Source organism: Neoarius graeffei, chromosome 8, assembly GCF_027579695.1.
Source record: "Neoarius graeffei isolate fNeoGra1 chromosome 8, fNeoGra1.pri, whole genome shotgun sequence".
Lineage (NCBI taxonomy): Eukaryota > Metazoa > Chordata > Actinopteri > Siluriformes > Ariidae > Neoarius > Neoarius graeffei.
Genome location: NC_083576.1, coordinates 51,516,580 through 51,660,758, shown reverse-complemented (window position 1 = coordinate 51,660,758; position 144,179 = coordinate 51,516,580). Strand labels below are relative to the sequence as shown.

The 144,179-nt window shown below is 42.6% G+C and overlaps 3 protein-coding genes and 1 non-coding gene across 8 annotated transcripts in view; all 4 read left to right on the top strand.

Moving 5' to 3' along the window:
• The first annotated feature begins 42,886 nt into the window (after positions 1-42,886).
• phf6 (PHD finger protein 6) lies at positions 42,887-76,581 on the top strand. Of its 2 annotated transcripts, none has more exons than XM_060927815.1 (11): positions 42,887-43,060; positions 52,116-52,277; positions 52,511-52,612; positions 62,964-63,097; positions 63,190-63,236; positions 63,398-63,561; positions 63,780-63,923; positions 64,147-64,251; positions 70,075-70,208; positions 75,717-75,865; positions 75,971-76,581. In XM_060927815.1, exons 2-10 carry the CDS (start codon positions 52,146-52,148, stop codon positions 75,847-75,849), a joined length of 1,095 nt encoding a protein of 364 aa, XP_060783798.1. In that variant the 5' UTR covers positions 42,887-43,060; positions 52,116-52,145; the 3' UTR covers positions 75,850-75,865; positions 75,971-76,581. The 2 variants fall into 2 exon arrangements, with proteins under 2 accessions (XP_060783798.1, XP_060783799.1); XM_060927816.1 differs by lacking the exon at positions 42,887-43,060 and adding an exon at positions 43,067-43,226.
• A 2,443-nt stretch (positions 76,582-79,024) lies between these two features.
• Positions 79,025-101,459, top strand: hprt1 (hypoxanthine phosphoribosyltransferase 1). The gene is made up of 9 exons (XM_060927814.1): positions 79,025-79,205; positions 87,532-87,638; positions 96,729-96,912; positions 97,842-97,907; positions 98,144-98,161; positions 98,255-98,337; positions 99,619-99,665; positions 99,888-99,964; positions 100,078-101,459. Exons 1-9 carry the CDS (start codon positions 79,179-79,181, stop codon positions 100,123-100,125), a joined length of 657 nt encoding a protein of 218 aa, XP_060783797.1. The 5' UTR covers positions 79,025-79,178; the 3' UTR covers positions 100,126-101,459.
• A 36,465-nt stretch (positions 101,460-137,924) lies between these two features.
• The window catches only part of pabir2 (PABIR family member 2), an 8,969-nt gene continuing 2,714 nt past the window's right edge, over positions 137,925-144,179 (top strand). For 2 of the 4 annotated variants that reach the window (XM_060927813.1, XM_060927811.1), the window contains exons 1-8: positions 137,925-138,884; positions 141,029-141,092; positions 141,193-141,246; positions 142,450-142,493; positions 142,673-142,727; positions 143,113-143,208; positions 143,306-143,391; positions 143,471-143,532. In XM_060927813.1, the coding sequence (XP_060783796.1) occupies positions 138,760-138,884; positions 141,029-141,092; positions 141,193-141,246; positions 142,450-142,493; positions 142,673-142,727; positions 143,113-143,208; positions 143,306-143,391; positions 143,471-143,532 (586 nt within the window). In that variant the 5' untranslated portion in view covers positions 137,925-138,759. Of the gene's footprint in view, positions 138,885-141,028; positions 141,093-141,192; positions 141,247-142,449; positions 142,494-142,672; positions 142,728-143,112; positions 143,209-143,305; positions 143,392-143,467; positions 143,533-144,179 lie in introns of all 4 variants that reach the window. The other 2 variants (XM_060927812.1, XM_060927810.1) reach the window with 1 other exon arrangement.
• On the top strand, positions 142,898-143,046 carry LOC132891097 (small nucleolar RNA U109). Its single transcript, XR_009655274.1, has one exon. It is a non-coding gene; the product is annotated as a small nucleolar RNA U109 (small nucleolar RNA).

Below are 144,179 nucleotides of genomic sequence, written 5' to 3'. Positions count from 1 at the left end.
CCTGAATTAAGAACTAGAACCAAGGAGCCAGACAAAGAGGTTTGGAAAGTAATCATAGTGTTTGATCAACAAGGAGGGCCAGATCTACACCCCATTCACATTACCAAAGCAATAGAAAAAGAAATAGGTAAAATTAATCATGCTCGATTTATGGGAAATGGTAGGCTACTGATTTTTGCAGCGTCTGAAGCTCAGCGAGATAAGATCTTAAAGAAGACTACATTAAATCGTTCTAAAATAACGTCACACATCCCAGGAATAGCGGCAAAGAAAAGAGGAGTTATAACTGGGATTCCAGTTTCAGTGTCCATTGATGAGGTCAAGAACAATCTGAAAGGGGGAGAAATAGTCGATGCAAAACGCTTGACTAAGGCCCTGTCCACACGGCAACGGATTCAGGTGAATCCAATAAAATTTTTTATCGTTTCGGCCTGGCGTCCACACGGCACCGGCGTTTTGGGTGCCCCAAAACGATATTTTTTGAGAACGGTTTCCAGAGTGGAAAAATCTGGCAACAGCGCCGTTGCGAAGTCGTCTGGATGAGTAGAACGGATTTGTTTACAATGACATCACAACCACATGACTAGAACAAGCAGCACTCGCTCATTCATGCCGGGTAGAAGAAGGGGTTTATGCTCATGCATCCTACTTCTATTGTTCTGCTGTCTCCGATGGGACCGTCTTACAGCGCACATAGAGGTGTGGCATGTGTATTGCATCGTTTTCAGCAAGCGTTGCATTGCCCCATGTACCTGATATTTTACTGATCCGTTGCCCATGTGGACGCGATATTTTTTTAAATAAAATCTCGTTGCCGTTGTCGTGTGGATGTAGCCTAAAGGCAAAGAAAAAACAGTTTGTCAGTTTTACTCTTTTTTTTTTTTAAGAATGAAATGCCTGCCAAAGTCCAAATGGGTTTTATGAGCTACCCAGTGCGAGAATTCATTCCCCCTCCAATACGATGTTTTAAATGTCAACGTTTTGGCTATGTAGCAGCACAATGTAGAGGTAAACTATACTAACTCATCAGGTGTCATATGCTAATGCACTAAAGGAGATAAATAAAAATAAGAAAGACGTGAATGTTAACAGATTTGTATCTCCAACAGAGCAAAATTCTTGGACTCCAAAACAGAATGGTGGGAACCATATATATCAACAGACACGGGTAGGCCTGCCGAGGTCTAACCCAGTGATAGAATGTTGTGAATGCAAAACATGAATTTCAAAAGAGACTCTACTTATCAAGAAAAATTAATTTATAGCATTTATCTGTTCTATAGTTAATGTCACAGCACTCTAGGAAGAGTGACAGAATTACAACCCCGATTCCAAAAAAGTTGGGACAAAGTACAAATTGTAAATAAAAACGGAATGCAATAATCTGCAAATCTCAAAAACCGATATTGTATTCACAGTAGAACATAGACAACATATCAGATGTTGAAAGTGAGACATTTTGAAATTTCATGCCAAATATTGGCTCATTTGAAATTTCATGACAGCAACACATCTCAAAAAAGTTGGGACAGGGGCAATAAGAGGCTGGAAAAGTTAAAGGTACAAAAAAGGAACAGCTGGAGGACCAAATTGAAACTCGTTAGGTCAGTTGGCAATAGGTCATTAACATGACTAGGTATAAAAAGAGCATCTTGGAGTGGCAGCGGCTCACAGAAGTAAAGATGGGAAGAAGATCACCAATCCCCCTAATTCTGCACCGACAAATAGTGGAGCAATATCAGAAAGGAGTTCGACAGTGTAAAATTGCAAAGAGTTTGAACATATCATCATCTACAGTGCATAATATCATCAAAAGATTCAGAGAATCTGGAAGAATCTCTGTGCGTAAGGGTCAAGGTCGGAAAACCATACTGGGTGCCCGTGATCTTCGGGCCCTTAGACGGCACTACATCACATACAGGCATGCTTCTGTATTGGAAATCACAAAATGGGCTCAGGAATATTTCCAGAGAACATTATCTGTGAACACAATTCACCGTGCCATCCGCCGTTGCCAGCTAAAACTCTACAGTTCAAAGAAGAAGCCGTATCTAAACATGATCCAGAAGCGCAGACGTCTTCTCTGGGCCAAGGCTCATTTAAAATGGACTGTGGCAAAGTGGAAAACTGTTCTGTGGTCAGACGAATCAAAATTTGAAGCTCTTTTATGGAAATCAGGGACGCCGTGTCATTCGGACTAAAGAGGAGAAGGACGACCCAAGTTGTTATCAGTGCTCAGTTCAGAAGCCTGCATCTCTGATGGTATGGGGTTGCATTAGTGCGTGTGGCATGGGCAGCTTACACATCTGGAAAGACACCATCAATGCTGAAAGGTATATCCAGGTTCTAGAGCAACATATGCTCCCATCCAGACGATGTCTCTTTCAGGGAAGACCTTGCATTTTCCAACATGACAATGCCAAACCACATACTGCATCAATTACAGCATCATGGCTGCGTAGAAGAAGGGTCCAGGTACTGAACTGGCCAGCCTGCAGTCCAGATCTTTCACCCATAGAAAACATTTGGCGCATCATAAAACGGAAGATACAACAAAAAAGACCTAAGACAGTTGAACAACTAGAATCCTACATTAGACAAGAATGGGTTAACATTCCTATCCCTAAACTTGAGCAACTTGTCTCCTCAGTCCCCAGACGTTTATAGGCTGTTGTAAAGAGAAAAGGGGATGTCTCACAGTGGTAAACATGGCCTTGTCCCAACTTTTTTGAGATGTGTTGTCATGAAATTTAAAATCACCTAATTTTTCTCTTTAAATGATACATTTTCTCAGTTTAAACATTTGATATGTCATCTATGTTCTATTCTGAATAAAATATGGAATTTTGAAACTTCCACATCATTGCATTCCGTTTTTATTTACAATTTGTACTTTGTCCCAACTTTTTTGGAATCGGGGTTGTAGATCAGTTGTGGAAACCACAAATGAATGTTTGGGTACCACAACCAAAGCTGATGAAATTCATGAAATGTTAAATAATAAATATGGAGAATCTCAAGTTGGTTAAATGTCTAATGGTGTTAATCATTCTTCAGTGGAATGCAAGAAGTCTGATTGCAAATGGACAAGAGTTTAAAAGGTATGTGCATGAATTAAATAGTAAACCAGACGTTATCTGTATACAGGAAACATGGTTAAAACCACGTTTGGATTTTGTCTTAAAAGGTTATAACAACATTAGATATGACAGGGGGAAAGATAGAGGAGGAGGGTGTATGACCTTTGTCAGAGAAGGCGTGTCATACAGACATTTGAGTACAGCTGAGGAACATGAATGTATTGTGACCGAAATTTTTAATGGAGATAATGGTAAATACATAATTGTTAATTTCTATAACCCATGTAAAGCTTTAACAAATGAACTGTTACACTCTTAAAACACATGTGTTGAAAATAACACAACTTGCGTTGTTTTTTAACACATCTCTATGTCCAGATTGGGACAACAGAACTTTTGTTCATTTTAACACATTATTTGTTATTTGTGCAATTTTGGTGTTAAACATTTCTGAAATATAACACAACTCTTGTTGAAATTTCTGAAATATAACACAACTCTTGTTGAAATTAACTTGCACAAAAGATGTGTTGATTTCCAACACATTCGTTTTAAGAGTGAACATTATCAAAAGATCTCATAGAGAGCTATGGTGTGGGGATTTTAATGCCCATAATAGCTTATGGGGAAGTAAACACACAGATCTAAATGGGGAGACTGTTGAAGAAATGATAAATGAAAGAATGCTAGTATGTCTAAATAATGGCAGTGGTACATGGATGAATATATATATATATATATATATATATATATATATATATATATATATATATATATATATATATATATAAAGAATGAAACCTCATGTATTGACCTGACTTTAGTTGATAGGAAATTAGCCAGTAAATGTGAATGGGAGGTAGACCAGAAAATAAGCATTGGTAGTGATCATTTTCCTATCTTTTGTAAATTTGAAGTTGAAATGAAGACTGAAGAAATGAAATGAAGACATTCATCATAAATGGCATTTCATGAAAGCAGACTGGGAGAAATTTTTAAAAAGTTGCAATGAAGAAATGAAAAATATTCCAAAAATTGATCAAACTATAGAGCAGATGAATAATAACCTAAGCATCCTCATTCTTACTGCAGCTCGTCAGAGCATTCCTATTAGTAAGAGTCAGAAGAAGAGAGTGAATGTTCCATGGTGGAATGATAAATGTAAAGAAGTCATCTCATCTCATTATTTCTAGCCGCTTTATCCTGTCTTACAGGGTCGCAGGCAAGCTGGAGCCTATCCCAGCTGACTATGGGTGAAAGGCAGGGTACACCCTGGACAAGTCACCAGGTCATCACAGGGCTGACACATAGACACAGACAACCATTCAGACTCACGGTCAATTTAGAGTCACCAGTTAACCTAACCTGCATGTCTTTGGACTGTAGGGGAAACTGGAGCACCCAGAGGAAACCCACGCGGACAACAAGCAAGCTCCACACAGAAAGGCCCCCGCCGGCCACGGGGCTCGAACCCGGACCTTCTTGCTGTGAGGCGACAGCGCCAACCACTACACCACCGTGCCGCCTAAAGAAGTCATTAAAGACCGAAATAAAGCTTTTAAAAAACTGCGTAAAACGTTAACTACAGATAACCTTGTGGAATACCAAAGGAAAAAGGCTCTAGTGAGGAAAGTAATTAAAGAGGTAAAAAGGGAATCTTGGAGACAGTTTTGCTCTACAATTGGAAGGGAAACAACCTTAGATAAGATGTGGATGATGGTCAAAAAGATGTCAGGTAGATATAAGCCTGCAAGTATTCCTGTACTAATTGATGACAAGAATTTCAAAGCTGTATCAGATAAGGAAAAGGCTAATATGTTGGGTAAAATATTTGCAGATATTCATAAAGGTGATCGTTTAGACGATTGTTTTAAAAAAAGGAAAGAGGATATATTAAAGGCGAATGAAGGTATCCTAAATGTTAAACCTGAAACAGGGTCTATACTTGATAATGAATTTAACATGTCAGAATTGAAAATGGCAGTAGCTAATACAGCATACTCCTCAGCAGGAAGTGATAATTTGTGTTATGCTATGTTTAGAAAACTACCTGTGGAAATACTGGAAAAGATACTTGAGTTATTTAATCAAATTTGGAAAGAAGGAAAATTACCTAAAACATGGAAAAAGGCAACAATTCTTCCATTTCCTAAGCCAGGGAAAGATCCTAGTAACCCAGGTAATTACAGGCCCATAGCTTTAACTTCACACCCAGGAAAGCTCATGGAAAAATTGGTAGTGGGTCATCTGAATTATTTCTTAGAAAAGAAATGGTTGCTTAAAAGCTATCAAACAGGATTTAGAAGGAGTAAATCAACCACTGATGCTTTTGTTAAACTTTGTAATGAGGTTGAAAAGTCTTTAGTTTTGAAGGAGGTGATGGCAGCTGTTTTTCTGGATATTGAAAAAGCTTATGACACCATGTGGCGAGAGGGCCTATTAATTAAGTTGGAGAAAATTGGGATAAATGGGAGAATGTTCAATTTTATTTTAGATTTTTTGACACATCGTACTTTGAGGGTAAGAGTAGGCAATGGATTGTCAGAAGAATATATGGTAGAAAGTGGAATTCCCCAGGGGAGCGTTATAAGCCCTATTCTATTTAATATAATGATTAATGACTTATTTGAGAAAGGAGGTGAAGGACTATTGTATGCAAATGATGCTGTTGTATGGAAAAAGGGACATAATGTCCCATTTATAATAGATAGCATACAAAAAGAAATGCAAATATTAGAACAATGGGAAATAGATTGGGGATTTAAATTCTCTTTACCAAAAACTAAGGTAATGTTTTTTACCAGAAAGAAGATCCCAGAGAACTTCAAAATAACGTTGTACAACCAACCACTTGAAAGAGTAAATAAGTTTAAATATCTTGGAATCTTCATGGATGAAAGAATGACATGGAAACAGCATATAGCACATGTAGAAACTAAGTGTAAAAAAGTATTGAATCTTATGAGGATGATTTCTGGACAGTACTGGGGTGCAGACAAACAATCACTGATGAATATTTATAAAGCATTAATCAGATCAACCATAGATTATGGTTGCATAGTGTATAGTTCTGCATGTGCAACATCTCTCAGGAAACTTGATAGAGTTCAGTTTAACAGTTTAAGGATTGCTATAGGAGCTATCAAAACAACTCCTACCTGTGCACTGTTAGTAGAAGCTGAAGAAACCCCACTTAAACTAAGATTTGATAAATTATCCTTAACATACTGGGTGAGACTTAAAGGGAGCATAAATAATCTTGCTGTATCAGTTCTAAATGAGTGTTGGGAATACCATTCAAAGAGTTCTGGTTTTGGATGGCATATTAACAACATAGGGGTAGAATATGGAATTAAAGATTTTAACTTAAGCCCTGCACTTGTGTTGAGTACAGTTCCTCCATGAGTGCTGCCTGTTCCATCCATTGATTTAGAACTGCTGAATAAAAAAGCAGAGCAGCCTAATGAACAAAGCCTTGCAGAATGCAGCCAAAGACATCTTATATCTAAATATTATGGTTTTATTAAAATATTTACAGATGGGTCAAAAGATCCACAAGATGGGCATTGTGGAATTGGGATATATATTCCCAAATTCAACAAAAAGTATGGATATAGGCTTAGCAACTTTTTGTCAATATATTCTATAGAATTAGCGGGAATAATAACTGCTCTGAGATGGATTGAAGAAGTCAAACCACTAAGATCTGTCATATGTACTGATTCATTGGCAGTGTTACTCAGCTTTGAAACAGGAAACTCAATAAGAGATTATTTGATAATAGAGGCAAGACATGTTTTATTGAATCTTAAGAACCTTGGATTATTAGTTCAGTTTTGTTGGGTTCCAGCCCATGTTGGGATTAAAGGAAATGAAGTGGCTGACAAAATTGCTAAGAAAATGCTGGAAAAAGAACATATAGAAATTAATATTTCAATGGGGAAGGGAGAAGCTAAATCTAAAATAAAAACAGAAGTTCTACTTAAATGGCAAAATGAATGGAAGGTAGAATTCAATGCAAGGCATTATCATGAGATCCAGGAAAATGTTTGGGGGAAAAGGATAATATCAGGTCTCAACAGAAGGGAAGAGGTGGTATATAGTAGACTAAGATTGGGTCACACAGGTCTGAATGGCACTCTACGGTTAATAGGGAAGAGTAATGGTTTATGTAGTGAATGTCATGTTCTAGAAGATGTAGTTCATGTTTTATTTAATTGCAATAAATACACAGAACACAGACAGCAATGGAGAGAAAGAGAGGCTGATAATGGAATAGAAAACATCTTTAAGGAAGAAGGAATGCAGAGAGACAGGATCAAATCCCTATTTATTTATCTTAATGATACAGGTTTAATTAAAAGGATCTAGGATCCTTTTTATTTATTTATTTTTTCTTAAACTTCAGATAGCCATGATAGTCTGCTAAGTCCCTTTACACACTCCTGTACAGTAGGTGGCGGTATGCACCAAAGAGCCGTGATCCGCCAATAAACCAAAGAAGAAGAAAATGGTGGGAAAACTACGAAGCAGACTCTCTTGAAGTAATGCAGGCAGCATTGGATCGGCATCTGAGACAAGAGAAATATCCGGGATCAATCCTGAAAGATCTTACTTTTCAAGAATCACGAAAAGTCCTCGAGGGAAAAGCGAGAGATTTGCGAAAACACGGAATGCTTTAGAAACTGATTCAAATGTGCAAGATAGTCTTGCGCCCTGATTGGTTCAGAAAACGTGAATGACGAATGTTGTGAACTTGAATGGCTTCTGAAGTATGAATTTGGCCCTATATATTATAAACAAGTAATCGTATGGGGCCGAGTAAAATTAAGGATCAATTTCACTCGTGATTTCAAAGTTTTGAAATTTTCAAAACTTTGAAATCACTCGTGAAATGAATCCTTAATTTTACTCGGCCCCATACGATTACCTATATTTATTTATTTGTTAAAACTTTGTAATTACTCGCTCTGTAAACAGTTAACTCAGGTTAATTTTGGCCCTTTTCCACTACCCTTTTTCAGCTCACGTCAGCTCGCTTCAGCTCACTTCAGCCCGACACGGCTCGCGTTTCGACTACCAAAAACCAGCACGATTCAGCTCGCTTCAGCCCTGCTTAGCCCCTAAAACTCGCACCGTTTTGGAGTGGGGCTGAAGCGAGCCAAGCCGTGCCGAGTGAGGCTGGGGGCGTGAGCAGACACTCCCCTGTGCACTGATTGGTGAGGAGGAGTGTCCTCACATGCCCACACACGCCCCGCGAGCACGCTGGGATCTGTAAACACCGCAAACCCGGAAGGAGAAGAATTACGAATTACGAGAATTTCTGAAGCCTTATGCGCCTCGCCTCATCTATACGCTCTTGCCAGTATCTGTCCGCGTTGTCGGTGACAACAAGCCACAGCACCAAGACCAGCAACACTAACGACTCCATGTCCTCCATGTTTATTGATTACTATCCGGGTCGTGAGACTACCGATTAAAAACTCACTGATGTCACTGTTTGCGCTGCTTAACGACATCACCTGACGTCCACCCACTTTCGCTAACTCCACCCAATGTGTCCACCCACTTCCAGCCAGCACGGTTCAGCGCGGTTGTAGTCGAAATGCAACTCCAACAGCCCCGCTCAGCCTGACTCAGCACGGCACGGCTCAGCCCGACTCAGCCGCGTTTGTAGTGGAAAAGCGGCATTTCAGTACCCACTTCCTGGGTCCAGGGGGAACCGAAGGACCATACCATTCACTGTAAATAGGGGTGATTGGCGGGGAACTGAGGGAATGGTCCATTTTGGAAGGGGTGTTTTCATAGTTATTGCCCGAGTGGGGCTCCTAACCGTACAGAAATGTTTTGGGTGAATGAAAATTATTTCGCTTGTTTTGTTCATTTTATGTTTTCTTATTTGTTTAGGGTTTTTTTGTGAGGATTTTTGGTGAATGGTTTAAGCCAGTGGCAGGGGCTACAGCTTGCTCATGGCCTCAGTCTGTGTGATGTGACTGAACAAGAAGATACTGTTGTCAAGGTGATGATGAGTTTGTACAGGGTCCTTTAGCGGCATAGCCTGGCAACATTATGCCTATTTATTTTGTGTTTTGAACAGTCTTTGTTTCCCAGCCACATATAGAAAGTTGTACACCTCCATGCTCTTCCAGTAGTCATATCACCTGCTTGCTGGCTGTGCTGTGAAAACTGTGCATGCAGACAATCATCTAAGTTTCCAAATCTGTCATTGCTTAACTATTGTATATTTGCTATCGTGAATACCATCATTAAAAAGCTCATAATTTCTGCTTTCCAAAGAAATGTATCTCGTTAAGATCTGTTCAGTACTTTGGGAGTAACAGCATGCTGAATTTGGTACAACAGGGTACACTCTATGCTCACATGATGTCAGGAAACTGCCAGGGATCTGCGAAGGGTGGGGGGCTTTATGCAGACGCCATCTGCGACGCCATCTGCAAGGACTGCGTTGTCAGCATAAATTGGCCTTAACTCCATGTGTGTTTGTGGGGGAGGAGTTGACCACGTGGTAAGGCCTATGGCCTAGCAAAAGAAAGAAGCTAGTGTGGGATGCTAACTGAGGTGTATTTGTGAGGCCAGGTGAGGCCTATGACCACGTGTTTGTGTGTGTGTCAGGCCTGGTGACCACGTGTTCGTGTAGGCCTAGATTAGCCTCGTGTGGCTAAGCTAAGACAAAGGGATGCTAGCTAAGGTGTGTTTGTGAGTGGGGGAGGACCGCCATGTGTTTCTAAGACAATACACTTAGCTTTGGATGCTAATGGGACAAAAGAAATTAGCCGTAGGCTGATTTCACTAGCTTATAACAGTACTGAATCCACTGAAACCTTGATAAGGTCAAAATGTGTGATAAGGAAATTAAAGTGTTAGTCAGGAATAAAGAGAAGCATGCACAGCCTATCTATTAAAACAACTGAGAGATTAAAACAAAACAATAATCAATTCGACATGCTGCGTGTTTACAGTGTAATGAACCGTTCCTGAGTGTAAATTCACACTACTTCAATAAAAGCAAAATTCCTAAGACTAGGTTTTGTTATTATGCCCAAAAATGCCAGTCTTACACGAGATTATGAGAAGATGTCCCGAGACTTTTGGAGTTTTTAACCATGGTGGAGATCTCCGTGAAGCACAGGGGATTTCTCGGGAGAGGCAGAGTTCACAGGAGCCCATAGAGACTTCTGTAGAAACAAAGAATTCTCGGTCCGATGCTTCGTAGCTTGTGGGAAGAAAATCTTTGTAGAACAATGTGCACAGAGTTTCAGTTAAAAAAAGGGTCCAGCCGCTACCTTAACTTTGAATTAAACTGCTTTTGGGCGGCAGTTGTGACGTCACTTCTAATACAAATAAAACCGGTTGTAACTCGATTGAGTTAAAGATTGCACGACTCTGGAGTCTACCTTGGCCAAGGGTAAGAAAGAAATCGCGCTAAATCGTGGATCTTGCAAGAAAGAGGTCTTTTTCTGGTTTGCTCGGGTGGAGCGAGCAATTCCTCCTTGTGTCCAGGCGGCTGCTCCGGACGGAAAGAGGAGGAGCTAGGAGTTTCTGGGTTTCTTATGCTTTCATGGAGGATGTGACGTTGGTGATCCCTCCCCCGCATGACGCAGGTCAACGCGGAAGCTGGTGATGGGAGTTGTAGTCCTTAAAGGGACTGTTGTAGTTCTTAAACGGACTGTGTATTGTACCTACATTCTTGACCTGGTCTTCCTCCGAAACTGCTCTGTTTCAGATCCCACAGTTCTCTCTATCGGTCTGACCACCACTTCATTTCATTCTCCCTCTCTCCCTCCTCTCTTGCCTCCTCTGTCACTGCCTCCCTCCCCCTGCTTGAATGCTTTGCCAGTCTCCCCACTGAATCTGCTGCATCCTCCCTGCTCTCTTCTCTCTCCTCATCATTGGACACATTATCCCCTCTTGTTTCCAGGCCAGCAAGATCTTCCCCTCCTAGTCCCTGGATGTCTGAAACACTTTGCTCCTACAGAATCGGTCTCCATGCAACAGAGAGGAAGTGGAGAAAGTCCAGGGCCCCTGCCAACCTGTCCTGCTACCAGTCCCTCTTTGAGTTCACAGCCTCACTCAAATCAGCCAAGGTCAAGTTTTATCACTGCAAAATTCATACCTCCATCTCCAACCCTTGTCAACTGTTTTCTGTTTCTCTTCTCTCCTCAACCCTCCACCAGCTGCACCTCAGTCCTCCATCACTGCAGAGGACTTTGTGATCTTTTTTGAGGAGAAGATCCATCCACAGCTCCTTCATCACACCTGCCTCACCCTCCCACCCCCTCTCCACCCTCTATATCTCTTCCCCCTTACTCTCTGCTTTTTCCCCTCTTTCCACTTCACATGTCTCCCAGCTCCTGCTCTCTCACCATCCAACCACCTGTGCACTTGACCTTATCCCCTCATCTCTCCTCCAGACCATCACTCTGGACATCCTCCCATTTATCACCTCCCTCATCAACTCCTCCATGTCCTCCAGATACTTTCCCTCCAGCTTCAAACGGGCCCATATCACCCCTCTGCCGAAAAAACCCACCTTAGACCCCTCTGTCATCCAGAGTTACTGTCCCGTTTCTCTTCTCCCCTTCCTGTCAAAGACGCTTGAACATAATGTTGCTAACCAACTCTCCTCTTTTCTCTCACAGAACAACCTCCTGGATCTTCACCAGTCTGGCTTCCAAGCCAGACACTCAGCAGAGACTGCACTTCTCTCCATGAGTGAGGCACTTCATGCAGCACGTGCTGCCTCCCTCTCCTCAGTCCTGATTCTCCTTGATCTTTCTGCTGCATTTGACACGGTTGATCATTCCATCCTCCTGTTCTCCTTATCAGCTCTAGGGATCTGCAGGACAGCCCTAGACTGGTCCTACCTCTCTGGTACTCCTTCCAGGTTACCTGGTCTGGTACTATATCAGCACCATGCCCACTTACCACTGGTGTCCTTCAAGGTTCAGTCCTTGGTCCGCTTCTCTTCTCCCTCTACATCCAGTTTCTTGGCCCAATTATCTCTGCACCTATCCTACTACTGCTATGCTGATGACACCCAACTATTTCTCTCTTTTCCTCCTTCTGACACACAGATCTCCACTCGCATCTCTGCTTGCCTGCATGACATCCAGAACTGGATGGACAACCATCACCTGAAACTCAACCCAGGCAAGACAGAGGTAATCTACATCCCTGCTTAATCCTCTCCAACCCTGGACATTGTCATCCAGAAGGAGACCTAGAGATATTCTCACTGGGGAATATCTCTAGGTCTCCTTCACCCAATGCAAAGAACCTAAGGGTCGTGTTTGACGACAAACTCTCCTCCTCAGAGAACATCGCTGCAGTGACCCGGACATGTGGGTTCCTCCTCTACAACATCCGAAGGATCCACCCTTTTCTTACCACCTACTCTACTTATCTCCTGGTCCAAGCACTGATCCTCTTCTGTTTGGACTACTGCAACTCTCTCTTTGCTGACCTTCCAGCTTCTGCCATCAGACCCTTGCAGCTCATCCAGAACACTGCAGCTTGCCTGGTCTACAACTTCCCTCATTCTTCCCATGTCACCCCTCTGCTTGCTGACCTGCACTGGCTACTTATCGCAGCTCACATCAAATTTAAGACATTGGTGCTAGCTTACCAGGCTGTCAAGGGGTTAGGGACAGCATACCTCCAGAGTCTTATCTGCCCCTGCATGCCAGCCAGATCCCTACGCTCCGCTACTACTGGTCACCTGGCCCCTCCTCCTCTCCACTCCTGCTCAGCCTGCTCAAGATTACTGTCTGTCCTGATTCCCCGTTGGTGGAATGACCTTCCCATTGAGGTCAGCACTACCGACTCCCTGACGACCTTCAAGCACAGACTGAAGACTCACCTCTTCAGGCTGCACCTCTCCCCTTCTTCCCTGCTCACTATGTAACTGTGTTTCGGTCTACACCAATCTAAGCTGTGTATGGTCTAACCTGGAGTTAGCTGTTTTGAGTTTTCTATTTAATTATACTTTATATAGTTGGTTTATTTCCTTGGCTGTTTGAGTATTAGTATTTCAACAACATATTACACCTAGGTATTGCTGTCACTTCTTCAGTTAGCACTAGAAATTTCTTGTCTAGAAGTTCAGCACTTCATGTACCTGAGTTTTGCACTCGTTGTACGTCGCTCTGGATAAGAGCATCTGCTAAATGCCATGTAATGTAATGCTAGTTTTGACATTATGATTCATGGGAGATTTTGAGGTGAGTTTTCATAGTTTTACCTACTTAGTTTTTTCCAATCAAACTGATTCATGTAAATAAATAACTTTTCGAAAAAAATTTTTGTTGTTTTGATGAAAAATATTGAGATCTTAGTGGTTGGAATGATATTCTAAAAACCCGGAAGTCAGAAACGTGAGCGTCAATTTCAATTCAATTAACTGGAATTGTTTATTGGCTATAGATCACACAGATTTTTTTTAAGGTAGCCTTGAAAGCTGTGAATATTAATTGAAATCAGACTCCTTTATATTCTTTAATATAAACAATAGTAGGTCCTACTTTTGAGAAATACAAAGGCCTACAGAGCACAAAGAGGGCATTAGAAATATTATTACTTTATCGAGTGTACCGATTTTACGCAGTTTTTAAAACCTAATTAGCATAATTTATGCAAATTAAATATTACTTTGCATAATTGGTTTTTACTAATTTTTCAAATTTTGTATTCAGTATACAACCATCTATATGCCTGCCAATTTCCATGTAAATATCTTGGAAAAATAAAGTCTCATCTCATTATCTCTAGCCGCTTTATCCTGTTCTACAGGGTCGCAGGCAAGCTGGAGCCTATCCCAGCTGACTACGGGCGAAAGGCAGGGTACACCCTGGACAAGTCACCAGGTCATCACAGGGCTGACACATAGACACAGACAACCATCCACACTCACATTCACACCTACGGTCAATTTAGAGTCACCAGTTAACCTAACCTGCATGTCTTTGGACTGTGGGGGAAACCGGAGCACCCGGAGGAAACCCACGCGGACACGGGGAGAACATGCAAACTCCACACAGAAAGGCCCTCGCCGGCCACGGGGCTCGAACCCGGACCTTCTTGCTGTGAGGCGACAGCGCTAACCACTACACCACCGTGCCGCTGACCCATGTTATCATATTACATAATATTACGTCAGTGTTCTAAAAATTAATCCGTTTCTTAAATCTTTGATTTGTAATATCTCAGGAACAGATAAATATTTTAATTCTGTAAAAAGTATGTTGATCGTTCAGTTGTGAATTCCATGAGACCAGTTTCAAGCGATTTGGATTGAATTTAAATTTTCACCTAATATGCCTACTTCCAGGTTTTCATCTGTTTTTCTGTATAGAACAATGTATGCAGCACCAGGTAGTTTGAGACGTCAGGGAACTCAATGGATGGATAATTTTCCAACTCATAGGAAAAATCCTTCTTCGTTAGCATGTAAGGATCTAATCCCATTGAGTGGTTTCTATAGACACTTCTTTTAAGTGTACGTCTTGGTTTTAATAACTTGCTTGTTTGTTGTACTCAAACATGGCAATAAGTTCTTGTGTTAATCTACCAGACTCTATTTTTGGATCATTAATCCCGTTTGACTGAGAATGCCCTGCATGCATGGTTTGGCTTCTGGCACATCCATACAGTTTTAAATAGAATACCTACAATTAAAAACAGTTTGTTTTTATTGTATTTATTTAATTCCTGGGCTCCCATCTGTAACAGGGAGTGATCTTGCATCCCATTAATACACTTTACAATAGATTATTAGATTCTAATAGAATAGATGAATCAAAATAGTTGGGGATCTTTTCATTACAAGTATAAGTAGGTGGGCCATAAAGTAGAAAAGGCTGAGAACCTGCGCACGTTCCCTGACTCTCATGTGCGCTCTGGACGGCGCGTGCCGCGAACTGATTCACGTGCGCGCGCCGCTAATGACTCACACCAGCACTGGATTAAGGCACAGTCAGCACACATATATAAGGACGCCAAAGACTAACTCAGATTGCGAAGTATTGAGTTGTTTAGACACATTACCGAGCCGTGCGTTGTTTTGATTTCCTGGTTTCCAAATTTCTAGTTCCTGTTCCTAGTCCTTTGATTCTACCTTTGTCTGTGCCTACGATATTCTCTTTGTGCCTCGCCTGACCTACTTCTTGTTTATCATTTTTGATTTATGCCTGCCGATTTGGACTGTTTGCCTGATTGCACTTTTCTTAATGAATATCTTTTGCACATACATTCGTCTCCGCCCATCCCTGACAAACAGGGTGACCAGACACCCCGCTTTGTAACAGCTAGTCCAAATTACTTTGACTTTAGTCACAGTCTCTGTCTAGTTATTATTATTATTATTATTATTATTATTATCCATCCATTATCTATAACTGCTTATCCTGTGTCTTCAAGTCATTCAGTATCATGCTAGCTGAATGAAATATATCTGATAGACCACGAAAAAAAGCCAGCCAATATTATTTAAATGTTATATTACACAAGTGCAATCCTTGTGTAATGTTTACTATAATGTTTACTATTTAATAATGTGACTAATAATGTTACAGTGTTTACTATAGTGTTATATACTTTTCAGATATGCTATATTTTTTGTGGATGATGTTGAAGGGTGTAATCACTAGGTGTGCTAGGAGCCGAAATGATTTTCCCCATTTTTATGAAAACGCCAATGGTTCAGGTATCAGTGCGTACATATGCGCATGCATGAACGTGTGGTACACTGAAGGGTCCCAGTTTGGGTGTTTGAAAATGTGGTCACCCTACTATAGGGATCCAAAGATGGAGTCCTAAATCCCAAAAAACAAGTGCTAGAAGTTTATGTTGGATCTTCATCATACTTTCAGGAACCATTCCATATGGGGTCCAGAAGTGACATACAAGGTTTGGTCCAGATCACTGATCCGGAATGATCCATGAAAATTTGGATTTTACAAAATCGGCCATAACTTAGTCAATTCAAGATTTTTTTAATCACTTTTTTTTTATTATTTTGTTCAGCATTTCAGTGCTGAAATGCAGCTCAGGAAGCGACGATCTTTACCTGTTACTGTTCTGGATCTAGAGGTGTCCACAATGGCTGCTGTCAGGAAAAAATCTGAAATCGGCCATATCTCAGAAAATAATTAAGATATTCAAAATCTGTAAAGTTTTGCTTCTTGCTTGCCTAAAAGTAGTCTATTAACATATGTTACACAAAAGGCCTATCTCTAGCAGATCTTGAGTGACAGGAATCTAAAGAGTTTATTACGTTGTATTAATTTGGGCTAGTGAAGCTAGCAAAGGACTATGTCATAGCTACTTAATAGACTTAAAATTTGACTGTGTATGATAACTAATCCATCATTCTTTCATGAGAATAAAATGTGTATATGAAGCTCATCAATTGGTCTTGAACATGAACTTGATTGACCATGACCTGTAAATTTGCCCTTGAAAATCTTGTTTATGGTTTGCAGTATACCTGTATCATCACATCATTCCTTCATCATGACATATTTAACCTAAGGTCACAAAATGACATTGACCTTGATTGACCTTGACCTTGATTGTCCATGCCCTTTAAATTTGACCTTGACAATCATCTTTATGGCTTGCACTATATCTGTATATTGTCATCAGCACATCATGAGATATCCAACTCAAGGACACAAAATGACCTTCACCTTGACCTTCAATTGACAAAGGTCAGCAAGCGCAAATTACTGTGACTTTAGTTTAAGAATTACTTCAATAAAAATAGTGGGAGACATACATGCCCTGGCAATAAGCTCCCCTTGCATGTGTTGGAGGTTGTGTCGTTGATTTTTGAGTTTCTATCAAAAGCCTGCTATGCCCATTTGGACTGGATGGTTGTGATTCATTCATCAGATAAACCATTTATCTGTCATGGTGGAAAGACATAGTAAGCTCCTCTATCCATCTATCCAGTAAGTTGGTTTCTTATGATATTGTGGCATAAGTTATCCAGATGGTTCTCAATGCCCCTGGCAGTTAGGACTGGTAAAACCAGCTTACCAGCTGTCTCACTGTCTCATATCTGAACTTCACCATCTCAGATAAGACAGCAGATTTTGAGACCATTGACACCTCCTACCACATGCAGCATTATGGATGATCCCTCCCTCCCATCGCATGGATGCTTCATTCTTCTACCATCTGGCAGAAGGTAGTGGAGTGTCAGTGCCACCACAACACACTGCTGCAAACAGTCATCTGGTCTCATCAAACCCTTTCCAACATCACTGCCATACATTTGCACATTATGTAATCCTGTCTATCTTGCTACTGTTATGTGTTGCACTACTGTCCTGAAGAAACAAAAATTTGTCCCAGTGTATATAAGCTATATAGAGGAATAGCAACAAAACCCACCTGACTTAATTGTGGTTCTATGTTTAGACCTTGGCATGCATGCACATTTGATTCAGAATCATGTTTATTGGCCAAGTACTGTATGTTGACACACACAAGGATTTTGGCTCCGGCAGTTGGTGCTTCTCTGTCGATACAGAAAGAAAAGGGGGGCAGAATATATGTATATGTAATATAAGAAAAATGTATATATGTAATGGACAATATAGACATAACACAATATAATAAATATGCAATCTACAATAACTATTATAACTATTCTATACAATATACATAATATACAATACCTATATTATATACAATATGTCTAAAATATCTGTATTATACAATATCTATCTGTAATCTAAATATCTATAATGTAATATCTATCTATAATAAACAATATGTATTATGCATAAAAAAATACCTGTCAATAATTAAATAATATTGGCTGGTGTTGAGTGGTCTACCAGATATATTCCATTCAGCTAGCATGATGTTGAACGAGTTGAAGATAATTGTTCAATTGTATTGTTATACCATAAAAAAGGCATTATTATTATTATTATTATTATTATTATTATTATTATTATACATACAAACTCTCTTTTCCAGTTTTTCAATGTCTGTTGGTATGTTTTTCTCTTGTAAACAGAGGGGAACCATCAGGGCCTTCTAGGCCTTCAGAGAAGGCCCAAACATATCAGCATTCTCAAAGGCCAACGTAAGCTTAACCGTGAGTCGGCACAGTCAGTGCAGCAGTGAAATAACCTTCCAGCCGGTGTAGCATTCATCAGTAGTGTTAGTGAATGTTAATAGAGCAGTCAAGCCAGTGCTATCCAGAGCAAGTAGCACAGGCTAATGACCGAAAAACTAAGGTTTCTGTCTCCAGACCCTTCTTCCACGCACGCTCACCACAGTATTTTTCAGTCAGACTTAAGTATTCATTTCCCTATATAATTTACTTAGTTACTTTTAAAATCAATATCAACAACTACACACAACGGAGCTACCTGACAGCCTGCCTCTAATCCCTTGAAAAATCCTTTGCCCTGTTGTTTTTTAGGTGTGTCTGGCTAAGTTTTAGCTGAGCTGAAGTCCCAGCTCTAATAGTAACAGTTCACCACAGCTTGTAAATATGCATGAAGAATATCGAATGAAGTTTTGGTAGCCTTTCAGGTGTTCAGCACGTCTTTCTCTTTCCCAGTGAATGAAGAAATGCTTCTGCACATGCACAGTAGAAAACTTTCTCGATGGATATTCGCATGAGTGCCGACATGTAATGTCATGTTGAGTGGTATAATACACGTAGGATAAGCGAGATGCTAACAATATTGCATGCTATCGAACCAAATTAATGGAACCTGCTAAAAGGGAATAGAATACAAGTTTTTATTCCATTGAAAAAAGTGTCCTGTATGTATAATAATATAATAATACTGGCTGGCTTTGGGGTGGCATGGTGGTGTAGTGGTTAACATTGTCGCCTCACAGCAAGAAGGTCCTGGATTTGAGCCCAGTGGCCAGCGAGGGCCTTTCATGTTTTCCCTGTGTCTGCGTGGGTTTCCTCCGGGTGCTCTGGTTTCTCCCAAAGTCCAAAGACATGCAGGTTAGGTTAATTGGTGGCTCTAAATTGACTGTAGGTGTGAATGAGAGTGTGAATGGTTGTTTGTCTCTATGTGTCAGCCCTGTGATGACCTGGCGACTTGTCCAGGGTGTACCCCGCCTCTCACCCATAGTCAGCTGGGATAGGCTCCAGCTTGCCTGTGACCCTGTAGAAGGATAAAGTGGCTAGAGATAATGAGATGAGATGAAACCATGAAAAAAAGCCAGCCAATATTATTATTATTATTATTATTATTATTATTATACATGCACACACTCTTCATATCAGCATTCTCGAAGGCCAATGCTAGCTTACCTGCAACTCAGTGCTGTTAGCGCAGCAGTCCAAGTACCTTCCAGCCGGTGTAGTGTTAGCGAAGGCCAATGCAAGTACAGTTAAGCTGAATATTATTATTATTATTATTATTATTATTATTATTATTATTATCCCTGTGTAATTTACTTCGTTATTTTGAAAATCAACAATGGAGGTACCTGGCAGCCAAAATTCTCTCAAAATCTTCCATTTTTAATGAAGCAACCCTGGTGGCCATGTTTGTTTACAAATTGCCACTGTCGCTTGCTAACGTGGAAGTTTTACATCTCTGATGCGTGATGTTGTGTTGTCTTGACCAGGGGTTCTCAACCTTTTCTACTTTAAGGCCCACCTATTCATACTTGTAATGAGTTGGGGCCCATTAAAAAAAGATCCCCAATTATTTTGGCTCATCTATTCTATTAGAAACTAATAATCTATTGTAAAGTGTATTAATGGGATGCAACATCACTCCCTGTTACAGATGGGAGCCCAGGAATTAAATAAATGCAATAAAACAAACTGTTTTTAACTGTATTGTATTTAAAATGGCAAGGATGTGCCAGAAGCCAACATAAAACCATGCATGCAGGGCATTCTCAGCCAAAAGGGATGAATGGTCCATAAGTGGAGTCTGTGGTAGGTTTCCCAAAAGCTTCTTAATGCTAAGAGCATCTTAACTAGGAGACAGTGTGTTCATTGTGCTGCTTGCTCTGCCATTTAATTATGTTCTTTGTGCTACGATGCTCTTGGGAAACTCAGGCCTGGTTGATTAACACAAGAACTTATTGCCATGTTTGTGTACAGCAATAAAAAAAAGTCCTTCCCACGCCATGTGGTACATAGGGCAGCGCCGATCCCAGTTTCCGTAGCCCTTGGCCTCTCACCTATTACCTAGCTGGGGTTACAGTGGGGGGCTAGTCCTTTGGTAACTGCAAGAGTTTGACTCCCCACTCACATCTGTATTGCAGCGTGCCTTGCCAGACAGCAGTAGGTACCATTTTTATGATAGTCTTTGGTATGACCTGACCGTGAGTAGAACTTGCAATCTCCCGATCGAGAGGCGGACATGCTAACCACTAGGCCACTATATAAGGTGTACAGCAATAAGCAAGTTATTAAAACTAAGAAGTACACTCAAAAGAAGTGGATATAGAAACCATTCAATGGGATTAGATCCTTACATGTTAATAAAGAAGGATTTTTCCTATGAGTTGGAAAATTATCCACCCGTTAATTTCCCCAGCATCTCAAACTAGAACCCCGATTCCAAATAAGTTGGACAAAGTACAAATTGTAAATAAAAACGGAATGCAATAATTTACAAATCTCAAAAACTGATATTGTATTCACAATAGAACATAGACAACATATCAAATGTTGAAAGTGAGACATTTTGAAATTTCATGCCAAATAATGGCTCTTTTGAAATTTCATGACAGCAACATATCTCAAAAAAGCTGGGACAGGGGCAATAAGAGGCTGGAAAAGTTAAAGGTACAAAAAAGGAACAGCTGGAGGACCAAATTGCAACTCATTAGGTCAATTGGCAATAGGTCATTAACATGACTGGGTATAAAAAGAGCATCTTGGAGTGGCAGCGGCTCTCAGAAGTAAAGATGGGAAGAGGATCACCAATCCCCCTAATTCTGCGCCGACAAATAGTGGAGCAATATCAGAAAGGAGTTCAACAGTGTAAAATTGCAAAGAGTTTGAACATATCATCATCTACAGTGCATAATCTCATCAAAAGATTCAGAGAATCTGGAAGAATCTCTGTGTGTAAGGGTCAAGGCCGGAAAACCATACTGGGTGCCCGTGATCTTCGGGCCCTTAGACGGCAATGCATCACATACAGGCATGATTCTGTATTGGAAATCACAAAATGGGCTCAGGAATATTTCCAGAGAACATTACCTGTGAACACAATTCACCGTGCCATCCGCCGTTGCCAGTTAAAACTCTATAGTTCAAAGAAGAAGCCGTATCTAAACATGATCCAGAGCGCAGACGTCTTCTCTGGGCCAAGACTCATTTAAAATGGACTGTGGCAAAGTGGAAAACTGTTCTGTGGTCAGACGAATCAAAATTTGAAGTTCTTTATGGAAATCAGGGACGCCATGTCATTCGGACTAAAGAGGAGAAGGACAACCCAAGTTGTTATCAGCACTCAGTTCAGAAGCCTGCATCTCTGATGGTATGGGGTTGCATTAGTGCGTGTGGCATGGGCAGCTTAGGTATATCCAGGTTCTAGAGCTACATATGCTCCCATCCAGATGACGTCTCTTTCAGGGAAGACCTTGCATTTTCCAACATGACAATGCCAAACCACATACTGCATCAATTACAGCATCATGGCTGCGTAGAAGAAGGGTCCGGATACTGAACTGGCCAGTCTGCAGTCCAGATCTTTCACCCATAGAAAACATTTGGCGCATCATAAAACAGAAGATACGACAAAAAAAGACCTAAGACAGTTGAGCAACTAGAATCCTACATTAGACAAGAATGGGTTAACATTCCTATCCCTAAACTTGAGCAACTTGTCTCCTCAGTCCCCAGACATTTACAGGCTGTTGTAAAGAGAAAAGGGGATGTCTCACAGTGGGAAACATGGCCTTGTCCCAACTTTTATGAGATGTGTTGTTGTCATGAAATTTAAAATCACCCAATTTTTCTCTTTAAATTGTACATTTTCTCAGTTTAAACATTTGATATGTCATTTATGTTCTATTCTGAATAAAATATGGAATTTTGAAACTTCCACATAACTGCATTCCGTTTTTATTTACAATTTGTACTTTATCCCAACTTTTTTGGAATCGGGGTTGTACCTGGTGCTGCAGACATCGTTCTACATGAACAAACAGATGAAAACCTGGAAGAGCATGGAGGTGTACAACTTTTTATACTGTATGTGGCTGGGTTAAAGATCTGGGGATCAGGACACTACAAGATAAATCCTGTATTGTTTATTCCTGGGGAAGTAGGAATTTTGCGCTTTTTGTACACATATTTGTGATGATTGCTAGGACGCTACAAGTTTTAGTATCAGGTGTAAACAAACCACATCTGCTCGATTCTCAATCCTCCCTGCTCTTGTCTTCTTTGGAGCACGTTGTGCATGCACTTGGGACCCAATCATTATGGAAAACACCTGATGCTGATTTGAGCGCTCTTTTCACAGAGGCTTTGTGAAGTATTCTGTCAGGTATGCAGCGATAGACAGATGTAAGTGCAGTAAGTGTGTTTATTAGCAGGTGTGATATTTACAAAAACAAAATATGAGGCAAGACCAGTGGAACAATACGCAAACGAAAGCAGAATCATAAAGCAGAGTATTTAACCAGAGTCATAAACATGGCTAGAAACAAACGTGACCATAATAATGATAATACTTCACAAAGTCTTTGTGAAAACAGCGCTCAAATCAGCATCAGGTGTTTTCCATAATGACCGGGTCCCCAGCACACGCACCACATGCTCCGTGAGCGTGCGTGACTGCTCAAGCTGTGCCAGACTCAAGTGCGCAAAGGCATAACAGTCAAGTGTTCACCTGTTGTGACCACAACTTTTAGCTCGCCTGTATATCGCCACCAAAATGCCTCATTTTCATCGATAACCCATCGCAAAGCATCACAAGCTGTAGCAGGGGCGGAGCTAAGGGGTGGCCGGGGGGGGGCACCCCAGGGCATGCCTTGGCCCCACCCTGGCCACCCCAGGGCCGGACAATAAAATTTATAAAACCGATATGTCCCACGAAATGTTAGTTCCGCCCCTGGATTTTTGTTCCGCCTATTTGGTTTCTGCGGGGATGCATATTACCGTAACACATAAACATTTCGCGTGTTCAAGCAGCAAGTGGTATCAGATAGTCATGCTCTAGTCTGACAACACAACAACCTACGATTAATTTGGGATGTAAGTTATTCATCTCTTATACTCTCTTCAAGTTTTCTCACTTTGTAGACATACAGTTACAATTCTGTCCTCAGACAATTCAGAGTTTCCAGAAATCTCCCGAGTTTCCAGAAATCTCCACTTTGCCCGGGGTTTTCGAAAGTATCCATTTTCAGTGACTGAAACCTTCGTTTGCATGTAAATGCAACTGTATAGATAAATATGCGTCTTTATAGATATCCGGCTACAGTGGGATTTGTGCTGTGTGCACACAGATAGATACTAGATAGATAGAAAGCAAAACGTCGGTGGTTTTCGATTGTACGACTCAAAAGAGAAAATTACATCGGCAAGTTAGCTGTCTGTGAATCACTTTGCTCACTCTAACCGCAGAATACAACTTTTAAAGTTAATGTTTGTCTGTTACATGAAAATATAGAGATGTTGTGTGTTACTGGTGGGAGTACACATTGATTAATAACTGTCACACTCATACATACACAACACTCATGCATTCTCTCAACACACACTCTCCCCCTACCCCTCTCATGCACCACAGTTCTATATTTACATGTAACACACTCACTCATACACAACACTTATGCACTCTCTTAACACACTGTCTATCTCACTCTCACACACACGCACACAATTTGTGCACTACATTTCTATATTTACATGTAACATTCATACACTCTCAACACAGACACACAACTCATGCACTAAATTTTTATATTTAAATGTAACACTCATGCACTGTCTTAACTCTCTCTCACTCATAATATGAACACATACTTCACTCTCTTAACACACACTTTGTCTTTCTCTCACTCACTATAAGATACAACTCTCAACACACACCCTCTCTTACACACACACACACACACACACACACACACACACACCACTCATGCATGATGCACTACATTTCTATATTTACATGTAACACACTCACTGGTATACACACCACTCATGCACTCTGAACACACAGTCACCCACACGCCACCCATGCACTACATTTCTATATTCACATATAACACACACACCACCATGCACTACATTTCTATATTCACATATAACACACACAACACTCATGCACTCTGAACATACACTCTCTCACACACAACGTGTGCACTTCATTTTTGTATTTACATGTAACATATCTTCACACACACACACACACACACACACACACACACACACACACACACACACACACACACACACACACACACAATTCATATACTACAGCTCATCTATATCTACATGCAGTGCACATACTTTCCCCCTCTCTCTCTCACACACCACTCATGCACTACATCTCATCTATGTCATGTGTTACATCAGTGTAACACTTTCACTCACTCACACACGCACGCGCACACACACAAACATTTTGTAACTCAACACATTTAGTTTGTACAGTACTTAAATGGACAATATCACATGTTGTAAGTGTTTACATATGTTGTATGTATGAGTTAAGTATACAAGTATTTTCCTTTTCCTGAGCAAAGCACTCTTTATTCAAGCCTGACTAATATCCTTACTACTTCCCAGGTGCCTGGGACAGGTGATCTTTTAGTTTTTACTTTTGCATTTTAGTAGTGATCGTTAAAATCCTGATGCTTAACTAGAGTAAACAAGTTGGATGGTTTCTTTGTTTTGCAGATGCTTTATGTTACATAAATAAATAAATTAATACATTAATTTCTGACCTCTTGGCTCACATGGGTTTTGTTCATGAGTTAGGCACCAGATATGCCACCAGATACATCAGAATACAGGAAATCAAATCTAGCTAATTCAAAATTTCCCGGGGGAGGACCCCTGGGACCCCCCCCCCCCCCCTTTAGTCACAGCATCGCCACCCCTTGTATATCCTTGGCCCCCCTTTGGCCACCCCATGTAAAAAATCCTGGCTACGCCACTGAGCTGTAGTGCGACCGTAGCTTAGTGAGGTGGATGTGACGTTGGATGCAATCCAGCCATTGTACCCTACTATGAGCAAAAATGAGTTTTAACTTGGGAAAAAAAATCGAGGCCTACTAGATGGCATTTCTGCTTAAGAAACACTGGTCTTGACAATATGCAATAATATTGCACGCTCATTCTCCATTGGGTGCAGTGGCGTAATACACGGAGGATAAGCAATTTGATAACAATATTGCATGCTATCAATAAACCCGCTAGAATAGAATACATGTTTTTATTCCATGGAAAAAGTGGCCTGTATGTACACTATCGTTCAAAAGTTTGGGGTCACCCAGACAATTTTGTGTTTTCCATGAAAAGTCACACTTTTATTTACCACCATAAGTTGCAAAATGAATAGAAAATATAGTCAAGACATTTTTCTGGCCATTTTGAGCATTTAATCGACCCCACAAATGTGATGCTCCAGAAACTCAATCTGCTCAAAGGAAGGTCAGTTTTATAGCTTCTCTAAAGAGCTAAATTGTTTTCAGCTGTGCTAACATGATTGTACAAGGGTTTTCTAATCATCCATTAGCCTTCTGAGGCAATGAGCAAACACATTGTACCATTAGAACACTGGAGTGATAGTTGCTGGAAATGGGCCCCTATACACCTATGGAGATATTGCACCAAAAACCAGACATTTGCAGCTAGAATAGTCATTTACCACATTAGCAATGTATAGAGTGTATTTTTGATTAGTTTAAAGTGATCTTCATTGAAAAGAACAGTGCTTTTCTTTCAAAAATAAGGACATTTCAAAGTGACCCCAAACTTTTGAATGGTAGTGTATAATAATATACAATATCTATAATATACAGTATACATTATAAATGTATATGCTATCAACAATATAAACAGTACACCATATACAGACAATTTGCAGAATATTTACAGACAATACACAATATGCTAAAAATATACACGACAGTCAGTGTGCACAGAGTGCAGTGAGGTAGTGCCAACAGGAGTATGTTACAGAAGGTACAAGTGGTACAATAATATAAGGAGAAGGATGGATCAGGTCAGATATTTATGACGTTGACAGCATGGGCAAAGAAGCTGCTCTTATGTCTGGTGCTTCTGGTTCACAGTGCCCTATACAGTAGTGCCTGCTGGAGGGGAGGAGTTGGTAAAGGTTGTGACCAGGGTGTGAGGAGTCCTTAATGATTTTCTCTGCCCGCTTCCTGATTTGTGAGATGTACAAATCCTGGAGGCTGGGCAGGGGAGCACTGATGATCCTTTCTGCTGATCTTACTGTTCGCTGCAGTCTGTTTCTCACAGCCCTTGTGGTTATGTGGTGTCCATTGAACCACAGCTACATATTACATTTCATTACATTAATGGCATTTGGCAAGCGCTCTTATCCAGAGCAACATACAACTTACCCAGAGCAGCCCGGGGAGCAATTGGGGGTTAGATGCCTTGCTCAAGGGCACTTCAGCCATTCCTGCTGGTCCAGAGAATCATACCAGTGACCTTTTGGTCCCAAAGCTGCTTCTCTAACCATTAGACCATAGCTTACATATTTAATTAATGGTTTACATATAAGCAGGGTGAAGTTCAATTGTATCCTGTATACAACCATGTTTTATATATAGGCAGTTTGGATAAGCAGAAGTGGTTTAGTTACCAAGCTAGCAACACTTTCCAATTGTCCTGAAGATGATTATTAGCAAGGTAACTAGCAATCATGTTTATGGTTTAGGACAACGCACAAACTATGAACAACAAAACATTAAAAAAAAACCTAAAAGTAAGTTATTCATACCACGTACTTCACTATCACAACTCACTACTGACAATTTCTGTTCCCCCCAAAGCATTGACTCTCGTGGAAACTCTCCAAAGCAAAAATAATTCAAAGAGTTTGCAGAAAAGTTTAGATTTTTATTAAATAAATTAACAAAAGCCGAATCAGTCTGCAGAGTGATCTGACTCCAAGTCACAAATCATTCATTTTTATACTGTTCTAACATAAAGTTTGATAAGTATAATGAATTCTGATTGGTTCACACATTTCAACATTCAAGACCTCGTTTCCACCAATATTTTCTATTGGACCCATATAAACCCTCTAAGTTTCAAGTTTGTCTCCACCAATACTTCCAGCATGGCACTGATGACATTGAAAAAAAAAAAAGATATATTCAAGTCTCGTTCCACCAGTGTTTCCAAGGCCACATTGAGTTAACTCAAAAAATAATCATCTAAACAAGACTTTATTCTGATTTAACACATGATTCAAATTTCTATAATAATATAATGTTTTCACCAATCTATTTGTAATTTCTGTTTTAAGTAAAATCAACTTCATTAACTCATCTCATCTCATTATCTCTAGCCGCTTTATCCTGTTCTACAGGGTCGCAGGCAAGCTGGAGCCTATCCCAGCTGACTACGGGCGAAAGGCGGGGTACACCCTGGACAAGTCGCCAGGTCATCACAGGGCTGACACATAGACACAGACAACCATTCACACTCTGTTAGGACTTGGACTGTTTTGGCCTCTAGAGGCCGCTGTTATTTCCTTTTCGTGTCTTGTTTATTTTGGCCTCTAGAGGCCGCCACTGTTCCTGTGTTTTGTGTTTTTGTTAATTGCCTGTTAGTCCTAATTATCTTCACCTGTGTCCTTAATTAGTTTGTGTATTTATACCCCTGAGTTCAGTCCTCTTGTCACGGAGTCTTTGTGCTGTTATGTTTATCTCCAGTTTCCTTTGTACTGTGTTTTGTGGATCTTCTGAGCTTTTGCATTTTTGCCTTTTTCTTTTTGAATTATACTCTTTGTTTTTGTTTTTTTTTTTGTTTTGCCCTGGATTGTATATAGTGTACATAGTATAAATAAACCTTTTGTTACTTTTTCTACTTCCGCCTCACGCCTCTGCATTTGAGTCATTCCCCTGGTGGCCTAGTGGGGGTTTGCTGGATCATCACACCAACGAACCAGGTTCGAATCCCAGCAAAACCCTAACAGAAAGACTCCGTCATGACCGACTCAGCAGAGGCTGCTTCAACTGTCTACCCGGCCAACCTTCAGGGAATTATGGCAGCTTTGACATGCTTCGGAGCGACCATGGATGCTCATGGACGTACGCTCACCAGCCAACGTGAGGCCCTTGCTCGCCACGAGGAACTGCTTCAGCAAATTGGGAAAACCCTGGCACAGCTGACATCTCTGCCTGCATCTCCTGCTCCTGATCCAGTTCCTGCTCCTGATCCAGCTCCCGCTCCAGTGCCTCCTGCCATGCTGCCTTCTTCACCTCGCGAACCCAGCCTTCCTGCACCACAGAGGTATGACGGCAAGCACAGTGAGTGCCGAGAGTTCCTTACCCAGTGTCAACTCACCTTTGAGCTTCAGCCTACCACCTACACTACGGATCGCCGCAAGATTGCCTTTGTGATCACCTTATTAGCTGGTAAGGCGCGAGCCTGGGCTACTGCTATCTGGCAAAGACAGGGACCTGAGTGCTTTGATTTCCAGCTGTTTTCTGAAGAGATGCTTCGGGTCTTCGATCAGGCAGATATCAGTACCGACGCAGCCCGAAAGCTCATGTCCATCCGGCAAGGAGGAAGCGTCGCAGATTACGCCATCTCGTTCCGAACACTCGCAGCAGTAAGTGGATGGAACGAGACTGCCCTGGTGTCAGCCTTCCACCATGGTCTGTCTGACCCCATCAAGGACGGTCTGGCCTCTATTGGATGCCCAAGTGACCTCGAAACCCTCATCTCACATGCTATTCGTCTGGACAACAGGATGAGAGAATGCCACCAAGCCTTGAGCCCCCCCAGCCTCCCTACCTCTACCTGGAGACCGTCTACCTCCTTCAGTGACTGTCCAGAACCCATGCAAGTGGGTCGTACTCGCCTCTCCGCATCTGAGAGGGAGCGCAGAAGGAGGGACAAGTGCTGCATCTACTGTGGCAAGCCTGGTCACTTCCGAGCATCATGTCCCGAACTCTTGGGAAAAGGACTGCCCCGTCCAGCCGAGGGAGGGTTGTGACGGGGCCTACCCTCTCTCCCGGACTCCCTGGCCAAGGAATCTACATCCCGGTCTCCATCTCCTGGGGTGAGTCTGTCCACTCTTGTCAAGCTTTGATAGACTCAGGGGCGGCTGGGAACTTTATGGATATTCACTTCGCCCAAAGCATCAATATACCTACTGCACCTCTTGAAGTCCCTCTGTCTGTGTCTGCCCTCGATGGCCAAGCGTTAGGTGATGGAAGAGTCACTCAAGTTACTTCTCCAGTCTTCCTCCAGTCTCAAGGTCACAAGGAAGAAATATCCCTGCACCTGATTCCTTCACCTGAGTTCCCAGTTATTCTAGGCCTTCCTTGGCTTACTCGCCACAACCCTCGCATAGACTGGGTAACAAGCCAGGTTGTGGAATGGGGCCCTGCATGCCATGCCTCTTGTCTTCTCTCTAGCTCTCCTGTGTCTCCTGCCGAGCCCCCTGATCTCACCGAGTTATCTCAAGTTCCCACAGAGTACTGGGATCTCAAGGAGGTATTCAGCAAGAGCAGGGCCGCCGTTCTTCCTCCGCACCGGGCCTACGACTGTGCCATCGACTTGCTCCCTGGGACTACCCCTCCTCGTGGCAGACTGTTTTCCCTCTCTCAGCCGGAACGCAAGGCTATGGAGGAATACCTCAAAGACGCCCTGGTCTCTGGGTTCATTCGACCCTCCACCTCACCTGCTGGTGCCGGCTTCTTCTTTGTCGGCAAGAAGGATGGGGGGCTTCGACCATGTATTGACTACAGGGGCCTGAACAAGATCACTGTGCGCAACCGATATCCCCTTCCGCTGATGTCCACTGCTTTCGACCTGCTCCAAGGCGCCACCGTCTTCACCAAGTTGGACCTACGGAACGCATACCACCTCATCCGTATCCGACAGGGAGACGAGTGGAAGACTGCCTTTAACACCCCGTCTGGGCACTACGAATACCAGGTGATGCCCTTCGGACTCACCAACGCACCAGCTGTTTTTCAGGCCCTAATCAACGACGTCTTAAGGGACATGATTAACCTGTACGTCTTTGTCTACCTCGATGACATCCTTATCTTTTCCAAGACCGTGCAGGAGCACCGCCACCATGTCTGCCAGGTTCTCCAGAGGCTGCTACAGAACAATCTGTTCGCCAAGGCCCAGAAATGCGAATTTCATGTTCCCGAGGTCTCCTTTCTGGGATTTATTGTACGGACAGGCCAACTCCAAATGGACCCTGCCAAGACCCTGGCCGTCCGGGACTGGCCCACTCCCAAGTCCGTTAAGGAGGTTCAGCGGTTCTTAGGATTCGCTAACTTCTACCGCAAGTTCATCAGGAACTTCAGTTCTGTGGCAGCACCCATGTCAGACCTCACCAAAGGGACAGGTGGATCTTATGGCTGGTCTCCTCAGGCAGAAAAGGCGTTCAAAGACCTCAAGGCCCGCTTCTGCACGGCACCCATTCTGGTCCTCCCGGACACCTCCCAACCATTCATCGTGGAGGTGGACGCCTCGGACAGTGGTGTCGGCGCGGTACTCTCTCAACGTTCGGAAGGAAAGCTGCACCCCTGCGCTTACTTCTCCCACCGCCTGAGTCCTGTGGAGTCCCGGTACGATGTGGGGGATCGAGAACTGTTAGCGGTCAAACTGGCCCTTGAGGAGTGGAGGCACTGGCTGGAGGGAGCGCAACATCCATTCCTGGTTTGGACTGACCACAAGAACCTGGAGTACCTCCAGCAAGCCAAGAGACTGAACCCTCGACAGGCTAGGTGGGCCCTGTTTTTCAGTCGGTTTGACTTCACCCTCTCGTACCGTCCCGGCTCCAAGAACACCAAACCTGACGCACTGTCCAGGCTGTTCTCTGCCACTAACAGGGAGAATGAAGTCGGGCCTATTATCCCGGTGTCCCGGATTGTGGCCCCTGTCCGCTGGGGTATTGAGGAGGCTGTTCGACGAGCCCAACGCCAGGACCCCGGTCCTGGGACGGGGCCACCGGGCCTCTTGTACGTCCCACATCAAGCCCGGGCCAAGGTTCTCCAGTGGGGTCACTCTTCCCCTCTCACCGCCCACCCGGGAGCTCGGAGGACCCTGGACTTCCTGAAAAGACGCTTCTGGTGGCCTAACATGGAGCAGGAAGTAAGGTCATTTGTCCTGTCCTGTGAGGTTTGCACCAGAACCAAGAACCCACGACAGCGTCCCCAGGGTCTCCTGCATCCTCTGACCATTCCCCGACGTCCCTGGTCCCACGTGGAAGTTGACTTCATCACGGGTCTCCCTGAGTCACAAGGTAACATGGTCATTTTGGTCATTGTTGACAGATTCTCCAAGGCCTGCCACTTCATACCTCTGTGCAAACTCCCCTCTGCTCTTGAAACAGCGAAACTTATATTTAATCATGTCTTCCGAGTCTTTGGTCTTCCACAGGACATCGTCTCAGACCGAGGGCCCCAGTTCTCCTCCCGAGTGTGGCACGGGTTCTGCAAGGTCATCGGAGCCACTGCCAGCCTCTCCTCTGGGTTTCACCCACAGTCCAATGGTCAGACGGAGAGGCTCAACCAGGACCTGGAAACCACCCTGAGAGGCCTGGCTATGGATAACCCGACATCGTGGAGCACCTGGCTGCCATGGGCAGAGTACGCCCACAACACCCTGCAGTCATCGGCCACCAAGCTGTCGCCATTCCAGTGCCAATTCGGGTTCCAGCCACCTCTGTTCCCGGACCAGGAGGAGGACGCGGGGGTGCCCTCGGTCAACCAATATGTGAGACGGTGTCGCAAGACCTGGAGCAAGGTCAGGAAGACCCTCATACAGACCTCCAGAACCAACCAGACTCAGGCCAACCGCCACAGAAGACCTGCACACACTTTCCGCCCTGGGCAGCGGGTTTGGCTGTCCACTAAGGACCTTCCGCTGCGGGTGGAGAACCGCAAGCTTGCTCCTCGCTACATTGGCCCCTTCAAGGTGGTGCGCAGGGTGAACCCTGTCTCCTACCGGCTCCAGTTGCCCCGGACTCTGAGGATCAACCCCACTTTCCATGTTTCCCTGTTGCGGCCTGTACTGACGTCTACGTATGCCCCTGCCCCTAGGAACCCCCCACCCCCCCGCATCTTCCAGGGGCAGACTGTGTTCACTGTGCATCGCCTGCTTGACTCCCGCCGGGTCCGCGGCGGGTTGCAATATCTGGTGGACTGGGAGGGCTATGGTCCTGAGGAGCGCTGCTGGGTTCCTGCTCGGGATGTCCTAGATAAAGAACTGAGTCAGGACTTCCATTCGGCCCATCTGGATCGCCCTGGGAACGTCAGGAGACGCTCCTAGAGGGGGGGGTCCTGTTAGGACTTGGACTGTTTTGGCCTCTAGAGGCCGCTGTTATTTCCTTTTCGTGTCTTGTTTATTTTGGCCTCTAGAGGCCGCCACTGTTCCTGTGTTTTGTGTTTTTGTTAATTGCCTGTTAGTCCTAATTATCTTCACCTGTGTCCTTAATTAGTTTGTGTATTTATACCCCTGAGTTCAGTCCTCTTGTCACGGAGTCTTTGTGCTGTTATGTTTATCTCCAGTTTCCTTTGTACTGTGTTTTGTGGATCTTCTGAGCTTTTGCATTTTTGCCTTTTTCTTTTTGAATTATACTCTTTGTTTTTTTTTTGTTTGTTTGTTTTGCCCTGGATTGTATATAGTGTACATAGTATAAATAAACCTTTTGTTACTTTTTCTACTTCCGCCTCACGCCTCTGCATTTGAGTCATTCCCCTGGTGGCCTAGTGGGGGTTTGCTGGATCATCACACCAACGAACCAGGTTCGAATCCCAGCAAAACCCTAACACACTCACATTCACACCTACGGTCAATTTAGAGTCACCAGTTAACCTAACCTGCATGTCTTTGGACTGTGAGGGAAACCGGAGCACCCGGAGGAAACCCACGCAGACACGGGGTGAACATGCAAACTCCACACAGAAAGGCCCTCGCCGGCCACGGGGCTCAAACCCGGACCTTCTTGCTGTGAGGCGACAGTGCTAACCACTACACCACCATGCCGCCCTAACTTCATTAACTCTTTACTGAAAATCAACATGATTGGCTTTGAATCAAAAATAGTCAACATAAGACAAATTACTGTATGTGTGATTACATTAAGGTATGTGTGTGTGGTTACATATGCATATAAAATCACCACATGACATGTAGCACACTGAGCCAAGCTACTGTTATAATGAGAGTTTTGTTTTGATTTGTTTGATTTATTATGTTAAAATGCAGTACATACAAAATACAGTATGAACATGGCATAAAAACCAGGATTACACAAAAAAGTGTGAACACTTGTTTCCACTGTGGTCTTATCACAGACAACCATGGTTACTATACTAAGTAGATACCCAAACTATAAATAAATACAAAAATAAATAAATAATAATAATAAATCAAAATAAATCATCTCATCTCATTATCTCTCACCGCTTTATCCTGTCCTACAGGGTCGCAGACAAGCTGGAGCCTATCCCAGCTGACTACGGGCGAAAGGCGGGGTACACCCTGGACAAGTCGCCAGGTCATCACAGGGCTGACACATAGACACAGACAACCATTCACACTCACATTCACACCTACGGTCAATTTAGAGTCACCAGTTAACCTAACCTGCATGTCTTTGGACTGTGGGGGAAACCGGAGCACCCGGAGGAAACCCACACAGACACGGGGAGAACATGCAAACTCCACACAGAAAGGCCCTCGCCGGCCACAGGGCTCGAACCCAGACCTTCTTGCTGTGAGGCGACAGCGCTAACCACTACACCACCGTGCCGCCCAAAATAAATCAAAATAATAAAAATAAATATAAATAATAATAATACTGTTATGATAACAAAAAGGACATAGCACCAGAGTAAAAAACTAGAATAAATTTACAAGAAGAAAACATGACTAGTGAACATTAACACAGACCACAATGGAAGCTAATAGTAAAGCATTCTTAATTTTGCCATTTTGCTTCCACAAAGAACCCCCAATACATATTTTTTATGTATTTAGTCAAGTGGTTTATTATTGTCTTTCCTCTATATAGCTTGTATGCAGTTGAATCAAATGTAATGTCTCCAGGACCAGGGTGCAAAACCTAATGATATAGCAGTACACAAGATTACATAAACTGCAGTAAAACACTTCAAGAATATTGGCAGATCTTGGCATGCCTGTGCACATGCACACATGGAAAAACTGAGTCTAAAATGTATTTGTCATTGGGTTAATCCATCCATTATCTCATCTCATCTCATTATCTCTAGCCGCTTTATCCTTCTACAGGGTCGCAGGCAAGCTGGAGCCTATCCCAGCTGACTACGGGCGAAAGGCGGGGTACACCCTGGACAAGTCGCCAGGTCATCACAGGGCTGACACATAGACACAGACAACCATTCACACTCACATTCACACCTACGGTCAATTTAGAGTCACCAGTTAACCTAACCTGCATGTCTTTGGACTGTGGGGGAAACCGGAGCACCCGGAGGAAACCCACGCGGACACGGGGAGAACATGCAAACTCCACACAGAAAGGCCCTCGCCGGCCCCGGGGCTCGAACCCAGGACCTTCTTGCTGTGAGGCGACAGCGCTAACCACTACACCACCGTGCCGCCCCCCATCCATTATCTGTAACTGTTTATCCTGTCCTACAGGGTCATGGGCAAGCTGGAGCCTATCCCAGCTGACTACGGGTGAGAGGCGGGGTACACCCTGGACAAGTCGCCAGGTTATCGCAGGGCTGACACGTAGACACAGACAACCATTCACACTCACACTCACACCTATGGTTAATTTAGAGTCACCAATTAGCTTAACCTGCATGTCTTTGGACTGTGGGGGAAACCAGAGCACCTGGAGGAAACCCACAGGGAGAACATGCAAACTCCACACAGAAAGGCCCCCGTGAGCTGCTGGGCTCAAACCCAGAACCTTCTTGCTGTGAGGCAACAGTGCTAACCACTACACCACCATGCCAGCCATTGGGTTTTGGAACCTTTTTTTTTTTAATTTAAGGGAATGGGTAACACTGGGCCACGCTCCAGCACAGTAGGTGGCGGTAATGCACCTTTATGCTGGTTTCCACCTGCCATAAAATAGAAGAAGAAGAAGACACAAAAAAAGTTATTATTATTATTACATCTTATGTCCAAGTGTTATGTTCCGGTCCATAATAATAATAATAATAATAATAATAATAATAATAAAGCCAGAGGAGATAGGAAAAATAAAATTGAATATTTTTCCTTAAAAGCTTGTTGACTCTGCCAGAAAAGCTTGAATATTTAAAAAAAAATTAAAAATAAAATACAGTGAAACCTCAATATTAAGACCACCATTGGGACCAGGTCGAAGTGGTCTTAATATTGAGATGGTCTTAATATTGAGTTGGCAAGATATACTGACAGTTGCTGAGCTGTTGCGTAGCAACGTGCATGCATGACGTTCTTAATACTGTTGTATTACATGTAATAAACTTATGAACTAGTTTATTGTATTTCATTGATAAATGATTAAATCAACAAGCTAAATTTAAGCAAAAGTATAGCATGTGTGTGGTTTGTGTGTCTAGCAAGTACAAATGTTTTCATTTAAACTTTTAATAAACTTGTAATAGAATTAATTATAATTAAAACCATACCATTTTTAAATGTAAACCATACAGCAAACTTACACAAGTCACTGAAACAAGAAATTGAAATCTCGTTCTGAATACTCTTTCATAATTAGGCCACACCAATTTAATTAGTTGGTTCTCGGAATCGCCGCTTGAAAAAAATGCAAAATGCAAAAAAATAAAATAAAATCGAAATCAAACTCCCGCCAACAGAAAAGGTCACATCATGTCGAAAACCAATCAAATCGCCCCTTTCACTTTAGATAAAGACTTGTGGAAGAAACATGCCTGTGGAGGGGAATCCTACAAAGCCTGTATTTGTGATTGTTAGGATATTCAGCAAACAGAAGCGTAAAATCTTTGACAGGTTTGTTGAAATTCTGTTTACTGGTTTGCCTGTATTGTTTGGTCTATTTCCACCGCTAATTTTACCATCAGAGCATTTTTTTTATTTTATTTTTATTTCGCCTGCTTGCTTCATATTTTTCCTGAAAAAAATCCAAGAACCAACTAATTAAATTGGTGTGGCCTTATGACACTTTTAACAACTTGAACTTTTTCGATTTAAATCGATCTACTAAAGCTCACTTCACACCTCGTTGCACAGATTACCTGCGTTTTGCCAGTTCCAAACTTTTCTGCTAGCTGACGCTGACTTTTACCCGCACTTTCGTTAATCAGATCAATTTTTTCTTTCAAAGACAACTCATTACGTTTTCTACTCATTGTCATACAAGTCGATCTTAATTTTGCGGCATGACGTAAACCGGATGTCGTGAAAGCTCTTGTGCCCCGTGTTTTGACACGACGGGGGGGCACCCATATTTTCAAGGTTTAATTACATTGATTTTCGACGGGTAGGACCGAAATTAATGGTTGTAATACGCAATATTGAGGTGGTCGCGTTATTGAAGGCCGCAACCAATGAAATATATAAGCAAGCAATCTGGACCGTGAAAAACTGTTCGTAATTTTGAGGTGGTCGTAATTTTGAAGTGGTCGTAACATGAGGTTTCACTGTAGAATCTTCCCATAACTTTAGTTTCAGAATTTCACTCGTAGCAATTTATTGATTCATTTTTGCTCATGTGCTTGAAGGCTGCCACAATTCTGGAGTTGACTGTTAAACAACTTTAGAACCCCTCCTAGAACTGCCACCTTATTGTGGTGGAGGGGTTTATGTGCTTGAATGATCCTAGGAGCTATGTTGTCGGGGGCATTACACCCCTGTTAGGGTTTCCCAAGGCAGACAGGTCCTAGGTGACAGGCCAGACCAAGAGGAGTTCACCAAAACCCTTATGGATATTAAAAGAACAAGGATCATGACGTCGCCCGGTATGACACAGCTGGGGCCCCACCCTGGAGCCAGGCCCGGTGTTGGGGCTCGTATGCGAGCACCTGGTGGCCGGGCCTTTGCCCACGGGGCCCGGCTGGGCTCAGCCTGAAGCAGTGACGTGGGCCCGATCTCCTGTGGGTTCACCACCCACAGAGGTAGCCATAGGGGGCCGGTGCAGTGTGGATTGGGCGGCAGTCGAAGGCAGGGGCCTCAACGACCTGATCCCCGAACACAGCGGCTAGCTGTTGGGACATGGAATGTCACTTCGCTGGGGGGAAAGAGCCTGAGCTTGTGTGGGAGGTTGAGAGGTACTGGCTAGAGATAGTCGGGCTCACCTCCATGCACAGCTTGGGCTCTGGAACCCAGCTCCTCGGGAGGGGCTGGACTCTCCACTTCTCTGGAGTTGCCCATGGTGAGCGGCAGCGGGCTGGTGTGGGCTTGCTTATAGCTCCTCAGCTCAGCCGCCATGTGTTGGAGTTTACCCCAGTGAACGAGAGGGTCGCCTCTCTGCGCCTTCAGATCGGGGAGATAGCTCTTGCTGTTGTTTGTGCCTACAGACTGAATAGCAGTATAGAGTACCCGGCCTTCTTCGAGTCCCTGGGAGAGGTACTGAGAGGTGCTCAGACTGGGGACTCCATTGTTCTACTGGGGGACTTCAACGCTCACGTGGGCGACGACAATGACACCTGGAGGGGCGTGATTGGGAGGAATGGACTCCCCGATCTGAACCTGAGTGGTGTTTTGTTATTTGACTTCTGTGCTAGTCACGGTTTGTCCATAACAAACACCATGTTTGAGCATAGGGGTGTCCATAAGTGCACATGGCACCAGGACACCTTAGGTCAGAGGTCGATGATCGACTTTGTTGTCGTTTCATCTGATCTCCGGCCCTGTGTCTTGGACACTCGGGTGAAGAGAGGGGCTGAGCTGTCAACTGATCATCACCTGGTGGTGAGTTGGATCCACTGGCGGAGGAGGAAGCCAGACAGACCTGGCAGGCCCAAACGTATGGTGAGGGTCTGCTGGGAATGTCTGGCCAAGCACTCTGTCGGGGAGGCCTTTAACTCCCACTTCCAAGAGAACTTCTCCCAGCTTCCGAGGGAGGCGGGGGACATTGAGTCTGAGTGGACCATGCTCTCTACCTCCATTGTAGACGCAGCTGTTCGGAGCTGTGGCCGCAAGGTCTCCGGTGCCTGTCGTGGCGGCAATCCCCGAACCCGGTGGTGGACACTGGAAGTAAGGGATGCCGTCAAGCTGAAGGAGTCCTATCGGGCCATATTGATCTCCGGGACTCCTGAGGCAGCTGACGGGTATCGGCAGGCCAGGCGTGCCGCAGCTCGGGCAGTTGCGGAGGCAAAAACTCAGAACTGGGAGGAGTTCGGGGAGGCCATGGAGAAGGACTATCGGTCGTCCTTGAAGAAATTCTGGCAAACCGTCCGGCGCCTCAGGAGGGGGAAGCAGTACTCTGCCAACACTGTTTACAATGCAGGTGGGGAGCTGTTGACCTCGACTGGGGACATTGTCGGGCGGTGGAAGGAATACTTTGAAGATCTCCTCAATCCCACCATCATGTCTTCCATTGAGGAGGCAGAGGCTGATGACTCAGAGGTGGACTTGTCCATTACCCAAGCCGAAGTCATTGAGGTGGTTTGCAAGCTCCTCGGTGGCAAGGCACCGGGGGTGGATGAGATCCGCCCTGAGTATCTCAAGTCTCTGGATGTTGTGGGGCTGTCTTGGCTGACACGCCTCTGCAACATCGCGTGGTGGTCAGGAACAGTGCCTCTGGAATGGCAGACTGGGGTGGTAGTCCCTCTTTTTAAGAAAGGGGACCAGAGAGTGTGCTCCAATTATAGGGGAATCACACTTCTCAGCCTCCCCGGGAAGGTTTACTCCAGGGTACTGGAGAGGAGAATTCAGCCAATAGTTGAACCTTGGATCCAGGAGGAACAATGCGGTTTTTGTCCTGGTCATGGAACACTGGGCCAGCTCTATACCCTTCATAGTGTGCTCGAGGGTTCATGGGAGTTTGCCCAACCAGTCCACATGTGCTTTGTGGATCTGGAGAAGGCATTCGACCATGTCCCTCGTGGTATTCTGTGGGGGGTGCTTTGGGAGTATGGGGTTTGGGGTTCTTTGCTAAGGGATGTCCAGTCCCTGTACGAACGGAGAAGGAGTCTGGTTCGCATTGCCGGCAGTAAGTCAGACCTGTTCCCAGTGCATGTTGGACTCCAGCAGGGCTGCCATTTGTCACTGGTTCTGTTCATAATTTTTATGGATAGAATTTCTAGGTGCAGCCAGGGGCCGGAAGGAATCCTGTTTGGGAACCACAGGATTTCATCTCTGCTTTTTGCGGATGATGTTGTCCTGTTGGCTTCTTCAAACCAGGACCTTCAGCATGCACTGGGGTGGTTTGCAGTCAAGTGTGAAGCGGCTGGGATGAGAATCAGCACCTCCAAGTCCGAGGCCATGGTTCTCGACCGGAAAAGGGTGGCTTGCTCTCTCCAGGTTGGTGGAGAAGTCCTGCCTCAAGTGGAGGAGTTTAAGTATCTCGGGATCTTGTTCACGAGTGACGGAAGGATAGAGCATGAGATCGACAGGCGGATCGGTGCAGCCTCCGCAGTGATGCAGTCGCTTTACTGGTCCATCGTGGTGAAGAAGGAGCTGAGCCAAAAGGCGAAGCTCTCGATTTACCAGTCGATCTACGTTCTGACTCTCCCCTATGGTTATGAGCTTTGGGTAATGACCGAAAGAACAAGATCGTGGATACAAGCGGCCGAAATGAGTTTCCTTCGCAGGGTGGCTGGGCGCTCCCTTAGAGATAGGGTGAGAAGCACAGTCACTCGGCAGGAGCTCGGAGTAGATCCGCTGCTCCTCCACATCGAGAGGAATCAGCTGAGGTGGCTTGGGCATCTCTTTCGGATGCCTCCTGGACGCCTCCCTGGGGAGGTGTTCCAGGCATGTCCCCCTGAGAGGAGGCCCCGGGGAAGACCCAGGACACGCTGGAGGGACCATGTCTCTCGGCTGGCCTGGGAACGCCTCGGTGTTCTTCCCGAGGAGCTGGCCGAGGTGTCTGAGGAGAGGGAAGTTTGGGCTTCCATGCTCAGACTGCTGCCTCCGCGACCCGGCCCCAGATAAGCGAATGAAGACGAGACAACTTTAGGAGATCAAATCAAAATTATTTTCTGAAATTCCTCTTTATATATATCTATACACATATCCATCTGCCATTTTACTTCGTTTTGAAAAGGAAATTGCGGCACGGTGGTGTAAGTGTTTAGCATGGTTGCCTCACAGCAAGAAGGTTCTGGGTTTGAGCCCAGCGGCCGGCAGGGGCCTTTCTGTGTGGAGTTTGCATGTTCTCCCCGTGTCTGTGTGGGTTTCCTCCGGGTGCTCCGGTTTCCCCCACAGTCCAAAGACATGCGGTTAGGTTAATATGGGACGGCCTTGGGCTGAGGTGCCCTTGAGCAAGGCACCTAATTCCCAACTGCTCCCCGGGCACTGTTAGCATGGCTGCCCACTGCTCTGTGTATGTGTGTGTGCTCATTGCTCACGTGTGTGCATATATGTTCACTGCTTCAGATGAGTTAAATGCAGAGAGGAATTTCACAAGTGTCTGAAATTTAAAGTTGTGCTTAATCACAATGCTTTCTGGGTTGTGCTTCTTTCCATCACATTTGATGTAATCTACTGGACATTTAGGCCTCACACGTTTAACAGCAATAAAAAGGCAATTCCATCCATCCATCATCTGAAACCGCTTATCCTGTTCTACACGGTCACAGGCAAGCTGGAGCCTATCCCAGCTGACTATGGGCGAGAGGCAGGAACATGTCACCAGGTCATCACAGGGCTGACACCTAGAGACAAACAACCATTCCCACTCACACCTACAAGCTACCAATTAACCCAACTGCATGTCTTTGGGGGAAAATGGAGCACCTGAAGAAAACCCGCGCACACACGGGGAGAACATGCAAACTCCACACAGAAAGGCCCCTATCGGCCGCTGGGCTTGAACCCAGGACCTTCTTGCTGTGAGACAACAGTGCTAACCACTACAGCACCGTGCCAGCCATTGGGTTAAGGAACCTCTTTTTTTTTCTTTTTTTTTAATTTAAGGGAATGGGTAACGCTGGGCCACACTTCAGCACAGTAGGTGGCGGTAATGCACCTTTACGCTGGTTTCCACCCGCCATAAAATAGTAGAAGAAGACGCGAAAAAAGTTATTATTATTATTATTACTACATCTTAAGTCCAGGTGTTATGTTCCGGCCCATAATAATAATAATAATAATAATAATAATACCAGAGGAGATGGGAAAAATACAACTGAATATTTTTTCCTTAAAACCTTGTTGAATATCTCATCTCATCTCATTATCTCTAGCCGCTTTATCCTTCTACAGGGTCGCAGGCAAGCTGGAGCCTATCCCAGCTGACTATGGGCGAAAGGCGGGGTACACCCTGGACAAGTCGCCAGGTCATCACAGGGCTGACACATAGACACAGACAACCATTCACACTCACATTCACACCTACGGTCAATTTAGAGTCACCAGTTAACCTAACCTGCATGTCTTTGGACTGTGGGGGAAACCGGAGCACCCGGAGGAAACCCACGCGGACACGGGGAGAACATGCAAACTCCACACAGAAAGGCCCTCGCCGGCCACGGGGCTCGAACCCAGGACCTTCTTGCTGTGAGACAACAGTGCTAACCACTACAGCACCGTGCCAGCCATTGGGTTAAGGAACCTCTTTTTTTTTTTCTTTTTTTTTAATTTAAGGGAATGGGTCACGCTGGGCCACACTTCAGCACAGTAGGTGGCGGTAATGCACCTTTACGCTGGTTTCCACCCGCCATAAAATAGTAGAAGAAGACGCGAAAAAAGTTATTATTATTATCATTACTACATCTTAAGTCCAGGTGTTATGTTCCGGCCCATAATAATAATAATAATAATAATAAGACCAGAGGAGATGGGAAAAATACAATTGAATATTTTTTCCTTAAAACCTTGTTGAATATTTGAAAAAATAAAATAAAATAGAGTCTTCCCATAACTTTAGTTTCAGAATTTCACTCGTAGCAATTTATTAATTCATTTTTGCACATGTGCTTGAAGGCTGCCACAATTCTGGAGTTAGGAGATCAAATTAAAATTATTTTCTGAAATTCCTCTTTATATATATATATATATATATATATATATATATATATATATATATATGCCATTTTACTTCGTTTTGAAAAGGAAATTGCATTAATTAATCACAATGCTTTCTGGGTTGTGCTTGTGCTTCTTTCCATCACATTTGATGTGATCTATTGGACATTTAGGCCTCACAATGGAAAGGCAATTCCCTGAAAGGAAACTGGTTAATAAAATAATCCTCCATGTGCTGTGTGCCAATATTATGAGAAGTGTAATGATACGGCTGAACACTGAAACTGTTTTGTTGCCCAGACTGTTAACCTGAATTTGCGCGTATTTATTCTTCGTTTTTATCAAAGTCAAAGGCCCTATTCAGTGCTTCCTAGTACTGTATTTTGTCAGTTTGTTGGCTAGACTCGTAATGAAGGGAGCATACTAAATAGGCCGAATGGGAATGTAATGAGACGCGGCCAGCTTTAGGGGGCGTGGCATTCACGTCCGTGGTGAACAAACGTGCTTTTTTGCAGTAGCCAATGCAACGTAACTTGAATGCTCTGCAATGACTAGAAACGAACTGCAGCTGTTCCGAGCTCAGTAGACGGAAAGGGTTCACGGTACCGACGTCCTGCTTGCCGTCTATATTAGAGTAACCGAGAGTGATCGAAACATACCGGTGGTAAGGACTGGTTCTATGACATTTTTAGGAGTGAGTGATGGAGGGAGGAACAGAGTGCTGGGGTTGATGTGACTGACGCTTATATGGCGGAGTGAACATGGGAAAACTGACTAAACACTATCAAACGCCGAGATGTTCTGTATCTGATCCTTACTGTAGATAAAAAGTAAGTTGTAAGGAATGTTTCTACGATTGATTTTTGCCTTATGAGACGTGGGCCTTAGCGGAGTGTTCATGTGTGTGTGTTTTATATATATATATATATATATATATATATATATATATATATATATATATATAATTTTACGATTCTGTGACCTCCTTTGGAGAAAATGTGCATCAGTGTCAACAAGCTATAGAATACAGTGAAATGAAATTGTTTAATTTTGACCCGTCATGCCAGTGTTAAGGCTTGGGCCTGTAGGTTTCCACACCTTTAACGGCAGCAGAAGTCGTCCACGCGTCTGATGTGCTTTCTGCTCTACTTTTCATTCAGACTCCGAGATCTTGTTCTTGGATGTTTGTTTACTCCACGGTGTTTGTGTTTGTGCTGCCTGCTAGACGCGTTTTAGAGCTTTATCACGGCAGAAGGCCTGCTAGTGCTAAAGCCAAGCCGAGAAATCATTTCTCTCTCTCTCTCACACACACACACGTATATGTACGCGCACACACATACAAAAAAAAAAATATATTTTTTTATGTTTATAGCTGATCTGGAATAAGAGCGAGCTTTTTCGTTACCATGGCAAACAGGAGCAATGTTCCTGAGGGTTAGCTTGGCGGAGCGACTGTTTTTTTGCACCCGTTTTGCGGCTTAGCTGTGTCCTGGCTTTGAGTTTGAAAGTGAGCTAAGTCGCTGCGCCACTCTTTCCACTCTACATGTTTTGTGAAAAAATTGTTAAATTAAATCTTTGTTAGCTTTATTTTAAACGTTAAGCTGGTCTGGTCTGGACCTGATTATGATTTGAGTTCAGTGTTTGGTCGCTTGTGAGTTTCACTTTGGCGCGTTTTTGTGGAGGTGGCTTTCACAAGTCTGTCTTTTCGCTATAGGTTTATTTAATTAAATCTAGACCATGTCTGATTATATAAGTTAAAATATTTCCATAAATATTTCGTATCCACACACACAGGCCCATTGCGTTATCCGGGATGGTGATTAGTCAAGCAGGCCTGTTACTATCTCATCATCATAAGAAGAAACCTTTATTTGTCACTTGCGCACTTCAAGCACAGTGAAACTCATCCAATGTATTTAACCCATCTGAAGCAGTGAACACACACACACACACACACACACAGAGCAGTGGGCAGCCACACTACAGCGTCAGGGGTTCGGTACCTTGCTCAAGGGCACTTCAGCCCAAGGTAGGGTGACCATTTCCATAACACCAAAAAGGAGGACATTATTTGGACGGAGGGTCTGGGGGTCCTCCCCCAGAAAATTTTGTATTTCTTAGATGCAATTTCCTGCATTCTAATCAATTTTAGGTTGAATAATGGCAAATCCCATCTGATTCATAGCCTTCAAATTTTTATGTAAACCACATTGGCAAGATTGAGAATGGATTATTTTTATGCAAGTCACTCAAGTTTGGTGAAATCAACATCGCAATTTTGTAGGGTTAAAGATTATGATTGTGGGGGAAAAAAAAAGAGTAAGGTCAAAGCATTCATAGTATTTATTATAATTCATGTATTAGCTCTTAATTGGCTAGAACACCATATTTGTATTTATTAAAAACATTGTGGAGTAACAAACCACTGAAATTAAACTTAAGGTAGATATAGTAGATGTGCATTTGCACTGTCATCCATATCCTAACAAGTTAAGTTGTGAGCAGCTGGTCTACCGGACAGACTCGTGTTTCCAAGTCCCAGGGGGGCAGGGCACTAGGCACGCGCCAGGAAGATCATCAAAGGATAGAGCGCAACGCGTTCTAGAATGCAACGCCTCGCGGTGCGGAGTTTGCATTGCATGCCAAAAAACATCGAGCCATAGACTCTTTATTGTAGATTACTAGTGTGCAGCACAGATCTGCAGTTTCCCGACAAAACGTTATTCTAGAACTCTGCTCTTCCAGTCTGGCAAGTCGATATTATATAATTCCGCTCATCGTCTCTAAAAGGAAGACAAATGTGCGTCCGGCTTGATGCTGCACCGGACAAGACATTGAAAAGACGGACAGTCCGGCCTAAAGCCGGACGTCTGGCCACCCTAGCCCAAGGCCACCCTAGCCCAAGGCCGCCCCACGTTAACCTAACTGCATGTCTTTGGACTGTGGAAGAAACCCACGGGGAGAACATGCAAACTCCACACAGAAAGGCCCTCACCGGCTGCTGGGCTTGAACCCAGAACCTTTTTTGCTGTGAGGTGACAGTGCTAACCACAACACCACCCAGGGATGAGAATTTTCTGTGGAATTCTGAGTTTTTCCCACTGAAAATGTCATTTTTGTGAAACGTGTAAATCCGTTGAGAGAATTTTTTGGGGGGGGGGTCGGCACGAGGCGAGGCTTGTGGTGGCACAAGCAGGCAGGACCGACCTCCCGCCCGGCAGCATCTTTCGGCAGCAGCGCTCATTGCAAAATTAGTTGCAGCTGTGATAACAGAAATCGTCATTGCTTTCTTCAATATTTATGCTAACGACAACTCATGACGATTTCCGGCAACGTTTTGGCGCTAGTTTCATCTCACTTCTACAATTCGCGGTGAAACGAGCTATACGTACACGGTTTTGATCACTTCTTAAGTTTGGTTAGTTTTCAAAGTTACTTCGCCAATATGGCGAAAGTTTTGGACCGCAAAAATGAGGATCGTGCCAGGGAAATCGATAAATCGAACAGGATAAAGAACTGCTTCCGATGGGCATGGCTCGATAGTAGTGTTACCGTGCAGATAGGGACACAAACTGTGACGACGTGCCTGACGGAACATATCCGAAAAGTGGACGTGCCGGGAAAGGTTCTGTGTATTCTGTGCTCAGATATGATCAATTATGGAAACAGAGGAGCTAGAAAAATCCAGGAGCACATCAAAACAAAAAAGCACAAAGGTACGTTTTACTTAAATTGTCAAAGATAGAGTCAGGAGGAATCTAATATATCGTTACGGTTACCTCCATTATCGCTCACGATATAAAATTATATCTGTAGGGATTTGTTATCTTAAAGTTTATAAACGTTTTAAACCATCATTGAATTTGAAAATATATCAATTAAAAAAAGTGGGAAAGTTGGCAGACATTTCAGAGTTTTTTTTTTTTTAAATGTCCCATTCTCATCCCTGACCACTGTGCCGCTCTTAGGAGAGATTATTTAAAACTTTGGTGTTTTTTTTTTGTTTGTTTGTTTTTTTTAAATAAAAACATAGTCGCCTTAAATGCACATAACATAAAATAAAACACTTTTTTTAAAAAAAGGTAATATTTGATCTGAGAAAGCTCCCTACCCTTTTTCTGTCCGTGCTCTAGACAACTTTCTCACACACAAAGCTGAATACAAGGTGTTGCCTTTTTTTCAGCATTCTTAATACACTTGCTTCCTTAACCAGGCAGTTTATCCACTCCTAAAATGTAAAGTATCAGGTTTAAGCTGTACTATTTCAGTCATGGTGTGTAAGGAGTACTGAATGTTCATAACGTCATACTGTACGAGTGAGAACGTGCCATGATGTCATATGAATGTTTGCCACAGTCTTCATGTAGTCTGTTTGACATCTTCAGTCAGAGTGAAAATGTATTTAAATTGTGTTGGAGAAAATTTGAGTGTGATATTTTTGGCATATTTGGTTACAGAATAGTGTTGACTACTTGTATAATATTTCAATCAATGTGATGACATTCCTGGGCGGCACGGTGGTGTAGTGGTTAGCACTGTCGCCTCACTGTCCTGGGTTCGAGCCCAGCGGCTGACGAGGATTTTTCTGTGTGGAGTTTGCATGCTCTCCCCGTGTCCATGTGGGTTTTCTCCGGGTGCTCTGGTTTCCCTGACGGTCCAAAGGCATGCAGGTTAGGTTAATTGGTGGCTCTAAATTGACCGTAGGTGTGAAAACCTTTCTGGCGACTTGTCCAGGGTGTACCCGTAGTCAGCTGGGATAGGATCCTGCGACCTTGTAGAACAGGATAAGCGGCTAGAGAGGATGGATGGATGTTTGTAGATAGCTGACCATCATACATCCACTCATCGGCCACTTTAATAGGAACTTGTTCTTGATTCTAAGATTTCTTTTCTTGGCTGGCAGGAGTGGAACCCCATGTGGTCTTCTGCTGTTGCATGCTGAGATGCTTTTATGCTCACCACAGTTGTAAAGAGTGATTATCAGACTCAGAATCAAGTTTTTTGCCAAGTACATTTTCACATACAAGGAATTTGCTTTGGTGATTTGGTTAGCACTGTTGCCTCACAGCAAAAAGGTTCTGGGTTCGAGCCCCGTGGCCGGCGAGGGCCTTTCTGTGTAGTTTGCGTGTTCTCCCCGTGTCTGCGTGGGTTTCCTCCGGGTGCTCCGGTTTCCTCCACAGTCCAAAGACATGCAGGTTAGGTTAACTGGTGACTCTAAATTGACTGAAGGTGTGAATGGTTGTCTGTGTCAGCCCTGCGATGACCTGGTGACTTGTCCAGGGTGTACCCCGCCTCTCACCCATAGTCAGCTGGGATAGGCTCCAACTTGCCTGCGACCCTGTAGGACTGGATAAGCGGCTAGAGATGATGGATGGATGGATGGGCATTTCCTTGAAGTAGGGGTTCTCAAGCTTTTTTTTTTTTTTTTGTAAGCTGCCCCCCTCCCCCCCCCCCCCCCAAAAAAAAAAAAATTCCACTGTAGTTGGCTGCCGCCCCCCCCCCCCCCCCCCCCCCCCCACACACACACAGTTCAATAGATGATAACTTATGATTAGTAGTAGTTAAGGTGTTTGCAATTGTTCTTTGTGACAGTAGTATTTAACAGTTATTCACCAGAGACAACGTGAATATCAGTGAATAATAACCGAGACAAAGTCGAGGTTGTTATTCACTGAGGCGGATCATTTGTTGTAGTATAAATACACAGGTGATTATTTAAAAAAAAAAATTACTTCAAAAGCACCATGCAAACGTAATAAAGGCGCAGCACAGACTTGTCACTTATCTATGCCGGGTCACATAAAATATTTTGTTTTGAAATAAATAAAATGGACCATAATTCCACCTAACCTTTGAATAGTTTTAGACCAAACTTCATAGCATCTTCAGTGCTTTTTAGGAACAGTATTTTCTTTCATAATTTCTAATTCTTTCTCACTTATGGTGACAACGCGATTGGCCATTTTGCCAAGTTGTTCGAGGTGATTATTGAGAAATAGTTCATATTTCTTGACCAATTAGCATGCATGATTTCCTATATTCACCTGCATATTTATACTAAAGTTGTAGTTCAGGTGTTTAGGCATAGTAATAATTTATTATTGTTTATTATTATTTAGGGGAGGCACGGTGGTGTAGTGGTTAGCGCTGTCACCTCACAGCAAGAAGGTCCGGGTTCGAGCCCCGTGGCCGGCGAGGGCCTTTCTGTGCGGAGTTTGCATGTTCTCCCCGTGTCCACGTGGGTTTCCTCCGGGTGCTCCGGTTTCCCCCACAGTCCAAAGACATGCAGGTTAGGTTAACTGGTGACTCTAAATTGACCGTAGGTGTGAATGTGAGTGTGAATGGTTGTCTGTGTCTATGTGTCAGCCCTGTGAGGACCTGGCGACTTGTCCAGGGTGTACCCCGCCTTTCGCCCGTAGTCAGCTGGGATAGGCTCCAGCTTGCCTGCGACCCTGTAGAACAGGATAAAGCGGCTAGAGATAATGAGATGAGATGAGATTGTAATCATGACTTGGTACAAAATCATTATCCAGGAAAGGCCTAGTCTTTGAGGAGCAAAGATGGGCTGAGGATCTCCAGTTTGTCAACAAATGCATGAGAAAATTATTGGAATGTCTAAAAGCAATGTTCCTCAAAGAAAGATAGAAAAGGATTTGGACATTTCACCCTCTGTGGTGCATAATATCTCATCTCATTATCTGTAGCTGCTTTATCCTGTTCTACAGGGTCGCAGGCAAGCTGGAGCCTATCCCAACTGACTACGGGTGAAAGGCGGGGTACACCCTGGGCAAGTCGCCAGGTCATCACAGGGCTGACACATAGACACAGACAACCATTCACACTCACATTCACACCTACGGTCAATTTAGAGTCACCAGTTAGCCTAACCTGCATGTCTTTGGACTGTGGGGGAAACCGGGGCACCCGGAGGAAACCCACGCGGACACGGGGAGAACATGCAAACTCCGCACAGAAAGGCCCTTGCCGGCCACGGGGCTCGAACCCGGACCTTCTTGCTGTGAGGCGACAGCGCTAACCACTACACCACCATGCCGCCCCTTGTGGTGAATTTGAAACGAAAAATGAGTGACGTCCTAGTGCCGTTGCACACCTTAAAACCTGTTTGTAGGAAGAATGGGACAAAATAATACCTGAAAGGCTTCATGCAGACATCTTTCAAGTGTTGTGAGAAGGAATGGCAACATTATAAAGTGGTAAATGATTATTTACCATTCCAACTTTTTTGGAACGTCTTGCAAGAATCAAAATTGAATTCCCCCCCCCCCCCCCCCCCCCCCCCAATAAAACATAAAATTCATGAGGTAAAGGCTGTATTGTTTTGAGTGCAATACATATCAAAGATGAATTACGAATCCTTGTTTTCAGTTTAAATTTTAATATACCATCCCAACTTTTTCTGATTTGAGGTTGTAGAATAAAGGCAAGAGGCTACTGCTCAGTAGGCTATTTGAAAGGCGTTTGCACTGTTGGCACCTTAGAAAAAATGGCGATGTTAAAACTGCTTTTCATATTTATTGCACAATACAAAACTGGTATCAGGGATCTCGAGGCAAAGAACAGTTGGAAGAGAGAAGAGATGAAAAGATTAGGATGTACTTCAGTAGAAATTGCAAGACAGAAACAAGAGGGATCAAAATAGCCCTTTAAAAACGTTGTCTAAAGTGTACTGCAATAGCAGTGTTGCAAGTCTGAGGCTACTTTTTGAAACTGAATTGAGGAGATGGGAATAGCCTTTAAAAATTCTGTCAACACTGTTGAACGGCTGCAAAATCAAAGTAATTTTCAGTGTGCAAGTGGTGTTTCCAAAGTCTGAACTCCTGTATACTTCTGAAGGTCTGCTAAAGTTCAGGGGTTTTTTTTTTAAAGTTTATTTATTTATTTTTTATTTCAAATGATAACTTTTCAATTTGTGTCAGAAAACAGAATCCAGGGATACATGTCTGCCCGGGGGCATTTTGAGTTATTGACAGATTCAGAAAGTACAGTTTCTAAGCTTTCCAATGATGCCTTCCATGTGGAGATCTGACAATATTTGAAGAATGTGTGGCCTTTTGAAAGTGTATACTTCTGAGGGCGATTTTCTCCCTTTTCTGTTTTAAGTTTTCCATCTCAGCTACTCTGGGTGCAGGGCGGGCACATAATGGTGCTCATTTGCATGACATTAAGGAAAGCCCTACCCCCTACTAGCTAGCACGATGCTACTTTCATGTAAACAAAGATCACCACGTCAATTTTCCTTCCATGCAAAGTATGCCCAAAACAATTATGAAGTACAAAAATAAGTCCTAAAGTATACTTTAACGTTTTGTGGTTGAAAAATTACACCGTTAGAAAGAAAGATAGCACAATGATGACACAACTAACACAATGCTAGTTTCATGTAAAGCCTCGGTCACAACCGGCTGTACGTGCTCCTACGGCCGGTCTACATGCAAAAAACGCATGAAACGCACGAGAGCGCGCGTGTGACGTGCTGATTTTCGAGCCGCAGACCGGCTGCAGAGGTTCTTTGTCACGTCAAACAAACTCTACGGGCGCTTACGTTTTTTTCAGGTTGCAAGACAAACTTACGGCCAACGCGCGTCTTTCTCCACGAACAAAAAAAAAAAAAAAACGCAGCGATTTGGGAAACGCCAAAAATCACATGGCCAAAAAAAATCGTACGTCCGGTTGTGACCTAGGCTTAACCAAACCACAACACTCTCCGTTACATGCAAAAATAACCACACCGCCTTAGATTAATAAACTTACCCCATCAGAAAGAGAAACGGCGCCTTGCACACACCAATGCCTCCGATGGAATGTAGTCCTAGAACGGTCCGTGTATCATCCGATCATTCAAGTATTCCATTCAATCTGGAAAACGAGGTTGCATTGTTTTTTGCTAGAAATGGTTATCTCCGATGTAAATACTGTGTGTCTGTTTGCTTCGTGGTGTTTCAGCTCCTCTGCGCTCCGTTTAGCTTCCTCATTCCATAGTGAAATCACACGCCTGTATGCAGCTTAAGTAGCCACGAGCTCAGCTCGTATCATACAGCTGATTCGCGAAAAAAAAAAGACTTAAATCATCATGTGAATGGCCCATATGGTAATTTGCCCACACCCCCCAGCAGGCTATAGTCCTGACAAAAACGAGACAATTTGCAACAAAAAATGTATGCTTTTCCAACAGAACAATTTATCTGAAATACTGATTGCATTCTTCAAGATCTCAACTTGCACATGATGGAAAAAAACAAAAATCACAAATTTCGAAAAAAAATGCTTCTTTTGCAATTCTCGGATTTGTTTCGGCCGACATGTGTCCCTGGATTCGGTGAGGGGTCACGTTTTCATTAGTCAGGCTGAAGACAAAGATGGCTGATTTGTTGGTGCAACTGTAATCCACACGTCTTGTATTTTGCGAGTGAGGGTTCTGTGACCATGCGCCCCGTTTGAGGTTATCACGCCCCACAGTTTGAGAACCAGAGACTTGGAGTAATTGAATTTGTGTCAATTAAGTTTCTCTTTTTCGTGGTGTGTATATCTGCAAAAACCCGCCTCTTGGCCTAACTACCCGTTTGTAACTTGTAATGAGTATTTACAATCACGATTATTTGAGTTTAGTCACCTCTGTAAATAAGATACTAATTCAGATAACCTCATATATTCCTTTTCTGTACATATCTGTTTACTGACCGCATCCTTGTTAATTGGAGGAATCAACCCAAGAGTGGAAGTCGCTAGCCATGTCAGGGCAAAGGAAAGGAGCTTCAGCACGTCTGCGAAAATGTGACTTCTGTAGAACGACCCGAGAGAAGGAGTGTGGTCAGCTCCTGGTATCGGACAACCAGAAGGTGGCAGCCCACCACAAATGCATGGTGAGTGAACAGTCTACAAACTACGAGATCTGCTCTGTTCAACTGCACAAAAAAAAAAAAAAAAAGTTTTCTTCCAGAAACTTCTAGTTAAAGTAAATTTGGCTACTGAAAGTGATTTTATCAAACAATGGTTTCAGCAAATGATCTGTCAGGGATTTTTTTTTTTTAAAGCGTGTTGCCGTTTTAAGTGCTTTTCTGTATGTTACAAAATCCTTTCTGCTTTTATTTTGCAGCTTTTCTCATCCGCTCTAGTAACGTCTCACTCAGACAGTGAAAACATTGGGGGATTTTCTATTGAGGATGTAAAAAAAGAGATCAAAAGAGGAAACAAATTGGTAAGTCGCAAGCGTCATAATAACCATACAGTTAGGTCCATAAATATTTGGACAGACATTTTTCTAATTTTGGTTCTGTACATTACCACAATGAATTTTGAACAAAACAATTCAGATGCAGTTGAAGTTCAGACTTTCAGCTTTAATTCAGTGGGTTGAACAAAATGATTGCATAAAAATGTGAGGAACTAAAGCATTTTTTAAACACAATCCCTTCATTTCAGGGGCTCAAAAGTAATTGGACAAATTAAATAATTGTAAATAAAATGTTCATTTCTAATACTTGGTTGAAAACCCTTTGTTGGCAATGACTGCCTGAAATCTTGAACTCATGGACATCACCAGACGCTGTGTTTCCTCCTTTTTAACGCTCTGCCAGGCCTTTACTGCAGCGGTTTTCAGTTACTGTCTGTTTGTGGGCCTTTCTGTCTGAAGTTTAGTCTTTAACAAGTGAAATGCATGCTCAATTGGGTTGAGATCAGGTGACTGACTTGGCCATTCAAGAATATTCCACTTCTTTGCTTTAATAAACTCCTGGGTTGCTTTGGCTTTATGTTTTGGGTCATTGTCCATCTGTATTATGAAACGCCGACCAATCAGTTTGGCTGCATTTGGCTGGATTTGAGCACACAGTACGTCTCTGAATACCTCAGAATTCATCCGGCTGCTTCTGTCCTGTGTCACATCAATAAACACTAGTGACCCAGTGCCACTGGCAGTCATGCATGCCCAAGCCATCACACTGCCTCCGCCGTGTTTTACAGATGATGTGGTATGCTTTGGATCATGAGCTGTACCATGCCTTCACCATACTTTTTCCTTTCCATCATTCTGGTAGAGGTTGATCTTGGTTTCATCTGTCCAAAGAATGTTCTTCCAGAACTGTGCTGGCTTTTTTAGATGTTTTTTTAGCAAAGTCCAATCTAGCCTTTTTATTCTTGAGGCTTATGAGTGGCTTGCACCGTGCAGTGAACCCTCTGTATTTACTTTCATACAGTCTTCTCTTTATGGTGGATTTGGATATTGATACGCCTACCTCCTGGAGAGTGTTGTTCACTTGGTTGGCTGTTGTGAAGGGGTTTCTCTTCACCATGGAAATTATTCTGCGATTATCCACCACTGTTGTCTTCTGTGAGCGTCCAGGTCTTTTTGCATTGATGAGTTCACCAGTGCTTTCTTTCTTTCTCAGGATGCACCAAACTGTAGATTTTGCCACTCCTAATATTGTAGCAATTTCTCGGATGTTTTTTTCTGTTTTTGCAGCTTAAGGATGGCTTGTTTCACCTGCATGGAGAGCTCCTTTGACCGCATGTTTTCTTCACAGCAAAATCTTCCAAATGCAAGCACCACACCTCAAATCAACTCCAGGCCTTTTATCTGCTTAATTGAGAATGACATAACGAAGGAATTGCCCACACCTGCCCATGAAATAGCCTTTGAGTCAATTGTCCAATTACTTTTGGTCCCTTTAAAAACAGGGTGGCACATGTTAAGGAGCTGAAACTCCTAAACCCTTCATCCAGTTTTAATGTGGATACCCTCAAATGAAAGCTGAAAGTCTGGACTTTCTGTCCATGTCCATTATATAACTATAACCTGAATATGTTTCAGTAAACAGGTAAAAAAACAAAATTTGTATCAGTGTCCAAATATATATGGACCTAACTGTATATCACATGTAAGGGGGTTCAGGCTTTCATGTTTATGCTTTCAGACATAAATTATCAAAAAAGGGCATATTTGTTTAACAAATAGAACGTACAAATCGCCAACAAACTCAATCTAGGACAAAAATAACGCTGCAGAAGCAAAACCAGGACCACCCAAACGGACATTTATTGAAGGGAAGCTACTCAGGCAAGCATAGATTTGACAAGCTTCTTCACGCTTGATTTGTTTTGTTTTTTCGCATTTGTGTGGTTCAAGGGGTCGTGTTGCAGAATAAAACGACAGTTCAAGATTGTGGTTGTCTAGTTGCGAATGCAGTGAGTGATTTTTCCTTTTGACTAGAGTTATTTACAAGTACATGTGACCACATTAGTAAGGCTTAAGGATCTTTATTTACTGGGTGACTTTTTTTTTTTTCCCCCCCCACTTCAGGATGAAATTTGAGCGGTGATTTAAGTCTATAGTAAGCGTGTGTAGGGACCTCCAAGTGTGAAGCTGTTTCTTTGAAGTTAAGTACAGAGGTTACTATTATAATATTTTTAAAATGCAGTAATATACCCTTTTCTGTGAGGTTTTATTTGTAGTTTTGCAAGTTTATAGAGGGTTTGCAATTTTATTTTAATCCCCCATTTTTTTTTTTTTCCCTACATTTAAAGGAATAGAAAATGTAAAGTAAATACATGCATGGGTTGGCAGCTTGTAATATTGAGAGCCTGTAAGAAAAGTTTCAGGCACGTTTGACCATTTTATAAGAAGGTTGAGCGTTTTTGTATCGCTGCTCTAATGCCACCAGGAGGCTGCCATGTTACCTGTTGGAAGGGCGATGCGTGTCGTCATTTGGGTGCAAGGCTGAGTGTATACTTCACTAGTGAAGGGGCAAAGCGAAAGGTCTACTAAGGTGACAATGTCGGGGGGGGGGGTCACTATACATCTGAAATAGTGTATTAATGAGCTGCAACCCTGGCTTATGGACAAACCTGAACTCTTTACCTGTAAAATGAGGCTGAAACTATGCGTTATACTATTCGTTAGCACGCTTAACATGCTCTCGACTCATTCATGAAAAACTTTATCAAGATGTCCCCAGGCTTGCCTACCGTAATTACCGTAGTAGGCAGTCCAGCCCCCGTGGCAACGCAGAAAGAGGGTAAACAAACATTGCTTTACTATACAGGATTCATGTGAACATTACAGGAAGATGCACTTGTATGAAAAAAGGTGGAAATATTGCCAGAAACACCCGAGCTGTTGGTATGGATTTATTTGGTAAAATTTTTTTTTTTTTTTAATGAAATAATCTCCAGCCAGGGGCAGCTTCAAGTCTTGCTCGCTATATGGAGCTTCCATGTCTTGCGCCCAAATGATGTCCGAGCACTGCCAGAAACGATCGGGGGGATTTTTCTGATTGGTTAAAATATTTTCAATGGCGGCCTCCGTGAAATCGTCCATTTCTGCATAGAAACTGACTTTTGGAGATGGATATCTTAGTTATGTGAGCTCCTTATTTTCAATTATTCACATGAATCATTAGTTTATTTCATAATCTATCTTCGTGACTGTATTTTAAAAATGGGTTTTCTTTTAAAATATTGAGATTTATTGCTGGATTTGTTGTTGCACATTTATTGACTGATGCACTTGGAGTAATGGAAGCAGTATTGTATTTTGTTTCATAATGGTAAATCCAGGGCAGTCACATCAACGTTGAAAAGTACGCAGTGTAAATAACCAGCTACAGTTGCATGCAGAAGTTTATACACAGACATGAACATCACCATGGCAGTATTGGGCTTTCAGTGATTACCTTGAGCTATTTTTCTGTGGCAGAACGATTGTACAACAAAAATCTTAAAATTTGATGCACAAGTTTTAATTTATTTTGGGTTTTCTGGAATCAACACAGGGTCAAAATTGTGTATATACATGAGCGTGATGTTGGCAATGGATTAAGCAGTGTGACAGACCCCACAGTCGGCCTAATCCATCCAAAATCAACAGAAATGCCTGGTAAGGCCATCCTTAAAAAAAAAAAAAATCAGTTTCCTGTCCACCGGGTGAGCAAAAAAATTTTCAGTAGGGAGGGAGGGATTTTTTTTTTTTTTTTTTTATGGATGGATAAGAAATCGCAATGCTGTGTTTTGCTTTTTCTTTCAGTACTTTTTTTTTATTACAAAAGCAGACACATTTAATAAAATGACAGTTTAATCGACTGAAACTTGTACAAAAACTAAGTTAGCATTTTAAATGCTGACTAAGGCTGCAACGATACATTAGGCTACGATACGTATCACGATATTAGGGTCACGATACGATACGTATCGCAATACACAATGATACACGACAAACTGGTGTGAAAATGTCAAAAATGACATTTTTAATATGAATCAACAATAACACCATACATTTATGCAGACATTAGTGTATGAGAAATGATGAGCGACCAGCCGATATAAACAGATAACACATCCTTCATCTGTTTACATAAAAGGGTGACTTCTTACCATGCTTACAGTTCTTACTAAATACCAATATATCAGCAATGCATGCATATTACATGCAGTGTGTGGAATAATCCACTGTACATATGCAGAGATTGGACTGACCAACTGACTTAGTTGGACTAAAACAGACTAGTTGATTAAAGCACCATTTGCATAATAGCATCTGTCTTTCAAAAACAAACTAATAATAGTAACAGCTACAAACTGCTCTTTAAAAACATTAAGTCCAGTTAGTCTTTTAAGCTTCCCCTAGAAAAATCAGTACATCAACAATGAGTGTTGACACGCTATTTGAGAATTACATTCAATTGACTAGATTAATATGATTACCTTAACATAATACTGTAGTATACTACATGATAATCATACTACCAGAACTAGAGAATGATATGTGTCATCATGGCACTTTGCAGTTAACAATAAACTAGCAGAAACTACACACTACTTAGTAAAACTAGAACAACCAACCAAGTTCCTCTTTGTACATCAACGATAATACCATAATGCTACACATCTGTTGTGACTAGAGAGTGACCAGACTTGGTTGGATTATAATTTATAACTAGAACAATATGCTCATATCATGAGACTGTCTAACTGAATCATATGGTCTTTCGACTCAAAACTAGAAGTTGTCCAGTGCCCTTCACACAATGAAGTTGAAACTAGGTACTGTTTAGGGAAGTAGGTTACTAGGTGAATAGCTCCCAAACTACTGATTTGTATGAAGCTGGTGGTTTTTCAAGTTCCATTTTTACGAAGCTACCTCGTGTATTAGCAACATGTGCCAACGTCAATGTTACCAAACGATCTGATTGGCTACGGACAGAACCGAATGCACACGGAAGCGCAAGATCTACTGCGCAAGCGCGAATACCTCGGACACGGTATTGAAACTGCCCCGCATGTAAAAGTTGATCACTCTGAACTTAGTAGCTTATTATCGTTAGCATATTGAGTACGGTCACACACGGACTGGCCATTGGGAGTAGTGGGAGTTTTCCCGGTGGGCCGGTGGTTCAGCGTGGGCCGGCGGAGGAAAAAAAAAAAAACAGTTGCGCGCTGGCCTTTAATATGATAAGCAATGTTAACAGTTTCTTAAAGAAACTGACATACGCCGCTCTCGTCATTTCGAACACGCTAACAATTAAGTTCTGCAAAGAAACAGTTTCTTAACAGTTAACAGTTTCTTAAAGAAACTGTTAACATTGCTTATCATATTAAAGGCCAGCGCGCAACTTTTTTTTTTTTTCTCCGCCGGCCCACACTGAACCACTGGCCCACCAGGAAAACTCCCGCTACTCCCGATGGCCAGTCCGTGTGTGAGTACGGTGTATGATTAAATTGATTGCAGAACTTAATTGTTAGCGTGTTCGAAATGACGAGAGCGGCGTATGTCAGTTTCCCAAATGTTTCCAAATAAATACCCACCTTTCGTGTCATTTCGACGATCACGCCTGACTATAATTGTTTTAAGTATAATATAGTCTCTACATGCGGAAAATGAGTTAGTATCGTCGTGTATCACGATTCGTTCTGGCCGGCGATACATATTGTATCGTGGCGAAAGTATCGCGATGCATCGGTGAATCGTTGCACCCCTAATGCTGACTGCAACATTTGCAAAACTTTTACAAAGGTACTTAAAATGTCCAACACACGGACTTTTTGTAGTTTTAAATCGACCGTTAGGCCTAGTTCGGATGAAATTACACTATTAAAATGATCACTGAATGATTTTTTTTTTTTTTTCCTGAATCTTTACTATTTTGTTGTTCGCTAGAATACCATTTTGCAATTTCACACTTAAGCAAATGTTTGAAAACTCCGGATCGCCTTCCTTGATGGTGGCTGGCTTTTTTTTTTTTTTTTTTTTTTTTTTTTGTGCCGCACGGCGCATGCGCCGAGCTGATTCAATTCTATATTCTGCGCGGAATGCAGGGCTTTCCACAAGCGCCGGCTGCCGGCCATACAGCCGACTACACAATTAAGTCCAGCCGGCTACTTTAATGACCATTTTTGTAGCCCACAGGCTCTAAATATTAATTTTCGATTTTAATAAAATTAAATGTTTATCCAACGGACTGACAATAATGTCAAACTGAACCGCACTCATTTAAGTTGTGATTCGCGCTGTTTGTACCGATAATAACCACAAATTCCCTGCCGACTTCGTTGATCAAGGGAGAGTAACTAATCCGCGGCCCCGACATGCGGCGTGTGCGCGCACTCGGCGGAGGCAGTAGTGTGTCAGAGGCGACATCGGAGGGGACAGAAGCAGAGATGACGCTTATTTTGTCTCCGGTAAACCATCTTCTCTCGTTCAATTACGTGCTGGCATCAAAAGACACCGTTGGTTCTAAATGAACCCAAACTGAGTCGTTGGAGTGTATTTTCATACACAAATGGAGAAATGTTCGCTGAGTGTGTAATTGTGTAGCCCCACTGCAGACCGTTGTCGTTGTTAATTCATAGCATGCTCAGCTGCGTGAATGTGTCATGCACCGAAAATAAGAGATTTACAAGCCAGGAACGCCTCATGATGCAATACGCAAGAAAAGAAGATTTACTGCCCTTTTACTTTTGTATTTGAGTAAAGTGAATAAATAAATGGTCTGTGGAAAATACATTTAATCCTGGGAGCTGCGTGCACAGGAGTTTTTGTGTTTACCCCCCCCCCCCCCCCCCCCACACACACACACACTCCCAACCGCACAAACGGCACTCACCCGGCCGGTGGACCGGAAACAGAACATTTTTTTTAATAATGGCCTAGCCTAATCTTTTGGTCCCACACACACAGATATTGGTTAATTAGCTTTAGCTTCAGCATGTGTAAGTGCAGATTTTCATACGATATTGACAATGGATTATGAAAAATTCCAATAATAGCTGAAACATTTAACTTTCCCTGCAGTGCGAGAGCAGGATTGGTCCCCAATGTTATTTTGTGTGTTTCAAAATTAGTTGATGGGTGCTTTGTATTTTTATTTTTTGATTGAGACCGGTAAGCTTTTCCCTCCAACACAGTCATGTCACTTTTGAGTTTTAATATTCTGAATATCTCTCTCTACCACGTACTGTAGCCACTTCTACCTTCCATAGAATGATATATTAAGGATGAAGTGTTCTGAAATAAATCACTTATTTTCTCTGGGAATGTGCTGATTTCATTTTTTGTTTTGCTGTTTTCTGGCTACTTCCTGGATGGTTCTGAAAAGCTTGACAGATGTAGCAACTTTAACTGAAGCCCGGCACACATGGGTGATTTTTGTCATTTGGTCGTGAAACTTTGACGCAAGCGAAAAATTGCTTCGTGTGAATATTTGCGACGATTTTATTTATTTGGGCTTGCGATAGATCGCAGGTTTTGAACATGCTTTATATTCTGCGACAAAAAATTGCCAGTCACTGACTTGTTGCAGTGATATCACTGCGTATGCGTGTCTTTGCGATGACTGACTGACAAAGCAATCACCTCCAGAGGTTAAGCCAATCCCTGCCCGCAAAGTAGTCATGTGATTTTCCACATGATTTGCATCCCGCCTCCCCAAATCACCCACTGGTCGCAGATAACGTGCACACGCAGCTACCACAGAGGGGAAACTTGCATCCAAAAATCGCAATACGCTTGTGACGAGAAGTCGTCTGCGTGCACCGGGCTGAAGAGCTTTGTGGGGTTTTGTGAAAGGTCAGTTGTAAGAAAAGTTATTGGGAGGTGTAACCACTTTGCCAAGCCACTTTGTTGGAAGAAGACCCAAATGGTCACTCTCAGCTGAGAGGAAATTGGTTTGGACTGTCCGGAACAACCAAAGAACCGCCAATGCCCAGACTTGTCATGAACTGGAAGCTGCTGGAACACTAGTGTCACTGTGTACAGTTAGGTGAGGTTTACATTGCCATGGACTGACATGATGTCCAAGAAAGAAGTTCCTGGTTGACGAAAGTTTTCAGCTGACCACATGGACAAAGAAAAAGCCTTCTGGAGGAAAATTGGTCACAATGACCAGAGGTACAGAGGAACACCGTACAAACTTGCAAGCATGGTGGTGGTAGCAGCATTATGCTCTAGGGCTGTTTTGCTGCCAGTAAAACTAGTGCACTGCATAAAGTGGATGGAATAATGGAGAACTACCTGAGAACTGTTCAGCATTTCTTAGTATAATGTAAACTGTTTTAGGAGTAATTTGATTAAAGCATAACCTCAAGCCGTCAAAAACTTGGACACAATTGGGTGTTCCAACTGAACCATGACCAAATGCACATCAGAGCTAGTTGTGGAATGAATTAAGTGAGCAAACATTTAAGCTGGAAAACAAGTCCTGACTGCAACCCTATCAAAAAGTGCGCTGTGCCAGAAAATGTGCACACACTTAAAGGATAACTCCGGAGTGAAATGCTTTTTAGGTCTATTTTCGCATTATTGGGAGTGCATACGTTGGGTTGCTATCACAATCACGTCAATTGAATGTGTTTTGAGAAAATTAGTTTTTTGTGATTTCAACCGGAAAGCGCTAACACGGCAGTGGCCGGGGCAGTCCGTAAAAGCCGAGTGCAGAGCCCATCCCGCTGGAAATGCACCATGGGCTCTGCACTCGGCACTCAACTTTTACGGACTGTCCACTCAAGATGGCGTCTGAGGAAGACCAACTGCAGGTAAGGTCGCTGGATTTTTATTTACTCTTCTAACACACACTATCTGTGCACCTGCAGAGCCAGGGACAACTCGTTTTGCTTGTAGGAACCCTAAACTCACTTCCACAGAACTGTCATGTTGGTTTGAGCTTTGCAATGGTTTTAAAACTAGCATTTTGTATCGGCAAAAAGACATTCCCCGGCCACTGCCGTGTTAGCACTTTCCGGTTGAAATCACAAAAAAATTATTTTCTCAAAACGCATCCGATTGATGCGATTGTGATAGCAACCCAACGTATGCACTCCCAATAATGCAAAAATAGACCTAAAAAGCATTTCACTCCGGAGTTTTCCTTTAATTGAACCATCAGCTCTGCCAAGAAGAATTGTCATATCAAACCAGAGTTGTGCCAAAAGTTTGCTGATGGCTACCAAAAGTGTCTGGTCGAGGTGAAACTTACTAAGGGTTGTTTAACCAGATATTAGGTGTGCCATATGTAAATATTTTAGTCTGTATGTACAATTTTTTTTGATCCCTTTTTTTTTTTTTTTTTTTTTAAATAAAGCTCAAAATAAATTTCAAGATGTATTATGTTCAGTCATTCTTCTACGGGGAGTTCAAAGAAAAAAATAATTGAAAATCCAATATTGCCATGATGTACATGATGACCATCCCCATGCATGTAAACTTCTGACTGGAACTGTATATCCTCTTTGTATAGATTGGATTTTTTTTTTTTTAAATAAATGTGGATTCTTTCCATAACTTATGACACTGGTAAATGGTAACCGGTATGCAGGCAGATATGGTAAAGGCACAGTGGAGAAAAGGGTGGGGAAGGTAAAACCTTCATGTTTTGTGCAGGTATATGAGCTGGAACCTGAGGTTCTTTTGGACTGTCCACCTACTGAGATGATCCTCAAACACCACTGGATGACTAAGGGCCTCTGCATGCTCTTGCGACAAGGCTTTCGCAGATAGTTGTAATTTATCGTTGAGCGGGGAGTAATAGGCGTGTGCGATATTATTCACCGCCACAACACAAGGGGGCGCGAAATCACTAGGAGTAGTTGGTGGGTGTGGTTAGTGGAGTGTTTATCCTCCGGTTACTTATAATGACTAGAACCTGGAGTCGTATAGATGTACGTACTTCCTCACTTCCTCGATCAACCGCTCTTCGTGCTGCTCCATCTTCGCTCGTGTTTTTAAAAATGGCGGTCATGAAAACAAACCAAACCGGGAAAGTAGGGAAGCGGATGTAGAGTGGACCAATCAGAGCCCTCTTGTCTGCAAGGCTTCTGCGGTGGTCACAATTTTTGGGAGGTGCGTGCAGAGCGTCTGCGAAGGGGGGGGGGCTACGCAGACGCCATCTGCGAGGACTGCGTTGTCAGCATAAATTGGCCTTAAATAAACTAGTTAATGCCCATTTATTCATGTTATGGTTGCATTTAATTCTGCCATGTGTCTAACTTGCTTTGGATAAAAATGTCTGCGAATGAAATGTAAATTTTTTTTTTTTTTTTTTTTTTTCCCAATCTGTAAATAGATGTGCTCATTCTGCCGCCGACCAGGGGCTACCATAGGTTGTGATGTGAAGACATGCCGGAGGACATATCACTATTACTGTGCCCTGTGGGACAAAGCCCAGACCAAGGAGAACCCGTCCCAAGGCATCTATCTGTAAGGGAACATTTTCACATGCACTTATTTTTCAAAATAATTGCTGTTCCAAAAAACAAAAGTTAATAGTCTCTTAATTTGGACTTTTTCAGTGTTTACTGTCATAAACATCGTGATGCTTCCCAAGATGCCAGCGATGGTAATAAATGCTTACTATTTTAATTTGATGAAGGAAGGAACATTAGTCTTTTTATATTACAAACATAACAGTCCATTCTAATATGCACAAATGTTAACTGCTACAAAATAAATGCTATCGTAATTTTGCTAAATATATTGGCTGTGTGTGCACTCTGTCAGAGGATCAAGGAGTTGCAGCCAATGATTCAGATTCGTCCCCACCCCGGAGCAGAGGGCGTGGCAGATTTGAGAAGAGCCGGATCAGAGGTGTACCTCGTGGCCAGTCAGAGGATGCCCGTTCAACTTCTTCACAGGGAATAGATGAAATGGAGAGCTCTTCAAATGTAGGAGTTTGACTCTTCTCTCCCCCCTTTCCTTTTTTTTTTTCTTGTTTCACTTTGAAGTACTGAGCTAAAGTAAGGATGCTAAGTATGTAAATATATTGCTTATGACTGTCTTGTCTTGACTCACAAAAAATCTCCTGATTGTATTGGCCAATCATTTTGCATGTGCCAGAAAAGGCAGTGTGTTGCATGCTAATGTGTAGTGGTTGTGGTTGTAGCGGGACCGGTCCCCTTTGAGGGGCAGCCCCAGTGAGTCAGGTCTTCGCTGTGGTTTCTGCCATGCTGGTGATGAGGAAAATCAGACCCGCGGTGTTCTTCATTGTGATAACGTAAAAAAGGTTGCCGCCCACTATAAATGCATGGTGAGTTCCCTGTCCGCATAATCATTTGAATGTACTCAGGCCTGTGCTTCACTCTTCGTGTAAGCATCTAATGATATTATAAATCATATCCAAGAGAGCGACCACTGGAAAGTAATGATGTATTTTCATATTTGACATGAGTTACTGGGTTTTTTGTTTGTTTGTTTTTAAAGAAAATAATTAACGTAGATTTATTTTATTTTCCCTTTCTTTCCCCCTCCAGCTTTTCTCTTCAGGGACTGTCCAACTCACTACCACATCACGTGCAGAATTTGGTAACTTTGACATTAAAACAGTCATTCAGGAAATAAAGAGAGGAAAAAGAATGGTGAGCTCTTACTTTTCAGAACTGTTAGTCTGAATAAAGTATTGCTCTGTAGCTCAGTTTCTCTTTAACTTGGTTAAGTTGGTACACATGGTCAGATAATTCAGGGCTGTAGTCAGTATTATGCTAAGTTAGTAATGGTGTACTGAGACTACTTGGTATGCTTAAAAGCTTTGTTAATGTGACTGTATATCAAAAAATAAATCTCTTGGCTGCTATGCTGTAATCTCTCTGCACACCTGCTATCCCAGTAGCTCTAGCTAGCTATCTAAAATGGTATGAAATTAGTCTTGGCACTTCTGATATTTGTACTGTAGTAATCATTTTGTGGTCTTCTGCCTGTCAAATACATGAGCACTATGGTTGTACAACTATTACATTTTTAGTCGCGAAAAAGTAAAAGTAGTTGACTTATTTCCATAATTAAACTGATTCAGAACTTCACTATTTTAGGCAATTATATTAGTGCAGGGGCGGCACAGTGGTGTAGTGGTTAGCGCTGTCGCCTCACAGCAAGAAGGTCCGGGTTCGAGCCCCATGGCCGGCGAGGGCCTTTCTGTGCGGAGTTTGCATGTTCTCCCCGTGTCCGTGTGGGTTTCCTCCAGGTGCTCCGGTGTCCCCCACAGTCCAAAGACATGCAGGTTAGGTTAACTGGTGACTCTAAATTGACCGTAGTTGTGAATGTGAGTGTGAATGGTTGTCTGTGTCTGTGTCAGCCCTGTGATGACCTGGCGACTTGTCCAGGGTATACCCCGCCTTTCACCCGTAGTCAGCTGGGATAGGCTCCTGCGACCCTGTAGAACAGGATAAAGCGGCTAGAGATAATCTCATCTCATTATCTCTAGCCGCTTTATCCTGTTCTACAGGGTCGCAGGCAAGCTGGAGCCTATCCCAGCTGACCACGGGCGAAAGGCGGGGTACACCCTGGACAAGTCGCCAGGTCATCACAGGGCTTGGCTAGAGATAATGAGATGAGATATTAGTGCAGAAGTGCTGATAAACACCAAAAAACACATGAAACTACATGTCAGTTAACATACAGAGGCTATAATTTCCAGCTATGGGAGAATGCCCCCTTTTTTTTTTTTTCTTTTTTTTCTTTTTTTTTAATATAAATATTAGAGCTTCAGCTTGGGGTTGTATACCGTGTCTACTGTTTTCAGGTCTGTTGCACATCAATTTCCTGTTTACCAACTGAATATATTTACTAAACCTATAGGGTGGATTTTGATGCTATTTCAAGAAGCAGAATGCTGTTTCAAAATGACAGTTTACCAGGATGCTATTTGAAATCCCTGGGGGGGGGACTGCTCTTTACTTGTTTCAGGGTTAATTATTTGTTGAAGTCGGCATTCATAATAAGTTTCCTATTCCTTCGATTGCTTGCATTCTGATAAGAGAGAGTGAGGGGATACGTAAATGAGCAGTAGCTCACAGTTGGTCTTGTTTATTTTTAAGGCTACAGTGTTAATGGTGGTTATAAAGTCATTAAATGTGCAAAATACTCAGTCCCTAAGCAAAATGATCACATTAGGTTATACAGTTAGGTCCATAAATATTTGGACAGAGACAACATTTTTCTAATTTTGGTTCTGTACATTACCACAATGAATTTTGAACAAACCAATTCAGATGCAGTTGAAGTTCAGACTTTCAGCTTTAATTCAGTGGGTTGAACAAAATGATTGCATAAAAATGTGAGCAACTAAAGCATTTTTTAAGCACAATCCCTTCATCTCAGGGGCTCAAAAGTAATTGGACAAATTAAATAATTGTAAGTAAAATGTTCATTTCTAATACTTGGTTGAAAACCCTTTGTTGGCAATGACTGCCTGAAGTCTTGAACTCATGGACATCACCTGACGCTGTGTTTCCTCCTTTTTAACGCTCTGCCAGGCCTTTACTGCAGCGGTTTTCAGTTGCTGTCTGTTTGTGGGCCTTTCTGTCTGAAGTTTAGTCTTTAACAAGTGAAATGCATGCTCAATTGGGTTGAGATCAGGTGACTAACTTGGCCATTCAAGAATATTCCACTTCTTTGCTTTAATAAACTCCTGGGTTGCTTTGGCTTTGTTTTGGGTCATTGTCCATATGTATTATGAAACGCCGACCAATCAGTTTGGCTGGATTTGAGCACAGTATGTCTCTGAATACCTCGGAATTCATCCGGCTGCTTCTGTCCTGTCTCACATCAATAAACACTAGTGACCCAGTGCCACTGGCAGCCATGCATGCCCAAGCCATCACGCTGCCTCCGCCGTGTTTTACAGATGATGTGGTATGCTTTGGATCATGAGCTGTACCATGCCTTTGCCATACTTTTTTTTTTTTTTTTTTTTTTTCCATCATTCTGGTAGAGGTTGATCTTGGTTTCATCTGTCCAAAGAATGTTCTTCTAGAACTGTGCTGGCTTTTTAGATGTCTTTTAGCAAAGTCCAATCTAACCTTTTTATTCTTGAGGCTTATGAGTGGCTTGCACCGTGCAGTGAACCCTCTGCATTTACTTTCATGCGGTCTTCTTTTTATGGTAGATTTGGATATTGATACGCCTACTTCCTGGAGAGTGTTGTTTACTTGGTTGGCTGTTGTGAAGGAGTTTCTCTTCACCATGGAAATTATTCTGCAATCATCCACCACTGTTGTCTTTTTGCATTGATGAGTTCACCAGTGCTTTTTTTTTTTTTTTTTCTCAGGATGTACCAAACTGTAGATTTTGCCACTCCTAATATTGTAGCAATTTCTCGGATGGTTTTTTTTTTTCTGTTTTCGCAGCTTAAGGATGGCTTGTTTCACCTGCATGGAGAGCTCCTTTGACCGCATGTTTTCTTCACAGCAAAATCTTCCAAATGCAAGCACCACACCTCAAATCAACTCTAGGCCTTTTATCTGCTTAATTGAGAATGACATAACGAAGGAATTGCCCACACCTGCCCATGAAATAGCCTTTGAGTCAATTGTCCAATTACTTTTGGTCCCTTTAAAAACAGGGTGGCATATGTTAAGGAGCTGAAACTCCTAAACCCTTCATCCAGTTTTAATGTGGATACCCTCAAATGAAAGCTGAAAGTCTGGACTTTCTGTCCATGTCCATTTATATAACTATAACTTGAATATGTTTCAGTAAACAGGTAAAAAAAGAAAATTTGTCAGTGTCCAAATATATGTGGACCAAACTGTATGTTGTGTATTTAAGTTTTATTTTGTCAGGAGTTAACATTGAGAGGTTACAGGAGTGTGAGCTCCCATTAGATCATACTTAGCTTTTTTAAATGGATTACATTGGGTTTGTCCAATAGACATCTAATATCCTTTTATACCAGCTATGCATTAACATTTCATGGAAGGTGTCGTCTCTCCCCCCCCCCCCCCACCCCCCCACCCCCCCACAATTTGTAAACCTTCTCGTTATCAGGATAAATGGTGTCTACAGTGGTGCTTGAAAGTTTTTGAACCCTTTATAGTTTTCTGTATAATGACCTGTAAGTACACAAGTCATTTTAGCAAACAATGGTTAAAGAAGAATAAAACTTGTGTTTTGGAATTGCCTGACCTTAAGCCAGTAGCAATGTTGGGCGAGCAGTTCATATGAGGAAACCCACTAACATCCCAGAGTTGAAGCTGTTCTGTACAAAGGAATGGGATAAAATTCCTCCAGGTTGATGTGCAGGACTGGGCCACAGTTACCAGAAATGTTTAGTTGCAGTTATTGCTGCATAAGAGGGTCATAACTGACACTGAAATCAAAGGTTCATGTACTTTTGCCACTCACTGGTATGTAATATTGGATCATTTTCCTTCATAAATAAACAGCCAAGTATAATATTTCCTCATTTAGTTTAATTGGGTTCTCTTTATCTGCTTTTAGGACTTGTATGAAAATCTGGTGTTGTGGGTTTCTTTTTTTTTTTTTTTAAATGTACTACCCCAATTCCAAAAAAGCTGGGACACTGTAAAACTGTGAAGAATTGCGAGTCATGGAAACCCTATATTTCACTGAAAATAGTACAAAGACAACATATCAAATGTTGAAACTGAGAAATTTTATTGTTTTTTGAAAAATTTGTTCATTTTGAATTTGTCAGCAACACGTTTCAAAAAAGTTGGGACAGGGCAACAAAAGACTAAAGTTGTGTAATGCTAAAAAAAACCCCCAAAACCCTAATTTGGTTAATTGGCAACAGGTCAGTAACATGATTGGGTATAAAAAGAGCATCCCAGAAAGGCAGAGTCTCTCACAAGTAAAGATGGGGAGGGGTTGACTGCTCTGTGAAAGACTGCGTGGGCAAACAGTGCAACAATTTAAGAATAACGTTCCTCAATGTAAAATTGCAAAGAATTTGGGGATCACATCATTTATGGTACATAATATCATTTAAGATTCAGAGAATCTGGAGAAATCTCTGTATGCAAGAGACAAGGCTGAAAACTGACACTGGATGCCTGTGATCTTCAGCCCCTCAGGAGACACTGTTAAAAGCAGACACGTGTCTAGTGGAAATCACTGTATAGGCTCAGGAACACTTCAGATAACCATTGTGTGTGAAAACAGTTCATTACTGCATCCACAAATGCAAGTTAAAACCAGATATAAACAATATCCAGAAACACCGCCACCTTCTCTGGACTCGAGCTCTTTTACGATGGACTGAAGCGAAGTGGAAAATTGTCCCAAGGTCTGATGAATCAAAAGTAGAAATTCTTTTTAGAAATCATGGACACCACGTCCTCCGGGCTAAAGAGGAGAGGGACCATCCGGCTTATCAGTGTGCAGTTCAAAAGCCAGCATCTGTGATGGTCTGAGGGTGCATTAGTGCAAATGATATGGGTAGCTTATACATCTGGGAAGGCATCATTAATGCTGAATGATATAAACATATTTCAGAGCAATATGATGCAATCCAGACAATCTTTTTCAGGGAAGGCCTTCCTTCTTTCAGCAAGACGATGCCAAACTGCTTTCTGCACATATTAAAACTGCATGGCTCCGTAGTAAGAGTCCAGGTGCTAAACTGGCCTGCCTGCAGTCCAGACCGGTCTCTTATTTAAAACATTTGGTGCATTATGAAGAGCAAATTATGACAAAGGAGACCCCGAACTGTTGAGCAACTGAAATTGTATATCAGGCAAGAATGGGACAACATATTTTTTTTCTTTCAGAACTACAGCAATATTGGTCCTCCTCAGTTCCCAAACATTTAGTGTTGTTAAAAGTGACACAGTAGTAAACATGCCCCTGTCCCAACTTTTTTGAAACATGTTGCTGACATCAAATTCAAAATGAGCATATATTTAAACAAAAAAAAAAATTTCTCAATTCTAACATTTGATATGTTGTCTTTGTACTATTTTCAATGAAATACAGGTTTTCCATGATTTGCAAATTTGTGCTCTGTTTTTATTTCCAGTTCACACAGCATCCCAACTTTTTTGGAATTAGGGTTTTGTGTATATAATACACACACACAAACACACACACACAATATATTAAAAAAAATGGTCATTTATGCAACAAGTTTAATTTGTGTGGTGCTTTCCACTAACCCAAGGACCGTTTTACAGATTTTGGTACTAGCAAAACAGACCCAGATCACCCCAAAGACATAACAGATAGGAGAGACGGAAAAGGAAAACAACATGACAATGAACAGGTGTATAAAGACAGCAGACTAGCTGTATGGCACTACTTTAAAAAAAAAAAAAAAAGTAAATGCAGAAATATAGCACTGCAAAAACTTTCAAGCACCACTGTACATAAGGTACTTGCATGTTGCTAATGACACACTGAGCATTTTAATTTATGACAATGCAAATGTGTTTTTTGGGTTTTAGAAATGCACCCTGTGTGGTCAGCTCGGCGCTACCATTGGATGTGAGATAAAAGCGTGTGTGAAAACCTACCACTACCACTGCGGCCTGCAAGACAAGGCCAAATACATAGAGAACATGGCCAGAGGCATTTACAAGTAAATAATTCTTTTGTTTCCATTCATTGAGCTGAAGGGTTACAAAAATAAGCCTGACTAATCCAAATGAGCCTTATCATAAATGTTCATAGTGCCTCAAACATGTACATGTAGTAGCAGCCATAAATATTTGCACATTGACAGTTATTGTCTAAAAAATGTTCTGCTGTCTTGAGTATATTGGAGTTGATTGGGTGAATAAGCATTACAGCACTTTTTGTATGCGGTCCCACCTTTTTAAGGGAGTCCAAAAGTAATTGGACAAAGTAGCCCAATCCTAAATTTATCTATTATTTATTCATTTATTTATAAATAAAATACTTGAGTGCAGATCCTTTGTAGTCAATTACTTCAAGTTTGGAACTTGAATACATCACCAGATGCTGGGTTTCTTCCCTGGTGATGCTGTGCCAGGCTTTTACTGCATCTGTTTTCAGTTTCTGCTTGTTCTTAGGGCAATTGAAATGCATTCTCAATTGGATTCAGGTTGGGTGATTTTGACGTGACCATTTGAAGAACATTCGACATTGCCTTCAAGAAGTCTTGAGTTGCTTTTGAAATACTTTGGGTCGTTGTCGATCTGCACTGTGAAGTGCTGTCCGATGAGTTTAAGTATTTGAGTAAATCTGAATATACAAGTGAAGGGGTTTCTTCTGTCATCCACCACATTTTGTTTTCTGTGGTGGTCTGAGCCTTTATGTTCCTGAGCTAACCAGTGCTTGCTTTTATTTTTAAGAATGTACCAAATGATTGCTTTGGCCATACCTGATGGTTGGTGGGGTGTGGCGTGGTGTCATCCCCTGCCTAATGCTGGCCTGTTTTCACTGTTGGTGACAGCTGTTTGGACTTCATATTGAATGTTAATTGCAACAGATTCCAACTGTAAAGCCACACTTTAAATCAACTGTAGATCTTTTATCAGCTTACTTGTAAAGTCCAGTGCACATGGGTGATTTTTTTTTTTTTTCTTCTGTCACTTGGTTGTGCAACTTTTTGACGCAAGTGGAAAATTGGGACGGTGAATTATTTACTTGTTTATTGTTCCTTGTAACAGATCGCAGGTATCAAACATGCTTGATATTCTGTGACGAAAAAATTGCCAGTTGCTGACTTGTTTTTTACGTAGAGATAGCGCCATGTGTGCGTGTCTTTGCGATAACGAAATGATCACCTCCAAAGGCTAAGCCAATCTCTGCCTGTAGTCATGTGACTTGTATCCCCTTCCCCAAATCGCCCACTGGTCGCAGATAACGCATGCACACAGCTACCCAAGAGGGGAAACTTGTGTCCAAAAATTGCAATACACTTGCGACAAGAAGTCGCCCGTGTGCTCTGGGCTTAACCTCCTAAGGCCCAAGCTGTTGTTTTTTTTTACATGCATTTTTTATTTCTCTTTGCTATTTGGGCTTATTAGAACCTGATTAGAATAAAAACTAAGCATCATCTTTTGATAAGATGTACTTTTAGAGAAAAAGTATGTCCACGTATGTGGATTCTTGTTCCGAATTTCTAAAAAGTGCTGTCCACGCATGTGACCGCTAAGCCCTAGGACGGGGGTCTTCAATCCTATCCACAAAGGGCCAGTGTGGCTGCAGGCTTTCATTCCAACCAAGCAGGAGCTACACCTGATTTCACTTGTTTAATCATTTCACCCTCGTCTCCAGTCAACAATCAAGTGAGCCTCCAATTTGGCTGTAATGAAAGCCTGCAGCTACACCGGCCCTTTGCAGATAGGATTGAAGACCCCTGCCCTAGGAGGTTAAGTGAAATAATGAGAGAACACACCTGGCCATGGAACAGCTGAGCAGTCAATTGTCTAGTGACCCTTGGGACCTTTTTTAAAATGGAGGGGGCCCTCAAGTTAAAGCTCAGTCTGCACTTTGAGCTTATTCATTATCCATCCATCTATCTTCGACCGCTTATCTGGATCCGGGTCACAGGGGTAGCAGCCTGAGCAGCCCAGACTTCCCTCTCCCCGGCCACCTCCACCAGCTCTTCCGGGGGAATACCGAGGTGTTCCCAGGCCAGCCGAGAGATGTAATCTCTCCAGCGTGTCCCGGGTCTGCCCCGGGGTCTCCTCCCAGTGGGGCATGTCTAGAAAACCTCCCTTGGGAGGCATCCAGGAGGCATCCTAATAAGGTGCCCAAACCACCTCAACTGACTCCTTTCGATGTGGAGGAGCAGTGGTTCTACTTGGAGTCTCTCCCGAGTGACCAAGCTTCTCACCCTGTCTCCTAAGGAAAAGCCTAGCAACCCAGTGGGGGGAAAAAAAACTCATTTCTACCACTTGTATCCGTGATCTCATTCTTATGGTCACTACCCATAGCTCGTGACCATAGGTGAGAGTGGGAACGTGGATGGATTAGTAAATTTGAGAGCTTTGCCTTTTGGCTCTGCTCTCTTCACCACAACAGACCGGTTTAGCGTCCGCATCACTGCTGACGCTGCCCTGATCTGTCTGTCCTGCTCCCCTTTACCCTCACTCATGAACAAAACCCCAAGATACTTAAACTCCTCCACTTTAGGTAGCAACTCCCCCCTGACCTGGAGTAGGCACTCCACCCATTTCTGGCTGAACACCATGGACTTGGAGGTGCTGATCCTCATCCCAGCCGCTTCACACTCTGCTGCAAACCGTCCCAGCTCATGCTGTAAGTGATTGATTGATTGATTGATTGATTGATTGATTGATTGAAGCCAACAGGACCACATCTGCAAAAAGCAGAGACATGATCCTGCTGCCACCAAACCAGACACCCTCTGCTCCTTGGCTGCACCTAGAAATTCTGTCCATAAAAGTTATGAACAGAACTGGTGACAAAGGGCAGCCCTGGCAGAGTCTCACGTGCACCGGGAACAAGTCTGACTTACTGCCAGCAATGCGAACCAAACTCCTGCTCCGGTCATGCAGGGTCCGAATGGCCTGCAGTAATGGGCCCTGAACTCCATGCTCCCAAAGCACCCCCCTCCACCCCACCCCCCACCCCCCCACACACAGGGCACCACGAGGGACACAGTCGTAAGCCTTCTTCAGGTTCACAAAATGCATGTAGACTGGTTGGGCAAACTCCCATGCATCCTCCAGTACCCTTGCAAGGGTAAAGAGCTGGTCCAGTGTTCCACGACCAGGACGAAAACCGCATTGTTCCTCCTGAATCCGAGGTTCGACTATCGACTGGACTTTCTTCTCCAGCACCCCGGCATACGTTTTCCCAGGGAGACTGAAGTGATTTCCCCCCCCCCCCCCCCCCCCCCAATAGTTGGAACACACTCTCCGGTCCCCCTTTTTAAAAAGGGGGGCCGCCAATCCAGAGGCACTGTCCCCAACCTCCATGCAATGTTGAGATGTGTCAGCCAAGACAGCCCAACAACATCCAGTGCCTTCAGGAACTCAGGACGAATCTCATCCACCCCTGGAGCCCGGCCACCAAGAAGCTTGTTTGTTTGTTTGTTTGTTTGTTTGTTTGTTTGTTTTGTTAAATAAAACCACCTCCGCAACCTCAGCCCCTGTGATGGGCGAGTCCTCCCAAGCACCGTCAGACTCTGTCCTCCTTGGACAACATGGTGGGATTGAGGAGATCCTCAAAGTGTTCCTTCCACTGTCGGATGATGTCCCCAGTTGAGGTCAACAGCACACCATCCTCGCTGTAAACAGTAGGGACCGAGCACTGCTTCCCTTTCCTGAACCACTGGACGATTTGCCAGAATCTCTTCGAGGCCAACCAAAAGTCACTTTCCCTAACCTCACCAAACTCCTCCCACACCTGAGTTTTTGCTTCAGTGACCACCAGAGCCACATTCCACTTGGCCAGTCGGTATCTGTCGGCTGCCTCTGGAGATTCACAGGCTAACCAAGCCCGATAGGACTCTTTCAGCTTGACGGCTCTTCTCACCATAGGTGTCCACCACCGGGTTCGGGGATTACTGCCACGATAGGCACCAACAACCTTGCAGCTGCAGCTCTGCATGGCCGCCTCAGCAATGGAGGTGCGGAACATGGTCCACTCCCCTGGTATGCAGTTGAAGCTCTGGCAGTTGAAGATCCAACAGACGGGAGCCTCCGACAGACATTTCCAGCATACCCTCGCTACACGTTTGGGCCTATCAGGTCCATCCAGCCTTCTTCCCCCGCCATCTGATCCAGCTCGCCACCAGGTGGTGATCAGTTAACAGCTCTGCTCCTCTCCTCTTCACCCGAGTGTCTGAGACATACAGTCGTAGATCAGATGAAACAACTACAAAGTCAATCGTCGATCTACGGCCTAGGGTGTCCTCGTGCCACGTGCACTTGTGGACACCCTTGTGCTCAAACATGGTGTTCGTTATGGCCAAACCGTGCATGGCACAGAAGTCCAACAACTGAACACCACTCTGGTTCAGATCAGGCAGGCTGTTCCTCTCAATCACACCCCTCCAGGTCTCCCCATCCTTGTCCACATAAGTGTTGAAGTCCCCCACTAAAACCGATGGAGTCCCCTCATGGTGCACTGTCTAGCACCCCACTCAAAGGCTCCCAGAAGGCTGGGTACTCTGAACTACCATTTGCGCTTATGCGCCAAATGAGTCAGAGACCATTCCCTGACCCGAAGGCGCAGGGAAACAACCCTCTCGTTCACTGGGGAGAACTTCAGTGTTGGTGTGCCGAACTTGGGGGCTACCAATAGCCCCACCCCTGCCTGGTGCCGCTCACCCTTGGCAACTCCAGCATAGAAGAGAGCCCAACCCCTTTCCAGAAAATTGGTTCCATAGCTCAGGCTCTGTGTTGAGGTGAGCCCAACTATATCTAGTCAGTACCGCTCAACCTCATGCACAAGCTTGGGCTCCTTTCCCACCAGAGAGGTGAGATTCCATGTCCCAAAAGCCAATTTTGTCTGCCGGGGATCAGTACACCAGGGCCTCTGCCTTTTGGCTGCCACCCGATCCACAGTGCACCAGACCCTTATGGCACCACCTGCGGATGGTGGGTCCACAGCAGAGTGGTTCTGTGTTGCTCACCAGGCGTTTGCTGACGAGCCCCTCCCTCAGGCCTGGTTCCAGGATGGGGCCCCGGTATCCCTGGTCTGGGTGAGGGTACTCTGATATCCTGTTTTTCTTCTCATAAGGGTCATTCTGAACCGCTCTTTGTCTGACCTCTCATCTAGGTCCGGTTTGCCTTGGGAGACCCTACCGGGGCAAATGCCCTGATAACATGGCTCCTAGAATCCCTGAGGCACGTTAAGGTGGCAATTCACTAATGAATAATTCATTCATTATTTACTTTCAAATCCAGTATACTGTTTGAAAAAGCTGTTATTTTGTAATTGTCAATGTCCAAATATTTCTGGATTTAACTGTACATTTTAACATGGGCCACCAGAGTTTAATGGAAATGTGCTATGCTTTTACAAACTGTTGAAGTTATCTTTACAAATGTCTTGACTCTGCAAATATCAGTTTTGTCAGAATTCAGTAATGAATGCGTCCACTGATGTAGGACATTTAAATGATTTTGCATATTTCTACAAATAGACTGTATTGCAAGAATCACAGTGGAAATGAGGAGCGGGATGAAGAGGATGAAGAAAGGGAGAGCCGCAGTAGAGAGAGGGCTGCCAATAACAGTGGCGGAAGCCCTCCTCCATCTCAAGTGAATGGCAACTAGTTGAGGTTCTGGAAATGTAAGGTTCCTTTTCTTTTCATACTGAAAGCTTGTATTTCATGACATGGCTACTATTTTTGTAACTCTTGGAGGTATGCTGTATAATCATGTTTGTCTTTTACAGATGGCAGTTGGAGGTGTTGGAGAAAGAACAAAATATTTTTTTATTGTGCTCAATTAGAACCTAGGGGCCAGCTCATATATTGACAGTTTCAGTTTTTCTCTAATTGCCAGAAACCTCATCATTAATGACAGGGCCATACATTTTCTCTGCCTTTTTTTTTTCTCCCCCCCAATATTTCAAGGATATCATGAATGAGACTGGCGCGTGCAGATAAGCCCCCCCAAGAGACTGCAAAGTTAAGACACAGAATAATCAAAGTTCCATTTTTAAAGAGGTTGTGCTTAAAGAAAATGATGAAAACTGAAGGTTTCATGACTGGACCAACGGAAGCCCTTTTTCTGCCCAGTTTCTTTCTTAACGAACTGCTCTTTGGACTGGACCCATTCTTTTGAGACTGCCTTCTGGTTGTTTTTACACTCTCTTCCAAATCATGAGCCTATCCCTCTAATTTTCTGTCAATGAACTGACATTATCTTTACCTTTTTATTTCTCTTGTATCATGTATTATATTTTACTACTGTATTATAATCATGTATTGTTGAATATCTGTGACTTTCTTTATAGTCTTGAGTCAGGATTAAAGATCATTGGCTAGCATGCACTTTTCTTTACACTGTCTTGTGTAGTAGTCCTTCTGTCATGCATTTTGGAAAATTACATCACTGAAGATACACCTAACTCTTGGAAGTATGAATGATCACCTGACCTGAGTCCAAGAATGCCTTCACCTTAGAGGACACTTTGGACACACTGCCAAAGAAGGACAGGTATCAATGGTGTATCAGACTATTATGGAGTTTATAGTTATTGCAGTACACAAAATATGAAATAACCCATGCTATGATTTAGCTGGTTTAATTAGCCTGTTAAGGGGTTGTGGTTTACACTTCATAAATGTAAATCAGTTTAATGGATATGCTTGAGCACTTTGCATACTTAAGATGTGTTTGAGTGTATTACATAGTTCTTAATATAAGGTTGTAGTAACCCTTCATGTACAACACGCATGCATATGAATATCTCATCTCATTATCTCTAGCCGCTTTATCCTTCTACAGGGTCGCAGGCAAGCTGGAGCCTATCCCAGCTGACTACGGGCGAAAGGCGGGGTACACCCTGGACAAGTCGCCAGGTCATCACAGGGCTGACACATAGACACAGACAACCATTCACATTCACACCTACAGTCAATTTAGAGTCACCAGTTAACCTAACCTGCATGTCTTTGGACTGTGGGGGAAACCGGAGCACCCGGAGGAAACCCACGCGGACACGGGGAGAACATGCAAACTCCACACAGAAAGGCCCTCGCCGGCCCCGGGGCTCGAACCCAGGACCTTCTTGCTGTGAGGCGACAGCGCTAACCACTACACCACCGTGCCGCCCGCATATGAATATGGTGCCTTAAATCAAACATGATTTGATTAAGCTTCCTTTCCAAAGGGACAACTTTTAGTATTCATATTTTGCCTTGTAGGAGTCTTGCAAGTCCTTGGATGGAAGCTGTTCCACTGATGGCACCGCATTCCCACCATACAATCTTTTTTTTTTTTTTTTTCTCGAAGGACTGCTATACAGGAGCAAGTCCTTGTGTACTGTATACTCCTGGTATATATATTGCAGCTTACCACAGCAATGAGAATTGCATGTATCTGGGAGGTCACATTTATGGACACTCTGAAAGAGCCAAGGTACCTCATTCTTGTGCGTAGTCTTTAAGGCATCTCTTTATGAGCTATGCCTGGTTCTAATTTTAAAGGTGTCAAAACTGCCTTTCAGTTACTGATCACTGATAAAGTGCATGAGAACTGCATACTCTGGTTGTAAGCTTTGCATGCACTTGTTCACAGTGATCCTAGAGCTGAATCTGGAATTCCTGAAGGTGAAGCTGTGGAGTGTTTTTTACTGGGCTCAGTATGTGGCTTTTGATACAATGGCCACATACTGCCCATCTCTGATCAACTGTTCATCTGTCAAAAAGAAAACTGAGCAGAAGCTGGATCGGTGGGTAGTGAATATCAAGATATTTGAGACACAGACTGTTGGGAAACATAGTGCCATGCACGCCTAGGGTGACTTCTTACCAAGAAGGCAGCCAGAATCGGTCAAAAGCTAACACCCCTTCCAAGAACCAGCTGCCCAAGGCACTCTTGTGGACAATAGTAGGTCTTCCTGCTTTTGTGCTGTCATACTGGCAACAATAATTCATTGATGTTGATCAATTCAAAACTCACCATGCGTGGTCACGTTTTTGTGCAGTACATCAACATATATTTCCAAGTTGCAAGGAAAACTCAATGCACTTTATTTTGCATTCAGCCGTGGAAGTATTTATTTCCTCATTGTTTATAAATTGGCACACTTTTATATTGGGAACTTAATTCCACTAAGGGTTAAACTCTAGATATCACTCGGTGTGTGTATTATATATAAAATTTTATGCATGCATACATGGATGGTCAAACCTGAAATTATTCATACTCCTGGCAAATTTTGACTTGCTTTTATTAAACCAGCAAATTTTTTTTTTTTTTTTTGACCGGAAGGGACACAGGCTTCTCCCAAAAGATAAGACCATGTACAAGAGGCATCATTGTGGGGGGAATATATGTATGTAATTTATAAATGATATATTTATTTATAAAAAATTTGATAATTATTTAGAATTATATAATTTTTATATATTTATAAAAAGTATATATAATTATTTATAAAATTATATAATTGTAATATATTTATAAAAATATTTTATAATTTTTTCTATATATAAAATAAAAATATAATTATATTTATAAATATATATATTTTATTTATAAAAAATGTTATTTTATAAAATGTCCGTACACATAAAAATTGTGAGAATACATTAAGTATATTACATGAGACTGCCCACCAATCTCTCTAAGTAGGTAGTAGCCCGTGTTTTCCGGCTGTCACATACCACTCAACCTCCCTATACAAATACACTACATTGCTGATGGGTTCTATGCGCCACCTAGTGCACTATATGATGAGCAGTAGTGCGTTTGGGCTGCTGACCTGTCTGACTCTTGCTACGCTAAACCCAATCCCGCCCCGCTCACTGTGCGGAAGCCCCCGGGTGCGTTCAGTAGAGCTGGAGGAGGTGAAGCTTCCCGGGTTAAAAGGGAAACCGGGTTGCAGTGGACTGAGTATAAGCGGTGACTTTCAGACGGCTCACGGTTTGGCCATGGCGTCCTGCAGCTCCTGCGTGGTGGTATGTACTGCTGTGTACCGTTTACTGTCTCTGCTGTGTGTGTCTGTCCGTTAGGTAACTCCGCTCCACACAGCTACAGGCATCTCACACGTTTACGTTACATTAAACCCTGCAGGAAAACGAAATGTGACCGAAAGTAATCGCACTACAAGTTTTCTTGAATGAATTGTTTTTGGTGTAAATGTGTTTGTGTAGTTAGCATAGCACGTATAGCTTTAGGGCCTGGGTGCACGCGCACTCTGTGTAGCACGCATGGCACATGGAGGCTCAAAGCTGTTACACACACACACACACACACACAGCTCACCAGATCGCACCTTCTGCTTAATGGAAAGCACATCCGGATAACAGCAACACACACATTAGGCTCTGATCCACTGCTACATCGGCGTGTGTGTGTGTAGCTCCATCAGTCCCATTTCATTCCATATCGCAAAACTAATACAAGATAATATACACTCATAACCAGGGGTTAGCTTCACTTTCAAAGCCATCCTAACTATCCTACAGCAAAGCTTGTTCTAAACTCCCCATAGACTTGTAACATAGACATTATGTAGGTCATTATATTACTCTGTAACCAAACAAAAGGACGTTAGTGATTTAATGATGAAATACAGCTTCACACTACGTTACAGAGAAATGGACTTTTCTAGATCCTGCAAACAGATTTTCTCTCTTCAAGGATCAGAACAAAACGTTTTATTGAGTGTTATCTTTGAGAGTAAAGGATCTGAATATCGATCTTCATTTGAAGGAACACTGAAAAGAAGATCTGGCCACCCAATTGTCATTAGTCAAATTACAGATATGTTTTAATCACATTGCCATGATCTCAGTAATGGTAACTTCATTCATTGGCGACTCGCTTGTTCACAACAACAAACATGGTAGCATTTTTTATCAACATTTTATCCTTTTTTTTAATCAGATTTATTTATAAGATTATCCAAAATATTATACATTTTTGCCAGCATTTCTCAGGAGAATAGCATTAATTTTACAGCATGGATGGCGATAACGACAGTGTTCACAGTGAAAGTGAGTTTTACTACCCTGAGGAAGAAGAAATGAAAGAAAACATTTCAGGAGAAAGCTAAAAACCTCTAACTTGCTAACGCCGAGCAAAAACATGGCTGAATCCTGAATGACTCCTATTTGTATAAATAGGGGACTACATAGGCAGCAAAATGTAGTTTTTTTTTTTTTTTTTTTCCCTGCCATGGAAGTGCACTTTTATACCGAGGAGGAAGCAATTTGCATTACAGCCGTGAATGAGGATTCAAAATGGCGGCTAAAAAAACCTGTAACTTGCTAACGCCGAGCAAAAACATGGCTGAATCCTGAATGACTCATTTGTATAAATAGGGGACTACATAGGCAGCAAAATGTAGTTTTTTTCCTGCCATGGAAGTGTACTTGTATACCGAGGAGGAAGCAATTTGCATTACAGCCGTGAATGAGGATTCAAAATGGCGGCTCAGCTCGGTTTTCCCTTTAGGGCGCTCTCGTTTTCTGTTAGAATTTGGTAAAGAAAAAAATGTATATTATTTACCAGCTTAAGGTCGGTCCGTATGGTGAAATACCGTGACCTCAGCCTTGAATACTTTCAAGACCTCGGTCACAGTATTTCACGATACGATTCCCAGCTGGTGTTTGATAAATGTTGAGCATGTTCTCAAATTCTGGGCACTGATGAGACCGAGAGAGCAAGAGTGCACTCCTTTTCATACTCCAAATATGCAGCCTTTTAATCATTATCAATCTAGGCTAGACATGGGGTAATCGTAGTTGTTTGTAATCGATTTACATTTTTTATGTAATCATAATTTTACTCAGGAAACATGCTGTAATCGTAGGTACCAATAATGGTGATCATAGGTATAACAAAATTACATGATGGTAAAAATATAAGTGAATAACATTAGTACCTTGTGTATACTGAACATCTCTGGTCCATTTACCTGCAAGGTCAGTGGACTTTAACCCTCTGGGGTCTGAGGGTATTTTCTGACACTAATGATTTTGGCATGCTCTGATTTTATCAGTTTCAGCAGTATTTTCAAAGTCATGTGACTTTTTTTTGTATTCAGCACAAGTTCAGCTATAATATCTATGTAGTATGTATGTCATGATTTGTACTTTAAAAAAAAACAATAAATGAAGATGTAAAAAGCAGTTGTTGGAATGTATGTAAAACATGACCTTACCCATTGTGTCGAACCGCTCGTCACTTGGTGCTTCTGCTCAGTCTTGGGAATGCATCAAGCACAAAAACTTCAATCTGCTCCATTGATTTGGACAATTAACCGGCCATTAAAAAAAAATGTAGGTCTTATTGTTTGGGGTAAAGGGTTGGCAGTGGGAGGGGTATTCAATGAGAAGGGCAAAAGATTTCCATTCCATTCAATGAGAAGAGTGAAAACCCCTCCCACTGCCAACTCTTAATCCCATCAGATTAACTCCCAATGGGTAAGGTCATGCCCTGTGATGACCTGGCGACTTGTCCAGGGTGTACCCCGCCTTTCGCCCGTAGTCAGCTGGGATAGGCTCCAGCTTGCCTGCAACCCTGTAGAACAGGATAAAGCGGCTAGAGATAATGAGATGGGTAAGGTCATGTTTTTTCACACATTCCAACACTGCTTTTTACAACAGTTTCATTTATCTGGTATTTAACTTTTTTATTTTGGTATTTGACTCTATTCATTGTGTCTTGAAATTAACTCTTGTCCTATTCTACTCAGTTCAGAGCCACAACTAACTCTGTTACACAATTACTCTGTAATTTTGCTCCCACTCCAAGTCCAAATTTTACTCTCTAAACTTAAAATAGAGCAAAATTAACTATTTTGAGGAACATGCTTTTAACTCTGGGGGGGGGGAAAAAACTGCTCGGTCATTTTTCCTCTGTATGCACTACAGCGCACGCATATCAACCAATCTGCTCATCAGAAATAGAAGAAAGAAATTATGTATGTTTTCACATATAGTCTTTTGCGGTTTAATGTATACTGACCAGTTTTACATTACATTTTATGCTAATAATTGAGACTATATGTGAAAACGTGCATAATGAAAAATTATAATGTTGCAAGTAAAACTAACATTCTGGTCTCCCCCATCATTTGATTCATTGAATAGTATTGCTCAAGTGCCCAAATTTGTCCCCAAATAGGTCAAAAGCGCTTGTCCATAACAGAATTTGGCATAGTATTTGCTGTAATTGTAATTGTGGCACATGTGATGTAATCTAAACTTTATAAGTAATTGTAACTGAATTTCACGTAATCATTCCAAGTTTAATCTAGGCTAACTTTTATAACTAAATAAATTGTATGCATTTTTATAACTACCAACCAATTGACTGTGCTTTTGTGTCTGTGGGTTTATTTACTTGTTTATTGTATTTCACTTACTCAAAACTGTCAATTTTTTTTTTAAGTCCTTAGTGTGACCTAATAAAAATATGTTCAGCCTTAATGCTAAACAAAGCTAATATCATGAAATGTTAGCTATAGGCAAAACATAATACCGCTCATAGACCTGGTCTTCAGTAAATGAGTTCATTAATGGCAGTAACATTTTATTTTCTCACCTCTTCTCATTATCTGTAGCTGCTTTATCCTGTTCTACAGGGTCGCAGGCAAGCTGGAGTCTATCCCAGCTGACTACGGGTGAAAGGCAGGGTACACCCTGGACAAGTCGCCAGGTCATCACAGGGCTGACACATAGACACAGACAACCATTCACACCTACGGTCAATTTAGTCACCAATTAACCTAACCTGCATGTCTTTGGACTGTGGGGGAAACCGGAGCACCCGGAGGAAACCCACGCGGACACGGGGAGAACATGCAAACTCCGTACAGAAAGGCCCTTGCCGGCTACGAGGCTTGAACCCGGACCTTCTTGCTGTGAGGCGACAGCGCTAACCACTACACCACCGTGCTGCCCCCATGATGCACAACTAAATTAGTCATTTACAAACCATGCCTTGAGAAGGGGTGATAACTTTTGCACTGAGTAACGCCCTCTGTGATCTCGTTGGTCACTTTAAGTTGCAGATAAGAGCCGTCTGTGGACTGTAAATAGTAAATTCCATTTGGCAAAGAATACGGTCATGAAAAAGAAAACAGAAATAATCCCACAGAACTATGGGGAGAAACTTGAGCCAAAGCAGAATGATTTTGTTCTGAAGTGTCAGTTGTATGACATTCAAAGAATCCACTTGAGCTGTTTTTTATAGGTGGATAAAGCCAAAACAAAATTGATCTTTGAGATGTAAGGTCTTTCCTATCCTTAATTGTGTCCCTCCCCACCTTATTAACCACACTGATCCTGTCAGGAAAGGATTTCATTGATGACTTTTTAAACCTATCTTTCCAACAACCTTTCTGTGTAGGAGGTCCGGTGACTTTGCATGCCAGCCAAAGTATCATGGTGTTGCATCATGCTTGTGGATTAATTCACATGCAAATTTGACCCCATATATATACGCCCCACAGTTCTTGCATCCTAGGACCTGATGGTGTAAGTGTTGTGTTCTGCTTGGGCAGGATGTTCAAAAGGCAAACTCGGTCATGCCAACAACCGCTTTTGTGCTGAATTACTTTTGTTCAAGTCTGCAGTACAGTGAGACACTGCTGTTATTGGGTGTTTTTTTTTTTTTTTTTTTTGGGGTCCTGCAGACCTTAGCAACCAATAATCAAAGGCCCTGACTCAGTGTGTCTTCTTCGTGAGTCACCTTACCACCAGGCTTACTAGTGTGATACATTCTCAAACAGGCTGACATTTGGCCCTTTAAATTTTTTTTTTTTTAAACCCTATGCAATAATGAACCTTTTTAATAAGCTTCCATCCAGACTAAGCCAGAGACTTGTTTGAATTCAGGTTTGTTTCTCAGGCTGTGTTTAACCCTAAAACGCAAATCTCGGGTTGTTACCATTCTATTACGTACAACTTTTTTTTTTTTTTTTTTAAATTGCTTTTGTCTTACAGCTAAAATAAATCATGCAGATCAAACCATAGATTGTAGACAGACATGAAACTTATGGCCCTTTTCCACTACCCTTTTTCAGCTCGCTTCAGCCCGACACGGCTCGCGTTTCGACTACCAAAAAACAGCACGACTCAGCTCGCTTCAGCCCTGCTTAGCCCCTAAAACTCGCACGGTTTTGGAGTGGGGCTGAAGCGAGCCAAACCGAGCCGAGTGAGGCTGGGGGCGTGAGCAGACACTCCCCTGTGCACTGATTGGTGAGGAGGAGTGTCCTCACATGCCCACACACGCCCCGCGAGCACGCTGGGATCTGTAAACACCGCAAACCCGGAAGAATAATAATTACGAATTACGAGAATTTCTGAAGCCTTATGCGCCTCGCCTCATCTATACGCTCTTGCCAGTATCTGTTGGCGTTGTCGGTGACAACAAGCCACAGCACCAAGACCAGCAACACTAACGACTCCATGTCCTCCATGTTTATTGTTTACTATCCGGGTCGTGAGACTACCGCTTAAAAGGTCACTGATGTCACTGTTTGCGCTGCTTAACGACATCACCTGACGTCCACCCACTTTCGCTAACTCCACCCAATGTGTCCACCCACTTCCAGCCAGCATGGTTCAGCGCGGTTGTAGTCGAAATGCAACTCCAACAGCTCAGCCCGACTCAGCACGGCACGGCTCAGCCGCGTTTGTAGTGGAAAAGCGGCATTAGTACAGTAGTTAGTGGGTAGTATTCTCTAGCTCCTACTCTGACCAAATGATCTGAACAGCCTGACTACCCTCAAGTACCGTTTATTGCTGCTCACTAGGATTTTGAACTAGTTTGCATAATATGTGGAATGTATTTTTGCATACTAGTGCTAGGAGGTTTTGGAACAGGTTAGATTAGATGGAACTTTATTGATCCCTTTGAGAGGGTTCCCTCAGGGAAATTAAAATTCCAGTAGCATCATTACAGGATAAACAGAGAATAGAAAATGGAGAACTTCTCGATAAATTATTTACATATACCAAAAGAAAAAAGTCCAGCAGGAGAGGTATTGCACATTTATATTGCACATTGTCCAGTATTGCTTTTTGTCAGGGTAGGCTTCTGCTCCTTCCCGTCCTCTGTCCTCCTGTTACCCCTCCTCCCCTCCAGAGAGGAGTTGTACAGTCTGATGGCGTGAGGGACAAAGGAGTTTTTAAGTCTGTTAGTCCTGCACATGGAAAGGAGCATTCTGTCACTGAACAGACTCCTCTGGTTGCTGATGACTGTGTGCAGAGGGTGACTAGCATCGTCCATGATGTTCAGTAGTTTGCCCATGCCAGGGAGGTGAGCAGGAATCCGAGGGTCAGTCTGACAGAGCTCCAGCGTATCCTTGTGGAGATGGGAGAACCTTTCAGAAGATCAACCATCCAGGCAGCAGTCCACAAATCAGGCCTTTTATGGTAGAGTGGCCAGACGGAAGCCACTCCTTAGTAAAAGGCACATGACCGCCCGCTTGGAGTTTGCCAAAGGGCACCTAGAGGACTCTCAAACCATGAGAAACAAGATTGAACTTTTTAGCCTGAATACAAAGTGTCACGTCTGGAGGAAACCAGGCACCGCCCATCACTTGGCTAATGCCATCCCTACAGTAAAGCATGGCGGTGGCAGCATCATGTGGGGATATTTTTCAGCAGCAGGAACGGGGCAACTAGTCCTGATAGCTGCATTAATCTTTCCCTCTAAGTACACAGAGATCCTTGAAGAAGACTTGTTGCAGAGCGCTCTGGACCTCAGACTGGGGCGAAGGTTTACCTTCCAACACGACAACGACCTGAAGCACACAGCCAAGAGAACAAAGGAGTGGCTTCGGAGAAAGTCTGTGAATGTCCATGAGTGGCCCAGCCAGACCCCAGATCTGAATCCAATTGAACATCTGTGGAAGGAGCTGAAAATGGCTGTGTATCGATGCTCCCCATCCAACCTGATGGCGCTTGCAAGGATGTGCCAAGAGGAATGGGTAAAAATGTCCAGAAAACAAGTGTGCCAGGCTCGTAGCTTCTTTCCCAAGACACCTTGAAGCTGTAATTGCTGTCAAAGGTGCATCAACGGCAGCACGGTGGTGTAGTGGTTAGCGCTGTCGCCTCAGAGCAAGAAGGTCTGGGTTCAAGCCCCGTGGCCGGCGAGGGCCTTTCTGTGCGGAGTTTGCATGTTCTCCCCGTGTCCGCGTGGGTTTCCTCCGGGTGCTCCGGTTTCCCCCACAGTCCAAAGACATGCAGGTTAGGTTAACTGGTGACTCTAAATTGAGCGTAGGTGTGAATGTGAGTGTGAATGGTTGTCTGTGTCTATGTGTCAGCCCTGTGATGACCTGGCGACTTGTCCAGGGTGTACCCCGCCTTTCGCCCGTAGTCAGCTGGGATAGGCTCCAGCTTGCCTGCGACCCTGTAGAACAGGATAAAGCGGCTAGAGATAATGAGATGAGATGAGGTGCATCAACCAAGTGTCTATCAGATATGTAACCCCTAAATAACCTAATTTTGTCAGTAAAATAAAATTGCATATTTTCTAAAAACCTGTTTTCACTTTGTCATTGTGGGCAATTTTGTGACACAAAATGAACTCAATCTATTGTAGAATAAGTCTGTACCGTAATAAAATGTGGAGAAGGTGAAAGGGGTGTGCAGACTTTCCGGCTTGACTGCATGTCTTTTTATGCATTTTAAGCAAACCCCTGTGCAGCTTTTAAAACACGCTGCTTTGAGTTGTTGAAAAATGTGTGGGTGATTTATAACGATGACAACTAGTGGAAGCAGATGCCTTCATTGTGGTATCAATTTGTGTACCTTTTTATAATGGTGCTGAGCCAATGGCATTTCATGTCTGTTCCTTGAATGTCCTTGGAAAGACGGTGTAGATCAGGGGTGTCCAAACTGATCCATAAAGGGCCGTGTGGCTGCAGGTTTTCATTCCAGCCATGCAGCAGCACACCTCATTTGGCTTATTCAATCAACTGACACACCCACCCTTTCACCAAGGGTGGGTGTGGCTGCAAGTATTTGACTGTGTGAAGACAGTTCAGTTGATTGAATGAGCCAAGTCAGGTGTGCTGCTGCATGGCTGGAATGAAAACCTGCAGCCACACGGCCCTTTATGGATCAGTTTGGACACCCCGGTATAGATTGTGTTGTGTACAGTACTATGTAGCCTAAATGACTCAAGTTAAATGATGGGTTAATGACCGTCTGAACTTTTCCCTACTGTCCTACTTCTGTGTGCGCATGCGTGTCGGCTTCTGTCTCTCACCTTTGAGTTCTGTCTGCTGTGCTATTAACCAGGAATATATTTTATGACTTTCAGATCAGCGATGATGAACAGGGTTATGATCTTGACCTCTTCTGTATACCAAAGCACTACGCTGCTGACCTGGAACGTGTCTACATACCTCATGGACTAATCATGGACAGGTATTTGGCCAACAGCTAACATTCCCTTAGCTCTAGTCCTTTCTCTTAAAGTGATGCTGATACAAACGGGTCTCCTCAGTGTCATTTTATAGATTTTAACACAAACTTTTTCAATTTTCAATGTAATCACAAGGGGTGGAGATGAAAACTCAACAAAATAAAATGTTTAAACCTCCCGTCATGAAGCGATGCCTGGAATTCCTTTCCCTTCTGCCAAGAATGGCCCAAACCGGAAATGACGTAGATTGGTGAACCTCTACCTGGAAGGCGCGCTGACAGAACATGAGCTATGAGCGGTGTCTGAAATCACTCACTCATTCACTACTCCCTACTCACTATCTAGGGAATTCTATATAGAGGTAGGCCTGTCACGATGATAAATTTTGTTGGACGATCTATTGTCTCAGAAATTATTGCAATAAACGATTTTGTTGACGTCAATTTTATGCCACTAGTAAAACGATCATGCAAATACACCCTTTCAAAGAACAGTAAACTTTTTAATTAAGTCAACTTATTCAATTCAACAGTGGAACATAAATATAAAGAAATAATCTAAAGAAATAAAACAAACAACCACTCATGACAAAAACAATAAATAAAATACAATCTATGGCTCTTAAAAATTGCACTCAAGTAAATATCAACTTGGCACAGGGTAATAAAGACACACTCTTCTTTACAGGCAACATTCTGCCAATCCAGTTTCTCAAAGATTAGTACCCAGATAAACAAGGTGCAAAATAACGTATTGCCAGCTGTCATTTGGATAAAAGTAACAATTAGAACAAGATAACATATAGGCAAGGGCGTAGGTTTTGGTATTAACGTTGGTGGGGACAAAAACCCAATGCCAACTTCAGGTCAACATTAGAGGATCACAATATTTTGCTCCGTTGTGTTCCACCAACAGAGTATCCATCATCTCTCCAAAGTCCAGACTTTTACAATTTGAAGTTCAGAACTGTAGTAATTCATGAATAATAATAAGCAATTCATTTGATTTAATTGCAAATCTTGCAGGTGGTGATTAACTCATTCTACCAGTTTGCAAATGTGTTTTACAAGCGAATAACGCATTGACTGTCAGGAGGGTGTATGTTCTTTTCCCCCTCATAAATGGAAGTAAAACCCATCTGGAGCCTTAAACACTGTGTTCCATGAGGCTGGCAGGGGGAGTCGGCTCTCTTCTGTGTGATCTGTAGCTAGTTTTAGAATGCTAGTTTAAGCTGATATGTGATTGATCTAATGGTAAAACAGGACGAGGGCTTGAGAACTTTGACACGTTGAAAGGTTAGAATTTTACTTGGCAACAGAATGTATCTGAATTCTGATTGGTGGCTGTTATTATTGCCCTTTTGTTGTCTTCTTGAGAGGGGAGGGAGTGACGGGGTTCTACAGAGAAGTTTTTAGCCTACCGCTTTCAAATGAACCCTCTCGAAAACCAATCAGTTCAGCATATGTATGTACTCTGTATGTGACGTTTTCAAAAGAGAGGCGGGAGTAACCAAAAATTTCTGATCAAGAAGGCGGAGGCTGTTATGCTTATTACGTGAAAATGTTTTATTTGATTAAAAGGTGTCTGGGCCACGAACAATGTCCACATCACCATCGGGTGGTTAGGCCATCCTTAAAAAAAAAAAAAATCCATTTCCTGTCCACCGGGTGAGCAAAAAAATTTTCAGTAGGAAGGGAGGGATTTTTTTTTTAAAGATATTTTTTGGGGCTTTTTGCACCTTTATTGGATAGGACAGTGTAGAGACAGGAAATGAGCGGGGGAGAGAGAGAGACGGGAAGGGATCGGGAAATGACCTCGGGCCGGAATCGAACCCGGGTCACCCGCATTCATGGTATGGCGCCTTAACCACCTGAGCCACGACGCCCCCCAGAGGGAGGGATTTTTATTATTATTTTTTTATTATTATATATATAAGTGATTCCACGCTTATGGGTACTGAAATGGGGACATGAACTTATTTTTAAAAATTCACCTAAAACCATTTCTTTTTTTACCATCAGGTCACAAAACATGTAATCTTTAATGAATGATATGTTAAAAGAACTTTAATTTTCTGAGATGTAATAAAAACATATTTATATGCCAAAGTCAGAACGTAACAGAAGTGTTGTGGACATATATATTCTCAATTTTAACAATGTAGAATTACTTTTTGAAACATAGGAAGGTGATGTTTTAGCAAATATAATTAATAAACATGTGTAGTAGAATAAACATCCACATTCTTTCAATAAGATTAACATGGTATAGAGCTAGATTGTAATTAATTTGTAACAGACGCGAGATGGACAATCGTAACAGAAGTAATGTAACAGACATCATTTTGGAACTCATAGGGTTGACTTTGGCATATAAATATGTTTTTATTACATCTCAGAAAATTAAAGTTATCTTTTAACATATCATTCATTAAAGATTACATGTTTTGTGACCTGATGGTAAAAAAAGAAATGGTTTTAGGTGAATTTTTAAAAATAAGTTCATGTCCCCATTTCAGTACCCATAAGCGTGGAATCACTCATATATAATATAAAATATGGATGGCTGGATAAGAAATCACAATGCTGTGTTTTTGCTTTTTCTTTCAGTACTTTTTTATTACAAAAGCAGACACATTTAATAAAATATGACCGTTTAATCAACTGAAACTTGTACAAAAACTTTAAGTTAGCATTTTAAATGCTGACTGCAACATTTGCAAAACTTTTACAAAGGTACTTAAAATGTCTGACACACGGACTTTTTGTAGTTCTAAATCGAGCGTTAGGCCTAGTTCGGATGAAATTACACTATTAAAATGATCACTGAATGATTTGTTTTTCTGAATCTTTACTATTTTGTTGTTCGCTAGAATACCATTTTGCGATTTCACACTTCAGCAAATGTTTGAAAACTCCGGATCTCCTTCCTTCATGGTGGCTGCCATTTTTTTTTGTGCCGCACGGCGCATGCGCAGAGCTGATTCGAGTCTATATTCTGCGCGGAATGCAGGGCTTTCCACAAGCGCCGGCTGCCGGCCATACAGCCGACTACACAATTAAGTCCAGCCGGCTACTTTAATGACTATTTTTATAGCCCACAGGCTCTAAATATTAATTTTCAATTTAAATAAAATTAAATGTTTATCTAACGGACTGACAATAATGTCAAACTGAACCGCACTCATTTAAGTTGTGATTCGCGCTGTTTGTACCGATAACCACAAATTCCCTGCCGACTTCATTGATCAAGGGAGAGTAACTCATCCGCGGCCCCGACATGCGGTGTGTGCGCGCGCACTCAGCGGAGGCAGTAGTGTGTCGGAGGGAACAGAAGCAGAGATGACACTTATTTTGTCTCTGGTAAACCAGTCTTCTCTCGTTCAATTACGTGCTGGCAGCAAAAGACACTGTTGGTTGTAAATGAAACCAAACTGAGTGGTTGGAGTGTATTTTCATACACAAATGGAGAAATGTTCGCCGAGTGTTTAATTGTGTAGCCGCCACTGCAGACCGTTGTCGTTGTTAATTCATAGCATGCTCAGCTGCGTGAATGTGTCATGCACCGAAAATAAGAGATTTACAAGCCAGAAACGCCTCATGATGCAATTCGCAAGAAAAGATTTACTGCCATTTTACTTTGTATTTGAGTAAAGTGAATAAATAAATAAATGGTCTGTGGAAAATACATTTAATCCTGGGAACTGCGTGCACAGGAGTTTTTGTGTTTACCCCCCCGGCTGGCTACTTATTTGTCATGGCTGGCTAGTATGAGCCTTAGTGAAAAGCCCTGGGAATGCGTAAATGTCAAGTTCAATTTTAGACTTATGAACCCGAAAAAAATGTCAAAACCGGCGTTAAAAAAAATTTTTCAACCGCACAAATGGCACTCACCCAGCCGGTGGACCGGAAACAGAACATTTTTTTAATAATGGCCTTATTGTTTACATGTGTCATGTTACACGAACTTGGTCAGGGCTCTCTGCAGGTCTTAACTGAAGCACTTCAAATTAAGGGTTAGCGGGCTGGTAAAGTTTGTAGGCACTTCACAAGCAAGACTAGGTGCAATATTAGCCAACATTAGCACAGTTTGACATGATTTAATAATGTCTTTGTGACCTTAATGAGCACCAGTTGTTGTCGGTATCAAGTCGGATTGTTATTTACATGCCACACAAACTTAGAAAACAGTCATATTCGTATGTTGTCGTTTTTACACACTGAATACGATCTGTTAACTGATTTAATTTTACGAGCTAATCTAACGTTACATTCCTCAAGGACCGTTTGCTAGCTAGCAGCCGGTCACTGCACTGCAACCGCACTTGCTAATTGACATGGTAGCTGAACCTGCTTGCTGTTTTCGTGACCACGCCCCCAGAGTGAATATTCATGAGCGAATTTTGCGTGGCGTTTCGCCTAGTGGAAACCTACAGTAACCACTTGTGTACCGTGCACAGAGCGTCTCTCCCCCCCCCAAAATCAGAAATATTGGTAGGGACACGTCCATACCAAATTCTACGTCTATGGTCTGTGCAACGGAGCAACATGATGTCTTTTCCCCATTCAGTGGATCCCCTGGCTGGATAACTGTTGCATGCTGGGAGGCCCCGCCTCTGACAGAGCCGTGTGAGACAACAGAAAACAGCACAGTGTTTTATTCAGTCAATGGGTCAAGCTAATACTCTGGTGACTTCTCTATGTAGATTTACAGCGTGTAAATGCCAAAATCGCGGTAAAAAAAATTAGTTCATTTTCATTTACCGTACGATAAGTCGGTATATCGAATATCACGACAGGCCTATATAGAGGGCTATATATTGAGCTCGTTGATAAAATGGAAAGGGGGGGGACGCTTTCGGACACTACTCCGCCGCGCCATTATTGACGTCATAACTGTCGCATAATTAAAACGTGCCAGATCAGTCGGCTGCTGGGTTTTCAAAATAAATACATATACTGAGCATCTCATCTCATTATCTCTAGCCGCTTTATCCTGTCGTACAGGGTCGCAGGCAAGCTGGAGCCTATCCCAGCTGACTACGGGCGAAAGGCGGGGTACACCCTGGACAAGTCGCCAGGTCATCACAGGGCTGACACATAGACACAGACAACCATTCACACTCACATTCACACCTACGGTCAATTTAGAGTCACCAGTTAACCTAACCTGCATGTCTTTGGACTGTGGGGGAAACCGGAGCACCCGGAGGAAACCCACGCGGACCTTCTTGCTGTGAGGTGACAGCGCTAACCACTATACCACCGTGCCGCCCCTATACTGAGCATATTTCCCACATATTAATAAATACAAAATACTTTGTGTCTGCTGCATCTTTCAGTTCTTTTAAATCAAGGCTGAATCCTTTCTTCTTTGCCGCTGCCTTTTATTAAATCAAATTTGAGGCTTTTGATTAATTCCTCACTCTGCACTGTAACTTTTATTCTTGTATTCTATGTCTTCTATTTTAGTTTTTCTATTATCTTACTATTTTTAATTGTACTCGAATGTCCGTTTGTGTTTCTTCCTCTGTCCGTTCACCCCAACACACTACAATATTATTGCCATTTTTGCACCACATCTTATAAATTTGCGTCGTGCCCATTGTCAGTAAGGAAAAACAAACTACTGCTATACTAGGGCTGCACGATATCAGAAAAATATGCGATATTCGATAACATGACTGAATATCTCGATATCGATATGTATCACGATAATTAAATATATACTGTTTTTCTTACCTCTACTCGCCGTTCTGCCCTGTATCTAGCATTTAAAAAAAACACCCAATGCATCGCTTCCATTCCAACATTATTTTTTTATTGGAAAAACATGGCTACACCTGCAATGGTGTCCATCAATCATCTTTAAATCTCTTAATTTTTGTGAGCGCAGCAGAAAATGTCTTAAGTTGAAGTAAACAAAAAACTGAAAACTACATTACATTAACATAAAGCATTCAAAATGGCAATTTCAGCGGCTCCCGGGAGATGAAGGTGAGCGACACAGATTCACCATAAACTCAAACACAATCTGTTAACACATGCGGGTGAGAGAGCAGTGGTGTGTGAGTGAGAGAGAGCGCGGTTTTATGTTTTTATGCTGCTGTACATCAGTGTTTGTCCCAGTGAGCCGCCCCACCACTGTTTTACAGGTACATGTCTTGCAAAGTACCTGAGTTTGCAGTACATCATCCCTACTGAATCCAAAGTACTTCCAAATAGCAGACGTGCATTTTTTTTTTTTTTTTGGAAACCAGTTCCTCCTCACACAAGTTTGTCTCACCACACTTGCTACCGCTTCCGCCATCACCACGAGGCTTTTACTTGTTTTGCAATAGGGGGCGGAGTTATCCCGCGGCGCTTGTTGACATTCAAATGTGATTGGACGACACAGAAAAATGTGCCTTTTATCGAAATTTAAGTAATTTTTGCGGTATGTGTATCGCAAACTATGATATCGCGATATCGATACTTTTTCGATATATTGTGCACCCCTATGCTATACTCAGTCTAAAATACTTAACGGTCCTTATGAAACAGCTTTTCTTGATGGCATATATTGCTTGGTTAGTGACCATTGGTTGTATGCTACTTTTCACAATGCATTGTAGGATACTATGAGTCCACTATATCAAAGTCTTTCCCACGCCACGTTGCACATAGGGCGGTGCCTATCTCCGTTTCTGTAGCCCTCGGCCTCTCGCCTATTACATAGCTAGGGTTACAGTGGGGGGGCTAGTCCTCTGGTAACCACGAGAGTTTGACTCCCCACTCGCATCTGTATTGCAGTGTGCCTTGCCAGATGGCAGTAGGTACCATTTTTATGACCGTCTTTGGCATGACCCGACTGTGAGCAGATCTCCCAATCGAGAGGTGGACACGCTAACCACTAGGCCACTATATAGGGTGTAATAATTCTCAATATACATTTGGACAGCACTACAAAATGGCAGTCACTATATAGCAAGTAGTGAGTGATTTCGAACACTGTGCATGTCTTGTATAATGGGGATGTAGAGGAGGCGAGGGAGAATGTAGGGCTCAGGATAGAGCCCTACTGGTGTGAGCCGTACCAGGACCGTCACATTGACGACCCCAATGAGGTGAGTGACTGCCACTCTGATCTCGGCAAGTGGACATGGTGGAGGGATGATGGTAACAGACCACCTGCTTTTGCTTACACATGTATAGGGTGTGTGCCAATACCAGCTCTTGTTTAGAATCTTTTACTTACGTAATTGTTAGTATAATGGTAATTCCTGTCAATAAGTTATAACTCGGGCCAAGATGAAATAATTGTGGGTTGTCCCCCCCCCCCCCCCCCCCCCATTCAGCAATCGCCTACTAAATACCGACCTCCCAAAAGCACAGTGTGGCACAGAGATATGTCGCTTAGTGTAGACAACTGTAGTGGAAAGTAGTCACTAGACTGCAGCCAGTGGACCAGAACAGTGCTAGTGTCGATCTACTGTACTTATTTTATTACCTGAAGGCTAAAATAAAATATTTTCCCAGCTACCTAAGAGTACCTACCCACTGTTCAAGCCTGTTTGTGTCATCGTTTTCAAGCATTTTCCACATTCTGCAGTAATGGAGTATGTGTACAATAGTGTGTGCCATCTGTCTGCCAGATTGCTCTATTTTCACTGAGTCAGAGAGACGAGTGAAGTTATTTAGGTGTCAGTTTAAAACCTTTTCAGTCTTGTAAAGTACCACAAAGGAATACTGCATTAATACCATAATGTTTATAAATAGACTGCCATGTTATGTGACTGGGCTTGTCTGTATTCCTTTGGTAGTAATGGAAAATGATGTTTAAAAGCCCTGGCTTCAGACACTGTGCGCGCACTTCCGGTTTCTGGAGATTCCCTGATCTACGTCATAACAAGGCACCGCAATTCCCATCTGCTCGATTGTGCCGCTTTGGTGGTGTTTTTTTTTTTTTTTTTTTTTAATCAAAGGCTTATTATTTGCAATCACATTGTGGGTGAAAATTATCATAACTATCTTTTATTTTCACAGAGTCATAGGGAAGAGTGAATTTTATTTAGGTGTCTGTATTACTTTAAACCAGGGCTTTGAACCGGTTCAAGGAACGAAAACGAAAACCGGGAACTTTTTCTATTTCACATGGAACATAAACGAAACCAGAAACTTTATTTTTTTTATGTTCCGGAACAGAAACGCTTATTAAAAATAATGGTAACCGGTTAATACCGGTTTTTATTTTGTTCCTCAAAGTTTCCGTAGCCTACAAATAAAGTCATTCTTCTCCTGCGCAAGTTTCTATGACCCGCTGGGGTTCACTTCCTGTGTGACGTTCGCTGACTGAATGGAGAGAGCGGGAGGGTGGACTACTATCACGTCTCCACATCTTAAATAAGAGGTAAATATTGCAGTCTATCGTTATTCAAAAACGTCAGTTTCAAACACGATATCAATATATTTGTCCACGTTAATGAGAGGCTCGTGAACATTAAATAAACGTTAACCTCTGTTAGCCTATCAATGCATAGGGCCTGACTAGCCTTTGGTAATACACTAAACGAATCATCTTTCGTTTTTGGCACTTTTTCTGTTTGTGTAGATGGGAAGACATACTGAGAATCCAAATCGCCAACATTTGAAATAATTGTTTTGAATTATTTCTTGTCTAATTTAATGAAGGTTGTAATAGAATTAGCCTACATTTGGCTTAAGCTGGATGAGATAGAGACACAATTTTATAGCCATTTGTTAAACAGCTGACAGGGAACGTAATTAACCGTTCCGGGAACGAAATTTTTTTGTTCTAACCAGTTCGGGAACGTCTATTTAATGGTGGAACCCAAAACCGGAAACGTTAAAATTCCGTTTCTGTTCGGAACGAACCAATAGGAAAAAAATTCTGGTTCAAAGCCCTGCTTTAAACCCCAAACAAGACTTATCTTAGTCCTGGGAATGTTGAGTAACTAGTACAAGTTTGCAGATATGAGATTAAATTACCTTTGCTTGCATTAAACGTGTTGTCTAAATACAGAAAACTGATAGCATTCTGACTTTGAACGTAAAGTGGAATCCAGCAGCCTCACTGTGCCCTGATTCCTGCAGGACTGAGCGACTGGCCAGAGAAATCATGAAGGATATGGGAGGACACCACATTGTTGCCCTCTGTGTGCTCAAAGGGGGTTATAAGTTCTTTGCAGACCTGCTGGACTACATCAAAGCACTGAACCGCAACAGTGATCGCTCCATTCCAATGACCGTGGACTTTATTCGTCTCAAAAGTTACCAAGTAAAAACAAAAAACCCTGACCTTTCTTTACTCCTTTTTATTCATATTCACTTGTATTGTACATGTGTCATGTCAGTATACGGAGATGACCCAAATTACACTTGGTCATTTCTGTGTCTCATACTTACTTGGATTAGAGCCAGATAGAGATTATCCACATAAAAAACGAAAGTATAAATGCATTTAAAAATATTTCAATCCAGCCACTCAAACTGTACAGCCCTCCCACCCCATCCTTACAAAAATGCAAACATCGAAATCTTTATTGATGTTAACAGCATTAAATATGATTACAATGGTATAATTTTCACTGTGGTGAAAATCTTCCAAAGCAACTAAAAATAAAGAATAAATAAAACAGGAAGTTGATGCAAGAATGTACCGGGCTAATTTGCATATTAACACGCAGTGCAGCAATTGGGTTTCAGTATTTGTCTGCAGTCACATGAATTCAAATGTAAACACATTGTGATTGTAATAGATGAATGTGATTTATAATCATATTGGGATACAAAACAGACACTAGACACATGAAATGACCGGGTGTAAATGGGGTGAGCTGATTCTTTACTCCTGGTGTGTTGTGCTTACTCACTTTTTAGATTTTTTGCAATTCTGTGCAAAAGAATTATATTCATGATTGTGAGGCTTGTAATTGCATGACCTCATGCGGCTTTTAATATAAAGGTCAGTCAGAGTATATTGAAAGTAGAAGTGGGATTTCATCTCCACAGAGACGGTGTTTAAAGCAAGTGCTCGTGTTTTATGCCCGTTTCATAGTGCTGGGGTGTTAAATGGAAATGTGTCGGTTTCATGTGACGCACATCACGTGCATGTTCTGTATGAGTCAGCTTTTAGCGCTAGGGTAAAATCCAATTTCCTACATATTAGTGTCGGTAATGTAATTTGTGTTCCCTTTGTTTTAACAGAATGACCAGTCTACAGGCGAGATTAAGGTGATTGGTGGAGATGATCTGTCCACACTCACAGGGAAGGTAAGTGAGAAGAAGCATGCTGTAACTATTACTTTTGTTTTTATTAGTGTGCTACAATTATGGAAAGTTTGCAAGAGAAAATGGACGAATTGAGTTAAAGGAGCAAGAAATGTTCAAAAACTGCTTTGTTCAAATGATTAAATGTTTTTACTCCCCCCCCCCCCCCCTCTCTCTCTCTCTCTCTCTCTCTCTCTCTCTCTCTCTCTCTCTCTCTCTCCCTGTGTGTTTTACCAAAGAATGTCTTGATTGTGGAGGTATGAGTGAATTTATGGTACAATAAAATACCTTATTTCTCATCACTTGTGCATTTATGGTGCGTGTCATTTAATGAAGTTTTTGTTCTCAAGGATATAATTGATACTGGGAAGACAATGCAGACCTTGCTAGAACTTCTCAAGCAGTACAATCCAAAAATGGTCAAGGTGGCCAGGTAAGAAGCGATATGAACGTATGAAGCCTGATATTAAAATATTTGAAATTAATCAGACTCTGTGTGTATTAGCCATGTAACAATTCACCCAGCTCACGATTTGATTTGATTCATAATATTGGCTTCACAGTTCAATTTTCCCACGATATTCTTGGGGGTTAAAAAAGTTTTATTACCAAAAATGCAACATTTTATTTTTCTATTCTTTTTGTGAAATAAAAAAAAACTTTTTCTTAATAAACAATTATTTACAAACATTTGGAAAGGTTGCAGTAAAATAACCTGTTAAATAAAATATTCCTTTTAGTCTACAAACTTTTTTTTAAAAAAAAAGTTCATAAGCCTTTTCTTAATAAACCTATATGAACGTTTGTCCTACGTCCATTTGTTTCTCTTTTCTTTAGCTTTAAGCAGTCTACAAAAAGAGAGCCCCATTTCTTCTAAAATATATTTATACAGTCCATCCCACAACAGCTCGTTCCCATTAGGTCTTGTTTCTTTGTGGGGTTTCCCCCCCCCTCCCCTCTTGGCATTGGAGCTGTTTTACATCTGCCGACTGTGAAGTCATCTGCAATCCCTCTGTTGTACGTTGTAGCCCTCTGCTGTCTAGACAGTGCAATTACAGCTAGGAAAACCTGAGGTGACAGCCTGGTAGTAATCTCAATTTTTTTTTATTACATCAATCAATTTGAATCATAAATTTTTATTGCAATTTATCATCGTGGGGCGGCAAGGTGGTGTAGTGGTTAGCGCCGTCGCCTCAGCAAGAAAGTCCGGGTTCGAGCCCCGTGGCCGGCGAGGGCCTTTCTGTGCGGAGTTTGCATGTTCTCCCCGTGTCCACGTGGGTTTCCTCCGGGTGCTCCGGTTTCCCCCACAGTCCAAAGACATGCAGGTTAGGTTAACTGGTGACTCTAAATTGAGCGTAGGTGTGAATGTGAGTGTGAATGGTTGTCTGTGTCTATGTGTCAGCCCTGTGATGACCTGGTGACTTGTCCAGGGTGTACCTCGCCTTTCGCCCGTAGTCAGCTGGGATAGGCTCCAGCTTGCCTGCGACCCTGTAGAACAGGATAAAGCGGCTAGAGATGAGATGAATTTATCGTCGCACAATATATAGTTAAATGCCGCGTGAGGACAGTGATATTTTTTTTAAACCACAGTTGCAGAAAATAGTTTTGTCAATTTACTTAGCCGTTTTATTGTACACTTGCACAGTTCAATCATCTATGTCTCTGAAAGCTGAATACCTTTTAACTAATCCACCATTTTTTTTTTTTTATAAAGTTTACTTGTGAAGAGGACACCAAGGAGTGTTGGCTACAGACCTGATTGTAAGTTGACTCATTATACAGAATGGAAAAACCTTCTTGTTAATTGCTGATGCTGTAGTGTTTCTTTACAGTATCTGTGTGCATGAGAAACATTGATGCATATTTGTAAATAATTGTCATTTTCTTGTTTGTATTGTATGCACATAAGGTTGCATGCTCAACTTATTAATTTACAACATTATGCCTAGTATTTTACTGATTTTTATTTTTCATCTCCCCCAGTTGTAGGATTCGAAGTCCCTGACAAATTTGTGGTGGGATATGCGCTAGATTACAATGAGTACTTTAGAGATTTAAATGTGAGTTATTTCTTTCTTCCCCCCCCCAAAGAAATGTGAAATTATTTGTACATAACCAAGCATTCTGATGTTATTCTGCATACACTGACAGTTTCTCCTGTTTTTTCTTTCAGCATATCTGTGTCATCAGTGAAACAGGGAAAGAGAAGTACAAAGCTTGAGGTGGTCTGCACCTCCCCCTTTTAGCTGTGCATAATTTTTACTGATGACCATTTTATTACATTTGGTTTGTAATTTTAACTAGTGCTGCTTGCTGCAGATGCAGCTCCTTTTCTCCAGGAGTGAAAAGTGCAGAGAGATGTGGTTCCTCTCAAGGCACGATGGCGCTCACATACTGGTGACCCCACGTGTTCCTCTGCTGAATCAGATTGTATTTTTGTTTGGATTTATTCAACTTAAAAAGAGATATATGGTAGTAAATTTCTCTAATTTATTTTGTATAATTTTGAAATCATTGCCAGACCTTTTCTTTTATGTTAAATATTAACTTTATTCAGGATGATTAGGGGAGTTTGCAGCCAAGCTTGACAAGATCTTGATCGATTGGATCAATCTTATGTATTTGCTCATTGAACAAAAATGAATTTCTAATCAAACACTTGCACTGTCATAAGCCATTATGTGCATGATCAAATGTAATTAATTTTTATGCACAATTATTTCTGGTTGTTTTGATTAAGATGAGCAGGACAACTGTACTGTTAATCCAAAAAGATGACATCATCTTAGGCATTTACCCTTGGCATTTTTTTTTTTAAAGTCTATTCCTACAATTTTTTATTTTAAATGACTGCTTATTGCTGATTATAATATTCTGTAAGCATATGTGACATCATCTGAATGGGTAAAATGTTATGGTGCCTTCTATGCCAAGTCATATAGCCACAATAACAGTCATATCCAATCCATTTTCTGGAAGAAAAATGTGAAAAGACGACGATGGGAGCTACTCTACATGTATTTGCAGTTTTAGCAACACCCTTATCAGCTTGTACAATAGCCTTATAGGTTAATATGATGGGCATAAAGTACTCTTGATCATATTTGATTTATGAATAGTTTTGGGGTTTCAGATGTACACATCGTTGCCCTAGCAATATCTCAGTCCTGAAGCAGTTTTGGCAAATAGATCATATAACTGGACCTTTATATCAGAGGGGTTTGTGAATGACGTTAATGATTTGGATTGAAAAATGTGATGACATTAAATAGTATTTTTCATTTGAACTTGAGAAAGCATTTGCCTTTCAACACCCAACTTCTCTTAAAATAAATCATGGACTTACAGAGGTAATATCATGCGGCATACACAGATGGTCCAAGTGGTGTCTGAATCAACTCCATGCAACCTGATCCTGGAAAATTTGTAGGAATTAACCCAGGCAAGAGCAGTTCTGTTGGATTTTATAAGTATACCCTTTACACCATCAGTTACCTTCACTCTAACTTTGTATGAGCTGCTATGAGTATGCCTAAAATAAATATATTAAGTTAACTATTCTAATTACTGGTGAATTGTTATTCAGGTAAAATCTCCTCTTTCTTCCCCCTCAAAAGTACTTTAACACTGCTGGAATATTTTCAGTTGGATTTTATTCAGTATTACAGTAATTAATGTACACACTATGGATAACATACCAAGCATGCTTTAATGGCTTTGTTGAGACCTGGGTTTGTGTAGACAGGCAGGCCTTACTAGAGCAGAACAGTAACACTGGATATCCCAACTCCAGTATTGATGTGCTGCTATAACACCACTTTTACACAACCTTGAAATTGAACACAACTTGACACAGTCGTGGTAACACATCAGTGCTTGAGTTGGTATGACCGGAGAAAGTGCTGAAAGTTTACCAGCAGCTCCTCATGATCTGCATCTCCTTTATCACTACAAACCATGATGTGCTGCTACTAAAGCTACCAGCATGGGGGGGGGGGGGAAACCCCAAACACTTACATCACGGTTTCAAAGGCAGTCCACTGAAATTGATGAATAAACTGTGTCCGGGGGCGGCACGGTGGTGTAGTGGTTAGCACTGTCGCCTCACAGCAAGAAGGTCTGCGTTCGATCCCTGTGGCCGGCGAGGGCCTTTCTGTGCGGAGTTTGCATGTTCTCCCCGTGTCCACGTGGGTTTCCTCCGGGTGCTCTGGTTTCCCCCACAGTCCAAAGACATGCAGGTTAGGTTAACTGGTGACTCTAAATTGACCGTAGGTGTGAATGGTTGTCTGTGTCTATGTGTCAGCCCTGTGATGACCTGGCGACTTGTCCAGGGTGTACCCCGCCTTTCGCCCGTAGTCAGCTGGGATAGGCTCCAGCTTGCCTGCGACCCTGTAGAACAGGATAAAGCGGCTAGAGATAATGAGATGAGATGAACTGTGTCCGGGTGAAAAGAATATAAAATGCAACATTTAGTCTCGTGGAAAGTTGAGTTCACAGTTCAACAAGCAGTTGGTCAACTCAACTCCAATGGATCCTGACAATACCAATTCCAGTCTTATTCTTCAAAGAAATCTATAAAGTGTATCTCTCAACATCTCTTTATTTAGGATTATTCATTTTCTAGCCCAAAAAAATCCAACAAGAAGTATTGTTAACTTTTTAGCTACCTAGTGTAAATATGAATTGCAAGCAGTTCTCAATACTGTACTAAAATGTTTTGAGAGAGAAGAGTGCCCTCTACAGGAATCTGAGAAAATAACAGGACAACTGAGTGTCTACCTTTGGGACAGAGAAGAGTGCCCTCTACAGGAATCTGAGAAAATAACAGGACAACTGAGTGTCTACCTTTGGGACAGGCCTTGTCTTGTGCTTGCCGGTTTTGCCTGATTATATTATAAACAAGTGGGTTCCCTGAAAATACAAGCTGAAATCTGATCTGTCGTAATAATCTCTCTGAATGTGATAATTGCAGGGTTTAGTTGGACTGAACTCTGGTCTAATGATGCTGGTCTACTTGCATATCTGCTACATTTAGACATACTGATAAAGTGGTGCACTACTAATTGCTAAAAAAAACCCTAATAATAAATCAAGCCATAAATAGCTAATTACACAAGTGGAAGTAGAAATGAGTTCAACACTGAGATAATGAGACCCGGGACAAGTGCAAGCTGAATAAGTTCATATATTGTGGTGTAAAGTCTCACTAATTAAAACTTGACAAAAAATACACAGGAATTTCCAAACAGTTCACCATACTGATGTTATCTAGCCTAGCTAGATGGTTGTTTAACTGGCACTGCTGTGAAAAATAGCCTTCTTACATGAGCCTACATGGACGACAAAAACAAGTCTGTACATGCTGCTGTTGACAAATCAATGAACATTATTGCTGACTCAGCAAGTCAGCTACAACAGAACCCTTTTTTTAAACAGTATGTATATTAAGTAAACATATTTAATATACATTTTAACTACTTTTTGCACAGATGTGTGTTGTCAGTAGTAAAATATATCAAAACTAGACTGACTGAAGACTTTTTTTTAACATGATAGTTATTGTGAACTCCAGGGACCACCTCAAAACTAACCCTCAAACTAATATATATATTTTTTAACATGACAGTTATTGCGGACTCCAGGGACCAACTCAAAACTAACCCTCAAACTAATATTTTTTTTTACATTGACAGTTATTGCGGACTCCAGGGACCATCTCAAAACTAACCCTCAAACTAATATTTTTTTTAACATGACTGTTATTGCGGACTCCAGGGACCAACTCAAAACTAACCCTCAAACTAATATTTTTTTTAACATTGACAGTTATTGCGGACTCCAGGGACCATCTCAAAACTAACCCTCAAACTAATATTTTTTTTAACATTGACAGTTATTGCGGACTCCAGGGACCACCTCAAAACTAACCCTCAAACTAATATTTTTTTTAACATGACTGTTATTGTGGACTCCAGGGACCAACTCAAAACTAACCCTCAAACTAATATTTTTTTTTACATTGACAGTTATTGTGGACTCCAGGGACCATCTCAAAACTAACCCTCAAACTAATATTTTTTTTAACATGACTGTTATTGTGGACTCCAGGGACCATCTCAAAACTAACCCTCAAACTAATATTTTTTTTAACATGACTGTTATTGTGGACTCCAGGGACCATCTCAAAACTAACCATCAAACTAATATATATATTTTTTAACATGACAGTTATTGTGGACTCCAGGGACCAACTCAAAACTAACCCTCAAACTAATATATATATTTTTTAACATGACAGTTATTGTGGACTCCAGGGACCATCTCAAAACTAACCCTCAAACTAATATTTTTTTTAACATGACTGTTATTGTGGACTCCAGGGACCATCTCAAAACTAACCCTCAAACTAATATATATATTTTTTTTATCATGACAGTTATTGTGGACTCCAGGGACCATCTCAAAACTAACCCTCAAACTAATATATATATTTTTTAACATGACAGTTATTGTGGACTCCAGGGACCATCTCAAAACTAACCCTCAAACTAATATTTTTTTTAACATGACTGTTATTGTGGACTCCAGGGACCATCTCAAAACTAACCCTCAAACTAATATTTTTTTTAACATGACTGTTATTGTGGACTCCAGGGACCATCTCAAAACTAACCATCAAACTAATATATATATTTTTTAACATGACAGTTATTGTGGACTCCAGGGACCAACTCAAAACCAACCCTCAAACTAATATATATATTTTTTAACATGACAATTATTGTGGACTCCAGGGACCATCTCAAAACTAACCCTCAAACTAATATTTTTTTTAACATGACTGTTATTGTGGACTCCAGGGACCATCTCAAAACTAACCCTCAAACTAATATTTTTTTTTAACATGACTGTTATTGTGGACTCCAGGGACCATCTCAAAACTAACCCTCAAACTAATATATATATATATATTTTTTTATCATGACAGTTATTGTGGACTCCAGGGACCAACTCAAAACTAACCCTCAAACTAATATATATTTTTTTAACATGACTGTGAACTCCAGGGACCAACTGAAAACTAACCCTCAAACTAATATATATATTTTTTAACATGACAGTTATTGTGGACTCCAGGGACCGTCTCAAAACTAACCCTCAAACTAATATTTTTTTAACATGACTGTTATTGTGGACTCCAGGGACCATCTCAAAACTAACCATCAAACTAATATATATATTTTTTAACATGACAGTTATTGTGGACTCTAGGGACCAACTCAAAACTAACTCTCAAACTAATATATATATTTTTTAACATGACAGTTATTGTGGACTCCAGGGACCAACTCAAAACTAACCCTCAAACTAATATTTTTTTTAACATTGACAGTTATTGCGGACTCCAGGGACCACCTCAAAACTAACCCTCAAACTAATATTTTTTTTAACATTGACAGTTATTGCGGACTCCAGGGACCACCTCAAAACTAACCCTCAAACTAATATTTTTTTTTACATTGACAGTTATTGCGGACTCCAGGGACCACCTCAAAACTAACCCTCAAACTAATATTTTTTTTAACATGACTGTTATTGTGGACTCCAGGGACCAACTCAAAACTAACCCTCAAACTAATATTTTTTTTTACATTGACAGTTATTGTGGACTCCAGGGACCATCTCAAAACTAACCCTCAAACTAATATTTTTTTTAACATGACTGTTATTGTGGACTCCAGGGACCATCTCAAAACTAACCCTCAAACTAATATTTTTTTTAACATGACTGTTATTGTGGACTCCAGGGACCATCTCAAAACTAACCATCAAACTAATATATATATTTTTTAACATGACAGTTATTGTGGACTCCAGGGACCAACTCAAAACTAACCCTCAAACTAATATATATATTTTTTAACATGACAGTTATTGTGGACTCCAGGGACCATCTCAAAACTAACCCTCAAACTAATATTTTTTTTAACATGACTGTTATTGTGGACTCCAGGGACCATCTCAAAACTAACCCTCAAACTAATATATATATTTTTTTTATCATGACAGTTATTGTGGACTCCAGGGACCATCTCAAAACTAACCCTCAAACTAATATATATATTTTTTAACATGACAGTTATTGTGGACTCCAGGGACCATCTCAAAACTAACCCTCAAACTAATATTTTTTTTAACATGACTGTTATTGTGGACTCCAGGGACCATCTCAAAACTAACCCTCAAACTAATATTTTTTTTAACATGACTGTTATTGTGGACTCCAGGGACCATCTCAAAACTAACCATCAAACTAATATATATATTTTTTAACATGACAGTTATTGTGGACTCCAGGGACCAACTCAAAACCAACCCTCAAACTAATATATATATTTTTTAACATGACAATTATTGTGGACTCCAGGGACCATCTCAAAACTAACCCTCAAACTAATATTTTTTTTAACATGACTGTTATTGTGGACTCCAGGGACCATCTCAAAACTAACCCTCAAACTAATATTTTTTTTTAACATGACTGTTATTGTGGACTCCAGGGACCATCTCAAAACTAACCCTCAAACTAATATATATATATATATTTTTTTATCATGACAGTTATTGTGGACTCCAGGGACCAACTCAAAACTAACCCTCAAACTAATATATATTTTTTTAACATGACTGTGAACTCCAGGGACCAACTGAAAACTAACCCTCAAACTAATATATATATTTTTTAACATGACAGTTATTGTGGACTCCAGGGACCGTCTCAAAACTAACCCTCAAACTAATATTTTTTTAACATGACTGTTATTGTGGACTCCAGGGACCATCTCAAAACTAACCATCAAACTAATATATATATTTTTTAACATGACAGTTATTGTGGACTCTAGGGACCAACTCAAAACTAACTCTCAAACTAATATATATATTTTTTAACATGACAGTTATTGTGGACTCCAGGGACCAACTCAAAACTAACCCTCAAACTAATATTTTTTTTAACATGACTGTTATTGTGGACTCCAGGGACCATCTCCAAACTAACCCTCAAACTAATATATATATTTTTTTTATCATGACAGTTATTGTGGACTCCAGGGACCAACTCAAAACTAACCCTCAAACTAATATTTTTTTTAACATAACTGTTATTGTGGACTCCAGGGACCATCTCAAAACTAGCCCTCAAACTAATATATATATATTTTTTTTATCATGACAGTTATTGTGGACTCCAGGGACCATCTCAAAACTAACCCTCAAACTAATATATATATTTTTTAACATGACTGTGGACTCCAGGGACCAACTCAAAACTAACCCTCAAACTAATATATATATTTTTTAACATGACAGTTATTGTGGACTCCAGGGACCATCTCAAAACTAACCCTCAAACTAATATTTTTTTTAACATGACAGTTATTGTGGACTCCAGGGACCATCTCAAAACTAATGCAAGGCTGACACTTGCACGACTTTTGGCCACGATTTTGTCGTGGCAAGTCGTGCCATTTTGGGGCACGAACTGGGAGGCTCCCGCACTGTTCACGACTAGTTCACGCATAGTTCATGATGAGTTCACGAATGCGTGCCTGTCCACATTCACAAACTGGCACGACGAGTTCACGCATAGTTTGCGCATAGTTTACGCACTTCCCGCATTGGCACGACGAGTTTGCGCAATTCGGACGGTGTCGTGCCGACTTGGGCACGCCATATATAAAGGAGGCCTCCCCAACCCCTGGTCATTTTTTAATTGGCTGTGGAAGAGACAACATGCTGAATACCAGAGACACAATCATTGCAGAGAAGAGAAGATGCCTATACCTGGCAGCTGCTCTAGCCATTGTTGAAGAGCAGCAGAAAAGGCTGGAAGAGGCAGAAGAGCAAGAAAAGGCAACCCCGCCTCGAAGAAAGACACAAAGGAAAGTGTGGGTCCGGGAATGGTTGACCAGAAGGCATGAGTTTGGACAGTATGACAGTCTACTGACTGAACTCCACAAGGAAGATCAAAGGGGCTACAAAAATTACCTCAGAATCACACCTGACCTGTTCCAAGAGATGGTTGAGAAGTTAACCCCTCGCCTCCAGAAGCAGTCCACCTTCATGAGGGAACCGCTTCAAGTTGGACTCAAGCTGGCTGCCACCCTCCGCTTCCTAGCCATTGGAAATTCCTATCCAAGTCTGCAGTACAGCTTCAGGGTTGAAGCAAGTACCATCTGCAACTTCATACCCGAGGTGTGTAAAGCCATCATCGCGGTCTACAAGGACGAAGTGCTGTGCTGCCCCAAAACTAAAGAGGAGTGGAAGGAAGTTGCTGCCAGGTTCAGCTCCAGATGGAACTACCACAACTGTCTGGGGGCTGTGGACGGCAAGCACATCGCCATGAAGAAGCCACCCAATGCTGGCTCTTACTACTACAACTACAAGGGCTTCCACAGCATTGTACTGATGGCAGTGGCAGATGCTGCCTACAAGTTCCTCTATGTGGATGTTGGGGCAGAGGGTGGTGCGTCGGATGGAGGAACATGGAGTAACTGTTCCCTGCATGATGCTGTAGAAGAGAACAGAGCTGGAGTGCCTCAACCAGAACCACTCCCTAAGGCAGCTGGGCCATAGAAGGTTCACGCTGCACGCTGCATGCTGCACGCTACACGCTACACGCGTGTAAAGAAAAGTGGACAAACGTAGCATGACTTGCTCTGGGCCATAGAACGGCGTTCACGCTGCACGCTGCACACTTCACGCGTGAAGCGAGAAATGAACATGCACACTTTTTTCTAGGCGTGAAGATGGAAATTCCAGTCAATGCATGCGGTCACCGCCGCGCCAGCCAATCAGAACGGGTCTAGGGAGATAACTCTATGCTTTCAGGGGAAAACTTCAGAAAAAATATAATTGAATGGTATAATTGAAAAATAGTTCTTCATCGGGATTGTCAAGCAGATTATAGAATGTTCGGTGAAATTCACCACGGGTTTCTCTCAGAAGGAAGTGTTCTCGGCTCCAAATTCTGTTCCTTTTTCTCTTCCTCTGTCTCAGTAAAAGCAGAATGAGGCAATCGTCGTCATCTGAAGAGTCCATATTGTTGGTTACTCGGTCAAAGTAGAACAGACGCAACACGTGAACATCCAAGCATGAAGTTTAATGGCCCAGGGTCCGGTTCTTCACGTGAACGTGTAGCGTGCAGCGTGAACCTTCTATGGCCCAGCTGCCTAATGATGACCAGCCAGTGCCCTATCACTTCGTAGGGGATGACGCCTTTGCTCTCCGAATCTGGATGATGAAACCATTCTCCCATCGGTCACAGGTCCTACGAGAACGCATATACAGCTACAGGTTGTCTCGTGCCCGACGTGTCGTGGAGAATGCCTTTGGAATTTTGTGTCAAAGGTTCCGTTGCTTCTTGACGACGATGCATCAGCACCCCGACACCATCAACCTGATCACCATGTGCGCCTGTGTCATGCACAACCTCATCCTCATCAGATACCCACACGCAATTTCAGAAGTGGACCGCGAAGATCCGGACACACATGATCTGATCCCTAGTGGATGGAGGACTGACCAACACCTGCAGGGGCTGCTGCCTCTAACCGGCCATCATACCCAGAAAGATGCAAAGGATCAGCGAGACTACCTGTCACATTACTACATGTCCCCTGCTGGTGCTGTCCCTTGGCAAGAAAGAATGGTAGTAGCTTCATGAGCTGCATCCACAGTTGTTCCATTTTTGAAATAAAAGAAACGAAACTCCCCCCCCCCCAAAAAAAAGTCATGAAGGAATAGAAAATAAAAGACATTAAAGAAAAAAGCAAGAAAAAAAATTAAAACACTGAAAAGAAATAATGAGAAGATGATTCCCCCACCCCCCCCCAAAAAAAGAAGAAAAAGAAAAAAAAAAAAGAAATCTATTCGTGTCTCACTCTTTTCTTTTTCTTGTCTTTGGGGTTGGGGGAGGGGAGTGTCTTCTTTTCTTGGATTTCGTTTTTTTTGGGGGGGTGAGGGGACTTTCTTGCGTTTCTTTTTCTTTTTTTTGTTTCCTTTTTCTTTTTTTGGGGGGGGGCGGAGTGGGGGAGGGAAGTTTTTTTTTTTTTTTTCGTTGTCCTTTATTTTTTCATTTCTTTTTCCTTTATTTTTTTCGCTTTCGTTTCTCTTTAACTTTATTTCAATGTTAAGAAGAAAAACAAGTGTTTTGAAATAAGATAACAATCTATTAACATGAAAACAGCAAACAACAAATCGCAGTCCAACTATTTACAAATATTTAGAAGTCTCTCAATGGCTCTGACTGCCAAAAGTATCTCACTTTGTAAAGTCTCTCACTCAGTGTCCTTGCTGGTGCTCGTACCGCTGCCTGGGGATACCCGTTGGACTGGTGGTGTGTCGAGTTCCTTGGAGGTGAAGAGGGTTGAGGGTGAAATACCCTCTAGGCTGCTGTCGATGGACCCCGGGGTCAGGTCCGGGAAGCTGAGTGGTGTTACAGGTGTCTTGAAGGTGGCTGACAGCAATGACACTGAAGGTGTTGGTGAAGGAGCCTGGACAAGGGTGGCTGACAGTGCAGGTGGCATCCCTGGTTCCCACTCCGTGGTACGGGTCCAGGAGGACTGGCCTGAAGACTGTGGTGACTGGGGCAGCATCCAGGTTAGAGGTGATGGCTGACTGGTTGGAGGTTGCTGCCAGAACTGCTGCTGCTGAGGGGGCTGCCAAGGTTGCTGCTGCTGTGGGGCTGGCCAGGTCATGGGTGGTTGTTGCTGTGGCTGCTGGAAAAGCTGACGCCGCTGCCTGTAGCGGTGGACAAGGTTGAGGCAGTCTATCTGGAATTCATGCCAGGAGTTCTCCGGGATGCCCTGCATGTGCCCTTCAAGCAGGCATGCAAAATCGTGTACGATCTTCTGTTGGCCGGTGTAGGAGTGGCTGGCCCCCAAGGAATTTGCTTTGGAGAGGATCTGAAACATACAAACATTGGAAAAATTTAGTACAGCATTTCAATGCAACATATTGCACATGTCAAGAGCAATGGATCAAACTTGAATACAATCTGCATGTAGACATTGGGATTCTCACCTGCTTCACTGCATCACTGAGGTCGCTCTGGGTCACTCTGGTGTCGGCGGTTGTGGTGGCTGTCTCTGTTGTTGGTAGCCTGGACCGCTTCCCCTTGCCCTTGCCCTTCCCGGTGGTAGTAGATGCTTGGCTCTGGGAACCTGTGGACTTCACTTCATCATCGTCATCGTCGCTGGTCGTCATTGCAGCTGACTCTGGGACAGCAAACTGCTCACTGGGGACTGTCTCTCCCCGGACGATGTGTTGCGTCAGGAAACTCCAGGTCTCCATGATATGGTCGTCACAGGCACTCCTCTGTGGCTGGCCAGCCCCACTCTTCTTCTCCTTCATAATCTTCCCCACCCTGGTTCTCATGTTCTCGTAGTGCTTCTTGCATTGGGGACCAGTGGCAGGAGGCTCCAGCTGCTCTCCGACTCGGTCCCACTGGCTGTTCTTGGCCGCCACGTTGAGCCACTCCTTCTGCTTCTTGTCATACAGCTGAGGGTTCTCTTTCACAAGCTCAGCCAACCTCAACTCGGTCTCTTCTGTCCAGCGGTACTCAGGGATTTCTTTCTTGGACACCCGGACCCGCTTCTTCTGCTGCCTGGTAGCCTCGTCCTCACTCGATGGCTGTCTCTGGCTTTCGAGTGGATCCTGCTGTGTCTCCGGGATAACATCGACACTTGATATGGATGACTGGGGGGAATGATCTCTCTCAGCGGTCTCTGCCTCTGGCCTGTCGGCTTCTGGCCTTCTCTGCTTTGCTGTCCCTCGTGTCTGCTTTGTTTTTTTTTAGGCATGTTGTCTCTGGGATATAAGTTGTTTCCTCGCTGATGATCTCTGGAATGGCGAGAAGTGTCCGGGAAGCCCTATATATACCCCCGCACCGACGCGAGCGCCACTGTCGCGCAGTAGTCGTGAACTGCTCGTGAACTCGTCGTGAACTGCTCGTGCCATGCGCAAACTGTTCGTGAAGTGCATAAACTAGTCGTGAACTGCTCGTGCCATCAATGCGTGACCGTGTCAGTGGGAAGGCACTGCCACGCTGCGACGCGCACCAATTCGTGAACATGTCATGAACTACTCGTGAACTCGACGTGAGCTGTTCGTGAACTATTCGTGGCAGTTCGTGACAGTCATGGCATGGCGCGCACTTCCACGCACTGGCACGCATCCTCCCACATCGTCCCGATGAGTTCACGACGAGATCACGAACAGTTTGCGCATAGTTCACGACCCGGTCGCGAAATTTTGTCGTGACCAAAATTTTGAACATTTCAAAATTCTCGTCCCGACATGGCACGCAGTCACGACGGGTTTACGCACACTTCACGCCAGTTTACGACTAGTTGCCGCACTGGCACGACTCGAGTCGTGCCAATGCGTGCCACGGAATTGTGCAAGTGTCAGCCTTGCATAACCCTCAAACTAATATTTTTTTTAACATGACAGTTATTGTGGACTCCAGGGACCATCTCAAAACTAACCCTCAAACTAATATATATATTTTTTAACATGACAGTTATTGTGGACTCCAGGGACCATCTCAAAACTAACCCTCAAACTAATATATTTTTTTCATGACAGTTATTGTGGACTCCAGGGACCAACTCAAAACTAACCCTCAAACTAATATATATATATTTTAACATGACAGTTATTGTGGACTCCAGGGACCATCTCAAAACTAACCCTCAAACTAATATATATATTTTTTAACATGACAGTTATTGTGGACTCCAGGGACCATCTCAAAACTAACCCTCAAACTAATATTTTTTTTAACATGACTGTTATTGTGGACTCCAGGGACCATCTCAAAACTAACCCTCAAACTAATATATTTTTTTCATGACAGTTATTGTGGACTCCAGGGACCAACTCAAAACTAACCCTCAAACTAATATATATATATTTTAACATGACAGTTATTGTGGACTCCAGGGACCATCTCAAAACTAACCCTCAAACTAATATTTTTTTTAACATGACTGTTATTGTGGACTCCAGGGACCATCTCTAAACTAACCCTCAAACTAATATATTTTTTTCATGACAGTTATTGTGGACTCCAGGGACCAACTCAAAACTAACCCTCAAACTAATATATATATATTTTAACATGACAGTTATTGTGGACTCCAGGGACCATCTCAAAACTAACCCTCAAACTAATATTTTTTTTAACATGACAGTTATTGTGGACTCCAGGGACCATCTCAAAACTAATGCAAGGCTGACACTTGCACGACTTTTGGCCACGATTTTGTCGTGGCAAGTCGTGCCATTTTGGGGCACAAACTGGGAGGCTCCCGCACTGTTCACGACTAGTTCACGCATAGTTCATGATGAGTTCACGAATGCCTGCCTGTCCACATTCACGAACTGGCACGACGAGTTCACGCATAGTTTGCGCATAGTTTACGCACTTCCCGCATTGGCACGACGAGTTTGCGCAATTCGGACGGTGTCGTGCCGACTTGGGCACGCCATATATAAAGGAGGCCTCCCCAACCCCTGGTCATTTTTTAATTGGCTGTGGAAGAGACAACATGCTGAATACCAGAGACACAATCATTGCAGAGAAGAGAAGATGCCTATACCTGGCAGCTGCTCTAGCCATTGTTGAAGAGCAGCAGAAAAGGCTGGAAGAGGCAGAAGAGCAAGAAAAGGCAACCCCGCCTCGAAGAAAGACGCAAAGGAAAGTGTGGGTCCGGGAATGGTTAACCAGAAGGCACGAGTTTGGACAGTATGACAGTCTACTGACTGAACTCCACAAGGAAGATCAAAGGGGCTACAAAAATTACCTCAGAATCACACCTGACCTGTTCCAAGAGATGGTTGAGAAGTTAACCCCTCGCCTCCAGAAGCAGTCCACCTTCATGAGGGAACCGCTTCAAGTTGGACTCAAGCTGGCTGCCACCCTCCGCTTCCTAGCCATTGGAAATTCCTATCCAAGTCTGCAGTACAGCTTCAGGGTTGAAGCAAGTACCATCTGCAACTTCATACCCGAGGTGTGTAAAGCCATCATCGCGGTCTACAAGGACGAAGTGCTGTGCTGCCCCAAAACTAAAGAGGAGTGGAAGGAAGTTGCTGCCAGGTTCAGCTCCAGATGGAACTACCACAACTGTCTGGGGGCTGTGGACGGCAAGCACATCGCCATGAAGAAGCCACCCAATGCTGGCTCTTACTACTACAACTACAAGGGCTTCCACAGCATTGTACTGATGGCAGTGGCAGATGCTGCCTACAAGTTCCTCTATGTGGATGTTGGGGCAGAGGGTGGTGCGTCAGATGGAGGAACATGGAGTAACTGTTCCCTGCATGATGCTGTAGAAGAGAACAGAGCTGGAGTGCCTCAACCAGAACCACTCCCTAAGGCAGCTGGGCCATAGAAGGTTCACGCTGCACGCTGCATGCTACACGCTACACGCGTGTAAAGAAAAGTGGACAAACGTAGCATGACTTGCTCTGGGCCATAGAACGGCGTTCACGCTGCACGCTGCACACTTCACGCGTGAAGCGAGAAATGAACATGCACACTTTTTTCTAGGCGTGAAGATGGAAATTCCAGTCAATGCATGCGGTCACCGCCGCGCCAGCCAATCAGAACGGGTCTAGGGAGATAACTCTATGCTTTCAGGGGAAAACTTCAGAAAAAATATAATTGAATGGTATAATTGAAAAATAGTTCTTCATCGGGATTGTCAAGCAGATTATAGAATGTTCGGTGAAATTCACCACGGGTTTCTCTCAGAAGGAAGTGTTCTCGGCTCCAAATTCTGTTCCTTTTTCTCTTCCTCTGTCTCAGTAAAAGCAGAATGAGGCAATCGTCATCATCCGAAGAGTCCATATTGTTGGTTACTCGGTCAAAGTAGAACAGACGCAACACGTGAACATCCAAGCATGAAGTTTAATGGCCCAGGGTCCGGTTCTTCACGTGAACGTGTAGCGTGCAGCGTGAACCTTCTATGGCCCAGCTGCCTAATGATGACCAGCCAGTGCCCTATCACTTCGTAGGGGATGACGCCTTTGCTCTCCGAATCTGGATGATGAAACCATTCTCCCATCGGTCACAGGTCCTACGAGAACGCATATACAGCTACAGGTTGTCTCGTGCCCGACGTGTCGTGGAGAATGCCTTTGGAATTTTGTGTCAAAGGTTCCGTTGCTTCTTGACGACGATGCATCAGCACCCCGACACCATCAACCTGATCACCATGTGCGCCTGTGTCATGCACAACCTCATCCTCATCAGATACCCACACGCAATTTCAGAAGTGGACCGCGAAGATCCGGACACACATGATCTGATCCCTAGTGGATGGAGGACTGACCAACACCTGCAGGGGCTGCTGCCTCTAACCGGCCATCATACCCAGAAAGATGCAAAGGATCAGCGAGACTACCTGTCACATTACTACATGTCCCCTGCTGGTGCTGTCCCTTGGCAAGAAAGAATGGTAGTAGCTTCATGAGCTGCATCCACAGTTGTTCCATTTTTGAAATAAAAGAAACGAAACTCCCCCCCCCCCCAAAAAAAAAAAAAGTCATGAAGGAATAGAAAATAAAAGACATTAAAGAAAAAAGCAAGAAAAAAATTAAAACACTGAAAAGAAATAATGAGAAAAGATGATTCCCCCACCCCCCCAAAAAAAAGAAGAAAAAGAAAAAAAAAAAGAAATCTATTCGTGTCTCACTCTTTTTCTTGTCTTTGGGGTTGGGGGAGGGGAGTGTCTTCTTTTCTTGGATTTCGTTTTTTTTTGGGGGGGTGAGGGGACTTTCTTGCGTTTCTTTTTCTTTTTTTTGTTTCCTTTTTCTTTTTTTGGGGGGGGCGGAGTGGGGGAGGGAAGTTTTTTTTTTTTTCGTTGTCCTTTATTTTTTCATTTCTTTTTCCTTTATTTTTTTCGCTTTCGTTTCTCTTTAACTTTATTTCAATGTTAAGAAGAAAAACAAGTGTTTTGAAATAAGATAACAATCTATTAACATGAAAACAGCAAACAACAAATCGCAGTCCAACTATTTACAAATATTTAGAAGTCTCTCAATGGCTCTGACTGCCAAAAGTATCTCACTTTGTAAAGTCTCTCACTCAGTGTCCTTGCTGGTGCTCGTACCGCTGCCTGGGGATACCCGTTGGACTGGTGGTGTGTCGAGTTCCTTGGAGGTGAAGAGGGTTGAGGGTGAAATACCCTCTAGGCTGCTGTCGATGGACCCCGGGGTCAGGTCCGGGAAGCTGAGTGGTGTTACAGGTGTCTTGAAGGTGGCTGACAGCAATGACACTGAAGGTGTTGGTGAAGGAGCCTGGACAAGGGTGGCTGACAGTGCAGGTGGCATCCCTGGTTCCCACTCCGTGGTACGGGTCCAGGAGGACTGGCCTGAAGACTGTGGTGACTGGGGCAGCATCCAGGTTAGAGGTGATGGCTGACTGGTTGGAGGTTGCTGCCAGAACTGCTGCTGCTGAGGGGGCTGCCAAGGTTGCTGCTGCTGTGGGGCTGGCCAGGTCATGGGTGGTTGTTGCTGTGGCTGCTGGAAAAGCTGACGCCGCTGCCTGTAGCGGTGGACAAGGTTGAGGCAGTCTATCTGGAATTCATGCCAGGAGTTCTCCGGGATGCCCTGCATGTGCCCTTCAAGCAGACATGCAAAATCGTGTACGATCTTCTGTTGGCCGGTGTAGGAGTGGCTGGCCCCCAAGGAATCTGCTTTGGAGAGGATCTGAAACATACAAACATTGGAAAAATTTAGTACAGCATTTCAATGCAACATATTGCACATGTCAAGAGCAATGGATCAAACTTGAATACAATCTGCATGTAGACATTGGGATTCTCACCTGCTTCACTGCATCACTGAGGTCGCTCTGGGTCACTCTGGTGTCGGCGGTTGTGGTGGCTGTCTCTGTTGTTGGTAGCCTGGACCGCTTCCCCTTGCCCTTGCCCTTCCCGGTGGTAGTAGATGCTTGGCTCTGGGAACCTGTGGACTTCACTTCATCATCGTCATCGTCGCTGGTCGTCATTGCAGCTGACTCTGGGACAGCAAACTGCTCACTGGGGACTGTCTCTCCCCGGACGATGTGTTGCGTCAGGAAACTCCAGGTCTCCATGATATGGTCGTCACAGGCACTCCTCTGTGGCTGGCCAGCCCCACTCTTCTTCTCCTTCATAATCTTCCCCACCCTGGTTCTCATGTTCTCGTAGTGCTTCTTGCATTGGGGACCAGTGGCAGGAGGCTCCAGCTGCTCTCCGACTCGGTCCCACCGGCTGTTCTTGGCCGCCACGTTGAGCCACTCCTTCTGCTTCTTGTCATACAGCTGAGGGTTCTCTTTCACAAGCTCGGCCAACCTCAACTCGGTCTCTTCTGTCCAGCGGTACTCAGGGATTTCTTTCTTGGACACCCGGACCCGCTTCTTCTGCTGCCTGGTAGCCTCGTCCTCACTCGATGGCTGTCTCTGGCTTTCGAGTGGATCCTGCTGTGTCTCCGGGATAACATCGACACTTGATATGGATGACTGGGGGGAATGATCTCTCTCAGCGGTCTCTGCCTCTGGCCTGTCGGCTTCTGGCCTTCTCTGCTTTGCTGTCCCTCGTGTCTGCTTTGTTTTTTTTAGGCATGTTGTCTCTGGGATATAAGTTGTTTCCTCGCTGATGATCTCTGGAATGGCGAGAAGTGTCCGGGAAGCCCTATATATACCCCCGCACCGACGCGAGCGCCACTGTCGCGCAGTAGTCGTGAACTGCTCGTGAACTCGTCGTGAACTGCTCGTGAAGTGCATAAACTAGTCGTGAACTGCTCGTGCCATCAATGCGTGACCGTGTCAGTGGGAAGGCACGGCCACGCTGCGACGCGCACCAATTCGTGAACATGTCGTGAACTACTCGTGAACTCGACGTGAGCTGTTCGTGAACTATTCGTGGCAGTTCGTGACAGTCATGGCATGGCGCGCACTTCCACGCACTGGCACGCATCCTCCCACATCGTCCCGACGAGTTCACGACGAGATCACGAACAGTTTGCGCATAGTTCACGACCCGGTCGCGAAATTTTGTCGTGACCAAAATTTTGAACATTTCAAAATTCTCGTCCCGACATGGCACGCAGTCACGACGGGTTTACGCACACTTCACGCCAGTTTACGACTAGTTGCCGCACTGGCACGACTCGAGTCGTGCCAATGCGTGCCACGGAATTGTGCAAGTGTCAGCCTTGCATAACCCTCAAACTTATATTTTTTTTAACATGACAGTTATTGTGGACTCCAGGGACCATCTCAAAACTAACCCTCAAACTAATATATATATTTTTTAACATGACGGTTATTGTGGACTCCAGGGACCATCTCAAAACTAACCCTCAAACTAATATTTTTTTTTAACATGACAGTTATTGTGGACTCCAGGGGCCATCTCAAAACTAACCCTCAAACTAATATTTTTTTTAACATGACGGTTATTGTGGACTCCAGGGACCAACTCAAAACTAGCCCTCAAACTAATATATATATTTTTTAACATGACGGTTATTGTGGACTCCAGGGACCATCTCAAAACTAACCCTCAAACTAATATATATATTTTTTAACATGACGGTTATTGTGGACTCCAGGGACCATCTCAAAACTAACCCTCAAACTAATATTTTTTTTTAACATGACAGTTATTGTGGACTCCAGGGGCCATCTCAAAACTAACCCTCAAACTAATATATATATTTTTTAACATGACAGTTATTGTGGACTCCAGGGACCATCTCAAAACTAACCCTCAAACTAATATTTTTTTTTAACATGACAGTTATTGTGGACTCCAGGGGCCATCTCAAAACTAACCCTCAAACTAATATTTTTTTTAACATGACGGTTATTGTGGACTCCAGGGACCAACTCAAAACTAGCCCTCAAACTAATATATATATTTTTTAACATGACGGTTATTGTGGACTCCAGGGACCATCTCAAAACTAACCCTCAAACTAATATATATATTTTTTTAACATGACTGTTATTGTGGACTCCAGGGACCAACTCAAAACTAACCATCAAACTAATATATATATATATTTTTTTAACATGACAGTTATTGTGGACTCCAGGGACCATCTCAAAACTAACCCTCAAACTAATATATATATTTTTTAACATGACTGTTATTGTGGACTCCAGGGACCATCTCAAAACTAACTCTCAAACTAATATATTTTTTTTTATCATGACCGTTATTGTGGACTCCAGGGACCAACTCAAAACTAACCCTCAAACTAATATATATTTTTTTTAACATGACTGTGGACTCCAGGGACCAACTCAAAACTAACCATCAAACTCATGTATATATTTTTAACATGACAGTTATTGTGGACTCCAGGGCCCATCTCAAAACTAACCCTCAAACTAATATATATATTTTTTAACATGACAGTTATTGTGGACTCCAGGGACCATCTCAAAACTAACCCTCAAACTAATATATATATATTTTTAACATGACTGTTGTTATTGTGGACTCCAGGGACCATCTCAAAACTAACCCTCAAACTAATATATATATTTTTTTAACATGACTGTTATTGTGGACTCCAGGGACCAACTCAAAACTAACCATCAAACTAATATATATATATATTTTTTTAACATGACAGTTATTGTGGACTCCAGGGACCATCTCAAAACTAACCCTCAAACTAATATATATATTTTTTAACATGACTGTTATTGTGGACTCCAGGGACCATCTCAAAACTAACTCTCAAACTAATATATTTTTTTTTATCATGACCGTTATTGTGGACTCCAGGGACCAACTCAAAACTAACCCTCAAACTAATATATATTTTTTTTAACATGACTGTGGACTCCAGGGACCAACTCAAAACTAACCATCAAACTCATGTATATATTTTTAACATGACAGTTATTGTGGACTCCAGGGCCCATCTCAAAACTAACCCTCAAACTAATATATATATTTTTTAACATGACAGTTATTGTGGACTCCAGGGACCATCTCAAAACTAACCCTCAAACTAATATATATATATTTTTAACATGACTGTTGTTATTGTGGACTCCAGGGACCATCTCAAAACTAACCCTCAAACTAATATATATATTTTTTTAACATGACTGTTATTGTGGACTCCAGGGACCAACTCAAAACTAACCATCAAACTAATATATATATATATTTTTTTAACATGACAGTTATTGTGGACTCCAGGGACCATCTCAAAACTAACCCTCAAACTAATATATATATTTTTTAACATGACTGTTATTGTGGACTCCAGGGACCATCTCAAAACTAACTCTCAAACTAATATATTTTTTTTTATCATGACCGTTATTGTGGACTCCAGGGACCAACTCAAAACTAACCCTCAAACTAATATATATTTTTTTTAACATGACTGTGGACTCCAGGGACCAACTCAAAACTAACCATCAAACTCATGTATATATTTTTAACATGACAGTTATTGTGGACTCCAGGGCCCATCTCAAAACTAACCCTCAAACTAATATATATATTTTTTAACATGACAGTTATTGTGGACTCCAGGGACCATCTCAAAACTAACCCTCAAACTAATATATATATATTTTTAACATGACTGTTGTTATTGTGGACTCCAGGGACCATCTCAAAACTAACCCTCAAACTAATATATCTCATCTCATCTCATTATCTCTAGCCGCTTTATCCTTCTACAGGGTCGCAGGCAAGCTGGAGCCTATCCCAGCTGACTACGGGCGAAAGGCGGGGTACACCCTGGACAAGTCGCCAGGTCATCACAGGGCTGACACATAGACACAGACAACCATTCACACTCACATTCACACCTACGGTCAATTTAGAGTCACCAGTTAACCTAACCCGCATGTCTTTGGACTGTGGGGGAAACCGGAGCACCCGGAGGAAACCCACGCGGACACGGGGAGAACATGCAAACTCCACACAGAAAGGCCCTCGCCAGCCCCGGGGCTCGAACCCAGGACCTTCTTGCTGTGAGGCGACAGCGCTAACCACTACACCACCGTGCCGCCCCAATCACTATCATGTTTTTTTTTAAAAAAACAAGACTTTCAGTGATACAGTAAGGACATATGCAAGTATAAAGACAGTGTGCTGAAATGGCCTTATAATACGGGTTTATCATGCATATCAAATATATAAAGATTAAAATCGTCCTCAAAACATTATCAACTAGAAAAGTCCCACCTTTTGCTACCAGGAAAAAAAAAGTTTATATCAAACCAACACACTGCAATCTCTTCAAAAGCACAGTTGAACTAATTAGAATCTTATAAATGGCAAGTTCACTAACAGACAGAGATTTAAAAAAAAAAAAGTGAAAAATATTACACCGAAAATCCTCAAACTTACCTCCTGCCCAATCGAAAATGGCGCCGAAACTAAAAAAAAAAGGCTGAAATTTGGTTGCACGGTCTCCTGCAAAGCTTTGTGGGAGCCTGAGTGCTGCAGAGTCAGTGTGTGCACACAGGAGGGAGGAGTACTGTGCAGAACTTCGCAGACACCTTCTTACTACACACACACACACACACACACACACACTAATCTACTCTACTGTGTTAGATAACATCAAATGTAATCACTTTACAGTTTACTGATGTTTGTTTCTTTCTATTTCTCACCATTAGCTTTATGCAGTCAGAAGGAAAAGTATTTCACAACAGTAGAATGTTCTGAATCTGACCCTAATAAATGCTATTACTTTTGATGACAAACTTTTTTGTTGTAATATACAGTGCTATCCAGCATGCTTTACACCTCTCTCTCCATATATGAGACGAAAAAAAGAGAGAGGATCGTACATGGTTGCGAGAAGATATGAAGTGGTGAATGTATATTTCACTAGTGAGCGAAGCGACCAACTGAAATGTCTTTCAACACGAGAAGATAAACTTCATATTTTCGCACCACCATGTAACATTCTTTATATTACATGGACACATCCACAAAAAAATATGCAAGTTAATCAAAAAAATTTTTCATTTTGAACCGGTTCACCATTTTGACAATGCGCACCCAGTCGGAGTGATGTAATCAGAGTGAAATATCATATATAAAAACATGGATTCTATTTCCTTCTTGCGAGTTTCATTCATTTGGTTCGATAGCATGCAATATTGTTATCATAAAGCTTATCCTACATTGGTGCTTGAAAGTTTATGAGCCCTTTAGAATTTTCTATATTTCTGCATAAATATGACCTAAAACATCATCAGATTTTCACACAAGTCCTAAAAGTAGATAAAGAGAACGCAGTTAAACAAATGAGACAAAAATATTATACTTGGTCATTTATTTATTGAGGAAAATGATCCAATATTACATATCTGTGAGTGGCAAAAGTGTGTGAACCTCTAGGATTAGCAGTTAATTTGAAGGTGAAATTAGAGTCAGGTGTTTTCAATCAGTGGGATGACAATCAGGTGTGAGTGGGCACCGTTTTATTTAAAGAACAGGGATCTATCAAAGTCTGATCTTCACAACACATGTTTGTGGAAGTGTATCATGGCACGAACAAAGGAGATTTCTGAGGACCTCAGAAAAAGCGTTGTTGATGCTCATCAGGCTGGAAAAAGTTACAAAACCATCTCTAAAGAGTTTGGACTTCATCAATCCACAGTTAGACAGACTGTGCACAAATGGAGGAAATTCAAGACCATTGTTACCCTCCCCAGGAGTGGTCGACCAACAAAGATCACTCCAAGAGCAAGGCGTGTAATAGTCGGCGAGGTCACAAAGGACCCCAGGGTAACTTCTAAGCAACTGAAGGCCTCTCTCACATTGGCTAAAGTTAATGTTCATGAGTCCACCATCAGGAGAACACTGAACAACAATGGTGTGCATGGCAGGGTTGCAAGGAGAAAGCCACTGCTCTCCAAAAACAACATTGCTGCTCATCTGCAGTTTGTTAAAGATCACGTGGACAAGCCAGAAGGCTATTGGAAAAATGTTTTGTGGACAGATGACACCAAAATAGAACTTTTTGGTTTAAATGAGAAGCGTTACGTTTGGAGAAAGGAAAACACTGCATTCCAGCATGAGAACCTTATCCCATCTGTGAAACATGGTGGTGGTAGTATCATGGTTTGGGCCTGTTTTGCTGCATCTGGGCCAGGACAGCTTTCCATCATTGATGGAACAATGAATTCTGAATTATACCAGCGAATTCTAAAGGAAAATGTCAGGACATCTGTCCATGAACTGAATCTCAAGAGAAGGTGGGTCATGCAGCAAGACAACGACCCTAAGCACACAAGTCGTTCTACCAAAGAATGGTTAAAGTTAATGTTTTGGTATGGCCAAGTCAAAGTCCTGACCTTAATCCAATTGAAATGTGGAAGGACCTGAAGCAAGCAGTTCATGTGAGGAAATCCACCAGCATCCCAGAGCTGAAACTGTTCTGTATGGCGGAATGGGCTAAAATTCCTCCAAGCCGGTCTGCAGGACTGATCAACAGTTACCGGAAACATTTATTTGCAGTTATTGCTGCACAAGGGGGTCACACCAGATACTGAAAGCAAAGGTTCACATACTTTTGCCACTCACAGATATGTAATATTGGATCATTTTCCTCAATAAATAAATGACCAAGTATAATATTTTTGTCTCATTTGTTTAACTGGGTTCTCTTTATCTACTTTTAGGACATGTGAAAATCTGATGTTGTTTTAGGTCATATTTATGCAGAAATATAGAAAATTCTAAAGGGTTCACAAACTTTCAAGCACCACTGTACATGTATTATGCCACTCTACCCAATGGAGAATGAGCATGCAATATTATGATATTGCACGTTGTCAAGAAAACATGACATTACATGTTGGAGCGCGAATATCCAATGAGAAACTTTTCTGCTGTGCATGCGCACAATCATTTCTGTGTTCACTGGGAAAGCGAAAGATACATTGAACACACGAAAGGCTACCAAAACTTCATTATTCTTCACACATATTTACAAGAGAAAAACATACCAACGAACATCGAAAAACGGGAAAAGAGACACGTCAAAGACGTAAGGAGAAGACCTGCCACGCCACCTGTGGACCTCGCTGAACCATCTACACACTGGGCTCGACCGCTTCAAGTCATTTTTGAAGAAGTGGGGCCTATCGGACAGTGCGGCATGCGAGTGTGGCGAACCTGAACAGACTGCCAAGCACATAATCACCGGCTGCCCCCTATACAGCCCACCCTCAGAAGCTGGCCTCTTCGACTTAGGACCAGAGACGAGGGGTTGGCTGCATGACACTGAGTTGGCCATCTGATGATATACAAAAGAAAGAGAGAGAGATGTAAAACTTCCATGCTAGCGAGCTACTGTGACAATTTCTAAACAAACATGGCTACCAGGTTTGCTTTGTTAAATACAGAAGATTTTGAGAGAACTTTGACTGCCAGGTAGCTCCGTTGTGTGTAGTTGTTGATGTTGATTTTAAAAGTAACTAAGTAAATTACACAGGGAAATGAATACTTAAGTCTGAGTGAAAAATACTATGGTGAGTGTGCATGGAAGAAGAGTCTGGAGACAGAAATCTTAGTTTCTTGATCATTAGCCACAGTCGAAAAAGGCTAGATTGTTTCCACTGACATCCTGCCGAGTGAACTTGATGTTGATATCCACTGTATTGATGTGCTCTGTGAAGGCTTCAACCTCATGGGTTTTGATTTTTACCCAGGTGCCATCCACATACCTGAACCAGTGGCTGGAAGCGACTCCTGAAAAAGTTGTCAAAGCTTTGTTTTCCACTTGTATAGATTGGCCACTATAGGGGACACTGGTGAGTCCATGGCGCATCCATGCTTCTGTCTGTAAAAACATTTGTTGAACTGGAAATAGGTGGTAGTCAGGCAAAAGTCAAGCAGGGTGCAAATGTGTTCTGTGGTGAGGTTCGTTCTGTCCGGTAAGGTACTGTCTTCATTTTTTTAATTTCATTTTATTTGAAAGGGACCATGTGCAATTAAAAACATAAATGTTGCCATTTGATGCATTGCACCAGAGTTAGCCTTAGGCTAATTTACATCTGCAGTCCCTACTTAATGGCACAGATAAAATCACTCAGCAAGTCTTGAAGAAACCTAACCTGTTTGACTGCTTCTGTGGTGGGAATGCAGGTGAAAAAAGACGTGACATCGTAGGAAACCATTGTTTCATCTGAGTTTAGCTTAAAGGATATGGGACATGGATTTTTACCTGGGCATAATTATGTATAAAGGACATAAGAAATGCCATCTAAATCACTGCAGGGCATCAAAAATGTGAAAATCATCACATTATTCAAGTTTTTCTATACATCAGCGTAAAACAAGGATTCGTTAATGAGCTAGGTGGTCACGTGACGTCACAAAAACTTTCCAAGGAGCCAGCGCTTGGGAATCTAATGTAAACAGGTTACCGAAATGGACACCATCGACAGTGATATTCCCGATGTTTCACAGAGATGTGAAGTTAGACCCTATCAATTCGAACCGATAGCTGGAAATTCACATGAACATGGATCTTGTCTTTACTCTGACGGGTCAGATGATTCTGAGAGTGAGAGTTCATTCAGCCCTCATGAAACTGAAAGCGGTCGGCTGGATGACACTTCCTGGTAAGTTAAAAACAATTCTGCTCAAAGGCTAATGATCTGTTGAAAGAAGTATTATTTTTGTATCATACATTGAAAGTTCATCATAGATCTAGCTAAAGTCCGTTGCAAGCTAGTTTTTTTTTTTGCTGATATTTTTCGAGATTGATTGAGATACAATGCTTCTAGAGTCCGAGATGAAAACATTCAAAATGGCGAAACGAGTCAAAATTATGATAATCAATAATTGATACACCCAAAATTATAATACTAATCCTTACCTCGGCTTTCAGTCGCTTAGCGCAGAGGTCTTCAACAGGGGGGTCGCGAAATCGCACCGGATCACTCGTATCAACAAAAATATTCCTGCCCTGTCCCCTGGCCTCCGTGCAGGGATGCAAACAGCGCGCCTTTCGGCGGATGCCGCCTTTTTCACGGCTGAATCGCGCAGATCCGATTTAAAAAATAAAAATAGCGATGTTGGTTCATGGAGCATGAGGCATGAAGTGTAAGGATGAGAGAGAGGCGGTTTGGGTTGGGAAGCTGAGTGCATTTGTGCAGCCTGGCGCAGGTGTGTGCGGCTTCCCGATTTGAACTGGGGTTTTTTTTCTCATCCTTATGCTTCCTGTTTCATGAATTAATATCGCTCAGTACCTGAGTATTAATGTTGAAAGAATCCTCAGTGAAATGGTCCAAATACAGTTTGTGGGAAACAGTAGGTGCAAAGTTTTTTTCAACAGGTGTTCTGTAAAGTTGCCCTACCAAGCCTACTGCGCATGCGCAAAGCCTACTGCGCATGCGCAGGTGAGCCCACACTTTCCTCAGCTTCGGGTCCTTGGGGAATGCAAAAAAACTTACTCCAGGGCATTTCCCATTGGAATTATTGCAACCATAAGCAGCACAATACACCATGATGTCCAATGTATGATGTCCAATGTACTTTAAAGACTATAAAAACAATTTTCTTGTCATCCACTTCTCCATTCATCTACCCGCTTGTGCTGTGCCCGAAAGTTTTTGTGACATATGATCACGTGACAGCGGCTCTTCCGGTTGCAAAAAATGCATATCGGAAGTCGAGCAGAAATGCCATATAATCATCACGAATATAACGATTTTGCTGAATTTAATAGATGATTTTGTATTTGTTGATGCAATTAATTCATATTTTTAATGGAAAGAAACTGATATAGTGTGCTTTTATGTTTCATGTCCCATATCCTTTAAGGTCTACAACTTTAGTGGCAAAATCTTGGGAGTTATTGACGTGATGTGGCATCTTTCCGACAAGAGGAGCCAGGATGGTGGCTAGGTGTTTGGCAATGTTATAGGTAACCAAGTTTAGACTGCTGCTGATGGGTCTGAGAGGAGCTCCTTCCTTGTGAATCCTGGGAAGTCCATAAATGAGATGAATGGCTTCCCTAGGGTACAGTCTGTAGTACAGAGATCGGTTGATGGCATGGTCCTTTTCTAGTTGTTGTAGGCAGCTCACAACTTTCTTTTTGAAACTGCTGGTGGGATCCTGCTTCAGGGTTTCATAGGTGGTTGTGTCACTGAGTAGACTGGTCATCTTTGAGTAGTAGTCCACTGTATTTAGCACCACTGTGCATCTCCCTTTGTCAGCAGCAACATTGTTGATGGTGACATTGATATTGCTGATGGTGATGTAAGAGCCCTCCTTTCTTAGATGGTGGGTTGTAGGGGGCGTGCTTTCGCACTGGCGAGGGCAGCTGATACTTTCAGTCCAAGTTGTTCCACCTCTGTGTTGGTCAAATTGTTGCTTCTGATGGCTGATTCTGTGGCTGTGATGAGCTCTACCACTGGTATCTGCTCTGGAGAAACTGGAAAGTTTAGTCCTTTGGATAAAACATCCTTCTCTGGTTGGGTGAGTTCCCTGTTGGATAAGTTCTTCATCCACGTCTCTTGGATGTCAGGTTGTGTTGCCTGGTCAGATTTCTTCCTCCAAGTTAGCACTGCTGTCTTGTGGGAAGAGGTGGTTTTAGACAGCAGTGTTTGAAATGTGCGTATCTGTTGTTCCTTGCCTTTGTTGTGCTGTGAGAGCTGTGCCTTCTCAACGAACTCGGAGACTCGTTCCAAAACTTCACTGGGAAGAAGTGCTGTCAATTCTTCAAACATCAGTTCAGTCTTGGCTCGGAGGGCATCGATGGTGAAATGTACTTGTATCCCCACAAGTCTACGCCTGGGTTGCACCGTCAAAGGACACAGAGCAGAAAGAATCCTCCAGAAGGCCCAGGACCAATTTCTCAATGAGATAGTGAGACAAGTACATTTCACCATTGGTGCCCTCCAAGCCAAGACTGAACTGATGTTTGAAGAATTGACAGCACTTCTTCCCAGTGAAGTTTTGGAACGAGTCTCCAAGTCTCTTCCAATAAGAGTAGTTGGGCCTGCTCCACATAGTTTGAAAGTAAGGCCAAATCTGTGATAAATCTGGATAAAAAAAGTAAGTAATAACCATAGTGACAACAGCATGTCAGTAAAAGAAGTTGAAACTTAAACAGTCAACTCAGAAGTTCATTATAAAATAAACCTTGGACACCACTGAAGATTATATGTTAATTGTAAACATTAATATGGAAGTCATTCTGGGTGATTTCTTTCCTTTTAATTAGAAACCTTTGAAAGTGGCGGCATGGTGGTGTAGTGGTTAGCGCTGTCGCCTCACAGCAAGAAGGTCTGGGTTCGAGCCCCGGGGCCGGCGAGGGCCTTTCTGTGCAGAGTTTGCATGTTCTCCCCGTGTCCGCGTGGGTTTCCTCCGGGTGCTCCGGTTTCCTCCACAGTCCAAAGACATGCAGGTTAGGTTAACTGGTGACTCTAAATTGACCGTAGGTGTGAATGTGAGTGTGAATGGTTGCCTGTGTCTATGTGTCAGCCCTATGATGACCTGGCGACTTGTCCAGGGTGTACCCCGCCTTTCGCCCGTAGTCAGCTGGGATAGGCTCCAGCTTGCCTGAGACCCTGTAGAACAGGATAAAGCGGCTAGAGATAATGAGATGAGATGAGACCTTTGAAAGTTACACATCAAATTTACCCCAGTTTGGCATTCCAAGAACTGGTTATTGACTTTACCATGACTTGCGCCAACATGAACATCACTTGACCTGAGGAATGACTTTGTAACATCATCCCGCATTATGAGCAGAAAAAAAACCCTTCTGTCTGCTGACAGATAGCAAGCTGTGATGTGAATGGTGTTTAAACAAGTGACTCTTTCATTTCGCACAGTCAGTAAGCTCTGTGTAGAAATTATAGAAGAAGAAGAAGAAGAAGAAGCTTTTATTTGTCACATGTACACAAGCACAGTGAAATTCCTGTTCTGCATTTAACCCATCTGAAGCAGTGAACACACGCACGCGCACACACACACACACACACACACATACCCAGAGCAGTGGGCAGCTACAGTGGTGCCTGAAAGTTTGTGAACCCTTTAGAATTTTCTATATTTCTGCATAAATATGACCTGAAACAACATCAGATTTTCACACAAGTCCTAAAAGTAGATAAAGAGAACCCAGTTAAACAAAGGAGACAAAAAAATTATACTTGGTCATTTATTTATTGAGGAAAATGATCCAATATTACATATCTGTGAGTGGTAAAAGTATGTGAACCTCTAGGATTAGCAGTTAATTTGAAGGTGAAATTAGAGTCGGGTGTTTTCAATCAGTAGGATGACAATCAGGTGTGAGTGGGGACCCTGTTTTATTTAAAGAACAGGGATCTATCAAAGTCTGATCTTCACAACACATGTTTGTGGAAGTGTATCATGGCATGAACAAAGGAGATTTCTGAGGACCTCAGAAAAAGCGTTGTTGATGCTCATCAGGCTGGAAAAGGTTACAAAACCATCTCTAAAGAGTTTGGACTCCACCAATCCACAGTCAGACAGATTGTGTACAAATGGAGGAAATTCAAGACCATTGTTACCCTCCCCAGGAGTGGTCGACCAACAAAGATCACTCCAAGAGCAAGGCGTGTAATAGTTGGCGAGGTCACAAAGGACCCCAGGTTAACTTCAAAGCAACTGAAGGCCTCTCTCACATTGGCTAATGTTAATGTTCATGAGTCCACCATCAGGAGAACACTGAACAACAATGGTGTGCATGGCAGGGTTGCAAGGAGAAAGCCACTGCTCTCCAAAAAGAACATTGCTGCTCGTCTGCAGTTTGCTAAAGATCACGTGGACAAGCCAGAAGGCTATTGGAAAAATGTTTTGTGGATGGATGAGACCAAAATAGAACTTTTTGGTTTAAATGAGAAGCATTATGTTCAGAGAAAGGAAAACACTGCATTCCAGCATGAGAACCTTATTCCATCTGTGAAACATGGTGGTGGTAGTATCATGGTTTGGGCCTGTTTTGCTGCATCTGGGCCAGGACGGCTTGCCATCATTGATGGAACAATGAATTCTGAATTATACCAGCAAATTCTAAAGAAAAATGTCAGGACATCTGTCCATGAACTGAATCTCAAGAGAAGGTGGGTCATGCAGCAAGACAACGACCCTAAGCACACAAGTTGTTCGACCAATGAATGGTTAAAGAAGAATAAAAGTAAAATGTTTTGGAATGGCCAAGTCAAAGTCCTGACCTTAATCCAATCAAAATGTTGTGGAAGGACCTGAAGTGAGCAGTTCATGTGAGGAAACCCACCAACATCCCAGAGTTGAAGCTGTTCTGTACGGAGGAATGGGCTAAAATTCCTCCAAGCCGGTGTGCAGGACTGATCAACAATTACCGGGAACATTTAGCTGCAGTTATTGCTGCACAAGGGGGTCACACCAGATACTGAAAGCAAAGGTTCACACCTGATTGTCATCCCATTGATTAAAAACACCTGACTCTAATTTAACCTTCAAATTAACTGCTAATCCTAGAGGTTCACACACTTTTACCACTCACAAATATGTAATATTGGATCATTTTCCTCAATAAATAAATGACCAAGTATAATATTTTTGTCTCTTTTGTTTAACTGGGTTCTCTTTATCTACTTTTAGGACTTGTGTGAAAATCTGATGTTGTTTTAGGTCATATTTATTCAGAAATATAGAAAATTCTAAAGGGTTCACAAACTTTCAAGCACACTGTATGCTACATGGGTGGCACAGTGGTGTAGTGGTTAGCGCTGTCGCCTCACAGCAAGAAGGTCCGGGTTCAAGCCCCATGGCCAACAAGGGCCTTTTTGTGCGGAGTTTGGATGTTCTCCCCGTGGGTTTCCTCCGGGTGCTCTGGTTTCCCCCACAGTCCAAAGACATGCAGGTTAGGTTAATTGGTGGCTCTAAATTGACAGTAGGTGTGAATGTGAGTGTGAATGGTTGTTTGTCTCTATGTGTCGGCCCTGCGATGACCTGACGATTTGTCTCGGGTGTACCCTGCCTCTCACCCATAGTCAACTAAGACAGGCTCCAGCTTGCCTGCGACCCTGTACAGGATAAGCGGCGATGGATGGATGGATGGATGGATGGAAGAAGCCTTTATTTGTCACATGTACACAAGCACAGTGAAATTCCTCTTCTGCATTTAACCCATCTGAAGCAGTGAACACATGCATGAGCACATACCAGTGGCGGCTGCTGGTTTTTAAAACAGGGGAAGCCCATTTTACGCATTCATCGTAAAACCTGTAGGCCGGATATCAAAGCATAGAAAGGTGTGCTCCATTAGCATAGTGAACTAGACAACCCTACCTAGTCGCAGAAAGTATTTTTGCTTGTACATTTCATGTTATAGTCTGGCTTGCCAGGCTAGTGCCTCATATCCTTAATCAAAAATATCAAACATCCAAAAATCACTGGCTTTTCAACGAAGAGCCTTGAACATCATACCCTGATATGCAACACAGAGTCTTTAACACAACACCCAGCTGTGCAACACATCCTTGAACATCTTCTGCAACACAGTCTGGAAATTCATAACCAGGTAGGCTATGCAACACACAGAACCTTGAATATTATACCCAGGTATAACCTATAACACAGAGCCCACCATTCTCTTAACATTACTGAACAATATACACACTTCAGATTCATGAACATTATATGATGCACACTATTTATACACAAATTCTGCCCTCCGCTCCTTTTCCAGAAAATGGTCTGTGACCCTGTCATACTAGCTGGTTGTGCTTTCCAGAGACTTCACCAATTTCTGTTAGCAGCTAGCACTGCAGATCCCAATAAGGCTCAAGCTAGCCTACAACCAGATTGAACTACAAATGAAATAAACGAGTGAATTCGCGAATGATCAAACTGATAGAATAGATGAAAGTTAACGGAGCACAACGAGTAATATTTACATTTATTTACAGAGACATCAATGAGAAGAAACGTTTATATGAAAAGAAAGTCAGACAGCACTTTGGCACACGACTACACTTTCTCGACATCCACTGGGGACTGACTGATCATACTTCCGTGTTCCTCGCCGACGCCGAAGTACAGAGCCCGCCCTCCTCATGTCTTTCAAACACTACCTCCAATAATCCTTCATCAGCCCGGCTTCTTGTCCCTCCCACTGTCTCGTTTAGTCCCAGAGAAGCCCGGCTTCCCTGGAAGTGACGATTTTGTCGATTTTAACCAATAACAACTAGCCGAAATTGGCTGTTCAGAGCCCTCTCATAGACTGCAATGGATACCCGGCTGCCAGCCATAGAGCCCATTGAAATAAGAAAGGTTACAGCCAGTGTTGCCAGATTGGGCGGTTTTAAGTGCATTTTGGCGGGTTTTGAACATATTTTGGCTGGAAAACGTCAGCAGTATCTGGCAACGCTGGTTACAGCCTGGCAGCAAAGGTGATTCTTGTAGCGAACTGCAAGTTCGTCAGACATCACTCAAATAAGTTACAGGATAGTTATGAACGTAAATACAATCTTGGGCATATATTATGTTGTGCAAGTTATTGTTTTAATGAGAATTCAACGTCGTAGATGCCGCAGTTTGGGGAAAGAATTTTAGGGGAAGCTCGGCTTCCCTTGTTGTCTCTGAGAAATCGCCCCTGGCACACACACATACCCAGAGCAGTGGGAAGCTATGCTACATGGATGGCATGGTGGTGTAGCGGTTAGCACTGTTGCCTCACAGCAAGGAGGTTCTGGGTTCAAGCCCAGTGGCTGACAGGGGCCTTTCTGTGTGGAGTTTGCATGTTCTGCCCACTGCTCTGGGTATGTATGTGTGTGTGCATGTGTGTTCACTGCTTTAGATGGGTTAAATGCAGAGGTTAAATTTCACCATGTGCTTAAGTCTGTGCTTGAGTGTATGTGTGACAAATAAAGGCTTCTTGGTGCCTGGGAAGCAGTTGGGGATTAGGTGCCTTGTTCAAGGGCACTTCAGCTATGGTACTTAGCCAAAAGGCTGAAAAGCTATGTAAACTTAGGCTTACGTGTATGACAGAAAATATTGTGCAAGCTGTTGACAAGGAAGGCAAAACTGGAACCAGATCATATGCAGTTTATAAACTAATTCAGTCTGAATTTAGCAGTAGTTCCACAGAGCTTTAGTGTTTATTTTCACATAGAACTTTCTAAACCTTATTTGGGCCAGCTGAATTAATATGACTGTGATTTTCTATAATGATCTGTCCAAAAATATTTTCTTTTATTTACAGTTTCTTTTTTGGTTTGGAAGGTGGGAAGAAGCCAAACAACCCTAAGGAAACCCATGTGGACACAAGGAGAACATGCAGAGAAACACCACACAGACAGTAACCTGAGCTCTGGATCAAATCAGGGTCCATGGAGCTGTGATGAGCAACACTACCTGCTATGCCACCATGCCAACCAAATTTGACACAGTTACGTTTTAAACTATAGCCATTAAAATATATGGTTAATGTGAAATCAAGCTTAATATACTGAACTGTATTCTCTTGTATTTTTGCACTAAAATGAACATTTGCACACAAATACACAATTGCCACTTTACCCAATCTTTGTCTTGTCATTTATGTTGTTTATTGTACTTAGATAGCAAGATATTTGTAGAGCTAGATGTTTTGATAGCTAAATGTCTACTTAGATTGCTACAGATAGTTATTTATATACCTTATTTTTGTTATCTTCTGTTTTCTCTATAAATGCACCATGGGGAGCCTGAGGGAAACAGTATTTCAATGCACTGTATACTTGTATATTGACAATAAGCTCTCAAATCTAATACTAATATTAAAAACAGACAAGATGCACTTGAACTGATGATATAAAGAAATAATCAAATATGTCTCTGTAATATTCTTGTGGGGCGGCACGGTGGTGTCGTGGTTAGCACTGTCGCTTCATAGCAAGAAGGTTCTGGGTTCGAGCCCAGTGGCTGACGGGGGCCTTTCTGTGTGGAGTTTGCATGTTCTCTCCGTGTCTGTGTGGGTTTCCCCTACAGTCCAAAGATATGCAGTTAGGTTAACTGGCTACTCTAAATCATGGGCGATTGCTCTAAGACAACGAGGGAGGCTCAGCCTCCTCTAAAAATGACGAACATCGTGTAGGATGAATTGCGCTAGGCTTATGTTATAGCCGACCTTATAACATTGCTATTTCAGATCCAGAATCATGGAAACATATGTGCTCAACCCAACTACAGTGCGAAATCATTCCGTTATAACTTTAATGTGTGTGTGAGTTTTTCCCCCTCGTGACAGCGCGATGCAGCCCAGCCTCAGTGCACTTCAATGGCATTTGGGAGCTCTGCGCTTTTCAATCTCAAAATGCAAGACGATTATTGGACAAATACTGCGAAAACGCCCGCCCACGGCGTCTCACGGACTCCCAGCCTCAGTGGACTTCAATGGCATTTGGGAGCTATGCGCTTTTCAATATCAAAATGCAAGACGGTTATTGGACAAATACTGCGAAAATGTCCGCCTACGGACTCCCAGCCTCACATGGGAGGGACATGGCAGTTTCCGCGAGGAGACTGGTGATTGGTGAAAGCGGCCGGATATTTTCTTTGATTGACAGCTCGTTTCAACTATAGACAAGCAGCGGTGAATTTCACTTCAGTCCCATGCGGATTCGCAAGTGCTGTGGTGTATTGTAAGAGATCAGCTTACATTTCGATTTCATTCATTACATACGGTTTCTACCAGCTTTTTTAGTTTGTATATATTTTCATTGTAAATAAAGTGTAAATATAGTGTTGTCAAGTTTGCTATCTTAGTTCCAGAAATTTCGTTTATTTGAGTGACTGAACTTGAACTTGAGGGGGCTAGTCAGCTAGCAAGAAAGCTGCACACGGATGCCAAGCATTGCTGATTTAATTTTGGCGAAGCCATTTGCCAGTCTTCCTTTTGAGGAAAAAATTAAAATTAAAGAGCAGGGTAGACCAACGCCTCAAATTGACTTGGTGAAAAAGGTAGGGAATAATACTCGTTCCTTTCAGCTCTCCTGGTACGAGAAAGTGAATTGGCTAACAGCAAGTGCCCCACATCAACAACAGTAAATAGGCTACTTTAGTAATATGTCATGGATGGACCAAAAATATAGAATCTATTTAAAATGTTTATGCTGAGTATATTATATTGGAATATATATTTCTCTGGATATGAATTAAACACAGCTACAATTTGGAAAACATTTTTAAACAAAAACACAGCCGAGAACATTTCACACTACAGACCTGGATTAAAAGTGAAGGGTTATCAAAATTGTCAATAAAACATTTCTCAGTCAAAATAAGTAAAATATAGGGAAAGTGTCATTGAATGAAATGTGTGGCACCCAGCTCTACTGCTGAGGTTCCTGACAAAGAGCTGCTTTCAATAATGATCAATTTTTAAACAACATGCCACAATTTTAAAATATAAAATGTTAAAATATACCCCCCCCCCCCCCCAACACCACCATCATGTATATTGGACAGTAGGCTAATGGGCCAAAAGAACCTGTTATTTCACAGTTTGTGACGCTGCCAACAATCAGCCAGATCAGAGGCAAGAGTATGGACAAAATTGATGTTTTTTCTTTTAAAATCTGGAAATATCGTAACCGACCAGCCTCCCCTGTTTGAAAGACTACCAGCCGCCACTGCTCTAAATTATCCATTGATCAAGCTTGGAGAGGGATGGGCTCTGCCAAGTTTAAATGCCTAGACACACCAATGATGGACTGTTAAAATGTCATCAAGGGTGCCCCTACGGCCCTTGCCAGCTATGGGAAGGAAGGAAGAAAGAAAGCAAGCACAACTTTATTTATCACACACTTGTGAAATTCCTCTCTGCATTTAACCCATCTGAAGCTGAACACATGCACAATGAGCACACACATACCCAGAGCAGTGGGCAGCCATGCTAACAGCGCCCGGGGAGCAGTTGGGAGTTAGATGCCTCGCTCAGGGGCCTCCCATATTAACCTAACCGCATGTCTTTGGACTGTCGGGGAAACCGGAGCACCTGTAGGAAATCCACGCAAACATGGGGAGAACATGCAAACTCCACACAGAAAGGCCCTTGTCGGCTGCTGGGCTCGAACCCAGAACCTTCTTGCAGTGAGGCGACCGTGCTAACCACTACACCACTGTGCCACTTCTTCTTATAAGAAGAAGAATACTCTTGTGATTGCTTGAAATCTTCATAATGTATAAACAAGGTATGAATAGCATGAAGTTAGTGTTTAAAAATATCGCCACTCCACTGTTATAAAAGTACTAAAAAGGTATGAGGATTAAAGTGTTGGCATTGGGTTACCATGTTACGTGAAAACAAAAAGAGTACAGATGGATATGAATCTTAGTGTATTGTATTTTAGTGCTGTACAGAAAGTGTAATAACATCTCATTATCTCTAGCCGGTTTATCCTTCTACAGGGTCGCAGGCAAGCTGGAGCCTATCCCAGCTGACTACGGGCGAAAGGCGGGGTACACCCTGGACAAGTCGCCAGGTCATCACAGGGCTGACACATAGACACAGACAACCATTCACACTCACATTCACACCTACGGTCAATTTAGAGTCACCAGTTAACCTAACCTGCATGTCTTTGGACTGTGGGGGAAACCGGAGCACCCAGAGGAAACCCACGCGGACACGGGGAGGACATGCAAACTCCACACAGAAAGGCCCTCGCCGGCCCCGGGGCTCGAACCCAGGATCTTCTTGCTGTGAGGCGACAGCGCTAACCACTACACCACCGTGCCGCCCGTGTAATAACATGATATACAAAAAATACATGATTTGAAGAACGTTTAGACTGCAGTAGGCTGGTCAGTCTGAAGAAAGAGCCGAGTAGAGAGGGTGTTTGCTGCAGGGGAGGTAAGGCCTTAAAACCAAGGCTGGCTTGTTACTTTTGCAGTGCTGTGTTTTCCTGCTTTCCGACAAGTTAAACAACCATAATCTCATCTCATCTCGTTATCTCTAGCCACTTTATCCTTGTACAGGGTCGCAGGCAAGCTGGAGCCTATCCCAGCTGACTACGGGCGAAAGGCGGGGTACACCCTGGACAAGTCGCCAGGTCATCACAGGGCTGACACATAGACACAGACAACCATTCATACTCACATTCACACTTATGGTCAATTTAGAGTCACCAGTTAACCTAACCTGCATGTCTTTGGACTGTGGGGGAAACCGGAGCACCCAGAGGAAACCCACGCGGACACGGGGAGGACATACAAACTCCACACAGAAAGGCCCTCGCCGGCCCCGGGGCTCGAACCCAGGACCTTCTTGCTGTGAGGCGACAGCGCTAACCACTACACCACCGTGCCGCCCGTGTAATAACATGATATACAAAAAATACATGATTTGAAGAACGTTTAGACTGCAGTAGGCTGGTCAGTCTGAAGAAAGAGCCGAGTAGAGAGGGTGTTTGCTGCAGGGGAGGTAAGGCCTTAAAACCAAGGCTGGCTTGTTACTTTTGCAGTGCTGTGTTTTCCTGCTTTCCGACAAGTTAAACAACCATAATGTGTCAAGAAATCAAAAGTAACATTAAAAAAAATGCTGGTGCTTTTTAACTCATGCAACATAGGACCTGCTTGTTTTGTTGTGATTACTGGTAGGCCTAACAGCACCAGCATGCAAGGCTGCTATTCTGTGGATAATTCGTGTTTTGAACAGCGTGCAAGAGCATCGCTGCGTTTTAGTATGATTCGGTGTTTGTGTAAACGTTTCTACAAACTTTGAATCTTGTATTTGTGTAGAATAATTTGTAAGGTAACTTGACCAACAAAGAGCTCGAAGCACACATGCGTTTCCCTGGGCCGAAAGTGAAGGCGGTACAATATGACGTAGAAACGTAACGTTTTCAGGAACTAGGGTTCAGGTTGCGATTTCATTGGCTACTCTCTGACTAGTTTCCCTTTCAAAAACGCACGCGTGCGGCATTCCGTACGTTTGATTGGTTGTACGGCTTGTCAGTCACCTGATGAAAACAGGAGGGGCGGAACGGCTTGGTTGAGTCTCGATGTCCACTGCGGCGTCCGAAAGGATAATCACAACTTTGATTGAAATGGTCGATGCACTGTTCTCTGTTCGTTCAAACTGTAAAGTGGACAGATACAGGATGACGGAAATAAGTAGTTTGTTTGCTCGGTAATACAGCAGTTGGCGGGTTAGCATTGTGTGCTAGTACATCATGAGTAGCACATCCAGGCAGGCTAATTAGCCAGGATGCTAGTTTCCCCCTTAACCGAAAGAACGTTATTGTGCTTTACTAGTAAACGAGCCGTTTGGGAATAATACTAGCGCTTATTATTTCAGGAACGGTATGTTTTTTGTTCCGTCGTGGATGTTTTATTACGCGTTTTCATTTCAAGACAAAACTGCAGGATTTGGAATTCAGGCTCGCGCAGGAGCAATAAGCTAAGCTAAGCTAAAAATCCCTGTGTAAGCTGTGTCCGGGATACTAGACCCTGTCTAAAAGTTATAGAAATCCTCCAGGTTAAGGCTAAGACCGGGGTTTTCTTTCCCTTTCTTTTTTTGTGTGTGTGTAAAAAGGAAGAATTAGAGATGGGCACATGCTTTCGTGTACATGCTCGTCATCTCGGGTTAGTTTGGTCATGCATGTAGCTGCTTTCGGTTGTAGACGTGCAGGTATCGTTAGCTTTCGCTAACAGCCTGGAAACCGCGAGATGCACAAATAAAAGCGTCGGTTCAGCGTGCTTTGGTTGCTGTGAGACGTTCAGCGATGTAGCTTTCTAGCAGAGAAGCTCTACGCGGTATTGCACGATTTCGGACTTTAGTAAGCACCATGAACAACCAAGCAATGATGGCGCAAGAGAAGATGGAGTTGGACTTGGACATGCCGTCGATTCTGCTTCAGGGAGACGGACACTTGAGGCGATCCAACAGCGAGCCGATGATAAACGGCTTAAGGTTGAGTTCACCGTCTAACCTTAACCAATTAAACTCGAGTTCAAGCTTCGTTCTAATTTTCCTCATTTCGACGAAAAAAAAAGTTACAATTTACAGTGAATAGAAAGGCTGTTACTGCTATCCGGTGGTTTAGCCCCATGTTTAAATGTGAATAAAGTTGATCAAACATGTGTCTGATTACTCTAGATTTAAAGAGAACAGGGCTTTTTTTTTTTTAAGGAAAGTTTGAACTTGAAGACTTTTGACTGATTTGTATTTCTCATTCTCATTACCTCTAGCCGCTTTATCCTGTTCTACAGGGTCGCAGGCAAGCTGGAGCCTATCCCAGCTGACTACGGGCGAAAGGCGGGGTACACCCTGGACAAGTCGCCAGGGCTGACACAGATGCCCCTTTTCCACCAAAGCAGTTCCAGGGCTGGTTCGGGGCCAGTGCTTAGTTTGGAACCGGGTTTTCTGTTTCCACTGACAAAGAACTGGCTCTGGGCCAGAAAAACCGGTTCCAGGCTAGCACCAGCTCTCTGCTGGGCCAGAGGAAAGAACCGCTTATGTCAGCGGGGGGGGCGGAGTTGTTAAGACCAACAACAATAACAAGACCATGAAAGATTGCCATTTTTAAGCGACGAGAAGCAGCAGCTGTACAAACAGTCATTTATTATTATTGTTGCTGCTGCTTCTTCCGTGTTGTTTTTGCTTTGATATTCGTGCCAAGGTTTATGCAAATGCAGCGACGTAATGACGTGGCTCCCCTTAGTACCGCGAGCTATGGAAAAGCAAACTGGTTCTCAGCTGGCTCGCAAGTTGAACGAGTTGTGAACCAGCACTGGCCCCGAAGCAGCCCTGGAACTGATTTGGTGGAAAAGGGGTAATAGACACAGACAACCATTCACATTCACACCTACGGTCAATTTAGAGTCACCAGTTAACCTAACCTGCATGTCTTTGGATTGTGGGGGAAACCGGAGCACCCGGAGGAAACCCACGCGGACACGGGGAGAACATGCAAACTCCACACAGAAAAGCCCCCGCCGGCTACGGGGGTCCCATGGCCTTTAAGTCCCAAAGCAGCTTCTCTGACCATTAGGCCATGGCTTGACATTCTAAAGGACTGCGAGTTGACCTAATGGTTAGATTGGGAGTTCTACTCATGGTCGGGTCATACCAAAGACCATCATAAAAATGGTACCTACTGGCGTCTGGCAAGGTATGCTGCAATACAGATGCGAGTGGGGAGTCAAACTCTTGCGGTTACCAGAGGACTAGCCCCCCCCCCGTAACCCTAGCTATGTAATGGGCGAGAGGCCGAAGGCTACGGAAACTGAGATCGGCGCTGCCCAGTGCGCCACATGGTGTGGGAAAGGACTTGACATTCTAAAGCTGTGACTGTCATTCTGTTGTGCTGGTTGATTTGATTTGATTTAGTTTGTATTGCTACAAAAAAAAAGTTGCTTTTGTTTCCAGCAAGTGTTTCACAACTTTATATGAATTACTGTCTTTGAAGGCAAAATTATGATCAAACTTGGTTCAATTCAATGATTGGTCTAAGTCTGGGGGCTAAGTCACCGAAGTGTAAAACACCTGAAGATGGGGACTAATACGTTATGGGCTTCACTATAAACCCTGTTACTTAACCACACACTTGAATGTCAGGAGTGTGGATTCACGCACTTGCTTTAAAAAAAAAAAAAAATCAGTAGCGGGTCCATAAGTCTTAAAGTACAGACTGTACTGGTAGTTAAAAACTCGCACAATGTTCATAACTGTGGGTGGTAAGAGAGCAACTGGACTTGCTTGAAGATTCTTGAAGACGTTTCACCTCTCATCCGAAAGGCTTCTTCAGTTCTGTCTGACTGGTAGGACTACCAGTCTGGTACCAGTCTGACTGGTAGGACTACCAGTCTGGTACCAGTCTGACTGGTACTGACTACCAGTCAGACAGAACTGAAGAAGCCTTTCGGATGAGAGGTGAAACGTCTTCAAGAATCTTCAAGCAAGTCCAGTTGCTCTCTTTTACCACCCACAGTTACTATGACCTGGATGACTGAGAATCTTCACAGACACAATGTTCATACAAAGACTTCTGCCAACTTGTTTTCCCTGTTTTTGTCTGATGCACTGAGTAACCCTTAAACTCTGTTTTGTTTTAGTGACAGCTCTCAGGTCCTACGCAGCAGACGAAACAGCACGACTCTTGTTAATCGACCCAACATGGTGCGTAACATGCTACGAAACGGGTTCATTTTGCAGCCCTGTTAATCACTGACTCTCTTCAGAGTTTTTCTGTGCTTATTGTTCTTTATGCAACCTCTAGGTTCCCTCTTCCCCAGTTCGCATCCCTAGCACCAGGCTTGAAAGAATCAAACAGGTAAACCAGGTCTCTATTGATGTGTAAAATCTAGTACACCTGTTAATAGGTTGTGGTTTGAAAATTTAACCTAGTTGAAAAATCAGTTTATATACATGTGTACACGTACAACTAGTACAGAAGTGTGCAGCAGAAATAACTTGGCAACAAATAGGTGCCAAGTTGTGTTGGTCGTCATGTTAGGAGTACTGGTGTAGCAAGCATTTTCAGTGCATTTGCAGAGAAGCTGAGGCTGCTGTAGGGTGATTTGGGGGAGTCCAGAAGGAGGGGGTCATGAAATCTAACCAACATTTTTGGGGGGTTACAACTGAACACAAAGGATGAGAGCCACCTTGAGTAAAAGAACTTAAAAAAAAAAATTGGGTGATGTACAGAAATGCATTGAATCTGCATTTTGAAAGTCCTAATGAGAGAACTGCCAAATCATACACCATGATGCTAAGAATCTAACTTCATTGTGGTGATTATTTCTGTAATGGCTCACAGTCAGGCCATTCTGTGGCTGGGAAGTTATTTAATTTGAGGGAATTCCTGAGCAAATAATGCGCATAAAATTGTTCGCTTCACGCAGACAGAGGAAGTCCGTGTGCATGCGCAGGTTTACCCTTGACCGTGCACTGACGGTTGCATCATTCTGTCGCTAAACGAACAGCTGATCACACTGAGGTGCTCGCTGACCACTGATATTTATTAGTTTGGTCCTGCGTTTCCTTTCCTTCGCAACATAATGTCCTCTCGCTTTCCATTACTGTAGTCAGTCTTTCCAGTTTCATTCGCGTCCTCCGTTTTTCTCTCCTGTTTCAAATTTGTATCCCACAGTGCCTTGCGCGAACAGGGAAAACCCATCATGTGATGCATGACGTAGTATCTTGAATTGGGTCATGGTGAAGCAGGTAAAAATAATGGAGAATTTAGGGCGGCCACGTGGCCCTTAAACTCATTGTTCTGTTAAAAAAAAAAACTAATAAAATTGGAAGTCTGTGATTCGAGTTTAGTAGCTTTCGGTCCACTAAACAAAAATAATTGGGTGTCAGGGAAAGTTCTTTTTATGACCTACACTTAAAATCTGAAAGGCAGCCTACCTTTAATTGCACTTGCCTGTGCTATATAGTGCACCAGTAGAGCTTGCTTGTTACTGTTTTTTGTGGAGAGTACTGCTTGTAACAGGCAATATGTCCTTTTATTTTTTTTTCTCTTTTGTAGGAGGAGGGGGTTGATGTGATGAACAGGGAAACAGCTCATGAACGGTAAATAACCGGCTTTCCGGATGCTGTTATCTTCATTATGGGTGACTATAACAAAATATTTTTTAAACAGATGAAATCTTGCCATCAAAAAACCTCTCTATGGTCTTTATGCTCATCCATTCTGTTTTTATTTTTATCTGATTTTTTTTTTTTTTTTTCTCACCCCTCTGTCCAACTAGGGAGGTGCAGGCAGCCATGCAAATGAGCCACTCGTGGGAGGAAAGTCTTAGTCTGGTAAGCTTACTGTAATGTCCATAAATGCCAGGGCGTTGTACGTCAAGTACTCCACACAACTCTTGTCTTCTGTAACACTTGTGCCCCACTTGATTTATTTCAGAAATGCAGGCTTTGTATGTCAGGCTACTTTAAACCTGTAAAGGATTTGTAAAAGATCAGGTTGAAGTTTGCATGCAGTGGCTTTGTTGCCACATGTCCACCTCTCCCCATGATGAGATTGTGGGTATAGAAACTGCATGCGAGAGTAACATGGAGTTAACAGGGCCGGCAGTCTCTCAAGAGCAGACTGAGTTGGTAGTATAGCACTCCTACACTAACTCCTACCCAAGTACGCGTTGATGTTGATCATGATATGAGCTGAATGTGTGTACTGTTATTCCAGAGTGACCACGACTTTGAGAAGTCCTCATCCCCGAAACGTATTGATTTTGTGCCTGTGTCTCCAGCTCCGTCTCCCACCAGAGGAATTGGGAAGAAGGTATGGGTGTGCGCTCATCAAGCAAAGCACTACACGTGTACTTCTGTGGTTTTGATTTTGCTAATGCTCATGCAAATATTCTTTCCTTAATGAGCAGCAGTGCTTCTCTCCATCTCTGCAAATCTTGGTGAGCAGTAATGGTCTCACTCCCAGCCCCATTCCCAGCCCAACACGTCGCTTCAGGTGAATGCATGAAGTTTTAATTGTCAGATTCCCCCCCCAAAACACATTTGGTGGAACTCACTGTGTGTGTGCTCAGCAGGAGGAGTCAGAGCCCCATTAACTGCATTAGACCCAGCATTTTGGGGCCGATCAAACGGAAAGGTAAAACCATATCGTCTTGTGTACAGAATTAGATTGAGTAGTCCTGAGTGGCGCTACTGTCTGTGGCCATTAATTGGGATTAAAAATTGTCTGTAGGATCCAGACTCGACTCATGGGGGGGGGTAGCCAACCTGCCTAATTCCCAAACCCTGTGGTAAAATGTGTTCTGGTCTGATTAGATCAAGGTATATTTTTGGGGGCATAATTCTAAAATTATAATTTATCACTCGAAGAATGTCACATCTGTAGTGAAGCATGGTGGTGGCAGTGTCATGCTGTGTGACCGCTTCTCTTCAGCTGGGACTGGAACTCGAGGCAGTTATAGAGGGAATAATGGATGGCTTCAAATTCCAGTCTATTTTGTCACACAACCTGCAGACCTCTGTTACAGCTGAAGGTGAAGAAAAGTCTCTCCTTCCAGCATGAGGACCAAAAGCACAAATTCAGTTCAATTAAAAAAAAAAAAAAAATGCAGGAAGATGATCAGTGTTTTGGAAAGGCCTGGTCAGAGCCGATCTAAATCCTATCCTCTCAAAAACCTGTAGAATGATTTGAAGAGGGCTGTACAGTCTGATACTTCTGAAGTGAAAAAGGAAGAGTGGAATAAAATGACCAGATTAAGTTGGTAGATTCTCACCTAAGACTGT

Coding starts and splice junctions, on each gene's coding strand:
- hprt1 (XM_060927814.1), top strand. CDS start 79,179: ATGGCGTCCTGCAGCTCCTGCGTGGTG. Junction 79,206..87,531: donor CCTGCAGCTCCTGCGTGGTG/GTATGTACTGCT, acceptor TATGACTTTCAG/ATCAGCGATGATGAACAGGG. Junction 98,338..99,618: donor AAAATGGTCAAGGTGGCCAG/GTAAGAAGCGAT, acceptor TTTTTTATAAAG/TTTACTTGTGAAGAGGACAC.
- phf6 (XM_060927815.1), top strand. CDS start 52,146: ATGTCAGGGCAAAGGAAAGGAGCTTCAGCACGTCTGCGAAAATGTGAC. Junction 52,278..52,510: donor CAGCCCACCACAAATGCATG/GTGAGTGAACAG, acceptor TTTATTTTGCAG/CTTTTCTCATCCGCTCTAGT. Junction 63,562..63,779: donor AAATGGAGAGCTCTTCAAAT/GTAGGAGTTTGA, acceptor TTGTGGTTGTAG/CGGGACCGGTCCCCTTTGAG.